Here is a 144,179-nt window from a genome sequence, read left to right as displayed (position 1 = left end):
GAGAAACATATTCATATTCATTAGAAAACTGAAAAGTGGTGCTGAGACCAGATGCACTAGTTTCAAAAGGTTTTCTTACCAAATGATAACTTATGAATTATATCATGATATCTAAAACATATTTTTTAAAAGATGGACAAATTTGCACTTTTATGTAGATATGAGTGACTTCAGTCAGTTCTTAGTGTTGTGCCTGATATCAATTAGAAATTAAACAAAGAAATAGCCCTGTGCCATAACAAAGCAAATTACTGAAAAAAAAATTGCTTTTATCTAGTTAGAGACAAAACTTTTGCACCTAGAACACTCAAGTAAATCAGTATTCACTAATAGTGTTCCTGCCTAGATTGGAAGAAAAGTGAGGAATTTCTTTAGTGATGTCAAATAATAAAAAGAATAGTAGTGATAAAACCAATTTCCTAGCATGATCATACATTGTCTATTATACCACTGTGCACTTGCTGACAAGAATTTGCATACAAAATTGAAGGCTTTTTGTCTCCTGCAAAGAGTATGATAAATTTCCTCAGAGGATAGTTTCTAAATCATCACTGTCTTTTCAGGGGTACTTTTGAAGAAATGATTACCAAACACATTTCCTTTGTTTCCAAACCACAGTATAGTGGCTCTCCCATAGCCAGATGCTTACTTCATTTCTAGAACATGTAAAAATATGAGCCATTTTCTATCCTCTACATTATTAATAGAGTCAGTAACTTGTAAATTCCTGTTTGTCCTACCTTGAATATGGCTAACTCTTAGAACTCATTCCTGTCCTAAAGGAACTAGATCCACAAGCATGGTAATGGCCACACTAATACTATCCAGTTTCATAAATAAACTGCCTATTTAGGTAAGTAAATTTTACTAGCTTGGCTTTCTAACATGAGTTAGGAAGAACATAAATAACCATTTGAAATGACAAGACATCATGAGACGCATGTCTCCCTGTGGCTATTTTCTCTTGAAAAGCTTTTTGTGCCAAAGAAATGGAAAATGGATACTGGATCTCTCTCCCTCTCTTCATATATATGTATGCATATATATGCACATATGCATATATATGTGTGTGTGTGGTGTATGTATATATACATACATACATACATACATATGTGTATATGTACATATGTATATATGTATATATACATACACAAATACCATACACACATATGCACATACATATAATTTTTCAATTTTTTAACCTGGATGCCTATTAACCACAAAAGCCAGTAACTACATCCACATGTATTTAGAGATGATGGTGTTGTCAAGTATCTTTTATGCCACTGCATGGTGTTTAAGAGCACAAATTCTTTAGCCAGATGGCTTTAAGATGAATCTCAGCTTTACCACTTACTGTTGGGGGGACTTGGACAAGTTATTCAACCTCTCTTGCCTTGTTTCCACATTATAGAATGACATTAATAATAGTATCTGCCCCAGAAGGTAGATATAGGTTTTATAAAATGAGTATTTGTAAAGCGCTAACTTGCTAATAGTAAGCACCATACAAGTGTTGGTAAACAAACTAGAACCATTTCTACAATGGAGAAGAAAATTATGGTAATTGTTCTGTCGAGTAAACATACTTGATTAAGATTGGATTTTCATCATTTACAGATCAAAACAAGGCCAGAAATTACTGAAGTGTAACTGATAAGCACTTCAAAATGTTCTTATTTTTTTACAGGTAGTGGAAAAAAAAATAAAGGTACAGAATAAAAGTCACTTCGCTGGCATATTTTTAAAAGAATAATAATGTTTTTTGAATACTTACATTATTATGAAACGGAAACTGTAACCCAATTACTTTCATATACTAGATATGGCACAGCTTAAATATTTTTAGGATATAGCAAAAAGAACTAACCTACTGCAGGTTTTATTTATAAAATATGTGAGATCACATTTTGGGGAAAAAATTAAATAATGCATGCAGAAAAAAACAAGCAAGCAAACAAAAAACACCAAAAATACTGCATTAGAGTTTTCCAGAGAAATATCTATCTATATCTATCTTGTTTGCTAGCTAGTCAGCCAGCCATCAATCTAAGAAATTTATTATAAGAAGTTGACTCACATGACTATGCAGGCTGGGAAATCCCATGACCTGACCTGCTGTCTGCAAGCTAGAGAGTACCAATGGTGTAAATCCCAGTCTGAGGGCAAGAGAGAATCAGTCTCAGTCATGCAAAAAGCACAAATTCTCGCTTTTCCAACCTTTCAACTCTACTTAAGACCTCAATACATTGGATGCGGCCCACCTACATTGAGGAGGGCAATGTACTTTATTCCACCTACCTATTCAAATGCTAATCTCATCCAAAGATTCCCTGTCAGACACTACCAGAGGTGATGTTTAACCAAATATCTGGGCATCCCATAATCCAGTTAAATTGACACTTAAAATTAACAATCTCACTCGCCACAGTGCTAGCAGTTCTCTGAATTGGAAATCAACAGTTCTTAGTCTTCTGATGATTTTATATCTATATTTTGTCACTTTAAATCTTTGTGGCTTACATTACAAAAAACTTTTTACCCTATTAAATTGTTAAACCCTTGATAGCAGAATTCTTTCTTAAGTAACTTTTATTTTTGTATATGACACACAGGATTTCCTTAATTATAAATTTGTTAGGAACTATCAGTTGGAAGAAGTACATTAGTGCCTGAGTACCTACTGTCACTGAATATGAGAATTTGGGGGCTGGAGAAAACCTAAGCGAACTGTGCATCTCTCTTTCTCTCATTTTACACAAAAGAGATTTGTCTTATTGAAGTTAAAAAGCAATGTGATTATTAATGATTCCCCCAATATGTAGCTTTGAAGTTTGAGGTCACGGCAGACATATTTGTGCTCACCAGATTTATTTTCTGGGTACACATGAAGACTATATCCTCCAGCTAATTTTCAGTGAGATTGGGGCCACCTAACTGTATGTAGGCTGAAGCCTGCTCTCAAGTTTGGCCATAAAAACTTCAGTGCAATCATCCACCTTCTTTTTTTGCAAGCTGAGTTTCAAGAGCCATCTTTTAAAAATGGAAACATTACAAAACGGAAGTTACTACCTGAAAGAGTCTCCAAGAAGATCCACTAAACATGTCTGATAGTGATATAGGCAAGAATTAATTTTGTTCCATGTTGTCAATCAGATTTCAGGTTTAAATTGTTACTACAACATAGTCTGGCCTGTTGTGCATAATGCAGAATTTTTCTGCATGACAGTTGGATTTTCCCAAATAGTTGGATTCCTTACAAATTTCTTTCCATAGCTGTGAGAATAACCAACAATCTTTTAAAAATATCAAGACACATTTCTTGTATGCTCTTATGGTTTTATTTAGATTCTAAGAGTATGTAAACATTTATGTGAGGAATTTTTTCTTGGAAAAATCATCCATATAAAATTTTACCAGCTAATGTTCTTTGCAACTATGTGCTTTTCTAATTGCTTGATAATTTTTGCAGTATCACTGAATGATAAAATAAACTCAGGAACTTTGTTAATAAAATTTAATAATTACTTATTTTAGCAAACATTTCAACTTCAACAGTAATAAAGATAATAAATAATGTACTTTGAAAAATCACAAAAATTGAGATGAGATATCTGTATAATATTAAATAATATTCTATATTGGCATTTTTATTCCAATATTAAGTGATTTATAGGATCAACTTCTTGAGATGAACATCATCTCTAATTTGTCCTCATCTTTTATTTTTACTGGAATATGACTGTCCTGAGGGTAATGACTCAATGTTATACAAGATTGTTATATATGATTACAAGAAACCAGTGCATTTCTGGGAAAATGCAGTTTTTTGAGCAGGAGGGAGATTTGATGATTATTTTAAACAAAAACCATAGAAGACATAAAAATGAACATAAAATGATATTTCCTGTCTTGACAATTTAAAATTCTTCTCTAAGCAATTCTGTTGGCAAGTGGGGATGGAAGGATAAGTAACAGAATTTATTCCCTACAATATGTTGTTAACCATAAATGCAAAATTTTTAATTTCAATTTGAGCAAAATTGTTAACAAGTAGGCATATATAACACACTTTCAAATGAAAATATGTATACATATTTCCTAATTGAGAATTCATGTATTTATTATGTTGTTGCTGTTGTTATTATTATTATTTCAGATGCATTACTTTGAAAATTTAGTTTTAATTATTTTAAAATATATTGCAAGTATGGGGGGTGAGACATATTCTGTATCAACCATTTCTTTGTAACCTATAAACATTTCTACAACTATGAGAAGTATGGGCATCCTACTAGTTTTAAATACTAAATTTAATTTTTCACTGTTTTTAGTTTCCTAGGACTACCATCACAAAGTACCACAAAATGGGTGCCTTAAAGCAACAGAAATATATTCTCTAATAATCTGGGGTCTCAGAACCTGAAATCAAGCTGTCACCAGAGTCATGTTCTCTCTGAACACTCTGGTGGATAAGCAATTCTTTACCTTTCTCTTAGCTTCTGCTGTTGACAGCAATTCTTGCCCTTCCTTAGCCTGTAGATACATCACTACAATCCCTGCTTTCGTTGTCATATGGTGTTCTTTCTAGGTGTCTCTTCTCTTCTTATAAGGATACCATATTAAAATAAGGGCCCACTCTACTCCATCATGACTTCATCTTAACTTGATTATATCTAAAAGACTCCATTTCCCCCCAAAATATTAGATTTATAGATACCAGGGGATAGGACTTGAACACATCTTTTTGGAAGAGTTCACAATTCAACCCATAATATCACATATGTTTTCTTGGTCAACTTCTATTTTGAAAAGGAAGTATGGATTCTTCCATATTAATCAATCAATCAATTAATTAAAATTAATTAACTAATTAATTAAAATTTATTAACTCTGTTGGCCTCAGTTCCCTCACAAGTAACATAAATGCAGATCCAACAGAATCGCAGAGACATGTTAGTGTTTATACTTGTTTTTCCTGTTACTGCAACTACTTGAGTTTTACTCAATTTTCATGGAGCAGTTCCATAGAGAAACTGAAACGCTCTGTAACTCAGAATAGTATCAGCATTTACCCAGGTAACATGATATACATTCTTCTGGTGAAAGTTATTTGGAAAACTTGCGTATAACTCAATAATATCAATATCAATCAACCACCATAGTAAGGTAAATATCAAACCAAAATGTAGTAGAGATAGATGTACAGATAGACATACATAAAGTATAGAATCAATGATATCAACATTTTTTTAATCCTCTGCTCAAATTCTTAATGCATTTCATAGGCTACTATGCATTAGCATCTGAAGGGTTGGGAGTAACAGTTTGTAATAGTTCCCAAACTCAGTGCCCACTGACAAAATTTTAATTGTATATCTTGGGAAAATTATATTCCTTAGAACATGTATTGAGAAATGATGTACAAAAAATAATAGATAATTGAAATTAATAGTCAAAAAAATAAATTTAAGTGTAACAATGTACCTTAAATTATATTAGTAAAAATTGAATCTCTTAGACATACACTTTTACTGATAATACCTTTTAAAAATATGTATCGGGGCACCTGGGTGGCTCAGTTGGCTAAGTGTCCGACTTCAGCTCAGGTCATGATCTCACAGTCTGTGAGTTCAAGTCCCGTGTTGGGCTCTGTGCTAACAGCTTAGAGCCTGGTGCCTGCTTCGAATTCTGTGTCTCCCTCTCTCTCTGCTCCTCCTCTGCTCATGCTCTGTCTCTCTGTGTCTCAAAAATAAATAAAAACATTTAAAAAAATTAAAAAAAATATGTATCTATTACAGTATTCTGGATGAGAAATTTAGAGATTAGTTTTAGGAATTTTGCTGCTGAAATTATTGAACTAAAACCTACAAACAAAATGTTTGGAAGACAATATTGTCAAGAGACCAGTTCTTCCTAATTTGATCTACAGATTCAGTGCAATCTCAGTCAAAATCCCAACAAGTTATTTTATGGATATCAACAAAGTGATCTTAAAGTTTATATGGAGAGACAAAAGACACAGAATAGCCTATACAATGCTGAAGGAGGAGAATAAAGTTAAAGGTTTGACACTACCTAACTTCAAGACTTACTGTAAAGCTGCAGTAGACAAAACAATTTGCATTGGTGAAAAAAGGCCAAATAGATCAACAGACAGAACAGAGAGCTAAGAAACAGACCTATGTAAGTACAGTGAACTTATCTTTGACAAGAGAGCAAAGGCAATATAATGGAACATAGTTCTTTCAAAAGATGGTGCTGGAATAACTGGGTATCTAATGCAATAAGTAAATAAATAAAATCTAGATACAGACCTTACACCTTTTATGAAAATTAACGCAAAATGGATCATTTATCTAAATGTAAAACCCTAAACTATAAAACTCCTAGTAGATAACATAGGTGAAATCCCAGAAGACTTTGAGTATGATGATGACAAAAAAGGCAGGATCTTTAAAAGAAATGTAAATAGGGTGGACTTCATTAAAACAAAAAACAAAACCAAACCAAAACAAAAAACTTCTGCTCTACAAAAGACTCTACCAAAAAACAAACAAAAAACAAGACACCAACAAACAAAACAAAAACTACTAGAACTGATCAATGAATCTAGTAAGGTCTCAGGATACAAAATCATCATACAGAAATTTCTTGCATTCCATACACTAACAATGAAATACCAGCAAGAGACATTAAGAAAACAATCCTATTTACAATTGCACCAAAAATAATAAAATATCTAGCAATAAACTTAAACAAGAAGATGAAAGACCTATTCTCTTAAAACTATAAAACATTGATGTGAGAAACTGAAGACAACACAAAGAAATGGAAAGACATTCCATGTTCATGGATTGATAGAACAAATATTGTTAAAATGTCTATACTACCCAAAGCAATCTACAGATTTAATGTAATCTCTATTAAAATACCAACAGCATTTTTCACAGAACTAGAACAAACAATCCTAAAATCTGTATGGAACCACAAAAGACCCTGAATAGCCAATCTTGAAAAGAAAAACAAAACTGGAAGTATCACAATTCCAGACTTCAAGTTATATTACAAACCTGTAGTAATCAAAACAATATGGTACTGGCACAAAAACAGACACATGGATTAATGGAACAGAAAATCCACAAATACACCCACGATGATATGATTAGCTAATCTTCGACAAAGTGGGGCAAGAATATCCAATGGGAAAAAGACAGTCCTTTGAACAAGTGCTGTTGGGAAAACTGGGCAGCCACATGCAAAAGAATGATATTGGACCACTTTCTTACATTATACACAAAGATAAACTAAAAATGGATTAAAGACCTAAGTGTGAGACCTGAAACCACAAAATAATACATTTTAAAGGAAGAATTAAAAAAAAATAAATAAATGGAGAATTAAAATATGAAACTCACTGTTGTGCATTATATTGGAAGGCATAGATATAAAAGGAAATTGAGAGTATCACATGCTGAAAAGAGTGAGCCAAAGTCTTCATTTTTAGACATGTACAGCCAAAATCCCTAAGGCAAGAACTTGATAAGTAAGTTGGGATGCAGAAGTGGGGGCAGAAAGAGTATGGGAGTATAAAAGAGCACTGGTCCTTTGCAGTGACCTGACCAGGTTTCAGGGCTTTGTTCTGCTCCTCTATGTTGGTGACTTATTTCTCTTTGCACAAAGCACTAGATTTTCTGGGCTCTATATGCCTAACCTGTGAAACAAGAGTGATAAACTAGAAGGTCATTTTCAGCTGGAAAGTCAAATAATGTGTGACTTTTGGGGGAAAAAGAGGGGGGGTAAGGGTGAGGGAGAAGAAGATGATACTTGAAGGATTAACAATGATGGTTTTGTCATACATGACAGAGTCCTGATCATGGTGGTAGACAGAAAGAAAAAGTTCCAAGGTAGAGTGTGGTTGAGTATTTAAATATGGGAGGATATGTATAGACTAGAACGGGGAAAGGAATACAAGTAAGATACTAAGGCTACACACAAGTGAAAAAAATCCTTCTTTCTTTGGAAATAATAATAGTTAATGCTTATTAAGGATGTACTACACAGGTGCTGTCAAGTGCTTTGCATACATATTTTTTAACTCTCACAAAAATCTAAAAGACAGGAAGTTTTTATTCCAATTTTACCATTAAGGAACAGAGAGGTTCCTTGCCTGGGAAGCTGTGAGAGGGACAGAATTGTGACTCAAAATCCTGACTCCAGATTGTGGAGGCTGGAAGGCAGAATCCTGTGATTTGATCACTTACTAAGACTGGTTACTTAGCCAAATGATTTACTACTCTGCACCTTTGTTTCCTTATTCATAAGGCAGAATATTTTCCTTCCTATCTAACTTTCAGAGCTACTCTGACATACTTGAGAAATTGTACTTTGTAAAGGGTAAATTATGATAGATATGTAACATATTTTTATTAAAAATGGACAAAATGGCATCTAAGGCTTTAATTCAAAGAAAAGAAATTAAAGGTCTTAAACTTAAATTCCCTTCATTACTTCATTAATGTAGACAGGGTCAGATGATTAAAATAAAGAGAGTAATAGTATTGTAAGCTTAAAGGGCAAGGGAAAAATTGGACAAGTTAATACTGGATAATCCTCGGTAGGACTACTATATTTACTCTAGTTTGATAATGGGCAATTTGCCAGACCATAACAAAGGAAATTCCAGATTATGATTTAGTAGATACTCTTATGTTGGCTTCAATGCCTTTTTGGTTTCTATATAGTCTGTCAACATTCATACCATCTTCTATTAGTGCAGTGTGTCAGACATACAATTGCACTCACTATGGAAACCAAGATTTCTCATGAGATTCTGAACATTAGCATGACAGCAACATTGGATACATATACCCACACAAGAGCTTTTCTTTCTGAGTTTTCTCTTTTTCTTCTTTGGCTAAGACTAGAAAATGCAGAAATAAAGCTTGAAGCGTTTTGGTTTTTGTTATTTCTTTGAACCTGAATATGAATTTCCTTCTATTTTCAATGCTGTTGTTGTTTAATCCAAACTACTTTACTTTTCTTTTTGCAATGCAGCAAATCTTAACAGCATGATGAAAGCATGGGTGGGAAGCATTATTCTTACTATTTTTGTTATTTTGGCTCAATAAAAAAATCTGTGTGGAAAAAAAGACAAAGGGGAAATTATGTCTATGCCCACCCACAACTGGAAAGCCCTCTTTAGTTAAAATAATTAAAGCCTAGTCTCTGGCTGGAGTCTGTGTGTGTATAAACCTCAGAGATAACATAAAAACGGCCTTCTGGGCATCCTCTGAGACAGAGGATGTTCAATCAGATTCCAAGAACTAAAGAACATGTGTTTTACAAGAAAGCAAGCCAAAATACAAACTTTCCTTTAAGAACTACAAATACCATATGGAAAATTGATCCCATAAACTAAGAAGAAAAACATAATAAAGGCATGGCTTTTGAGTCTCACTATGCCATTTAAGGGATATAATATAGTCTTTTACCTTAATTTCCAAAAAATGAATTAAAGGGGAAGATTTAACTAATAATTCAATACTATTTCTCACTGTATTAGTAAACTTTGTACAGATTTCTACCTTGTCTTGTTATTTTGCAAAATAAACCAATATGAGAGAAAGGGGGCAGAGATGGGGAGATAGACCATTAATTTCATTGGTTTCCTGTATTATATGGTATTGTGGGTGTTTATGTTTCTTTTCAAGTAAAGCTGTAGGATAAGGAGTTTAAGTTCTAAGGAGTTTACCCAATATATAAGGAGAATAGAGAGGTGATAGTCTCTGTATTTGGGAACTTACTACTTACTGTATTTGCTCATAATTACTAAGGCAGGAAGTTCTAAGTTCTTAAGTTTATCTTAAGTTCTAAGGAGTTACCCAGTATATAAGGAGAATAGAGAGGTGATAGTCTCTGTATTTAGGAACTTATTTACTTACTGTATTTGCTCATAATTACTAAGGCAGACAAGATGTCAGTGATGAGTTTATAAACTACAATTAGCATAAACTATATACTTACATAAAGTTATATTTGTTACATGATCTTTACTATTATTTCCAAATGATACAGAAATAATGACATTTATCAAGTCTTGTATCTTTCATAGGTCCGTTTGCTTTGCTTGTAGTCTATAATAGTGTATTTAGTTTTTTTTTTTTACTTTAGTCAATTTAAGCATACTTACATATTGTCCCTTTCAGATAATTCTGTCATTTCCTAGAGAATTATTTGTTTATGTTTTGCAATTTTTCATTATGTGCTTATCTTTTGAAGGGATTTTTGTTTTTCTTAAATGAAAAGTCCATCAACTGGCTTGTAAAATGATCCCTCCAAAACAGATTTACGTTTATTTTTGTTTTGCACTCTATGAATATCATGGGTTTTGGGTAAAATTTTACCAATCTTTTCTTTGAGATTCCCATAGTATGAAAAAAGGGTAAATTTGAACTCCATACCAGAACAAACATAGGATTCTGGTCTTTATTTATTCCAAGGAATTTTTTATTTTCCTTTCCAGAACCCTGGGGACAGAAAAGCTTTGTAGCCATGGCCAAAATGTATGTAGTACTACTCCCAGTGAAAGGACCACTTTTGATGAATTCTGACTCTGCACAGACATCAGTTTAACTCCTTGCCTCATGCAGTTTCAAGACCTGTTCTCTAGTCCTCTCTGTGCAGATATTAATGCCAGACTTCTTACTGTTTGGGCCCTGTGAAAACCTGATGACTGACCCTCCCTGGTCTGGGCAAAATGAGTTTGCATCCTTTTGCTCTGCGTTTCAGTTTCCTTACCATTGGTGACATCTATGGATTTCCTTTTCTTTCCTGTAAATTCAATTCAATAAACTCAAATTCATCATTTTAGGCAATTTGTAGTAGAAGATGTTCCTGTCATTTTTCTGGAAATTTAAATCTGAAAGGACCTTTTCATTAATTTTATAAAGTTGACCTCACATGCACAAACTTGAACACTTTCATAATCCTTGGTTCAGAACTCACTCTTATTGCTCTTCCATGGCTTGCTTTTACTAGTCATTGTTTTTTAAACTTACTTATTTTTGAGAGAGACAGAGAGACAGAGAGAGAGAGAGAGAGAGAGAGCAAGTGAGCAGGGGATGGGTAGAGAGAAAGGGAAACAAAGCAGGCTTCAGGCTCCAGGCTTTGAGCTGTCAACACAGAGCCCAGCATGGGGCTCGAACCCATGAAATATGAGATCATGACCTAAGCCGAAGTCAGATGCTTAATCGACTGAGCCACCAAGGTGCCCCTTATTAGTAATTTTTAATAATATTATTAGTATCTTAAAACTCATCATACAGGGGCGCCTGGGTGGCGCAGTCGGTTAAGCGTCCGACTTCAACCAGGTCACGATCTCGCGGTCCGTGAGTTCGAGCCCCGCTTCAGGCTCTGGGCTGATGGCTCAGAGCCTGGAGCCTGTTTCCGATTCTGTGTCTCCCTCTCTCTCTGCCCCTCCCCGTTCATGCTCTGTCTCTCTCTGTCCCAAAAAATAAATTAAAAAAGTTGAAAAAAAAATTTAAAAAAAAACCTCATCATACAAAATAAAACTTAGGATCTTGACGATAAGATAGAACAGTGGACAAATGATGATATAGCAGTCAGAATGAATAATTCATAGTCACATCAGCCATATGCAATGGATCTTAGCAATATGCTATTAAGTATTAATAAGTTCCAAAAGATTAGAAGCACTATTACACCCATTTCAAAAAGTTATTAAAAAAAAAAGCAAGAGAATATTGACTACTAGTTTCAAGTTGAAGTTTCTCTCTGGTGATGGTACTTGAGGGCAGGTATAAGAGTACAATAATGGGAGCAGGGAGCACTGCATAGTTAGATGTATATTATTTTCAAACCTTTTTTATTTTCAACTCAAAACAGTTTTGTGTAAAATTCAGATACTGTCCACACTGCTCTGCCCTCTGACTGTGGAATTTCTTTTTTTTATTTGTATTCCCAAGTAGTTCTATAGTGTCTACCATTTGTAGGATTGCAAACAAAAGTGTCTACTTCAAAGTAGGGAGGTATTCTGATCTTTTTATAGCTGAAATGATGCAATGGTGAGATCAATTCATAGTTCTTTATTTCATTGAGGCAGATTCACTGGATTGGGCAGACATTTCACAGGACTATATGAAAATAAACAGACCCAAGTTTTGGCCAAAGTTGTCTCATAGAAACTTGGTAAGCCCAAGACACACACCATTGTAGAAATAATGTGAATTTACACTTCTTGAGAAAGACGAAGAAAAACATTAATGTGATTTTATAGAGAAAAAATAAATTAACAGAAAAAATTTGTTATTCCCCACTTTATTTTTCTAGAGAGAGAAAAAATAAAAATCACATATCTGATGAATTTCTGGTAAATTTATGATTGGGTAAAGAGTACCCTGGAAATAATCACAAATTAAGATACTCTAACTTCCAAAATATTCTCCCAGCCTTCTTCCTGGTCTGAGAGTTTTCAAGAATAGACTATTTTCATAATTTTTTAATTTTTAATTTCTTAATTTTCAAAAACTCCAGTCAATTTGGTATAGTCCCCTTTCTTCCTGCCCCTCTCTTCTAAACACAACTGTACACCCATGAAATAACACAAAAGGCAACCAAAGGAGAGCTCTCAAAGATTCTAGGAAGATTATGGACTTGTTTGGAATCCCAGGATTTGAGAAACTGGCAACTTATCTTATGTTTCCTTACTCAACAGAAGAAATTGACCCAGATCCCTCATTTCTCAACCCCCAACCTAACAACATAAGGCAGCTCAGGTAGGCTCATTCTGCCACAGGATGGAATGGGTATATCTGACTACATCAGAAAAGCCCAACACCACTAAGAATGGATCAGAATCTCTGCGAACAATAAGTGGACACTGGAAATGCCCTCTTGTTGGTTGTATCAACAAATGCTCATTCATTGGGCCTTTTTTTCCTATGTGATCTTTGTTTTTCACTCAGATGTGAATGATCTCACTCTGAGGGAACATTGGAGTGAAAATTAAGGATGCTTTTTTCCAAAGAGATTTACTTTTTCTGCTTTGAGAGGGATTCACTATCCATTAAAAACTACTATAATCCTCTTCATGCAGCCTGGCTTACGATATCTTAGTTTCACCTCTCCTAGTTTCGAGTCTGGGTTTCAGGACCTCATGTTGATATGGTCATTGGTCAGCTTTAGCATTTACTTATAAATTTGAATTCCCATTTCTCTTTTTCTCTCTCTTTATCATAAAATATTATGTAGATACCATGAATGCATTAATCATCCTATTTTATATAAAATCAATTTAGTTTTTGCAGCACAGACCGTCACAGCAACTGGTTTGGTTATGGCACAAAGTAAAATTCTCAAACAGACTTTTTGACTACTTAAAATCAATTAATACATGCTGGTGATTCTGCAACAACTCACTGGCTGGGAAATTACTGGTGTACCCAGTCAAGGCATTGAGAAACATTTTAGGATAAAAATTAAGCACTTTGATTACAAATTTTTAAGACTTATTCACACCTATCCCCAACTTTAACTGGGTGAGCATCACCATTTTTTTCTCTAAATTTCCCTTTGAAATTTTGAAAGGTCACTGAAAAATACATCGATATTTAACTTGAAAAGATATTTCAATGTGTGTTCCAGATGATTCTTTTCCATAGCTACCTAATAACTTTACCACATAGACAAAAAAAATATAGGCTGCATTAAACTTTGTAAGAATAAGAAGCTGAATTTAAGTGCATATATTTATGAGAATAAATTGTTCACTTTAGAATGCCAAAAATCTTCATTTATCCTAAATGAAAGATGTTTATGAATAGTAGTACCGCTAAGAGAGTTACTCTTGATTTTTTAGATTTTAGCATGCAACATTCAATCTTAACTTATATCCACATAATGTGTTATATCATTAATTATAATAGCAATAGAAGAAAATGAACCCATAAAACACTCACTTTATACAAATTGCATATAAATGATAAATAGAAGAAAGTCTTATACCTAAAATACAATTGAGGAAGTGAAAAACCTTAGGAATCTGTAATGTGTTTTGAATCTACAGCCCTACTGCAATGACTTAGAATTTTCCATCAAATCCTCAGTCATATCTTCTAGGATTTATTTAATAGTGCATTGAATCCATGATTTTATAGATAGTGCACATTACGATCCCATGAGTAGCTTGTTCAAAATAGAGATTCATGAAACTCATCACAGACCTATAAAATCAGAATCTCTGGAGATGAAAGTTGGTCATTTTTAATTTTTAAGATTTTTCAGTTAATCCCAGAATAAACAATTGAAGATTTTTTTTAATTGCTTAAGTTAACTTAATTCTCACATTCAAATTCTATGATTAATTCCGATCCTGCATTAACCAAAAACTGAACATAAATTTATTTTAATAAAATTGCCAAATCACAATCATAAAGAGGATTACTACCTTGACAATTCACAAAGCCAAAAAAGAAAAAAAAATCACTGTTTTTTTCTAGTTTGTGATTAATTTATGTACAATATTCCTTCCCTACTTATAAGAATTATTTTCTAAATACCACCTGCCTGCCTTCTGAAAGTCTAGAGTAGTCACTAACAATTTAGCATATTTTTTTTCGGTGGGTAAATATCAAAACATTTTATTTCACAGATAGAATGCTAGTATCTTGGTATTAGGAAGTTATGCCATATATTATGTTTTTACACAATTTTTATTTATTTTGAGAGAGAGAAAGAGCATGAGCAGGGAAGGGGCAGAGAGAGAGAGAGAGAGAGAGAAGAGAGAGAGACAGAATCCAAAGCAGGCTCCAGGTTCAGAGCTGTCAGCACAGAGCCTGACACGGGGCTTGAACTCACAACCGAGAGATCATGACCTGGGCATAAGTCGGACACTCAACCAACTGAGCCACACAGATGCCACTGTTTTTACACAATTTTTAGTACAATATTTTTAAAGTATAAAAATGTGATTTAATGGGTAATCTTATATTATTATTATTATTACAATTACATACAAACTAATACAGCAATTATATTTAAATTTGAATTTTTCATTTGATGGAAAGCATGCTGCATTAAACAAATAAATAACAACAAAATCGCAATATTATTTTCCAGTTTAAGAGCTTGGAAATTAGTTGGTTTGATCTATTGTACACCACTATACCCTAGCTGGTTTCTGGAGTCTCCTTTCTTTCCAAATATATTTGGTGTGTAAGTATATAGTGAGTAAAATGAAAACTTGAAGAACTTGTCATTGTCTTGCATGTGATATAATTTGTAGAATGTATATCTAAAAGGTTTTTGCATTTCTTGAATATTATTGTTTATTTCATCAATCTATGAGAAGCAAGATTTTTAAAACATTTTGCACAATATATAAATCTGTTTTTCTCTCCATGAACTCCACAAATATTGGCTACCATTTTAAATTAGATATTAAAGACTTACATCTTCTCTAAACATTTATGTAAGAGAATGTCCTGTCTAAAGACATTAATTGCCTCTTGCAGAGTAAGTTCTTAATTTCTTTATATTATATTACTACTCTGGATAATTAGAATCAGTGTACTGTACCCATGTTAGTATAGCATGTTGCCATTAGAAAACTTACTTAACTTAGTTAAGTTTCCATTTGAGATTTTTCATTTAACTATGATTTATATTAAGGAATATTGAGACTATATTAAGATCTATTCTATCTCCAGAATGTAAAATAAAAATTATAAATATCATTAAGAATTACAATTTCTAGGGGCATCTGTGTACCTCAGTCGGTTAAGCATCTGACTTCGGCTCAGGTCATGATCTCATGGTTCGTGGGTTTGAGCCCCGCATTGGGATCTGTGCTGACAGCTTGGAGCCTGGGGTCTGCTTCAGTTTCTGGGTCTCCCTCTCTCTCTGCGCATCCCTCACTCATGCTCTGTCTTTCTCCATCTCTCAAAAATGAATAAACATTAAAAAAATTAAAAAAAATAATTACAATTTCTATATTGAAAATAATTTCCTAAATGAAAAATAAAAATATATAGATAGCTTTGTTTTCCACACTAACAAGAGAGAAATTGAAAATGACTTTGCCTTGTTTCTTTAGTTTATCAGTTTTATCAGTTTTATTGGTCCTATAGCGAAGATTCATTGTATAAATCTTTCAAAGTAACTAGGTATTACAAGAATACTTTACAATGCAGCTCTGAGAGCAAAAATTCTTGACACAGGAAGCCATTTTTATAAATACATGTTTTCTTATAAGAATATTTTAACATGTCTCTAAATGTCTTAGAGAAAATTCTGTGCAGTTTTTCTTCCCCATTCAATCATCATTTCAGATTTTTTATTATAGTATGTCTACTATAACCAATAAACCAAATTACAAATGCTTCTAACTTTCAACCATTACTGAGATTTGCACTGTTAAGAGTTTTTAGGCTTTTTTTCTAATCTTTCCTGATCTGAAAGAATTCACGTATTTAAACTAGAAGAGATAATGAAAACGCCATTCCTTCTAAATACAGCTTGCAGCAGGTTACTCACTGGGCTTGGTGACCTTTTCCTCCTCACTTTAGTAAGGCCAGCTAGTAGCTTTACCCTCTCTGCATTGAGCAGGAAGGATACAGTCCTTGCATTACTAATAGTTTCTAAACCACAAAAACAAACCCTAGAAATAAAAGGTAAATACAAATATTAAGAAAGCTAAAACGTTTGCTAATGGTTAGAATAAAACATTTTTTTTTAATTTAAGGTCTCTCCTAAGTTTAGGAAGACACAAAATAAAGTATACGGATGTGACAGTAGTTTTAGTAAATTCTTAAAAACTAAAACTAAAATAATAGGTCAGTGGTGTATCATTTCCAAAGTGCCAGAAAATAAAGAATCTTAGACTCTATGGCTAGCTGAACATACTTACTATATGTCATATTCTCCTTATGCTGTTGCTTTGAAATAGTCTAATACTCACTTGCCCAGGGCAAATCATTGTTCAGGACAGGGGAACTTTCCAGAATACTGGCCACATGTATCTGAAGATGTAGGGCACTCCAAGGGAAACATTTGGCATTCATGCCATTTCTCTACTGTTAGTGAAAATGTGTCCACTTGACAAAGCTTGTCTTACTTTTCAGGTAGCATGAATGAAAACCAAGAGACCAGCAGTATTCCACAGTCAAGTTCCTGAGTACTCCACTCCAATTATCCAACATTTTTAAAAGGATGTTTTAATCAAGCACTTGTCCAATAAGAGATTTAACAGTACTTGGGGACTATAATATGTCCCATTTCTCTTCTATTTCTCTTGATTTCTGTTTCTTAACCCAGCGTAGCAAACTGCTACAGGTTTTTACCAAAATGCAGTTAGCAGTAGTTGGAAATGTGTTATTTCGCATGACCAAAAGTGTTCAGCCGCATTATAATGGGTCACATTTGCATATAACTAGATGGCCAAGCAAGGTCTATTTCAGTGATTTGGCAAATTCAGCACAGTCAATACATTCATCATTGTTCTTGTCATCCTCTCTCAAAACACCATCTATTAAGTTAATCAGTTCAACTTCACTCATTGGTGATGCCTGTTCCTTTTCCTCCTTATGGATGCCAGCAATGGCTGTGGAAAGTTCTAGGCTGTCAAGCAAATTATTGCTGTCATAATCATGCAGTTTGAAATAATGGAAGTGCAGTGCCTGTGGGAACATCTCTACCTCCGGTGTGTTGATGAAACCTTCTAGATACTCCATTATATGCTCTTGGTCATGCACTGTGTTCTTATCCAGGCCCATGCTGTTGGGATGGGAGAAGTTTGCCCCTGGCTCCTCAGCCCTGGTACCCAGAGCACAAGAAGCCCAGAGCAGGCCACATATGAAGGGGGTTCTGAGCAGCCACAGAGATCTCATTGTCACTGATGTGAAATGTTGAGGTTTGGGAGTGAACAGTCAAGAAAGAACTCTTTAGATGTCTTCAGTGCTAAAAGGATGGTTTTATTAAAGTGGGGTCAGGACCTGTGGGCAGGAAGAGCTGCATTGGGGTTGTAAGGAGTCGCTCATTGTGTGCTTTCAAGTGGGGAGGTAGTTAGGGATAGCATAAGTCTCTAAGGAATTTGGAAGCAAGGTTTCTAGGACCCTGCAGTGCTAGCTGTTGTTAGGAAAAGGTCACTTACTACTGTCTAGTAAAACCTTAGTTATGAGACACTTCACATGTAGATCAGTGGCCATATGCTTGGACGATAAGCGCTATCATATATCTTGTGGGTTGGGTAGAGATAAAGAAAGTTTCCAAAGAGATTTTTTTTTTATAGCATCCTGGAGGTCAGGCTAATGTCAAACTAAGGTTGCCTTTTGCCTCTAGCAAACTATTAGCATCAAGACAGCCAAGCTCCTTGAGGAAGGTCACTCTACCTATCTCAAGTACTGGTCAAAGGGCTATAAGTTGTCATGAAGTTTATTTCTTTTTTCTTTTGCATTTGTTCCCCACCTCAATCACTGGTACCCTCACTGCTCCGTTTCCAAGCAGTTTTCCTCAGACGTGAAGCTTTCCAGCCTACTTTTCTTTATTTCTTAAAAAGAATCTTGTCATCACATTTTTTTTAACTTTTTTATGAAATTTATTGTCAAATTGGTTTCCATACAACACCCAGTGCTCATCCCAAAAGGTGCCCTCCTCAATACCCATCACCCACCCTCCCCACCCTCCCACGCCCCATCAACCCTCAGTTTGTTCTCAGTTTTTAAGAATCTCTTATGCTTTGGCTCTCTCCCACTCTAACCTCTTTTTTTTTTTTCCCTTTCCCTCCCCCATGGGTTTCTGTTAAGTTTCTCAGGATCCACATAAGAGTGAAACCATATGGTATCTGTCTTTCTCTGTATGGCTTATTTCACTTAGCATCACACTCTCCAGTTCCATCCATGTTGCTACAAAGGGCCATATTTCATTCTTTCTCATTGCCACGTAGTACTCCATTGTGTATATAAACCACAATTTTTGTATCCATTCATCAGTTGATGGACATTTTTTTAATGTTTATTTATTTTTGAGGGAGAGAGACAGAGAAAGAGAGAGGGAGACAGAGACAGAGACAGAGACAGAGGAGGGGCCAAGAGAGAGGGACACACAGAATCCGAACCAGGCTCCAGGCTCTGAGCTGCTTAACTGACTGAGCCACCCAGGTGCCCCTTAACTTATTTGTCTTTAATTGGTAATAGTTTTGAAAGAACTTCCCAGATAAACTGTTTATTTTTAGTTATTGAAATTTAGTTAATAAATATATATTGTAAACTTTGAGAGTATGAGCAATAACGTTATGAATCATATTACCTTGCTTTATTTATGGGTTGAAAGTAAGAGAAAGGTGCAACATTACCTACCCATTTTTCTTAGATAAAAGAAATTCCTGCATTCTAAAAGTTTAATAATCTGTTTTTGAAATGTACAAACAACTAAAACTTACTTTTTCTCTCTCTTGTAGACTTTTTATTGAGGCAACTTCCATAATTCAATAGTTATACTTTTAATATTTTAATTGGGAACATTTAGAAAAGCGAATGTGCTACATTATTCTGTAACTGGAGATTCAGTTAGTCAGTATAATGATGGTTTTTTGCCAAAATTAATTCTGACAAGGAACATTGGCATAATATATTAAATGCCAAGCCATAGAAACAACACCCCAGAAATAGGAGCTGATGATTCAAGCTTGGCAGAGTCTTCTTGTGCTCAATATTAAAAACTAGCATAAAGCCTGGCCATAACAATATTCGAAAAGTAAAAATTTTTCCTTCCAACATGTTCCTCGAGTTCAAAAACATAATAATGGAGATTTCAAAGACTGTCGGAAAATACAGGTCTAGAAAATAAGGTCAAGAGATGAACTTGGATTCTGCCATCAATAAATAATAGCCACAAATTATCATGGAAAGATTTTTTTGAAAGCTTTTAGACAGCTTCCATCTGAGACTGTGTTGGTCCTTACATTCGATCCTTTCCAGTAATGCTTTTACGGTCTTTATGTTTGTTAATTCCTGATTAATGTTGTGACATGGATTAATTTTTAAAGGTAACAAACATTACAAAAAAATATATAAATAATTTCAACTTAGCTAATTAACTCATGTCCTTATATTTGATCTTGTCCAGATAACCATAGAGTGTTTTTTTTTCCCCCAAAGTTCTTCAACAATTCTGGTTGTCTCTTCATTAATTCACACTACCCCTATAATGATGGTAGTATACTACAACATTCAAAATAAAGCCATGAAGTTCTAAATATCATTTACTCCACTTTACTGTGATTCACTTTAAAGTTAAGTTAAACATTTTCTTATTTAATCTTTAAGGAAGTGCTACTGCATATTCAAATCAATAGTATTAGTAGTCTAGTATATCTGTTTTATTTCACAAATGAGTAACTTGAGAATACAGGAAAACAGCAAATGAATTAATGAGTCCAATAAAAAAAAATAAGTGGTAGAACAGGAATTTTCTCTGAAGATTCAATATTGTGCAAAGATGTAGGGGTAAAGAACTGTGCTAACATCCAGTTTTAAGTTTCTAAATCATCTTGGCTATTCTGCAGTAATAGGATCTGAGCCACTGGGAATAGACATGCATATGTGACTGTGTGTGTGCATGTGTGGGTGTATGTTTAGTATGTATTGCTATATTTTGTCATATAGAGTATGTTTACAATTACATATATACTATATTCTCTTTCACAGAGAAACACAGCAACCTATATTTGCATTTAATATATATTGTTTTACAACTAGCATTTCAGTTTATAAAACTTAAAATATATTTGGTTAATTAAAAAAATGTCTGATTAACAAGGAAACTCTATTTTGTTAAAATCTCAGCTCAAATATCAGACATGCAGTATGAAAAATATGAAACACACAAACCATAGTTTCATAGAACTGGAAATGCTTTAAGAGAGCATATAAACTGAACCATCATTTAAAAGATGAAGAAAAGTCCTCTTTCAATGAAGTAATACCATTCAGAATATCTTAAGGAGTAGAAGGAACTTTTTATGAGAACACATAACTCAGTAGACTAGTGTTGTAATAGTGTAAACACTGATTATGATTAAGTAGAAAGCAGTATTAAATAAAGAGACAGTACTGTACACAGGTTAAAAGTTTGCATTCTGGAACTAATTTTTGAATTCTGGTTTCCATACACTTTATTTAGCTGTTGAGCTATTTTATCTCTTCACTTTCCATTTTAGGATAATAATACTACATTTTTCATGGCATTGGTAACTATATATTAGTGTAGATACATTAGAGTCTAGCGTATATTATGCATCCATAAATATTACTGAATATTATTATTAATATATATATTATATAATTCATATAATATATATTATTATATATAATATATATAATGAATATTGTTATAATAGTTATTATTATTTACTGTATTAAAGCAATTATGAGAAACTGTGAAAGAACAGATACTATCTTTCCCTATTTTTTATTGTATTTGGAAGGAGAAAGGGAAGCTAAGTATAATTCATTTTTAGGTAAATATGGTTATCAAGGCTTTAATTTTAAAGAAACCAATACTTAGTGAAATGGGGCTTAAATATTAGTAAGTGCCCTTTTATGGTCTCCACTGGGCAATCCAACAAACCAAGCTGCATTATGTTGGTGAGAAAAAAAAAAAAGACAATGGAATTTGTTCCACACTCCCAGGTGACTTCTAAGGAATTGACTGTTCAAACTGAAGAAACCCAAGAATGTTCAGGAAATGTTACTAAAGAAAGGAAGGAAAGCATAAATGGAATTAGGCACTTCATTTCCCTGAACTGAGGACATAAATCAGTTTCATTTCACATTCCATTCTGACAATTTGCTGGTGTCTTCATTGATAGCTACTTGGAAAATGTCTCATACTATGTTTACATTTTTCAAGAGAGGGGATAATATAACAATGTTACAGGCAAGAAGAGGAGGGAGGTTACAGGCAAGAAGAGGAGGTAGTCTATCAGAACTTTCTATTCTAGATTATAGAGTCAAAGAACCTAAGAATTCAAACATTCTCAGAAATAATATAGTTCCACTTTCAATCTAATTGCTGGAATGTCTCACATGTTTGAAATGTAAATCACATGCCTTATTAGATTTTGAGTTTCTTCAGAACAAAAACTAGGAAGAATAAGTTAAATCTTCAGGCAAAAAATATTTGAGTCAATAAAAATGAATATTTCTAACAAGTAAAGCTGTCCAATAGTGAAATACACTTTCTTTTAAGTAGTGAGTACCCTTTTTGAGGAATTGTTTCAGAGACTTGATGACATATAACTTCTGGATTAAAGGGAAACAATAAGGGTAGATAACATTTAGTTTATGACCTAATTTTAAAATTCAGTGATCTCATGAATGTCATCTGTACCTATCTTAGCAAAATTACATAGGAAACAGACATTATTAAAAATTAATTCCTCATTCATGGGGCATCTGGCTGGCTCAGTTGGCAGAGCACATGACTCTTGATCTCAAGATCATGAATTCAAGCTCCATGTTGGGAGTGAAGTATACTTAAAAAAAATCCTCATTATAAAATTAAAAATAGAAGGTAGACTGTACTGTTGGAAAACCCCAAACAACATTTCTGTGATGAAATGCTAAAATATGCTCTTCAAACATAAAATAACTAAGATGGATTGTAAAAGCATGCTTCAGTGATATTATAAAGGTAAAAATAATGAGTAATAAAAACAAGCAAATAACTATTAGATATGCCAAGATTTTGAAGACATAAGCTAAAACAGATAATTTTCTTGTATTATATAATATAAATGATAGACCTCCTGTGTACAATCCGCCACATTTGGAAACCCAGATCAACTCCATTCTTAGAACTCCTTTTATTCAGCTCAACTGTTCAAAGAAAGATTCTCCACAGGAACGGCTGAGATATTCACCTGTAGGAGGTAAGACTTAAAATTTCAAGTAAGTCACTTCTAAGCTATTTTACAAGATATTCATGTGAGATATTTTGTAATCATTAGGAACAGATTATCATGCAATATATTTTAAAGTAAGAACTTAAACAAGACAATAGAAATAACATAGTACATAATGTACTTTTATTTCTGTTTTATTACCTCATCATTCTCAGGAAATACAAATAATCAATTCGCACTTTGGAGACTAAGTGTTGATCCTCCTTCTTTGGCCACCACTCAGAATTTCCAATATGATGCATTTCAAGGGATTCAGGAACCTATGACTTTCCAGCTACTTATTGAAGTTACTGATGAATTAGGTGGGAATAAAGCAAGTCAGCTGTCAGCCACTATAACAGTCATAATTCATGTGTTTCCTTGGACCACAATGCAGCCAACTTTTTCCACAAAAACAAGTACAACTACAGTAAGTACTTAGTGATGAAATGTAATTCTAAAGTAGTCTGAATTAGTCATAAACATAGAAACTATTTGGGAACTTTTACAGGAGTTATTCTTATATTTTGGCAATAAAAGACATTAATGAAATAGTTACTTTAATACATTAGAATTTCCATTATCAAAGTAGTGAAAAATTGTTACAGTTGTTAGTTGCTAATTTTGAGTCAGGTAAATATAAATGTTAATCATTTTTATAGGTCTTTTTGATATTATTTAGTTTAGATTCTTAGTAATTCTGTTCTCATCACATTATACTTTTCTGTATTTAAATGAACACTCATCAGGTTTTCTTATATACTTAGTACTATAAATTTTACAAACATATTTGAAAAGCTTGTTTTCTTGAAAAGTATGTAATTTCACTGGAAGACAAGATATACATTTAGAATAATTTAAATAAATCCTGGACAATGTCCAAATGATAGGGCAATTGTTATTTAACTCTGAGCTTGAAAATAAGGTAAGTTTATTTGGGCTGAGATAAGCAGTAAGTTCTCTACAATAGAAAAGAAAAAATAATAATATAGTTCTTTAAGGACATATTTTTTTAAATTTTTAAATTTTATTAAATTTATTTATTTATTTATTTATTTATTTATTTATTTATGTAAGTAAGTAAGTAAGTAAGTAAGTAAGTAAAGAGAAGAAGAAAAGCTTTGCAGGGGGGAGGTATAGAATTACCTAGGAAGAATATAATCTATTCTGGGAAATGCTAAGAAGGTAGTGAAGCTGGAAGCTAGATTTGTATTAGGAAAACAAAGCTCATATTGGTAATGTAAAATAATTGAGCATGGGATATCCTGAATGCAGAGATTAGAAGTCTGGATGATTACTGAAAACAGAAAGTTACAAGTTTCATAGCAGAAGACAGACTCACAATGCCTCATAAACTTTGTTAATGTGGAAATAAAGAGAAAATTAATGATGCGTAGGAAAACTTTCTGTGGAATATGCTGTTTGATTTCTAACAGGTGGACTTTGAACATCAAAGTAGGAATTCATATCCATAACTCCACTCACATTATTATGATGCTGCCTATATAACAGAGCTAACCCAACAAGATATGTTTGAACTAAAATAGCCATTTGCTGGAAAAAATTTATAGAAAATTTCTCCCTTGCTTGACTTCACAGTCAAGAAGTTTTGCATTGGCTATACAAAATCATCATAATACAATTTGGATAGTCTTAATCCAAAGAAAACAAAACATTGAATTAAAGTGGTGTGGGACTGTTAATGCTCCCAAGGGCCTACCAGAAGGAAATTTAAATTTTCTCTGTGAGAGGATAGCAGTATCCTAAGCCTCCAATTATTTCTAACAATTTTTCAATCCACTGAACACTACATGATTAAATATAGTTAGGCACATGAGAAAATAAGATTTCATAACCAAGAAGCAACAAAACCACAAAAAGCATAAACAGAAACACAATAACTACAGAAATGTTCAAATCAAACTGCAAAATAATTATGCCTATTTAGTCCAAGAGATATAAACCAAGTTTGAAATTGGGTCAGAGTATGAGAGACCATACAAATAACAGAATATTTGAAAACATATCAAATATATCTAGAAATTAAAAATACAGTAGCTGAAATTAAATCCTGGCCATACTGATATACAGGATATATAAACACTAAAATGAACAATTACTGAATACACATTTTTTTGAGCACACATGAATGAATATATTAAGCTATAAAGCAGATCTGAACAGATTTCAGCAGACTGAAATCATGCTATTATCTGTGACTTTAAGAAATTATACTAGAGATCAAAACAAATAGGTATTTAGAAGTTAAAGGAATAAAGAATTTTTTATATGAATGAAGTAAATGCAACATAATAAAACTGTGAGAAGTTAAAACAGAATTAAAACCTATATATTTTCCCCTAAGTACCATTTTAACTGCGTCTCACTGGTTTTAATATGTAGTATTTTTGTTACCATTCATTTATTTTTTTTAAATTTTTTTTAACGTTTATTTATTTTTGAACAGAGAGAGACAGAGCATGAACGGGGGAGGGTCAGAGAGAGGGAGACACAGAATGTGAAACAGGCTCCAGGCTCTGAGCTGTCAGCACAGAGCCCGACGCGGGGCTCGAACTCACAGACCGCGAAATCATGACCTGAGCCGAAGTCGGACGCTTAACCGACTGAGCCACCCAGGCGCCCCTGTTACCATTCATTTAAAGACATTATCTATTTCCTTAAAACTTCTTATTTTCCCTGCATGTTAATTAAAACTACATTTCATCTGAAGTTAGAGAAGAAAAATAAATAAATAAATAAATAAATAAATAAATAAATAAATAAATTTTATTAGAGATTTTTAAAATAAATGAAATGATAAGAAATGAATTTAATGAAATAGAAAGCAAACATAGAAAATCGAAGCCAAAAGTCAGTTATTTGAAAATGATAATAAAATCTATATATTACTCTAGGGAGGCTGAGAGTGAGCAAGAGTGAAGTCCCATTTTACCAATGTCAGAATGAATGGGAAGACAACTGGTGTGGCATCTCTTAGGAAAAGGGAAGGGGGGGGCACCTGGGTGGCTCAGTCGGTTGAGTGTCTGACTTCGGCTCAGGTCATGATCTCACAGCTCGTGAGTTCGAGCCCCGCGTCGGGCTCTGTGCTGATAGCTCAGAGCCTGGAGCCTGTTTCAGATTCTGTGTCTCCCTCTCTCTCTGCCCCTAACCCACTCGCATTCTGTCTCTGTCAAAAATAAATAAACATTAAAAAAAATTAAAAAAAAAAAAAGAAAAGGGAAGGGAAGGGAAAGGAAGGGAAAGGAAAGAGAGTGGAAGAAAAGAGAAAAGAAAAAAGAAAAGGATAGGAAAGGAAAGGAAAGGAAAAGAAGACATTCCTAAGAGAATAAACAACCTTTTCATTATGTCTGAAGAAGGAAAATCAACATTTGTTCTACCCCAAATAAAGACTTAATACAAAATACAATGATTAAGATAGTATGGTGTGGATTCATGAAGACAAATAGACAAGAGAACAGAATACAAAGTCTAGTTAATGATCCACAACACATAGACATATGATTTATATCAAACGTATTACTACAGAGCAGTAATAAAAGGATGATAGGTTCAATAAATTATACTGGGCAGTGGTCATGTATATAGACAAAACAAGATTGATCCTCCACCCAAATTTGTAGATGAATTCATAGACTTAAATGGCAAAAATAAACAAAATTAGTGGACACCTGACTAGCTCAGTCAATGGAGCATGCAATCTTGATCTTGGGGTGATCAAGCCCTTGTGAGTTCAAGCCCCATGTTCAGTGTAGAGATGACAAAAAAAATAAAATCTTTAAAAAAAATAAATGAAATTACTATACTTTAGAAAGAATATAAGACACCAACTTAATACATTTTGGGTAGGAAAAGATTTTTAAATAAGACCAAAAAAAAAAAAAAAAAAGAAACCGAAAACAGCCATAAGGAAAATTTTTAGGGAATTGAATACTTTAGAATTAAGAACTTCTTATTATAGATAAAATGGTAGGATATTTTACTATGTGACTTTTGCTCCAGTATAAGTTTAGTGGAGAAGACCACTCAGTAAGTTAAACAATATGGGGCATAAGGGGACAATTACCGAGATTGTGTTATGAGTATCTGGTGAGTTATTGTACTACTTTTATATATTTCTGTATATATTTTAGGCATCACAAAATAATGGTTGTAAAATAATTGAAAGGAATTAACCTGATATTCCTATGTACTTTGTCAAGCTATTCCTATTTAATGCTTCAAATTTTTCCCCAAACGCCCTTCACCACTAAAGTATTGTCACTTATTTTGTAGCTAAATGAAAACTGTCTGCTTTGGAACTTTTAATCACATATTTTATAGTCAAACCCTGAAATCTATTATTTAAAAAAAAGTATGAACATTCTCCTAGTCATTCAGTAAATTAATTATTAGTCCCTACTCCTATCGCAGGGTATGTGACCATGGAACTTTCTTTCACATTCCACAAATATATATTCAAATCATTTTATAAGTCAAGTAAATATTGCCCAAGTATTAGTAATATTGTAAGATGTTATAGCAGCATTCTAAGCATTAAATTGCATTGCTTTTCATTTCTGACTCAATGTGAATGTCATCTACCTATTCTGAGTCAATGTTCTCTACTGGGTCTTGCTTCTTTAGGACAGATCATTCTAGCCTGTACCATGGTGGAAAAAAATAATATAACTTATATCAACATGTAGATTTTTATCATCTAAATTTCTGATTAATAAAGGAAAATCTAGCGAAGCAGAATGTTTGTAATAAAGCACAACGGGCAGAATAAAAACAGTCTGTAGAAAGATGTAAAAGGAGTATCAGATTTGTAGTTGAATAGTATTATAATCCATATAATTCTCATGAAAAACTACAGTAGGCTTGTTAAACGAGGAAAACCAATTAATGCTGCCTGGAAATGATTCTAAACGTGTGACTTAAGAATTTACTCCCAAAGACTATAACAAACGTCTTTGCTATTTTCCAAAAGCCATATTAGCTTTTAAGTTTACATGTGTACTTACATAATACACACATTTCTACAAAGAGATATATATGCTTCACTTTGCAAAAAGTATTACCAAACAAGAAGCAACCTTAGAAATTCTGTAGTTCAATCCATCCATTGTGCAGGAAAGGGAAACAATAGCCTAATAACTTATAAATTATATGCTCTTGTGAGTAAACAGACAAAAACACCTGCATATTTAAGATAGGTTTTTAAAAGTTAATATTTCTACAGGCTTATTTAATGTATTATGGACTAGCTATTATTTATATTTGAGTATGTTATAAAATTACATAGTAAAGATCACTTATGCCTTTAAGTTATCTATTTATCAAACACATGATGAGGCCCTATGCTAGTAGAAGTACAAAGCTGAATAAGTCAGAGAAAAACCTTCTTGCCATAAACAATAGAATACAGCTTGAAATGGCTTAAATAATAAAAACTCAGCTTCAAGAAGTAGTGGACTATTAGGACAAAAATTTGAACATCTCTATACATCAACCTAAAGAATATGGACTTTATCTTCCAATCAGAAAGGATCAAAAGAGGTATTACAAGAAAAGGGTGATAGGATGATTGGATAGGTCCAGTAAGTGTAGAGCACATGAAGGGAAGATTGGAGAGTAGAGAAAGCAGTGCTCATGAAACCAGTTAGGATCTTATTTTAACAATCCGGACAAGAGAGGCCTCAAAATAAGGCAATGAAACTTCATGTAAAGATGAAGGGCTAGATCTGAAATATATGTAAACAATAATATTCACCATTTACTATGTTTGGAACTTGTGTATTACAATATATCGTGGGAAAGAGAATTTCTCTTAGTATTTAGTCATTATTATTAGACTACATTTTAAAAAATAAGGCCGATCTTTCTTTCAATTTAAAATGTTGAATGAGATATTAAAACTTAAAAACATTTCTAAGTGATTAGAATACACTGCCAGAATTTTATCTGCTTCTAAAATATAACTATATAACTATAAAATCCACTACAAAAATAGAACGTTCTTAAAGCCAGTCTGCTAGCAATGTGCATCCGTGAGTTATAAAGAAATTAAGGTCTGAGGATAAAAAACGCAAAGTAATTAAAAATAAATCCAATCATATTATAAATATTATAGGAGGCATCTTCAGCTTGACATTTACTTATAAATGCAGATTTTTTTAACAACAAAAGAAAACATTATCCTAAGTTCATAAATTGTGCTCTAGTAAATGCATTCAATAAAGACCTCGGCATCTTTTACAATGCCAAGTATGGTAGTTGATAAATTAGAGGACCAATAACTATACGTTATACGAAAGATATGTGATCATGATCATTCTTAATTGGGGGCAGGGAGGGTTCATAAACTGTTGCCGAATCTGATGAAAGCTACGGTCTCTCTCTCCAGAACAATGTACACATGTATATGCACATGCACTTTTATTTATTTATTTATTTTTTAAATTTTTTTTTCAACATTTATTTATTTTTGGGACAAAGAGAGACAGAGCATGAATGGGGGAGGGGCAGAGAGAGAGGGAGACACAGAATCGGAAACAGGCTCCAGGCTCTGAGCCATCAGCCCAGAGCCTGACGCGGGGCTCGAACTCACGGACTGCGAGATCATGACCTGGCTGAAGTCGGACGCTTAACCGACTGCACCACCCAGGCGCCCCGCACATGCACTTTTATATTCAACATCAGAGGCTTGTAAAACCCATCCATGAAACCCAGATTAAGAAAGAAACCCTGAATAAAGACAAGAGTTTATTCCTGCTTCTGAATTTGGGGGAAAAACAGTTTCCATGAGCAAAACCTATTTCTATTATTATAAAATAAACAAAGTGAAATAAGCCACTAAAATAACTATGATGAAAATTTTATTAATATATTCCTTAAATATATTAGCATTTGGCATGCTCTTATTATGCTCTTATAATAAGTAAATAATACCTTGAAGCTTAGAAAGGAACCTTAGAAAGGAGAGAATCTTTTATCGTAAATGTAGGTAGACTTAAATAAGCTAATAATAAATAAGCCCAACCCCAGACTAAGTAAAATAAATAAAAATGCTATAAATTGTCTTTTGATTAACCTTCATCTTTAAGCCCATACCTGCCTACTCAGAGGTCATTCTCAGGACAGGTAGAGAAGAGAGAAACTAACTCACGTCTCATGAAATGAATTAAACTTGTCCAATTTACATCCAGATTGGCTAAAGAGACAATGAGGTAACTGGCTAGACACCATTTCCTGTAAATATAATCCTCAAAGGATTATGAATCAAAATTCCTGAAACTATCAGCATGAAGCAAATTGAGTTCTGTAGTAAAAAAATAATAAAAAACACACAAAACCCAGAATTAATATCCATAAATAGTATTAATTTATAACTATATTTTTACTCTGATTTCAACATAAGCAATGCATGGGTAAAGAGTAGAAGGGAGAAAGTTTCTATAAATAAGTCTGTCCAATATTTTCATCAATTCTTCTAGTTACCCATCACTGTTTCATGATGTGTATCAGAAGGATGAAAAGGTCTTTAACCCACTAATGAAGAACTTGAAAAAGGCATTAGATGCACAGAGTGACTTAATCTGAATTTTTAAGACTAATCCTAAAGATACTGCTGCTCAGAGACATATGCTTACAGAGGAGGAGTTAGGTCTATAAACTTACATGCTTCCTACACTATTGTGCATATTATTTTCCCAAGGCTGATTTTGACTCATCGAAGACCAAGCCTTTACTAGTATGATACCTCACAAGATAATTTGAAATCAATCAAATATGTCTAGAATTTGTTTTCAGCTGATAATTTGGAACAATAGTGCTCATTGAAACTAATGAGAGACTACTATTATTTATTCAGAAGTTTTGTAAACCGGTTGTTTAACCTTTAGTAGCTTGCAATCAGTCATGATGAGAATTGGTAAATTGGAATGTGGTAAATAATACATACCAGGATTTTTTCCTGCTTTTTTTTTTAATTTTTTTTCAACGTTTATTTATTTTTGGGACAGAGAGAGACAGAGCATGAACGGGGGAGGGGCAGAGAGAGAGGGAGACATAGAGTCGGAAACAGGCTCCAGGCTCTGAGCCATCAGCCCAGAGCCCGACGCGGGGCTCGAACTCACGGACCGCGAGATCGTGACCTGGCTGAAGTCGGACGCTTAACCGACTGCGCCACCCAGGCGCCCCTTTTCCTGCTTTTTAAGAGGTAGTTTACCAGAACACTACTGGACCTGTTCATCTTATTCTTTAATAGATGTAGCAAGGTGGAAGAAATTTAAACTGGGTAGGAAGAAGATTTAAGTAAGAATAGCAAAAACTTCTGTATAATAAGCAAAAGTTTAGCTACCAAAAAGTGAAAGAACATTTACTTTATTTTCCCACCCCTCATTTCAAAAAGCAGTATAGCCATATTTTTTATAGATCAGTATCCATAGAAGCCACTGGCATGTTCTACTGACCTGAGTCTAGTCTTCACTCCTTATATCTACCTAATATTACCGAGGAAACTAGGGAAATATATTATTTATGGTGAGCTGTGCTTTAACATCCACTCTGCCTTGGATACCTAGGAAGTGGAGACCATCATGTACTTCTATAATCACCCAACATCTCCTACCCCAAACTAAATTTATCTTGTTCTTTGACTTTTCTAATATGAAGAAATAATGATACAGTAGAATTTGTAATTGTGGTTACTATTTGATTGCCTACCAAATGCTATAAGCTTATAGAAGTATTTTTATTGCTCATAGCAACCTTACTAACAAGGCAACACCATCCCAAAAAGGAACCAATTTCCCCCGAATTTAACTGATGGTCCGATAATTTCAGCCCAATCTATTTTCAGCTGCCACATTTGTTCTATTATTCCATTATTACTGTATTTCTTAAACTTGATTAATTCATGTAACCCTTTTAAAGAAAAAAGAAGAAAAAAAAAAAACCTTCCAAGATATTCAACACTGATTTACATTGTTATAAGAATAGAAATATATGTATATTTAATTATAATTTTTAAATGTAGTAACAGAATTATAACAAATTCATCTCTCTTATTTTAAATTATTCTTAAGAATAAATCAGTAAAACAAGCATTGATGTAATGGGTTGACAATGATGAATATAATATAATACCTTTATGGTAGGCCAGAATTGGAGAGAGTGTGAAGTAACACATAACAGGAAAGCGTGCCTATTTTTATCTGCTCTCACAGAGCATGCAGGAAGATGTATTATGAGATATGATATATGTATACCTCTGTGGGGAATAGCAATATAAGTTCCCTTGAACCTACGGGGGAAAATAGAAATCTTTGCTTCATATCTCAAGTCATTTTGCTGTTCAACCTCTAACTATAAACCAAGTAATTTTTCTTCTTAAGTAGCAGACATGGGAACTAGGTGGCTAAGTCACTCTTCTGTCTTCAGGTGAGACTTGGGAGCAAAGTCTCTTAGTGACTCTCAAAACACTGCACTTTTTCTTCTATGCTGAGAAGTGACATAGTTACCCAAGTGTTGGGCATTTATTTCCATGTATTTTAAGCATCACATTTATATACCCTATAAGAAAACCAGCTCCATGAATAAATAGTGAGAATCACATTTTACAATCATTTATTTCTTGGTCTTTTTGTTCAGCTAAGTCCCCATAGGAAATAGGCACAATGTAACAGAAGACTTATTGAAGGGAGTATTTAAAAATGTGTAGGCAGAGGAATGGAAAACCACCATGGCATAACTTAGCCTGTCACTTCATAAGCAAATTATATCCTCGACAATTGGTATATGATTTTCTTCTTTGATTCTACTGGACTATTCTATTGCCTAAAATAAATGACTAACTCTTCCTGAGCTACATAACAGAACACCTACGGTTTATTTTTAAGGTAAATAGTACCTTACTAATTAAAAAGAGAAAATTGCTTACATTAGTATCTTGACTGGAGGCTTACGTACTTTAAGAAACAATACTCTTCTAAATAAACACTTCCCTCCCCTCAGGGGGAAGAAATATATATATATATATTTTTTTGATTGTATTTATATGTATATATATATATTTTTTTCAGTATATGTGTTTGGTCACATATACTGTAATCCCTACACTGAAGTCCCAAAAGTTGTGGATGCCTTCGTCAGTTTAAAAATTTATAATTGTCTGCTATATATCAGATTCCTTATGCAAGGAGAACATTAAATCAAACTTAAAAAAATAAAGGCTAGTCTAAATACAAGTATAAAGCAATGCTCAGCTTCATGATATGGGTCATTAATTTTTATCATATGTATTTCACATATATGCATATTTAAGTACATTGATATTAGATTTAATAGTACTTCATTTTAAGATAGAGTATAGGGGCGCCTGGGTGGCTCAGTCAGTTAGGCGTCCGACTTCGGCTCAGGTCATGATCTCGCGGTCCGTGAGTTCGAGCCCCGCGTCAGGCTCTGAGCTGACAGCTCGGAACCTGGGGCCTGTTTCAGATTCTGTGTCTCCCTCTCTCTGACCCTTCCCTGTTCATGCTCTGTCTCTCCCTGTCCTAAAAATAAAACGTTAAAAAAAAAATTTAAAAAAAAAAAAAGATAGAGTATAACTCTCTTTGGAACTTGTTATTAGTACAGTTGATTTATTTTAAAATTATTTATAAACTAGAAACCAATAATGTATATACATTTAACATAACATTAAACACATTTTAATAACTTAAACATTTAAAATTTTACTATTAAAATATTAAATAATATTTTACAAAATATAAAGTCACATAGCTTTTAAGACCAATAAAATAGGTAATCAAAGTGAGACAAATCACTGATTAAAGAGACTTAGGAAATGTTTTCATTTTGTTTTGCATTTTTAAATACTGTCTTTTTGCTAGTGGCCCTGTCTTTCATTCTAGGAAAATAATACTTGTGCTATTAATTACTTTAAACTTCTGTTGTTGTATTTTTAAATAATTTCTCATGTTTTTGTTTTGCACTTATTCTCATTTTATATCATTTACTAATTTCTTTAGCACTTCGGAAATGAGAATGAATAAGAAGTTCTAGGAGTAATATCATAGTTGAAAAAAAAGGAATGAAATTTTAATAATAAATTCATGCTCAGGAAACACATTAACAACATTACTTTTTAAATTCTTACTATACTCATTCGTTCTTAGTATGACCAGGTCTCCTAATCAAAAGGAAGTTAACATTTTCAAATGGAAGTTTGAAATGAAAGAAATAATAATATAATTTCACATTAATTCTGTCAAAATAATTTTTACATAGACAGCAAAGAGTCTCAAGGCCCACGTTGTGGAACAGAAAGAATGTAGTCTTGGGAATAAGGCAGATCTTGGTTTGAATCCCTGGTTTGAATCAATAACTGTGTTAAAAAAGAAACAACAGACCCAAAATGGAGTCATTTGTGCTAAGCTCCACGTCAGCAGACCAACACTTAATACCCAACTTAATTGCAGTTTTAGCCCCTCCTAGGAATGTAATCATAACTGGTCAGTCTGGAATTTCCGGGTCAGCATTAGTGAAGTGATCTGCCTGACAGACCCCTTCTATCTTCCAAAGAAAGATGAAGTAATTAGATATTTTCTTGCCCCTCATCCTTTCTGCCTTAAAAGCCTTCCATTTTGTGCAGCTCTGTGAAACTCCTTTCTATTGCTAGATGGGATGCTGCCAGATCTATGAATCCTTGAATAAAGCCAACTTGATCTTTAAATTTACTCAGTTGAATTTGTTTTTTAACAGCCGTGAACCTGGCATGACTTATTTACCACCTCTGAGCCAGAGTTTCTAATCTGTCAATGGAGATTATTAAAAGTTACTTCAGAAGCCTCTCCTAATACAGTGCCCAGAACATAGGAGATGACTAATAAGTATAGCCTTACATTAGTTATTTTATAAATGTTTATTAATTGCTGAAAAGAGAAAAGGATTGTTTGAAAACATTTGGCACAAGTGATGGCTGATATGGTGTTCAAACCTCTTGAAGGACAAAAGAATTTACCACCCCAAAATATGCCTCTTTGGCATAAGAATTATTTTATTTTAGGCTGATTATTTTTAAGAAACAGCAAACACAGAGAAAACTCTGAAAACAGAGTAGAAGTTACCCTTTTGCAAGAGACATCTGTAAGGGGAATCTCTATTTATAAGGGCACCTACCTCTCCATATATACCCAAGAGGAAGATGAGTGAATTTCTCTAAACTCTTGATCAATAGAAAAGTAAGTGACTTAAATCTGCATACCAACCTTACTCTTGTTTACTGTGCTTTTCCTGGTGATCTCTCATATCTGGCTTCTCTTTGCACCTCAGCCCAACCACATCATCTAGAGATGGTATTTAAGATGGTGGCTTGAGTCGTTTTGGAGAACTACTCAATTTTCCTGTGTATCTACCACATATACAGGAGGTTTACATGTTATTAACTTGTTTTTTTCTGTTAATCTATCTTTTATCACAGAGGGCTCTAAGCCAAGAACGTAAGAAGGTAGAATAAAAATTATTTTCCTTCCCTATACTCTACTTGTCATTTGTGGTTCCCAATAAGGAAAATAAGAAAAAAAAAAAGTTTTCATGTTTTGTTTTAACACTAAAAATTACTGATTTTCTATAGAAAACTGGTTTATACTTGATTTTAAATCTTTGAGACACTGCATGAGAAGCACCTATTTTATAAACTCGAAGCAGAGTTTCTTATTGGCAGACTTAAAAACTATCTTCAATGAGAGTTAAACGAAGTAATTTGAAAGTCAGCAGAAATACATAAATTGTGTTTTACCAGGTTAGAGCCTTGCACATCTGCTGTGACTCTAAAACCCACTGACGAAAGATGTCATGACAGGGGAAATATTAGTATTGTCTTTTCTGTAAAATATAACAAGTTAAGTGATTATGGTTATGAATCAAACCAAATTAACTGCACACAGATGTAAGAAGCTTGGTACATAGTCAAATAACAGATGAGAAATTCTTTTGTTTTCACTGGTGATTTACCTAATGGTGAGATAAATGTCTGATGACATACGCAGTCCAGTGTCCTGTCACTCCTTAGCCATTTATTTCATCACTCCTCATGTTCATGACAAAGAAGAGTAACTACTTGATTATTCAACTATAAGAGTATTTTCATGGTTTCTGCTTAAGGAAACCCATAAGCAGTTAAAAAAAAAGTTTCAACCTATATTTAAAATGTAAATATAAAAAGATAATACTTTGCATATTAATACATACATGATCTAAATTAAGTACCAGAAATTCTAGGATGAAATAAATAAAATTTTAATAATTTTTCTTACAAGGAAATAATTCCACTAGTATATTAATAAACCTTTCTACCTAGTCATGAAATCTATGTTTATAAATATATCTATACATAGATATACATATACTTCTGATATTCTGGGAGTTCAAATAACTTCACCAAAGTCAGACCTAATAAGTGGTAGAACCAAGAAGACTGGCAAAAAGATAGTGAAATGGCAGAGGTTCAAGCAATCTTCTGATGTGGTGAGTTAGAGAAAAGAGTGAAATAAAGTCAAGGGATGGACAGGACTCATATCATGCAAATACTTACAAGTAGGCTTATAGATTTATTTCCACTGAAACAAATTACAAGTCATTAAGACACATGCTACAAGGAAAGAGTAAACAATTGTTTGGTAGTACAGACAACATCATGAATTCTGGCTTGGAGAATTTAGGAAGTTCCAAGAAAAGATATTTGAAATTTATGTAGGCCTTTGATGGGTAGAACAGGAAGCAAAGATATTTAGAAATGGTGTAAATTGAGGAACAGAGACGTAAGAGTACATGGTCTTTTCTTGAAAGGAGAAAAATAAAGTGTGTCGAGAGCATGTGAGGAGGGCGGGCCAGAAGTAAGCCTAGGAAGATAGATACTAGGTAGGCTGATACAAGTCTAGAGTCAATATTATGGATTTTAGCCTTTGTTTTGTAGACAATACAAAGCCAATTTATATTCCTGGGAAGTGTAAATGAACGGTCAGAATTAAAATTATATCAGTAGAGTAGACAATAGAAGAGAAGAGGGGAAGACAGGGGCAACAAAGACAGTTAGATCACTACTGCAGGAAGTAAGACAAGAGTAAATGTCCTTGTTTTCATGATTATTACCTACTGGGGACTCCAAAAAATTAAAAATCAATTAAAACATAAGGTGATAATGTAATAAAGTATGGAGACACTGAGAGTGTTAGATGCTAATCCTCAAATTCAGTTTTTAAAAACTGTTTTGAATCATAAACTGGAAGAGTAGTTAATTGAGAGAACAAAACCTGCATATAAGACATATTTAAATATTTACTGTGTACATGGATTATCTAAGGGATGAGAATAACTGTATGTATTCTACAAAGGATGTTGCAAGGATCAAATAAAACAAGAGACACAAAAGGGTTATTAATAAACGTGAATACAAGTCATTAATTTTATAATTAATTCCTGTAGAAAATTTTGCTTTTTTATATAATTCCTGGGGGTCGAGGGAAAGTAATATCCTGACTTGTCTAGACTTTAAAATATATTTTTTAAAATGATGTGGCTTTTTTGTTTTTAACAAAGGCATTGGATATTTTTAGTGTGTATGCCTGAAAGAGGGAGAGGAAGAGACAGAGAATGAAAAAAAAACAAAAAAACAAAAAGACAAAAAAAACCCCAAAACTTGGAAATCTCCTTTCATTTATCAAGTAAACCAAGTATAAGAAGTAAGGATGATTCTTTTATCTAACCTTTAAGTAATTTCCAAATACCTTTAATTGGATCTAGACAGCTCAATTCTCTTGACAACAAACAAATATGACATGTACCTTTATATCATATAGAAACTCATTTTTCTCAAAATTCTCTCCATGTCTTCATTTTCTTGGGAGATAGTATTGTCTGCTACAAAGAACATGGTCTCAGAGACACACTAAGCTACATGTAAACACCAGGTCTACCACTTAGCAACTGTGCAACTGTACGTAATACAGAACTTCCTTCGGCCTCAGTCCACAGAGATTGGAAGCAGTGGACGCCATTGTTTTTAGGATTGGAATTAGGACAAAGACATAACACCGCTAAAAGGCTTAGCATCTCATGGCACACAGTGGGCATAAAATAAACGCTATTCCTATCCTGTACAGTTTTAAGGTTGTTTTTTTATAATTATTTTTTTAATGTTTATTTGTTTTTGAGAGAGAGAGAGAGACAGAGTAGTGGAGGAGGAACAGAGAGAGAGGGAGACACAGAATCCAAAACAGGCTCCAGGCTCTGCTTAGCACAGAGCCCAATGCGGGGCTTGAACTCAAGAACCATGAGATCATGACCTGAGCCGAAGTCGGACACCTAACTGACGGAGACACCCAGGTGTCCCTAAGGTTTTTTTTCTTTTTTTTTTTTTTTTTAAGGTTTTATATTTCCTTTACAGGGTGATTCTGATGCATATTTCTTGGGATATAGTAAGTGTTCAATAAATATTTGTTAGGAAGGAAGGGAGGGAGACTAACTTAACAAGTTTAGGCCTAGTGTCTTTTTTTTTTTTTTTTTTTTTTTTTTTTTTTTTGTTAATAGTAGTGGCATCTTTCCCAAATAGGTTTGGTAGAAATATTTTATCTTAATGAAATTAAAATAGCTAGATGATTAAGACATAACCATACTGTCATCTATTTAGTTTATTTATTACTAGAAATACAGTGTACTACTTATTGAGGAAAACAAGGCCACAGTATTTCAACTGACACTGCTGGAACTTGGTCAAATTTATCAATCTTGCTTTGTCCAGACATGCCCAGGTTGTAGTATAAAAGAGAATGTTAGTCATGTAACACTTAATCTCAACAACTACCAAAATTCAACAAAGTAATCAGGATTCTTCTTACTGATTTATGTAAGTACTAATATTTTTGCTACTACCACTGTTGATGGACCTTTGTTTGCAAGTCTATTTTCTCCCTTATTCATTTCTGTGAAACCAGCCCCAGTACTTAATATGGTCTTAAGAAAAGGCACACCTAATGCCTGTGTTCACAAATTTATCCTATCCTATGCTGCCATCTACTGGGAATATCATATTGCTTAGTCATGGAAATTGAAGTCTATTAAACTTCATAGTACTAGCTGTTTCTTTAATGGTAATGTTTTAGATAGGGATTTATCTGAGAAAACATTTTTTTTTATGTTTTCAAAATAGAGAACAAGAGATGGCAACAACCCATTAAAAAATAATAATACTATGACCTGTAACAACTTTCTAATTCATTCAATCTTGCCAAAACTAACTGCTATCTTCTCTGTGCCAAAATTCTACAGAATGCATAGCTCTAAGATGAGAAAGCAATAGCCCTTTTTTAATAGGAGTTTATTTCCCAGAAGAATATGCACAATTAAAGAATACAAATGTGGTAAATTAATTCAAATATTACAATAGAAATATGCACAAAGAAAGTGGTAATATCTACCTAGAAGTTGGGCTTGTAAAAGCAATGACGTCGTATGACCCCGATAAGTGAACAAGCATTTACCAGGAGTTCACCAGGACAGGAGAGAGGATTCTAGCCAGAGGCAATAGCATGACAAACATATGCTTCTAGACAAAGACATTTGTTTTTGGTGGCAGAAAGAGATGTTAGTTCATTATGCTTTGTAGTCAGCTGCTTATCTTTTATATTTTTCAAGTAAGTATCAGGTGATAATCTTATTTGAGTAATACAAAAAGAAGAAATAGTGAAATGTGTGAAGCCCTCTGCTCTGTTTACACTGTTTCCATTTTTTAAATGCACTGTGACCAGTTCTTACTAAGTATTTTTTTTTATATTTCTCAGATTACTACTTCCGTCTTAGTAAAGATTTCATATTATTGGAGCCCTAACAACTGGATTCCTGCGGGGATAATTCTAATGGGAGTACTTTTGCTAATGTGTTTCTAGGCTGTGGTGTGGTACCTCTTCAAAGAGTAAGAATTGAACTGCTGCTTCTATTTGAATTTGTTTGCTCATAAAGGCTATCAAGATTTCCTTAAAAAGGACATGATGGAAGGGGAGACAAGAAATTGAAAAAAAAATGTTGAGCACCTATGACTTTTATGCTTTACAGATGTTATCCTTGCTGATAATCACAACAAAGCTGAGAGACAGATGACAGCATTACTGTGTTTTATTTTGATAAAGGATGTTAATTAACCAAGATCTTCTGGTTCTAGAACAATGCTTTTTTCCCCTAAACCATCAGTCAAATAATTCAAGATAAAACAAACAAATAAAACATTTGTCTGATAAATACAGTAAACTAAGAATGTGAATGAAATAAGTGGGTTTGAAAGTCTATGTTGCACCAATTTCCCACTCTTCTCTATGATGCATTTCTGATCTGAAATCACAAGTCATGGGAGGGATTTTAGGGATGTGTTATTGTCAAGAGGAGCATGACAGAATTGTATTGCTACAACACTGTATCTGTTAAAGTAGAAACTTCTCCCCAAGTATTCCAATGTAATCTACCATAGTCATGTGTTTTTTTGTTTTGTTTTCTTTTTTTCTTTTCTCACTGCTGAAATGGCAGATTAATCTCAAATGTCCTTAGCAGCTGATATTTTCTTAAGGACATTTTATGAAAATGGTTTAAGGATATTGTTTTCATTTTCATACACAAAATAAATGCTTATTAATTGGCATTTGTTTAGATTAAGTTATATTTTTTTGTGCAAGGAGTGTTAACTGGGCAACTCAGTGCTATGTGTTTAATACCAAAGCAGACTGGGGTGCCTGGGTGGCTCAGTCAATTGAGCATGGACTTTGGCTCAGGCTATGATCTCACGATTCTTGGGTTCAAGCCCAATATTGGGCTTTGCACTGACAGTGTGGAGCCTGCTTCATATTCTCTGTCTCCCTCCTCTCTGTCCCTCCCCTGCTCTCTTTCTCAAAAATAAACATTAAAATTTTTTTTTAAATGCGGATAGGGGCGCCTGGGTGGCACAGTCGGTTGAGCATCTGACTTCAGCCAGGTCACGATCTCGCGGTCCGTGAGTTCGAGCCCCACGTCAGGCTCTGGCCTGATGGCTCAGAGCCTGGAGCCTGTTTCCGATTCTGTGTCTCCCTCTCTCTCTGCCCCTCTCCCATTCATGCTCTGTCTCTCTCTGTCCCAAAAATAAATAAATGTTGAAAAAAAAATTTAAAAAAATGCGGATAATTGATTTTAATAATTTTGACAATTTTGAGAAAAAATAGGTGCTCAGTTTCTTTTTTATTCCATTTTATTTTTTTAAGTTTATTTATTTTGAGAGAGAGAGAGAGAGCAGGGGAGGGACAGAGAGGGAAAGAGAGAAACCTAAGCAAGCTCCTTGCTGTCAGCACAGAGTCCAATGTGGAGCTCAAACTTACAAACTGTGAGATCATGATCTGAGTCAAAATCAAGAGTCAGACGCTTAACCAACTGAGCCACCCAGGTGCCCCTCAGTTCTTTTCTAAAACTTTCTCTGTTCTTTGTTCCTTTATCTATAGTGCTCCTGCCTGCTCAAGATTCTTTCCCCACTGCCACAAACATCAGCAGATTCAACCAAATCTCACTACCAATGAACCTGGGCAGGTATTAAGGTAAAAGCTGACTTGATGTTTTAGAGAAAAAAAAAATTAGTTTTTAAGATTTGGGTCCTTAATGCTTCATTAAATTTAAGTTTAGAGCTATAAAATGTTGATTGGCTTTTAAAAGGGTTCAATTTCACCCCTATATATTTTATCAAAGTATTTTTTTAAGTAGCCTGACATTCATTCAACAATATTTACTGACCACTTAATACTATTACAGGCATGAAGACACAGCAGAGAGGAAAATCAAGTTAACAGATGAGCATTAAGATCTACTACTGTATAATGGTATTACTACTTTCAAGTGAGCTTGTTTATTTAATGATGAAGAGGCATAAATGGCACAGAAATGAGAATACCTTTTTTTAAGATTCTAAAATGAAACGTATCAATTTTTGTTTTAAAACAACATAAAGATCCATTATCTCTCTCCAGAAAAAAAAATACTATCTGAAATTATTAATAATAATGAAAATAATTGTATTAATCTGTACTTAAGGACATAATTATGATTTATTACATATGGCAGGCTATCAAGGGCCAATTTACATAATTATTTATAATTTATAAAAGTTATTATTTATAAAAGTAAATTATTGAATCATTTATTAATTATGCATATATCCACTAAAATAGCTGTATTAAAGATTAAAACAAATACTTCCATTATTTCACTAATGTTTTTTATAGGCATGGGAATTTACTGAATAGTGATCCAAAACCAAACAGAAAACTAAACTGCTGGCCTGGAGATACACTGTCACAGGTATTACACTAGTAACTCTTACAATTTTCATAATTGCAGAAAATAAAAAGCACCTGCAAGTAAATTACCGTGAATGGTACTCATAAAGAGAAATGAAAGAATTTATGCATATCAGTTGAAAGTGGAAATGGAAATTGAGGGATCAAAGAGCTAACATTCATTTTTAAGTGATTTACACTGGTAATATCAGTGATAAGGGAAATAATATCCTAAGGTTAACACATCTATAGAGGTATAAATTGATACCTCACCACCTAGGCTTGTATTGGTGAGGTGGCATTCAAATTTTTATTGCTCTTTCTTTTTTCCCTTTTGATGTCTGTCCCCACCCCAAAAATAGGAGAAATTATATTGCATAGATAATCAAGTGGAGCTGTGGCTCAGGATGCCTGTGATGCCCATTTATCCTTATAATACTCAGGTGTTCAACAAATGTATACTACATGACAAATTGTCTTATAATGCTTCTTCCATTACAATATTATTAGCATATACTTTATTTCAAATTGGAGTTAATACATTGAAACCGAAGCACAATGTTATATTGAATTACAGAACTAATTTTTAAGCGTAACTATATCTTATTCAATGTCTTTAGATAGGTAAGATGTGTCCCAGTCAATACCAAAGTAATTAGCACTTACATTAGTTTAATCAAAACAATTCATTCAACAGGTATTTATGTAACACTTAACTATAGAAGTTACTCTGCAAATTACTTGAATTTAAAGATGTATAAAAGATGGTCTTCACTCATCAAGAACCCAAATTCCAGCTGGGAAAAGATATAAGTAAAATATAGTAGAGAATAATTCATGGTAATTTATTAATTCCTGTCAACATGCTTAGTGCATACAATAAGCTCCATGGGCATTGGGAAAATACAGCTAGACCAATGAGAGGAAGCTTCTGAAGAAGAATTACCACTGGGGTTCTCGTGAAGAACATACATTTTGTCACAGAACATTTAGAACATACAGAGAACTGTTGGAAAGAGGTTGCACAGTCATGACCTCAAGGGCAATGTATAAACTCTAAGTCTTTCACAGCCTTCTCTCCACCTAGATGAAGCTAGCTTTGTCTTCTCTTCTCCTTTGCCTTTCTTATACTATGGAACTGGATTCAGATATCCTTACTGGCACCCTCTCCAGTCCCAACATGCAGTAAATTTTAGATGTATCTATGAAAATCTACATATAACTTCATTGTAGCATGTATGACTGGGAATTAAAATATTCAGATGTGTCAGTTTCTTCCACCAAGTTATTCCTTTCACTTCTTACACTAATGGATTTCTTTTTTTTAACTTTGAAGAACATTGTTGTGGAGGTAATATTTGCAACACATCCCAATATCTCAGAGCCTAGAAATGGAATAAATGACATATTCCCCATTTCTTTCTCTTCTAATATGTCTTTCCTCCTTCAAATATTTTTGGCATTTGAGGTACGTATCACCAAATTTTGACAGACATTAACTCTTATTACTGTTATCCTCAAATTCATTACTGACTTTAATTTCTGGCTCATGGGGTTTATTTCCACCACTTTTCCTGGCATATTACATGGCATATTAAACAAAATGATCCACCAATATCATGGCTCCCAGATACCTGCTCCCAGGGTCATCCTCAGGACTTTGTCATCATAAATAATTATAATACTTAAGAAAATCTAGATAACAAGTATCCCACTCTAGTCATTACCCGACCTAATTTAATTCCTAATTAAAACTGTAATTTAATTTAATTTAATTTATAATTTCTTTAAATTAATTACCCAACCTAATCCAAAATATTTAGGTATTTCTCTATCTCAAAACCTTCATGTTGATAACTCCACTACCTTTTCTTTATCTACATGGGTCACTGTTTTTCTCTGGCTTGGGTCTATTGTCTAGCATTACTGCTCTATTTGCAAACACTTAATTCTTTTCTCCACCAGCCTCCCTGAAACTACTGAAGGGAAACAAACAAAAACAAAACAAAACAAAAAAAAACTCAATCCTGATTAAATCCACCTAACCCTTCTTTAGATAGCACCTAACCAACAGTATCTTCCTGTTGAAAGTAACACTATGCATTCTGAACTCACTTCAGATTTATAACCATGCTTTCAAGTGGTTGCTCAATATAGCCACACCTGTCTATGTCCCTAATAAATTCACCTTGCCATTGTCAGTGATAACAGTTTCAGAGCTTCCCTACTTTCTCAAATCTCCAACATTTCCATCTCTCCTCACTCTGAGATTGTCACTCTCCTCACTTGTCACATTTCATAAACAAGACAAACATAATTAGACTTAAAAACTCTTGCAGTCTCCTAGAACCGTCTCCACAAATCTGCCTGCGTATATGGTCTGACTTCTTACCAAGTCCAGAAGAGGTGTCTCTGCTCCTTTGTAAGGCTGTCCCTTCCAGTTATGTATGCTTTGTGAACTTTTTCTCTGCTATTCTCATGAGAAAATACTCTCTTACTCTCGCTCTCTATCTCTGTCCCTCCCTCCCTCCCTTTCCCAGATCATTCACAATGCCAGACAAGGCTTACAATATTCTATTTTCAAAATGCCTCCCTTGACCCCATCTCCCCCTTTAAAAACTACTCCATTTGTGTTATTCTTCATAACACTACCCCTTAAAAGAGTTATCTAGCCTGGCTGCCTGGCTATATACAATTTCCTGCCTCCATATATCCACTCACTCACTCCAAAGGAGAGCTGTTCTCCAACATTCCATTGAAACAGTCCTTATCCATGTCTCCAATGACCTATAATTTAGGGAAGCTATGGCCTAATTCTGCTTTCTCTGAACCTATTTATTGTTAGGTAGCTCATAGAAAGTTGACAGTGCACTCTTTTAGCTGTCCTGGAGATACAGTATAACAGTGACCAGTGTCTTGGATACGCCTGAGTACAGCTTTAATATCAACAAGTAAGTTGCTATGAAACATTAAGGAAGACTTCAACTGGTTATAAGTATTGACTTAATACATGAATAATAGGAGTAAACAAGACATTCTTTTAATCACTTGTCATGTTTCTGGTTGTATAAATGGCTGTATTCAAGTGGCTCTGTGAATAGGAAAGTAGTAATCCCATTAGGAATTATAAGGTCATTGATAATGTCAACATCTAAGTATTGGGATACAAATTTAGACTAGAATAATAATTGTAAATTATTTTCTTCTAGCCATTGATACTTTATTGTGGACGCACAATTGATCCTGGTAAGAAGCGAAATACAGTATCAATGTTCCTAAGTTCAAAAAGTATTCCAAAAGCATGGAAAATAAATCACAGTACTAAGGAAAAGCATTGTGAAATGATTAATTAATGTACTTTCAAGTTTTAATTATGCAAACTACACTTAAGGGAATTATAAGTGCTTATTTTTACTTAAAGGTCCAAGTACATTATAATAAAAATCTGTTCTCCTATTGAAAACTTCATTATTTAATTTTTCTCAATCACAATGATCAACAAATTCTCAAGATACATTTTCTTAAAACCTATATTCTGAAAATTCACAAACCCTGTCTTAAGTAGATTCAAAAGCTTTCTGTTATGCTCCATTAATTTCCATTACTACCTGAATAGCCTTAATTAATCACCTTTGCCTGCCAGGGCAATAGGCTCCTAACTGGCCTCACTGTTCCTATCCTGCATTTCCTGCAACATCTTCAAACACTGCCTCCACTGCTACTATATAATAAAAACAGAAAATATTTATGGACAGCATCTTGTAAGTGTGTACTCAGTACCAGACCTTGTGTACAAAAAGCATCCTAATATGTAATCCTCACAAAACCATAAAGAAGAGGGTAATATTACTATCCTAATTTTAACCTATAAGAAAATAGACTTGGGGCCAACTTCATATTGCAAAATTCCACATCGATGGCTAATGAAAACAATCACGTTCTTCACACCCCTAGATATATACAATCCCAGATATATACCCTTAATTCTGGGAATGTAGCACTACTTGTTGCTCGCTAGTCTGTAACAATGTGCCAAACTTTATTCTTTTGAATAGGACTTTATTGAATATATACTATTCATACTGCCCTTTCTGAACCCCTTCATCCTTTTTCAACAACTAATTTCTACTTGTAAAGCAAGACAACTCAAACATCATTCCCTTAGTAACCTCCCTTGAATAAGCTTGCTTCCACTCCTAAAACACGTACCACCATATAGAATATTATTGGCTTCTTTGTCTTATTGTAAACATCTTGGAAGACAGTTACAAATATTAATTGAATGTTTATCCCCAGTGTCAACCAAATACTAAGCACTCAAATCATGTTTGCTAAAGAGGAGATTTGGTGCTGGTAACCTTTAAAAAGGTAAATATCATGTTGCAAGGGATTAGTGACTTAATGGAAGTGAGTAATCAGGTATGAACGGTTCTTTCAAAGATTTTCCAGCACAAGAGAAGACAAGCATGGGAAAGTAGCACAACATAAATAACTTCAAGTGATAATTGTAAAGTATTTTTGTTCTAGAATGGGTAGAGTTCTGTATGTCTTTATCTTTCTCATACATGTGTATATAAACTAAAGGGGAAACAGTATTGAAATCATACATGGAATAAACAATAGCTGATGTTTGGTTCATGTATTGAAGACACAGAAGGACAACTCGGGGGTGGGGCACTAAGAGGTCAGTTGGAGTCACGGCTTTATTTAGATTCCAAATAATCTTGGGGAAAGCACTTGGCCTGTCTGAAGCTTAGTTTCCTCATCAGTAAGTAAGAGGTAACATTCTTATTTAAAATCTGTGTGCCTGTGTCCTACTCACAGATGTTCTCCTTGACTAAGTCTAAGGTGAAATCCTATTTGCCCTTAGGTGATTCCAATATGCAGCAAGGTTTGGGAAGCACTGCACTAGGCAGAGGGATTGGCATTCTTTCTTCTTCAAGGGCTGATTACCGGCTTATGATTAAAGTAGACCCCATCAGAAGGTACAGGTGAGGGGAAAATCTAAAAGGTGAAGGTATAAAAAAAAAGAGAGAGAAAGTAAAGCAGGAGCTAATAGGTAAGAAAGAGAGTAAAAAAATCCAATAGCAAAATGAGTTATTTGTTCCTTGGATGGCAGTAACTATATTCGAATTGGGACACCAAAAAGTTGGTACCTAGGTGGACAGAAGCATCACTTTGGCTGAGTTTGGAATAAAATATAAATAAAACAAAAATTAAACACATAAAGCATGTCAACTATACAAATATTATTCATGGTATACTTTTAATATGACTTGTATAATTAAAAATACCATGTTAATTTTAATTTTTTAAACATTTATTCATTTTTGAGAAACATAGAGAGCCAGATCATGATTGGGGGAGGGACAGAGAGGTCAGGGGGTGGGTGGTACACAGAATCTGAAGCAGGCTCCAAGCTCTGAGCTATCAGCACAGAGCCCAATGCTGGGCTTGAACTCACAGACCGCAGGATCAAGACCTGAGCCGAATTCAGATGCTTAACCTACTGAGCCACCAGGGTCCTAAAAATGTCATGTTAATTTTAAATTTAATATTCTCTTCAATAATTCTAGATAGGCATTGTGTTTGCCACAGAAAAGTTGTTAAAATGACAATTTTTTTTCACTTCTCTATTAAAAATTCATTAAGTCTATTCAGGAGCAATATTTTCCAAGTTTGCCTAATCGTATGTATTATCTAAGATGCTTATTAAGTAATAGATTTCTGGACCACAGCTCATCTAAATAAATATTTTCAGGAGGAATAACTTGAATATGAATATTTTTAAACTAGTATTTTGAATTATTGTAAGGACAAGAGTAGTCAGGAAATGCCAATCAGAATTATTGTCTAGTTTCTTCATTAATGTTACCAAATGATTAATATAACACATGATGTCGCTATGATAGGGAAAGATAGGATAAAATGGGCAGAGAAGGAATCATTAGGACTGGAAGTCCCTAGATGGGGAAAAACACCTATTTTAAAACAATGCTGGGAGCATCTGATGAGCAGACTCCCTCAGGCCTAAGGTTCCTTTAAGAATGTAACAGAAACTGAGTACTCCCCCTCAGGTTACCCTCAGGTATGTGACTTTGATTGTCAAAAAAATACCTAACTAAAATAAGTAAACCATAAAACTTACGTTATACGAGGGATAGTAAGATGACAGTCTGACTCCTCACACAGTGGAGTCTTGAGCTGATAGGAATGGAATGCCCAGCACCTAGAGCTATCAGGTTTCAGGGTCTCAGGGTGGGATCTGAGAGAGAAGGTGGTGGGGGAGGCGGCTGACCAGAATCTTATAGAACAAGGACACCTGCCTATCATTGTGGGCATTCACTTTTGAATGCCCTCTCTCTGTAAAGGGAGCTTTCCTACTATTCTTAGTTTCTAATCTTATACTCTAATAAACTTTTGCCCGCTGCTCATTTTATGTCTACCTCTTCATTCTTCGAATCCTGGGTACTGAGGTAAAAAAAAAAATCTTTCAACACTGTTTTATTATGTGCATAAAGAATGTATATAAAACATAGTTTTAAAAAATGAGAAAAAATAAAAATAAATAAAACTCTTTTTTTTTAAATTTTTTTTTTCAACGTTTATTTATTTTGGGGACAGAGAGAGACAGAGCATGAACGGGGGAGGGGCAGAGAGGGAGGGAGACACAGAATCGGAAACAGGCTCCAGGCTCTGAGCCATCAGCCCAGAGCCCGACACGGGGCTCGAACTCCCAGACCGCGAGATCGTGACCTGGCCGAAGTCAGACGCCCAACCAACTGCGCCACCCAGGCGCCCCAAAAATAAATAAAACTCTTAAAATACTTTCTATGATCATCAAATTGTCTTGTGCACACCTGTCATGTTGGACCCCAGCTGTGGAGGTCAGTGCTCAGCAGGCATAGTTGTTATTGATCCTGTCCTATTTCAATGAAAGCATTATTACCATCAAGGTCAAATCCTATTTTTTATACTTTCAATGCATTGTTATAATTAAAGCATGCTTTTATGTGCTTCATATTTGAAACACGACTTTGTAGAATGACTTTTGGGTTTTTCAGGGATTCTAGTTGACTTTCTTTTTTCCTACTGACCAAAAAATAATATGGTTAGTAAACCATATTATTTTTTGGTCAGTAGGAAAAAAGTGAAATTTTATTTCTACTAGTGAAAAAAAAAGTGAATTTTATTTCTAGTCGTGCTTGTTGTATAGTATCAACACTTCCCCCCCGCCACCCCTTCCAAGGATTTCCTCTCTAGGACTCTCCACCTATCCTTCTGTGTAATCTGGAACAATTATTACAATAATCCCACTTCCACCTTAATACTTTCCTCCACTAAAATTCGACCTGGAATAATGTCCAATTAATTACCAATGGTTATTTCACATGTGTCTGTGTCTGTGAGTGAGTGAGTGTGTGTGTGTGTGAGAGAGAGAGAAAGAGAGAGAGAGAGAGAGAGAGAGAGAGAGAGAGATTCTGCATAATTTTTCACAGCCAGTAGAGTGGATTTTTTTTAGCCAATGAAAATGTCCTTTCTTTAGTTAGAAAACCACTCATTTCTTTTTTTTAATTCTTTTAATGTTTATTTATTTTTGAGAGAGACAGAGCATGAGTGGGGGAGGGGCAGAGAGAGAGACAGAGAGAGAGAGAGAGAGAGAGAGAGAGGGAGAGGGAGAGGGAGAGAGAGGGAGAAAGGGAGAAAGAATATGAAGCACGCTCCAGGCTCTGAGCTGCCAACACAGAGCCTGATACGGGGCTTGAACCCACAGCCTGCAAGATCATGACCTGAGCCGAAATCAGTCGCTTAACTGACTGAGCCACCCAGGCGCCCCAGAAAACCACTCATTTCTGTATTTGTTCACCATGGACTCTCTTCCATTGTTTCATGTCTTTGTGAATAATTATAATTTTTATGTAGGGAAAAGTACTGTGAAAGTGAAAGTATGTGTTAAGTATACCAAATTTGCTATTAAAATGTATCATTTGATTCCCATTTCAAGAGATAGGAAGAGTGATTCCCAATGTTAAATGCCAGGGTACATTATACATAGAAATTGAGCCACTCCAAACCCCATAAAGTGATTATTGAATGAGCACCACCAATTCTAGGACTGTATCTCCCATATTAAATCTTAAATCCACGTTCTTCTCAGTATTATTCTTTCTTGACAAGACCTGCCTCAGCCCTACTTCATTCATTTCTGAATTAAAGTTGTGTATGAGTTTAAAACTTTTAAGTCTTAACAGGCCAGTAGCTGCACATGGCAATATGCATACAAGTGGAAAGAGCCTCCCTTCTATCAGCAGTTGCCAAAAATCCATTGATTACTGATAAATCTTCATGTACCAGGCATACATCTAAACTCACTTAATGTTCTCTTCCATCCTAGGAGGTAGATGCTATATTTACCAGTCCCATATGGCTAAGGAAATGAGTTAGAAGAAAGTCAAGTAACTTGTATCATGTTACATGGATGGTGAATGGTGGAGACATGATTCAAGTCCCACTGGTTTGGCTCCAGAGCCTGCAATTCCAACCTCTCCAAGATGACAGTCAATGAATGAACAAATGAATGAGTGAGTGAACGAGGACTGGGATATTTTCAGTAATTCACAATACCATGGGTGTACATATGTGTGTAACAGCTATGTGTATATTTTGTACCATCGAAGTTTTCACCTCTTTCCTAATATTTCAGTGAGAAATTTCTTCAGGGTCATGGAAGATAGAGACAACAGATGTTAACGGCACTTAAGAGAAAAAAATGCCTGAAAGATAAGCTAAGCATTCAAGCGAATAGAGTGACACTGTTAGGTTTATTAGAAGAAAGTAAAAGAAATTCATTAATGGGGTATAGTGATAAGCAATATGGAATATATATATTATTATATATATTTAAAGTAGATAAATTTATTAATCCATGCCTCTACCACCTCTTTGTTCCTATATTAGTAAAGTTGAGATATTGTTAATTATTGCTGAATCTGATGCCATGAATACACAGCTATTGAACACATGATCAACTACAAACGTAATCCCCTTAAAATATTAATATAAAATATTTATGTTTATATTATCTTTTTTTGGTCAAATTTATACTTCTAATGTTTAACAGCCATTCCAGTTTTCATAAATATTTTGACATATTTTTTTTTCCTTTTTCATCAGTGATAGGAATGCAATATCTATTCAACAGTCAGACAGGTGAAGTCAAGATGTTAAACAATTAAGAAAAGAAAGAGATTCCAATGGAAGACGTTTGACTTTGACTAGCATAAAGGTCACCATATCTTTATGTCACTTTATACATTTGAAAAGGTCTTTTTAAAATACAGCTTTTAACATAAAACAGTACATTTTTTCAACATAGCTCAATACTTTTGTGTAACCTGTCAAGTATTTTCATAGGTCTGACTTTTACTGCTGCAATACATCAAAACATTTTTTGCTATAGAGGTGTTTGTTTTTAGTTAAAAAATTACACCAATAGAATAATCATCAATAGAAAATAACTTGAGGATTCCAAGTGTTCAGGCTGTAATCGTATTTTAATAACTACTATTAAATTAAGACATTTAAAAATAGATATCATTCATGTGAAATAATTTATAAATTAAAAAAGTATATCATGAAATAAGACTGGATTCTTTTTTTTAAAATTTTTTTTTCAACGTTTATTTATTTTTGGGACAGAGAGAGACAGAGCATGAACGGGGGAGGGGCAGAGAGAGAGGGAGACACAGAATCGGAAACAGGCTCCAGGCTCTGAGCCATCAGCCCAGAGCCCGACGCGGGGCTCGAACTCACGGACCGCGAGATCGTGACCTGGCTGAAGTCGGACGCTTAATCGACTGCGCCACCCAGGCGCCCCAAGACTGGATTCTTTATTAAACTACTGAATTTGATTCTTTTTTGCAAAGGAGAAAATAAAATACCTAAGTGGTAAACAATTCAACACCTTTTCAATGATGAACTTATCTGATAAGTTGAGACTAACTCATGTCCTTTCTTAATTCCAATACACTGACATACTTTAAGAGCTTTAGAGTTATTCTGCAAAATTAGTACCATTTTATGACAGAGGCAATACTGAAAGAAAATAAAGAGCAAATTTGTACTTGCTTTTTTTTTTTTTTTCCCTGAGTTTACATCTTAAGTCAGTTGATGTCTTAGGTCAGGTTCCCTGAAAAACAATTCTCAGGCACAAATTGCTTGCAGGAAGTTTACCGTAGGAATGCTGTGGGGGAACATCTTAAGAGAGTGAAAGAAGAAACAGAACATAATACAGTTCAATAGAGGACTTATCAGAGGTTCTAGCCTAGAGTGAAAGGACTCTAACATAGGCAGCAAGGAAGAGAGATCTGAAACGGTAGCTGTAGTTTTCACACTAGCTGCCCCAGCAAAATCTCTCTCTACTTGCATCCATATACTGAATGAGCTTACCAATGAAGTAAACTCAGCTTTTTTCCTCCTTCAACACCATGTTACCTTAGATGTGAGCTAAGGGAGCGTTGTCACTTAACAGTAGTGAACAACTGGGAGGTCTGGGCCACCAGATCATTCAGGTAACACTGGGAATGCCCAATCCCAGATGTACTTCTGCCTTTACCCTGAATTGTTCTTGGTGCCACTCAGCTTTTATGTTGGTCGGTTTGACAGAACCCAGCTCCTGATGGGCAGCTGTAGCTCCATGGTCACTTAGCATTCCATGGTTAGATAGGTTATTTCTAGCAACGAGGAGCTGTTGTTTTGAATGGTGTGAGGCTCTTTCCTGCAGATAAGCTTTATTACTTTTAATGTCACCTAGAAAATAGACCAGATGTGCTATTACCAGGTAATGGTACAACACATGTCTCCATCTTAGTGGGTGGGAAGTATCAAGCGAAACAATTTCCCTTTAAGAGGGAATGTTCCAGCTACTCCAAACTATAGGAAGTCCAAAAAAAAAAAAAAAATTACTAAGGTTGAAGGCCCCTGAGTCTTTGTAGGATTTATCTCCCATCCTCTTATATGCATGTGTCTTACTAAGGCCATCAACTTTCTTACCACTTTTTCCTCATCTGTGCAAGTAATATGATGTCACAGATATAATGGAACAATAGGATATCATGTCCAAATAATCCTGGACCCTTTGGGGTCTATTATGACATAAAGTAAGAATTAACCCAATCTGAGCAAGGATGTAAATTGTAAATATATAATATTGCTCATTCCATGAATGTAAACCCATTTCTCATATGGATAAAAATAATATGTTCACCAAATCAATGTCCTTAGACCATTTACCGGAGGTTGTGTTGATCTGCTCTAGGAGAGTTACCATATCCAGCACAGCAACTGAAAATGATTCTACTTCTTGATTAAGTTTGAGATAGATTCCTATCAACTACAAGAAGCCATCTAATTTTTGTACAGGAAAGACTTGAGAATTAAATGAGGCTTGTATGGGGACCACCACTCTCCTTTATTTAAGGGTTAATCCCCATCATGTTCAATCTACTCACAGATTGTGATACTGTTTGTGATTTACTACCTTTGCCAGGAGGAAGCAGTTTCAGAGACTCGCATTGTGTCTTTCCAACAGGCCAAGGAACTAATGATGTGGTCCTACCAGCCATATACTCTTAAGTATGTCCATACAGATTATATATTGGGGAACCGTGGAAATGTTTACTAGATGGGGTATAAGCTGAGCAGACTACGATCTGAGTAGAGCTGAGTAGTGAGGGGAATGTGGGCTGGAACTCCATTTATTTTACCTGGTTTCCACGAGCCCTATATCTGAGGCCATGATGATGCTTCAGATTCTAGGAATCAATTTCAACTTCAACCCTATATCCAACTGTTGTCAAAATGTCTGGTAAATCCCTTTTTACAGTAATCACTTAACAGAAGAAAATGGCCTAAGTTCCCCTTGGAGAAAGAGCCATGAGGGGAATTACTGCCATATACACATTCTATAGTATTAATTTTTTCTTCCTTATGAGGACTCACCTGCCCTTTCAGCTATTGGATTCTGGGTCTTCAAATGATCTCAGCCCTGGATACTGAGCATGAGATCATAACTTTTTATTGAGAGGCACCCTAAATATCCAGATCATAAATAAATCTTTGAATTATTTTGATTGCATAAATTGTGAAATACCCTAATAGACTCCCCATCTATCTTGTACACGGAATGATGTGTCCTTGTAACCATCTCTATAACTCTCTGTGGGCCAGGAACTTCCAGCTGCTACTCTGACCATGTTGCTCATTATGATGTTTCTTGTTTCTGACTCTTAAATGCATAACTTCTCTCATATCGGTTTCCTATTACCGCCACTGCAATCACGGTGTTCAAATCTGTAATGAAAACTCCTACTAACAACTCTGATGTACTATTGAGGTTCTCAATTCATCTCAAGAGGGATGCTACTTTTACCAGCAGATTCCTTATTGATTTAATAAATGTAGCATTCTCTGGGCCCTCCTGTGGAAAATAGCTGGGAGTCATGTTTCTTGCTCTTATATAGTATAGCTTCTCTACATTGTCATTTGATCCTTCCTGAACCATCTGCTGCGAAAATTCTGCAATTTTTACTTCATTTAATTTGGCTCTTTATTTTTCCAAGGCTCCAGGAGCATGCTAACACTGTTTCCAGTGGTCCGTGCCAGGATATTAACTGTCACTGTCATATTGATAAATTCTCCCTTATCAGTTTTATGTTACAGAACTCTAGATCGATCCATCAACCTCAACACCCTCAGGATTTAGTGTCATATACACTCTTGCAGCTTCTGCTGGCATATGCTACTTAGGTGCTGTGGTCTGAATGTTTGTGTCCCCCTAAGATTCATTGCCATTTTGTTATAGCATCCTGACTCTTGTAAGGTACTAGGTTTTGAAGCTTCTCTGATGCATAGTCATTTTCCTTCCCAGGCAGTATCAGCATTTCTCCAGTTGAGTTATGTTTTGAGTTGACCCTCATTACTGTTCTGGTAGCCAGGAGAGGAGGTGAAAATTGATCCTCAATGACCTGCAAGTTAAATTGTAGGATGTTGTCTTCAAGCTAATGGGGAACATTCATCTTCAACAGGGAGAAATGGCCCAGAGGTTGAGAGGAGACCTAGTTTCAAATTCATCAAATGTACCATCCTAGATGTCTTGGTTTGCCAATTTTATGGGTTTTTTTTCCATTTAAAGTTCTGGCCTGTGGAGCAGACCTGCCTGTGTGGAGAATTAAAACTTTACTGGGTCCTTATAAGTAAATCCTAGGTCTGAGTTTGGCTTTTTCTTATCTCTGGATGCTGAAGACAACAGACGAGAGAGCCCTCAATTGGTGCCCTCTCTTCTTCCAATGTAGTACCAAGCTCTGGGTATATATTTGTTTCCCTTTGTCTTTTTTCTTCTCTCAGGATAGGGTGAGAATGATCTCAATTGATGCTTGCATTTGTGTTAATGTTGAGATCAAGGGAAGCCCCACTCAGATTGTTTTTATAACTGTTATCTTTTAAGGACAATTATTTCATCCAAACTAATCATCATCAAAAACACTCCTTTCTAATTAATGCCCAAATGACAATCTTTTAATATGATTATCTCAAAATAAGTAAAGCCTTCCTTTCATTTCTAGTAGTATCTGATTAGATTTGTGTTTTATTTTTCAAAACTTCACCCAAATTAGCTTATGTGGCTAACGTTCCATATTGAAAATGCTTGATGATTTTTTTCCCAAGAAAGGACCAAAAGGAAACAACCTTTCCTTACAAAATTTATTCATTTAAAATATCTATGTAAAGTTCCTCTTTATTTTAACTTGATATAGAAATAATCATGTAATGTTATTTCAATCATTAAGTGATTGCACCTAATTCTAAAATTTTTGAAAAAACACATAAAAGTGTGTTAGTTTAAATAACACAAAATTGTGAAGGATGAAAGAGAAGATCCTTGGGAGTGTATTGGAAACTCTGGAGGAAACAAGTCCTGTTAAATTTCCTTAAATTTTGTTCAAGTGAGATTCACAGATCACATAAGCCATCTAGTGGCACTAAAAGAAACTGTTTACCAATTCTTGATAGACTCCATCATCCACTTCTCAGCGTTCTACATTTCTGAGTTTATTTTTCCGACTCAATATGTGTCACCCTGTGGGAAGAGTTCTATTAAATTCAAGTTCCACAGTTTTATTTTCCATACAACTCTTACGAAGCACTGTTTTATGGATAAAACATAAAATTATATTGGCTTTTCTCAAATGCTTTTTGTACATCTACTGTTATGATATGATTTTCTTCTTTAGCCTGTTGACGTGATGGATTACATTAACCAGTTTTTGAATGTTGAACCAGCCTTGCTTGCCTGGGATACATCCTACCTATCTGGTTGTGTTATGATTGTTTTTACACACTGCAAGTCTACTGGCAATAAGTTCCTTCAATTTTTGTCTGAGGCAGTCTTTATTTCTCCTTCACTATTGAAGGATAGTTTTGTAGGGCACAGAATTCTAGTTTGATGTTTTTGTTTTTCTTTCAACACTATAAGTATTTTCCTCCCCTCTCTTCTTGCTTTGCATGGTTCCTCAGGAGTAGTCCTGTGATTAGGTCTTGTCTTTTGGTAAACCTATGGCTCTCAGCTTGAATTTAACAAGTGCTTCTCAGTTGTTGTTTTTTTTTTTTTTTTTTCCTGCCCCTTTAGGTGGAACAAAATGACAACAATGAGCTGGAATTGAGTATTTCTCTTCTCCCATGTGAAGGCTAAACTGGAGTCGGGCATTTTCTTTCTCGCAGGTCAGTTAACGGCTCTGATAACAAGACAGTAGATTAGATTCTGGTTTCTTTTGAAGGCAAGCCTTGTTAAGAAGAACAGAGTGCTCTGGTTCCTTTTTCTTCCTCCTGATGGAAGCACAGGGATTTTTCCCTGAAAATTTTTGTGAGAACCTGGTCAAGCTCCCGAAGGTAAATCTCACAAAAATGTGGAGGCTCCCTATGACAGGGTTCCCTGGAATGCATAACTCTTGTCTACTCTAAGCTTCCAGCAATTCGCCAATCACAGATGAGCGTTTCCTTCCCTGGCACTGGTTGCCACGGCAGTTTCTACTTATGAGTCTGCTCAGGTAAGCTGTGACACCTTATAGTCCCCTTTCTGTCTCTTCCATCTTGGGACAGCAATTTGTCCTGTGTCCTCACCTCTCTTGTGGATTCAAGAGGAATTGTTCATTTCTCACTTTGTTCAGCTTTTTACTTGTTAGGACAGATTGGTGACATCCAATTTATTTTCTTTATATATGGTCAGTATCCAATAGAGAAAATTTCATTCAAATATAAAATTATATTGAATTTTTATTTAACTATTAAATATCTTTGAAAATGTATATGGACTGTGATACGGCTTTGGAGGAAAACATATTCTCCATATTGGTTATAAACAGTACATGTCTCTGTCACTGGATTAAAATTTATACTTATGCACAAATTAACCTTTGTAATTAATGCTCTTTCAGGTCTCCTTCCTCTTACCACTTCAGTGCACGCTGCCCCAACTTTCAGTTCACACCACCTACATAAGTTTCCGGAGCTATTTTACTGTTACCAAATGGCAGGCAAGATTTAATCTCCCCTAAGATCAGCCCTCAACCTCTGACTGAAGGAAATAAGGTATAAATATCCATCTCTCTCAACTCGGACTATTATAACTCTGAGGTTCACATGTTACCCTACGCCTAGTTCCCTAGCAATATAAGCTCCATTAATGGGGCAACTTGCTTCCTAAAGAGACCTGTACTGGCTGGCTTCCCTTTCCTTTATCATAGCCCCAATATTTCTGGGCATTATCTCCAAAACATACTAGCTACCCGTGAATCATTGTCTCACTGCCTTTTTCTGGTGTCCCTTCCATAAGGACACTGCTCTTGTTTAGGTGTTATGAAAGATATTCTATGTTTTAGTTTCAGCGAATAAAACATTTATAAAGAATTTATGGTTTTATTAAAATTTCAAAGAAAACCTCTGATGCACTTTAGATATTACATAAAACCTAAGAAGAATAATTTTTCAATCAATGCTGGGGATCTTAAGTATTTTATAGCCCTTATCTTATTTAATTCTTCAACAATGTTGTGAAGTAGGTCATCTTCATTATTGTGATCTTTATTTAATAAGAAAAAAATAAAACCTTTGAAGCCAAATTCATACAACTTTGGTTTGAAACACAGAGAAGTTGTATCCTCCCAACTCTAAGTTATCACTTTGCTGTGCTAGCTCTTTGGTTCAATATGTGAAATCAATCCAGTCAAACAACTCATTCCCAGTGGAAGAAAAAAAATGTATCTTAATCTCTTATATTGAAGAATCCAACCTGAGAGCCCTCTTCTGTGTTTCATGGTACTCTCTTCTCCTCGTTTTTTAAAATGTTTATTTATGTTTGAAAGAGAGAAAGAGACAGAGTGTGAGCAAGGAAGGGGGGGAAGAGAGAGATAGGGAGACACAGAATCTGAAGCAGGCTCCAGGCTCTGAGCTGTCCGCACAGAGCCCGACGCAGGGCTCAAACCCATGAACCATGAGATCATGAGCTGAGCTGAAGTCGTATGCTCAACAGACTGAGCCACCCAGGTGCCCCTCTCCTCCTCAAATTTTTACTTCCAGGTCTCCTCAATCCTTCTCAGCACACTAGGACCCTCTTTCTCATCTACATATTGTTCTTAGATATGATTGTCCATCAACTGTTTAAGTAAGCTTTCTGTACCAACATTCTATTACAATAATAGATCTCTTGAAGTCAGAGAGTTCCTAATTTTCAGCTAGTCTAGTCCTCACCTTCAGTGCATATAACTGAATCTTTGATGTAATCAGGCTGCCTTACATTCACTCTAAAACCAGATACAGCATGCAACATAAAAGCTCCTAAGTTCTTTTTCCCTCCACTAAAGTTCTCTATAAAGGGTTTGAAGAGCAAGGAGAACTTTAATGAGGTGTACTTGTGTGTGTGCTTGTGCAGTCTCCCACATGACACAAAACTCTTCTAGCATCTCAATATTGCACTAGAGGGTACTGTTTCAAGCAACAGTGTTTCATCTCTTTCTTGTCTTCTCACGGAAATTTCTCTGCCAGTCTTTCCCTTTTCTCCTCTGGCTATGCTCTCTTCTCCTTCCCTGTATGCAATGTTCCCATTGCTATTTGTCCATTCCTTTTCACTCAGAGCAATGAAGCTTTCTCTCGGTTTTATATAATTCACATTCCACTCATGACCCCACTGGGGCAAAAAAGAAAAAAAATAATAATAAATGTTTTTTGTGTGTTTTTTAATCCATTTTTGAATCTTTGCCTCAATATATTCTAGGTACTCCTACTCTGCAACATGATTCATGTTCAGATGCTATTTAAAAAAGAAAGTCTGTGTTTTACTTTCAGATTCTATAGCATACTCATAGCTTAGCAATATGGGCAGTAACAGATTCATGAGACTTTGGGAAACTAAAAGTATTAGGACTTTAGGATTTTTTTAAGAAAAAAAATTATGACTTCAAAATTAGGTACAAATTGGAAAGTGTGCCTGTGTATGAAGGGCCTTTAAAAAGAATCATGGATTCCTGATCAACCTGGTTCTGATAATGCAGAACTGGAACAAATGATTTCCTTGGAAGGCTTGCCTTAGATTTGAGACCCTATTTTTTCATTAGTAGGTGTTTGAAGTTAACTGAGTTTTGCTTGCTGAGAAAATTTAATGAGAAAACCTACACAAAAATGCCTGGCAATTAGGAAGCATTGAAGAGATGTTAGTTACGTCTCAATGAAGTACATTTATTACTTTTCACATTTATAAACAAACTACAGCCATATTTTAAATATACAGTTTTTCACAGCAAGGAAAAATTAATACCTGGTAACTTTGAAGGCTTCCATATTTTTTCATTGTACTTCTATTAGAACAGTTTTTCAAATTTAATTCTCACAAAAGGAATGACACAATAAGAGTGTTAGCACATGAAATGAAAGAACGATATGATAAATTTGAGTAAGTATCTTACATTTTTTGTCTATTTACTGTATATAAAAATTGAAAGAAAAAAAGACTCACAAATCTGATTATTTAACTATGTTTCTAATTGGATCAGATGATTCATACTTCTGTATGAAATGTAAGAAAATTTAAACAAAACTATTATTATGATATTAAAATATAACCTTTTTAATTTAAATTTGGGTTATTTTGAAAGAATAAATGATACAAAGTTTTAATGGATGTTCAGTACCACTCAAAAAGCAAATCCTAACATCTACCTTTATTTTCTTTATGAAATCAAATATGAAAGTTTCATAAAGTCAGATTACATACAGCAAAACCATTGTAAATAATTCAAAAATGGAGCATTATATTATTTTCAAGGTTTTTAATAAATTATAAAATTGTGATGATTTTTTTATGATGTATTTTTGCATTGGTATAAATCTTAAGAAGCCAAATATATAAGAAATGCCTGTTTAAAGAGGATGCCAAAGTTTCACCCACTTATCCTCTAAGGTATCTTCAAAAAAACTTCAGAGCTTAGTAAAAACAGAAGTTGCCACTTTATGATCATTGCATTTGTCAGCTTTAAGATGGTGATATGCTTGGAAATATTACAAACCATCTTTAAACTTATTTTAGTATCCCAAAGTCCCCAAATTAATTAATAACTTGAATTAAGACATTAAAAGGCTCTACTACTTAGCATCCTCTCTGAAATTTAGAGGTTTTGAAGAGGTTTTTGACTGGCATCTACCCTCTCCCATGTTTGGTTATCAACTAGAGTGCAGAGTTGAGTTTATCACACCCTCTGGTTCATGAAAAATGATATTCATTGGTCTGTGCTAGGGATATTTTCTCATTTAAGGTCATTTCATTTCTCCCCATCACCCATCTTTTCTCTCGTTCTTCTTCTGACATTAGTGGCCAACTATGATGTGTTGAATATATAGATATTTAAATTGAAAAAATATACAATTAGATATTTAAATTGAAAAATATATATACAATAATGTATATATATACAATAATAATAATATATACAACATACAAAAATATATATACAATAATGTTTGTGTGTGTATTTTAATTTCCATAAGTGAAATTATGGTACAAACTTCATTCTGTTATTCTGTTATTGTTTTAAACTTAAAATTATACTAAGAACAATGCATACTGCATTCTCTCGACAGATACATGGATAGATGGACAGAGATAAATAGATAGACCCACATATGCACATTGAGGCTTCTGATACTGTGCCTCTACATTATTCTTTCTTATGCATTTGCCAAGTTGCATCTATTTACTTGCCTAGGGATAGACAGTTATGCTCCCTACAATTAACACATTCAGTAATGAAAAAAAAAGTCTTTCTACATATCCTTTAAGATGTATAATCTGTGCAGGGGTTCCTCTGGGTGAGATGTTTTCAGGAGAGATATTATAGGGTATTAAGATACAGACAAGTTTAATTTCACTTAATAATTCTGAGTGCAGTCTAGAATAGCTTCCCAAGTTTCTACTTCCATTTCTCATCCCCATCAACACTGGCTTATCCAAAGATGAATTCTCTGACTATATAATGGATATTATGTGATTTGTCTCTCTCTTTTGTTTTACTTTCATTTCTCTTATTACTAATGAAGATGAACATCTCTAAAGCATAATAAATTGATCATACTTAGTGGAAATTCTAATTTCCTTTTCCATTAAAAATATATATATAAAGTTCTTTGAATATCTGCAAAATTTATCTTTAAAGAAAATTTTGTTTTGAAATAGATCCACTAAATTCTCATCTTTCAGTTTGTGGTTTCTGACATGTTTATGAAACACTTCTTATTTTATTCATTTTACTTTATAGTGTAGGTCCCTCATTTAGATTTTAAACAATCTGGAAATTACTTTTTCAAAGACAAGAGGTAAGGAAACAACTTATTTTTCATAATTTTGTAAAACAATTTTCACAACGTTATTTTTCCTACTGAATTTGGTATTTTATGCTGCACAGATTCTATACTAAATTCACATTTCCACTGCTGGCTCAAATCTCAGCATTGAAAGAGTTTTGCTTCTGGGGACTTAGTGTTATTCCATTCCCAGCTCCCTACTCTTTTCTACTCTACCTAACACATGGTTGATTATAAATTCTGAGGGAATCTTCTTCAGAGCATCTATATCCTTAATAGGGCATGTTCTTTAAGCCACTGTTTATAATCAACTATAATGCAAGAGGAAAAAAAAACTCACACCTTTAAAACAATTCCCATAAATCATACTACTTTTTAAATATATATTTATTTTGGGGAGAGCACGAGTGGGGGAGGGGCAGAGAAAGGGGGGCAGAGGATCCAAAGCAGGCTCTGCACTGATAGGCTGACAGTAGCAAGCCCCATGTGGGCCTAGAACTCACGAAATGCGGGATCATGACCTGAGCCGAAGTTGGAACGCTCAACCTACTGAACCACCCAGGTGCCCCAAGTATCTGACTCTTGGTTTGGGGTCAGGTCATGATCGCATGGTTCCATAGGTTCCAGCTGCATGTCCAGCTCCACAGTGGCCATATAGAGCCTGCTTGGGGTTCTCTCTCTGTCCCTCCCCTGCTCTCTTTCTCTCTAAAAATAAATAAATATGCATAAACAAACAAACAAATATTATTTTACCTGTTAAGACTTGGGTTTATATATTAAGAGTTAAGCCTACAAACAGTAAGGTTCATATTGTCAAGGCTTGAAAGAACAGATATAGAATGTGATATAAGATAAATCTTACCACATGGAGACCCACTCGAGGCACCTGCTGATCTTTACTGCTATTGCCAATAATTTTTTTAAAAAAATTTTTATGTTTATTCATTTTTGAAAGACAGAGAGAGACAGAGCATAAGCAGGGGTGGGGTGGAGAGAGAGGGAGACACAGAATCTGAAGCAGGTTCCAGGCTCTGAGCTGTCAGCACACAGCCCGACGCAGGGCTCAAACTCATGAACCACGAGATCACGACCTGAGCCAAAGTTGGATGCTCAACCAACTGAGCCACCCAGGTGCCCCTGTTATTGACAAAAATTACAGCAGGCAATGGATGAGCCAAAAAGCAACCTCCAGGGAGATATCCCATGACCAGTCTTCCCTTACATACAAACATTACTTGAAGGGGCTCAAGGCATTCCAGTTCAGGATTTTCTGTTAAACTTTACTTGAATCATATTACATTGGTTTAAGTCACATGGGCAGGATCGCTCAGTAGCTCCAGTGTCACTTGTCACACATGGTGTCATCTAAGACTACTTGGGCTTAAAAGGATAGCTGCTACCACTTTATGTATAACCAAGGTGACATCAGGGAAAGGCTGGCCATATCATTTCTATTTGATTAGCAAGGCTTGCTGAGCCCTTATTAGTCATAGTGTCTGATTTGACCTACCCTAAAATGAGGCCATCAGGCAGTGTGGGAGACTCAAAACCACCAAGTTTCAGGTGCTAAGCTGCAGCAGGACCCAACTCCTCACCCATCCTCCAACCGTTTTTAGCAGGAATTTACTTGCTTCAGGCAGGTGTCATCCTTGTACAAGGAAATTGCCTCTCCTTGCATGGCAATGGTCATCTAAATAATCATGATAATTGTGATTTTCCCATTTCCTACTGGATTCTACATTGTTTTTGCTAGAGCACACACAAGAGGAGACAGGGGTCACTTCCCCATGTGGGGAAATAGCTGAATGGAAGAATTCACTCTGGACTTCGTGAGCATTTACAGAACAAGGAATTCCATTTATATATGTAACAGTGGAAGCCACAATGACAGCATGTTGAATAGCCTCAAAGGCCCCATCCAGGAGATTGCTTTAATTTTCTTTGTTCACTGTTCTTTGCCCAAACCTGGTCTGTTAAATCCAGGTCCACTTCTCCTGGAGAACACAGACCAAGGGGGCTAACATACATTTGTTGGAGGCTATGGCCACAGGCACTCAGAGATCATGCTATTCAACCACTGGAACATGGGAAGTGAAGAGATGGGAAGGCTAGGTTGTATGGAAGTGAGGTACCAGAGGACATTAGTGGTCCCTAACTCCAGGGTCAGCATTTCCTCCTTCCATGTGTACCTCCAGGCTCTAGTAAACACTAAAATCAAGGGACTCTTCTCTACAGACCCTCCCCTTTACTGCTATGGTTCCTCCTTGCAGTTCTTGGAACTTCGGCCACCCTTGTTCTTAGCATCCACTGCAACAGAGCCACACAGAACGTGACTTGAGTGCATGTATTCAACAGAGGTATAAAAGTTTGAGTCCTTCTCCTCTCCTAAGTTCCCCAGCTTATTCAGCCTTTTTCTTAAAGCAGATGAGATGAGGATAAATGATAGAGAGAGGTGGGTTGGGAGGGGTAATGGCATAGGTTTTGAATTTATTTTCAGTTTCAAGTGGCTTTTGGTCTCTTGATCTCTCAGGTTTAAGAACCTTTGATGTCATCTTTACATTTAAATTTCTATATTCTCATTGTGGGCAGCATTTATTCAAGGTATAGGGTCCCTTAGTGCCCCCTTGTCATGATAGCATCCTTTCTCCTCTTCCTGTGGGACAAAGAGGGAGCCACTTGGGCAACGTGTTTCAATCCTACCTCTTGCTGCTCAGACTCATTCACAGCAGGACACTGGAGGTGGGGGAAGTCCTTATTCTTCCATTTCACCCATCTCTTTGGCGAAAGCATATATTAACTAATCCTAGGAAGTCTTCTCATAGCCTCAAACCCAGCCTACCCAGGCCCTACATCTTCCCCTTCCAGACAGTTACGTCTGTGTCTGCATTTCATTCTTGTCAAAATCATCAGAATCTAGAGTTTAATCCTACATAAAAGCTAGCAAGTTAGCTTGCTGCTGTTTCCTGGATGCTGGCAAAAGACCCAGCATTCCAGGATCAAAGACAAAGAGTATTAGGTATAATACAAGTAGCAAAAGCATCTTATTTGCCTAGGTCCTCCTTACTCACGCCCAAATCCCACTGGGGTTACGTAGAGAGGCCCAGGTAGACACTGTGTATTCAGTGGGCTTTCATTAGCTGAAAAATACTGAGCTCAAGGAATTTACTGCTCTTAGAGACAGCAGTAGACAAGCCTGATCTTTGTCTGAGGGCATAGGTTATCTCATCACCCAAGGCTGCTGGCTGCAAATACAACCCCAAGAAAATCATAGGCAAAGAGGGGTCAAAGCCTTATATTCTTTGCATATCTGTCAAGAACTGGAGCTGAGGGCCAGTTGTATATTGACTCTTACAACAGACAGAAGAAAATAAATGAAACGTCATGATTATCAATAAGTGAATACTGAGTATTTTTTCACCTCTAAAGCAATAGAAGATACTGCAGATGAAAATACTAATACTTTGAGAAAACATTTCATGTCTTTATGTGTCCAAACCACTGAATTTACTTGAATATAAATACAAAATATATGAGATAAAAATTTAATTTATTTGGCACTAACTAAAATTGGTATGATAAATCCCAATGTCACAATAGATAACTGGGTAAAGGGTATAAATGTAGTTTAAATTGAGGGAACCGCAATAGCTAGAAATATTTGAAAATATTACAATGTTAATTTCAAACGTGCAAATGAACACAGTGTTTATTTAGCAAATTATTATTATTATTTGTTTTTAAGAAAAATGCCCAGTATTATTAGAAAGAGTACTGAGAAAACACTTTCACACAATGTCTGTCTTTAGGTATAATAATTTTGGAACTTGTCAATGTTTTCAAAATATTAAAATGGTCACATTCTTTAGTGTAGAAATTTATTTCAAATAATCTATAATTCTCTTTTTAAGTTTATTTATTTATTTTGAGAGCAAGAGTGAGTGGGAGAGGGGCAGAGAAAGGGAGGGAGAGAAAGAGAATTCCAAGCAGGCTCCATAGTGTCAGTGTAGATAGAGCCCAATGGAGTGCTTGAACTCATGACCTGAGTTGAAGTCAAGGGTCAAATGCTCAACTGACTGAGCCACCCAGGCACCCCTCAGATAACCAGTCTAATGCCTTATTAGAGAGTTAGTATTAAATGCACTAGATGTGTTTTTGGTGCACTGAAATTCTGTTTGTAAAGTAGTAAAAAAATAAATGGCTCCTGAAGAAATGTGGAAATGTTAAGTGTTCTTCTCAATGAAATTTAAAAAAATAAAGAGGGTGAGAGGAAACTTTAGGAGGTGATAGATAAGCTTAAGGCATAGACTGTGGTGATGATTTCTGCAAACTCATCAAATTGTACATATTAAATACAGTGTTTTATGTATCAATTGTACCTCAATAATGTTTTTTAAAAATTCATTTATAATTTATATACAAAGAGAAGAATATTGAAAAGGAAAATGTTTTGTTTTTGTTTTTGTTTTTGTTGTTGTTGTTGTTGTTGTTGTTGTTTGGTTAGAGGGAGAGAGAGCATGCAAGCATGGGAGAGGGACAGAGGGAGAGAGAGAGGGAGAGAGAGGGGGAGAGAATCTTAAGCAGGCTCCACACTGAGCACAGACTCTGATACAGGACCTGATCCAAGACCCTGGGATCATGATCTGAGCCAAAATCAAGAGTTGGATGGTCAACTGACTGAGCCACTCAGGTGTCCCAGATAAATACATTTTAAAGTAAGGGTTTATATAGAAATAGAATATTTTGTCACCAAGAAAATGCTTTTTTGTAAACAATCTACATTTTAAGTAGCAAAAAGCAGAGTAATAACCTGCATAAACAGTATGATTGCCAGTTGGTAAGGAAAACATGGTTAGATAAAAGCAGGGCAGAAATAATGATGAAATGTTAAGTCACTACCTCTGGGCAGTAGGAATTTACAGAGGATTTTTTTGTTACTTTGTGCTTTTCAAATATTCCAATATCATGGTGTGATTGATACCATATTTAGTTACTTGATGTCATGATATGCTTTTACATATTTTTAATAAAAATTAAACATTAATTTTAAAAATTATATACATTCTCACTTAATATATAGCATCCAAATGTTAAAATTAATTTGCAATTAATTTCCAATTCTGATAGGTTACACCCATGATTATATTTTGAAAGATACTAAAAACTAAAAATAACTGAAATATGCTTCCAAGGACATGACAAATAAATTTAATCCTGGAACAGAAAAAGGATGGTAGGTAGTAACAAAGAAAGGCTGAATTAAGTATAGACTTCCATGCATAACAATATATTAGCATCAGTTCATTAGTTGTGATATATGTGCCAAACTATATAAGATATTAAAGATGGGGAAAATTGAGTACAGAGTATTTGGAAACTACTCATATTATCTTTGCAATTTTTTTTCTGTAAATTTAAAACCATTGTAAAACTAAAAACAAATCATGTAAAAATGCTTCTGAAGTATGTCTCAACATTCATAAAAATTTTAAATGAATTATTTAATTTTGTAAAAGGTAATGTATGCATGTTGTGTATAATTACAACAGTACAAATGATATATTTTTATTTACAAATTACTCTGTCATCTATGTAAATGCAAGACTGATTTTCTACTGATTTATGTCCATATAGCTAACTTACACAAAGCCTCTGAGAATCATTAACCATTTCTAAAAAGTAATACATGAATCCTTGTTTCTACCCACCCAAGAGTTTTCTGAACAATAAGAAGAAATTTTATTAAAAATGAAAGCCTAGGTATGATCAGATTCATCTAAGTTGTGCATGTGGAACCATAAATCAGCCTTAGGACTAAGCCATTCTCAGAAGATATGAAAAAAATTATCAGGAGGTTGTTAATCCAGGACCATATACTGCAAAAAAACACTGGTGTTTTAAATATGCTAAAAGCACAACTTGGCAAGCAGACCAGCTGATCTCTAAGTTTGAAGACTCTGAACAACCATATCCACTTCTGTAGCATTTAGACACTTGCCTGTGACCACTCACTTTTTAAGGATGCCATTGGCCAGAATGGAAAGATGAGAAAAACAAAGAGGATACCTAATTACACTGAATTAATAGCAGAGACAAATATTTTATCTTAGACTAGATTCTGCAGCCTCTGTTTGATGACTATGGAGTTCATGCATATGAAGTTGTTAATGTCAGTCCCACAGGAGATAAGGAGCAAACACCATGGAAGACTGAATGTGTGTGAAAACAGAGGGGCTGTAACATATAAGAGGAGCATGTATAAGAAAAGGTTACAATTTCCTCTAGAGATAGTGATCAGTTATCAGCACCATTGAGATTTAACTACTGAGGGCCACTCTCCCACTAAAATTAGATTTATTGTTTAAGAACACTCCTGAGACTTCATTCATGGGAGACTGTGTCAAGCAATCGAGATTTGGGAACTTAAACTTAGGCTCATTCAAAAGCCATGTGGACTCCACTAAAATTTGACTTCTATCCAATATTGCTTTTATCCTTTGTCTTAAACTACTACTTTGTTATTATTATTATTATTATTATTATTATTATTATGGCTATAATATTCGCTAAGGAAATAATCATAATTAACAAACATAGTACACATAATCCCCAGAATATGTAGTGTATTTCTACCCATTTTGTAATAGCTTAGAACTGTTACACAAACATTTATCTATCCACAATATTTAAAACATAATTTGCCTTTCTCTGCCTTATCAGTTGAATGTTCCATTCTAGGTTGTAGTACATTTTATTGCATTTAAAGATAACAAGGCATACAATTTTCTAGAATTTTTTTTAAAGCATTACTTTTATGACATTCAATTTCTAATGATTTCTAACGATTTTTTTTTCTAATTTTTAGAATTGTTTTTTTCCCATATAACACTGGTAAATGAATCACTCAATATGAAGGATCAAGGAATAGGACAAAAAGCTGGAATGAATATGAATTTCTGCCTCCCCCCCCCATAAAACCAATGCCCCATAAACATTTCTGAATGTCTGTCCATTCTGGCTATTTATCTGTGATCATTTAATGGATTAATGACAAATGTAAATTATAATTCATGTAATTTATATTATATAAAGTATAATGTTATTCATTTACATACATTACAGACATTTAAAATAAGTGTGAAACATGCCAAAAGGGAATTGCAAAGCACCATGGTATTTGTGAGGAGAGACCATCACATGCTCAGGAAATGATCCATGGTTTCAAGTTTATTTGAGTCTGTTGCATAGGCTTAAATAGTATTCTGGCATTTTGTTTTTGCTTTTATTTTTATTTTGGTCTCTGAAACAATGCTTCTTTATGACCCAGAGAGAACAGGCCTCTTAGACCTCCAACTGGGAGAACATAATTGACCAAGGACCCAGCATGTGTACTCTGAATCTGTCACTGAGTATGCATGTGCCAGGGCACACTTCCCACAGGCAGCCCCAGCCAAAGACTGGAGGCAGCAGGGATCCCAAGAGAAACCAACTCTTGGTAAACAAGGGACTCCCTGGACAAGCAACTTGGCTCACGGGCTCCACCAAGGCCTTGCTGAACTTTCCTTCAAATGCATAACATTTTACTTTATGATTCAGTGAGAGACTGATTTCCTTCGATGTATGATTTTAGCTAGTCAATATTTATTGGTATGAAAACATATTTGATTTTGATTCTGGCATCATATTGTAGGTAATGCTTTTAATTTTTACTGTTTTTTTGCCTCAATCTTTTATTATATAATCTGTGTGTGTGTGTGTGTGTGTGTGTGTGTGTATTTATTAACTGAGTGGTCTATATATTCATTTTAGTAATTACATTAGTAGCTGTGAGGTACAATGCACATAAATTTCTATTGATTAACTCCCTACTATGAACAATGATGAAATTAATACATTCTACTTTCCTTCCTTCTCTCCTTCATCTGTACCTTCCAATTTCAGTTAATTGTATTGATTTTTGGTGGTTACCTTTATAACCTCTATTATTTGATACAGTGTTTATTTGATGTTTAACCCTTGCAATAAAGATGTAAGGGAAATAGCCTTCTTATACCAATTCTATCCTCCTTTCTGCCTTTTCTTATTTATATCATTTATACATAATCAGGGCTTGTAATATATTACAAGTCTGTTCTGTGTCAGAACCCTCAGTAATAATAGGCTAATTACTATAGTTAAAAGACGTCAACTCTCAATCACTTCTGTTCATGATGGACTATCCAAGACTGGTTTTACACAACTAGCTTAGGAAAAAATAAGACAAAACAAAAACAAAAAACAGAAAATCCCAGAAAGAACGAGACAAAATATATGATTCAATTGTCTGACACATCAGGGGTAGTGGGGTGGCTCAGTCAGTTAAGTGTCCATCTTCAGCTCAGGTCACGATCAGGTCTTGATTTCATGGTTCGTGAGTTCGAGCCCTGTGTTGGGCTCTGTGCGGACAACTCAGAGCCTGGAGTCTGCTTCGGATTCTGTGTCTCCCACTCTCTCTGCCCCTCTACTGTTCGTGTTCTGTCTCTGTCTCTCTCCCTCAAAAATAAACATTAAGAAAATGGATGACAACAACAACAAAAACCAATGCCTGACACATTGGATAACAGCACAGAACAGTGATGTCTGAGGAAAGAGAAACAAGCTCTGTAATGTCACAGCCCTTTGTTTGTTGTAATGTCACAGCACAGGAAGGCAGAACCCATGAAAAGCCTGGTGATCTGCCTGAATTAAAGGGATGAGATAGAGTTGGGAATTTGGGGAGGTCAACATGTCTGGAATTTACAGGACAGAGAACCACATAGGAAAGAGCAACAAGGAAAAGGCAGAACAAAACCCAGATTTCTGAGATTAATTCAATACAAAACATCATGCTCAGTTGATGAGTTCTTCAAGTTCATTAAACTATTGCATAATTTTATTAGAATGTAATATAATCATATGTTTGCAAATGCCAGAGCATTTTAATCAGATTTAAAATGTAATTTCCTTCCTCTTCTTTATATAGTGTTTTATGGAAGGGCTCTAATAGGATAGCTGCAACCATAAAAAAGAGATTGTCATTCCTAGGAGAACATAAACATATAAACAAGCCAGAGTTATTGTCCTGATAGGTAAATATAGAAAGAGGAAATAGAGTTTGAGAACGTGATGGCCAGATGGGGCTGCATTATGTCAGCAAGTCATTTTATCAATATTAACAGCCTTCTTTTAGAGCTGAAGATTGTTTAAGGTTAGATCATATAAGAAGTTTGTTCAAAGCTACAAAGCTAATGAAAAGCTGCTTACATATCACAACTTCACTAGCTATATAGAGTTGGACATTGTCACTTTAACAGAAGAATGGACTTCAGCGGAAAAAAGGATTCACATAGAAGCAATTGTGTAGACTTGTTTTTCAAAGCATGTGTAAGATAATTTAAAAACAATGAATGCTTGGGATCTAAGTCATATTTAATTTCTTTTTCACACTACTCCAAGATTCTTAAAATGTTATAAATTTATTAAATAAAGATCTTCGCAAAACAGTTTCAAAGATATTCAGGTAATAATATAACCAAATTAATTTACTAAAATAAAAATATGTATATTTTGCATTCCTTTTCCCAAGTTAGAATTTGCAAGAAAGTCATATTTTGTTTGGTTCATATTTCTAACTAACATTTTGTTTGGGATATTTTGCTTAATTACTCTCTAAATCTTAGGTGAATATAAAAAAATAAATAATAAAAAGAGTTGCCTCTAACAGAACATACCATTAGATACTTCATATATACCGCCACTTAATTTTCTCAATAACTTTGAGAAGTAGGTATAATTATGCCCATTTTTATATGAAAAAGCTGAATTCTATATACAGATCATGTAACCTACTTGCCCAAGACTACAGAGCTAGTAAGAGTTGGAAACCAGACATAAAGCTGAATTTGAAATGTAGGAAGAGAAGCAGGAATGAAAAGGCTGTATAAATCAAAAGATATGAAAATTTTAAGGAGGGATTACCCATTCTAAAATAAAAAAGTAGATTCAGAAAGGTAAGAACTGAACAATATCTATTGGACTAGGATATGGAAGTCACTAGTGATATGCCAAACAAGTTCTTGTAGAGTCTGAGGATGAAGCAGAAGTGGAGTCAGGAAGTGAAGAAATGAAGAAATCGAATGTAGACAGCTGCTTCGAGAAGCTGAGTTGGAAATCAGACATTAAACACATGAGCAGATTCAAAGGAAAGTTACTCTGTTTTGTTTTGGATTATTTATTTATTTTTTAAAAGTCATGAGGGACTTACACATGCTGTATACCACTTTGGAAAAGACTTAAGAATTTAAAGGAAAGCTCAGGATCAAATTTGTACAGTAAGAAAAGTTATTTTCAAAGCAAAGCATTAGCAAGGGAGTCCAGCTTTGAGATCAACTTGCTCACTGGAAACATAAAAGGAAATACGGATAGTTCAAATTTTTATATGGCAGTTGAAGTTCTTAATAGAAAATATATGGATCAACTATGATAAAGTCCAATATTCATGATTTTGGTAACACGATGTGCTGGCCTCGCAATAAACTTGAAGGGATCTTATTAGAAAACGATTGGACCAGTTATGATAAATATTCAGATATTCATGTTTTTAGAAACATGGTGTGGTGGTGCCCTTGCCAACAAATGGAAACATAAAAATATATAGGAGACAGCATGAGAGAGGAGCACAAGAGAGGCAAGAAATGGTTGGTACAGGTGAAGGGACAGAATGTGTAGCAGAGCATGTTCTGATGAACGAGTTGGCTTTCAGTGAGAAGTACAGAGCCATCCTGACAGCTATCATTCGTTCTCTAAATAAAAAAAAATATATATATTTTTTACATACATATAATATACAGATATATATATATAAAGTGTTTACATATATGTGTATATTATATATACAAAGCATTTAATAGTATAATCTCTTCATTCTTTGAGGTATTCTCTTATTTGGAGAGCATAACTTAAGATGTAATGAAAAAAAGTGCAAAGTATATATTGACTTAGGAAAGAAAAGTGTGTCTGAACTTGTATTGTAACCTTGTATAACATAAAATCTTGATTTATTTTATTTTTTTATTTTTTTAACGTTTATTTATTTTTGAGGCAGAGAAAGACAGAGCATGAATCGGGGAGGGTCAGAGAGAGGGAGACACAGAATCTGAAACAGGCTCCAGGCTCTGAGCTGTTGGCACAGAGCCCGACGCGGGGCTCAAACTCACAGACTGCGAGATCATGACCTGAGCCGAAGTCGGACGCTTAACCAAATTATCCACCCAGGTGCCCTAATCTTGATTTATTTAAATAATTATATTTTATATTTGAGAAATCTCTGATAAAAGTGCCAAATTTCTTAACTTCCCTTTTTTTGTTTTTTTTTTAAATATCTAAATTTAAGCTTATCTATGTTGTTCAGAATATTCCTTTGATTACAAAATACCACATTGCTATTAAAATTACAAGGGTGAGTTTAGTAAGACTGTTTTTTTTTTCCTCCTAAGAATGGAATCTTAAGTTTATAGTGCTTTTGAAAAGCAACATGCAATAATAAGATGAAGCAGCAGAGGGAGCTCTAACATTCATTAGTACTACTATTCTCCTGTCATTTTTTATTGCTGGATCTGAAGTAATTGGGGATTTCAAGATACACATGCAGAAACACTTATTTTTCTTATTCCCTATTAATTTTATTTTTATAAGTAATGTATGCATTCATTACAAGATGCTAGCATTTCTAAAATTAATGCACAGATTGTAAACATCAAAATTTAATAAATAATGACCTGGCAATACAGTTATTAGTAATTATATTTCAAAATTTACATTTCAATGTTAATGTGCTATGCTGGACAGATTTTTTTGTAGATGATATGTATTGAAAAAACATTCAGTGGATGTTTTAACTTTACATTTTCCTCTTTTAAGCTTATCACTCAATAGAAAGTTAATCCATATATAATGGCTACATATCCTCAAGTTCAAAACCAAACTTATTTCCAAAAATCAACTCTTAAGTAATTTAATTTCACCCTTATTAAGCCTTCTTTGACTAACCCCTCTACAGGTAAAATTAGTTGGTTTTCCCAGTGCTCTATTATCATCAGCTACAGCAATTTAATTGCAATTTAATAATTTAATTTTCTAGCCTCCAGTATGAAATCTTTATATCGACAGCACCTATCAAAGAGCCTGGCATGTGGTTTGCACTCAGTAAACATTCACTTCATTGAATGAGAAGAAGGTGTGCATTTGTAGTATAGGAGAGAATAATGAGAAGCAACTCTAGACAAAGTAAGGCACGTAAAAATGGAGAAGAACAATGGCAGATTTTTTAAGTGCCTTATTTGAACCCAATAGTGATATAATTATCTTTGGTAAATAGAATAGGAGTGGCAGTTTGAAAGTAACTCCAGACCAGTTTTAGGCCATAATAATAAGAGACACATTAATGACAATCAATATCAAAGGTCAGGCAGTTCACATAAATGAGTCAAACTTGGCTGGTTGGGACTACAGAAAACAGGACATATACCATATCTACAAAGGAGATATCTACTCATCTCTAATTTCCTGAAGCTAATTGCCATATGGAAATGTGGACTAAATATTCTACATTTCTTCTTATAGGGGAAACCAAAAAAACAAATCTCATGAATTATGAATTGTTAATTGATGGCAAATTTTAAAAACAGTATCTGGCTTAAACAAATTATATCCATGCATTCGATTTGTCCCAAAGACAATTTGCCATTTCTTGATTCAACCAGGGCAATACCAACAATGATGGACAGGCAGTGGTGAATTCTAGGAACTAGGAAGCAGACTGAAATTAATAACTATAATACACATACACACATACACAAAATATACATTTATAGATATAGTTATAAAATACTTGGAATGCAATTATTAATCTAAGCTGTGGCAAATTATCCTATCTTGTTCTGTCTTTACCTACTTCCTAATTTGTCATATGTTAAAAAAGAATTCTCCAAAAGTTTTCTTTTAAAAATTGTTAGTTCCTCTTCTTATTTCATTTATTTAACACATGTATGCTATTTCATTGCAAAATTAACATACACTCTTTGAATATCCAAAGATACATAAAGGAAATCCCTCTTCCTACCTGAATTTATTCCATAGAAACAGTCACAAATTAACAGCTTGATTTACATTCTTTGTAACTTTCTTTTATAAATGTATAACTCCTTAACTATATAAATATACACAATACACCATTTTATAAACAGTTTGATCCACTTTTATAATGTGTGTATATTAAGTGTGAATCTTTAGAGCAGCATGTTCTAATACAGTTCTACAATTTTTTTTATCATGGATATCTTTCTACTATACATACATTTAACTTAAAGTGAAATATAGATAACTTCGAAAGAAAAACAATGTAGGAAAAAATAAACACTGTACAGGCATTTCTGTTAAAAAAGCAGACTGTTTCTGCATCAGTGTAGGTAAGAATTGTCTTTTCACTTCTTTTGTTCCTACTGTTGGTTGAAGTTCCTAGGACCACTCAATGACTTTTCTAGTATGAGCTTTTGCAGCACAAAATTTGATGTAGTTAAAATATGTTGTGTAAAACACTGTCTTTATATAGAAATCAACTGATTTACTCAGGGCCATTTTCTCCAGTATGACCCCTTTCTGAGAGATTTTTTTTAGAATAATTTGGAATTATAAGTAAATTTAGCTCTATATACCAGCTGTAAAACCTAACTTCCTGCTAAGGGAATTTTATGTCCATCCATCTGTCCTTCCCTCCTTCCTTCCTTCCTTCCTTCCTTCCTTCCTTCCTTCCTTCCTCCCTCCCTCCTTCCCTCTTTCTTTCTTTCTTTCTTTCTTCTTTCTTTCTTTCTTTCTTTCTTTCTTTCTTTCTTTCCTTTCTTTCTTTTCTTTCTTTCCTTCCTTCCTCCCTCCCTCTTTCTTTCTTTCTTTCTTTCTTTCTTTCTTTCTTTCTTTCTTTCTTGTTTCTTTCTTTCTTCTTTCTTTCTTTCTTTCTTTCTTTCTTTCTTTCTTTCTTTCTTTCTTTTCTTTCTTTCTTTCTTTCTTTCTTTCTTTCTTTCTTTCTTTCCCTCCCTCCCTCCCTTCCTTCCTTCTTTCCTTCCTTCCTTCCTTCCTTCCTTCCTTCCTTCCTTCCTTCCTCCCAAGTTTATTTATTTTGTGAGAGAGAGCACAAGCAGGGTAGGGACAGAGTTAGGAGAGAGAGGAGAGAATCCAAAGCAGGCTCTGTGCTGTCAGCACAGAGCCCGATGCGGGGCTCAAACTAATGAGCCCCGAGATCATGACCTGAGCCGAAGGCAGATGCTTAACTGACTGAGTCACTCAGGTGGCCCCGTATGTTATATGCTTCTATAACTCTGTTATATGTTTCTACTTGGTTACGTTTATCAGCAAAACAGTACTCCATTTTATAGGCATGCAATGATGCATTTGATGGTTCTCTATGGGTGTACATTTACTTGGGGAGGGCTAATGTCCCTCATTTTTATTATTTTTCAGGAATATCTTACCTATTCTCAGTACCTCTTCTAGGAGAATTTTATTATTATTAAAAAAAATAGCTTTGTTAGTATTCTGAAGGGAAACAAATTAAAATCAATAAACCATTCTACTATGGTTTATTGAGTTCTTCCTCATGCCAAGAGTTCCTGGCATCATTTAAATCTCATACTTCTCTAAAGCAGACATTGCATGGTTATCATGAATACTACACAAAGAAGAACATTGAGACTCAGAACCATTAAGTAATATCGTCTAAATTATATAGCAAGTAGACATTAAGGCTAAGATCTGAAGCCAAACTTTAAAGCCCTGACCTTGCTTCCTACTGGATTTTTATAGGACATATATTATATTTTTCTTTGAATTTGGGAAGAATTAATGTCTTTACAATGTTAAATCTCCCCAACAGAATGTTAAATCTGTGTCTCTTCTATTGCTCAAATAATACGATCATAGTAACAATAACATAATACCCGTCATTGAGGTATTGTGATTTTCTACAATATGCACATACATTTATTCACCATTTAGATATGTTTTTATACACCATTACTTTCCATATCATTTCATGACTCTTTTCATCACTATATTTTGACTAATTTTTAGCATCGACAACAGGTTGGCTTCAGAAATAAAGCACTTTACTTAAATTACAAGTGAATTTAGCCTTTGTAAAAATAAAGCTACATTTCACTCTAGAAAACCCTAAAAAATAAAGATGTATTTAAAAAGTTAGCAAACAAAATAGAGAAATGAGTATAATTTTAAAATATTGCTAAATATCCATAAAGTGATCTGATTTAAAAATTTCCCCAAAGTGGGGGACAAGTAAAGTATTCCAAAAACTCAAACCATAATTAGAAACCATTGTTATTTGTCCTGGTAGCATGATGGCCATTAACTTCCCACTGCCATCAAATATCAGATGAAAGTAAATGATCACTCTCAGGAAGGTAATAAAGAACTTTAAAAACATGGTGACCACTAGGGGGCATGTTCCACTTTCTTATCAGAGAGCCTGCACTAACTTCCCTCATTTTCAGTTTTACGTAGCCCTGCTTAACAGGCGAGGAATTTTGAAATCGATAACAACTACAACAATAGCTAAAGAGTTTATTTTTATTATTAGAAGAGCAATGCATGCTTCTTATAAACAACTTAATGTAATGGATATGATAAAGAGACAAAACTCAAGAATCATTTTTATTAATACTTGCCAAATTTTGTCAGTCACAACAAAATTATGTTCATATTGCACCTGTATTTCTCTAATGTGAATATTTTTGAGTTTTCCTTCATACAATAATTTTATATCCTAAGCATTCCCATGGCATTACAATGTTTGATTAAATTTAATTTTTGTCTTTCTTCTATCCCATCTTATATCTATAGCTTTGTGGTGCTTAAACTTCCTTTTATTATTGGGCATTTAGGCTGCCTCTGATTTTCCATTAATATAAACCATGCTCTAAAAAGTGCACTAGTAAAAGCATAAGTGCAGGCTGACTTGGGTTCTTGTTTCAACTATGCCATTTCCTATTTGAAATGTGGTGTTAGTTATTAATAATTCTAACTCTTAGGGTTTTCTTTATTTCTTAAGATGGCAGATAATAAATAGTATGTACATGGCAACTGCTGTTAGACTGAGTTAAAAGCCATAGAAAAAAATGAGTTCAGTACACTCAACACATGCTGGCTGGTATTATATAATGTATTATTGTTACAATTTTGGTACATGAAACTGCATTTCAGATTACTTCTCTAAAACAAATTTCCAGAATGAGATTTGCTCATTCAAAAGCCAGTGATCCTTATTTCCATATTGCTGTCCAAAGTAGTTGATCCAGCTTATAATCTTTAGAGCTATTATTTTTAAATGTTTATATTTGAGAGAGAGAGAGACCGAGCGTGAGTACGGAAGGAGTAGAGAGACAGAAGGAGACACAGAATCTGAAGCAGACTCCAGCTCTGAGCTGTCAGCCCTGACGTAGGGGTCGAACCCATGTACCATGATATCATGACCAGAGCTGAAGTCAGATGCTCAACGTACTGAGCCACCCAGGCGCCCCTAAAGTTATTTTTTTAAGTTTATTTATTTATTTTGAGAGAGAGAGTACAAGCAGCGGAGGGGCAGAGAGAGAGAGTGAGAAAGAGAATCTCAAGCAGGCTCTACCCTGCCAGCCCAAAGCCAGACAAGAGGCTTGAAAACACAAACCGTGAGATCATGACCTGAACCAAAACCAAGAACTGGACCCTTAATCGATGCTTAACCAATAGAGGGGCCCCAAAGTTGTTTCTCCATCAATACAAAAACAGATAATAACTTGTTCAGAGAATAGCATGGTTTGAGAGCCGTTGGAATTACTTCATGTTGTATTTCAGTGTAAAACTGGCAGGCAAGCATCAGCAAACGTTACGTTTACCTGATTCTGATTTCATGTGTTTTCAAAACTTGATAACCTGAGTTTCATAAGGTCTGTGTGAACATTTTGTGTGCATACACACGCTCTATTTTCATAGGTAGGGAAAACAATAGTCCTTGTAAATCTCAGGAAGTTCTGTGTCTCAAGAAGGGCAGAGTGAGGAATCCAAACATAACCCTCCTAAAACATGGGACCTGCTAATCCACTTGAAGAACTTCAAATACATCTTGTTTCTCTGCGCCTGGTATGTTTATGAGCGTAAACATGGTATTAAGTTTTGTCCTATTTCCTTTGGCTTATATTGCCTATGACCTTTTCTAAAAACTAAAATTAAAGAGTTAAAGCATCAACTAAGCAATATGTTTTATAATGACTATGTTATTATTTTGCAGCTTATGTTAATTATAACTAATTAGAGGCTTTAAAATAAGTTACACCTACCTACTTTTGCAGCAATGCCATCAATTAACAAATGTACTAAAAGTGTTCTTTTCATTCAGTTTGGAGACATGTCTGAGTTTTCTTTGGCCTTTTGACTAATTACATCTAATTAGAAGACATACTGAAATATAAAGAACAACACAGTTTACATCTCTCTTTCCCTTTTTGAGGGGCAGCCAACTACATATTTGGAAAGAACAAATCAAGAACCAATTTCTTTTAGGTGCAAATATATTTACTAGTCTATTTCTTGGTGCATCCATATCTCCAGAAAGAAGAAAGCCTTGGAAGTTGAATGTATTTAGAAAACTAAAGGTAAACTTGTAAATAAAAACAAATAAACCAAATGAAGTTAATCTCACCTTTGGGTTTTGCGTTTAAAATAATCCTAAAATAGGTGAGCTTTTGACTGACTTATTTATATAAAACTCTTAAGAGGCTTGATTACTTTGAAGAGAAAGATGTAGTTTCTTTAAAATGATTTTCCTTATCCTTCACTCTCCCTGGGGCTTTCTGGATTTCAGAAAAGAATGTCAGCTATGCTAATGTAAAAGCTGCTCAGGAAAGGATCAGATTAAAGGCCTGAAATACAAATAGCTATTGAAAACTAAGTTGCTAGACAGTTACCTTGATTCCCTGTTTCAACTTTGAGATAGGCACCAACATCATTGGTAAGAGAAAGCAGACCCTGAGATCTAGTCAATTTAGAGTTTTTATTGAATTTGATAACTTATTTCCAATCTTATTTATTTGATAATATAAAGATAAAGTCCTAGGAAAAAATATTCTAAGTGGAAAGCATAGCATGCCAATCAGGACAGTCTCATAAAAAACTAGATCAAGACACCATTTACAACTCCCCATATCTCTGTTTGCTATCAATTTGGGAAAAGAGAGAGAGAGAGGTGGGGGGGGGGGGGGGATAGAAATAATACAATCAAAGACATCTCCATGACATTAGCAACAAATTGCTCATTTTTAAAATCTCTTCCACCAAGCCAAGAATTTAGAACAAATAGTGTGACTCACCAGGCAGTGACTCAGCAGTAAACTTATGAAGAGAAATTTAATTTGGAACATTAAAGAGTGAAAATAAATGTTTTACACTAACTTATCTGATAGGATATACTTAATTTAAATAAAAGTGGACTACCATATCACTAGTGAAATCACAAAGCAAGAGACTTGCCAGTGTCTCAGATCTTTTCTATTGCCTTCCATTTATAGCCAAAGAAAGTGTCTTATGAAAGGTATGCAGTAAGTCAGGTTTTCCTGTCCTTTTAAAAACCATCAGAGCACCACCTGAGAGATGAACCTAAGTGAAGGTAAAAGGCTTCCTCTCAGGATTTCCACAAAATTTCTCATGTTTGAAAAGTAAGATTTTTTTTTCTTTCTAAGAGAGGTTCTTTTACTAGTAAACACAGCTTACCATAAATTCTTGGAAATGAATCACCTAAATGTAAGAAGTTACTTGTTCAAACTGAGGTTACTAACCTAGCTCCCCAGTAGCCTTATGGTGACCCCAGACTCCAAGCTCTTTATGCATAAGTACCACAGCTGTTTTGTTTATTTACTCTCAGTGCTAGGGATACTCAATAAATATTTGTTAAATGAATGAATAAATGTTCACAGATATAAAACACATAGATCCTGCCCAATAGAATAACCACATTTGTCTCTTAATCTAGTAACCACATGTTCTTATTAAATTATCCCTATCAAGTTTGCACGCTTCCATAGTGTTCTATCTTCCTAATTGCTGTGTAAATGCTCTTCCTTCCCACTTGGACCCAGGAAAACACTCTTTTAAGAATATTTACAAACATTTGATTTTTCACTGTTCTAGGTAGCACTTATAGAAAATATACATTTTCAACATAATTCATTAATTTTCTCTTTATTTTCTTAATTAGAATGAGAATGATGTGTTAAAACTTGTACACAACCTCCCCCAAAATTCCAACACACACACACACACACACACACACACACACACACACACACACACTTTTTTAGAAGAAATATACCCATTATGTGGGGAAATTTTTAAGACTCAGCCAACCCTGCATTCCAGAAACAGAAACCAGGGGTTTGAACATTTGCATACCCATTGACCTAAGGGTTTCTAATCAGACTGAACTCCCTTAGGATACCTCCAGGCATCCAGAGAGGGTTCAGAAGACCTAATACTGACTGAAAAAAGAAACAGTGATGAGAAGAGCAGAAACTGTTTTCTGAAGAGGAAATGAAAGAAGGATTGTAAATCCCATGTTGAAGGTATCTGGGGAGGAGCCAAGATTCATATACAGACAATTCTTACCTTTGGAGTTTTATGGGATGGTGAAACACAACTAAATGGGATTAGGGTATATTATAGTATGTAGCAAAATTTATGATTACAGGGATGGAACGGGGTAAAGGGTGGAACATAAAGACTAAGCCACATTTACTTAATATCAAAGATTATAGAATATTATATGTGCAGCCATAGCACTGATTAAAATTTAAATAGTTTTCAGTCTTTCATTTCACAGTGGAAAAAAAATTACATATAAAATAGAAAGTTTTCAATTGCCAAGAGAATTCTAAGTCCCTCAAGAATGATTACTCAGGATTAGAATTATAGCAGAGGTTAAGCACGGAATGTTAAAAAAAATATTAAAGCCATTTTAATTCAACCTGTAAACACTATCCGAGGCATTCTAATTCAGATATGAATTTCAGAGATGCAAAATTATTTTTCATATCTACAGAAAACCATCATGTCTACAGTTCATCTTATCAGTCATGGCTGTATGTCACTTAAATTTTATGTTAAAAAAAAAAGAAGCTTTCTACTTGTTGATGTCAGAGGCATTTATTTTCTGTACAGAGGCCAGATCTGCTTTTTGTTTGTTTGTTTGTTTGTTTGTTTGGAATAATTTCGAATTTCATTTAATTCTCCCATCATTATTCTCACAAAATCACCATGAAGTCTTCATAATGTACTTCCACACATTCTGAGAAGAATTAGCTCCAGTAAAGGGTATTTTTTATTTAGGGATTGAACCATTGTGAAGTTGAGAAAAATACAAGTACTTACAGATGTCACTCTAAAAGACTTTAAATTATGATTGTTCCCCCATGTAATGCTGATTTCTTGTCTTTAACATCTTAAAAAGTTATTCTACATTTAGACAGAGATTATTTTTAAATACATCACATAAGTATCTTTTAAGTTGTTTTACTTCTTTGTTCTTTTTCTTAAAGACTATTTTGGGGCACCTGGGTGGATCAGTCAGTTAAATATCTGACTCTGGATTTTGGCTCAGGTCATGAACTCGCAGTTTGTGAGTTAGAGCTCAGCATCAGGCTCCATGCTGGCAGTGTGGAGCTTGATTGGGATTCTCTCTCTCCCTTTCTCTGCCTCTCCCCAGCTCTCTTTCTCTCACTGTCTCTAAGTAAACAATAAACAAATAAAAAAAACCTTTAAAGATTATTTTATTTTTAAGCGCAGTCGTAGGTTCACAGAAAAACTGAGAGGGAATTAGAGATTTTCCATTTATCTCCTTCCCCAATACATGCATACTCTCCCCATTACCAACCTCCCCCACCAGAATGATATATTTGTTACAACAAATGATATATTTGTTACAACATGATGAATCTACATGAACATATCATAATCACCCAAATTCCATCGTTTACCATAGGGTTCACTCTTGATGTTGGTACATTCTACGAAGAAATGTATAATATATCTACTGTTATAGTATCATATGGAAAAGTTTCACTGATTTAAAAATCCTCTAGGCACTGCCTATCCTCATCTTTTCCCTGGCACAACCCAAACCCCTGGCAACTACTGATCTTTTTAATGTCTCCATAGGTTTGCTTCTTCCAGAATGTCATATAGCTGGAATCATACAGCAGATAGCCTTTGCAGATTGGCTTCTTTCACTTAAAAAATATTTCACTTAGAATTATTAAATTTCCTCCATGTCTTTCCATGGCTTGATAGCTCATTTATATTTAGCACTGAATAATATTCCATTGTCTGGATATGGAGTTTATTTCTATACTTTACTTATCCATTCATCTGCTTGGTTGCTCCCAAGTATGGCAATTGACAAATAAAGCTACTATGAATATTTGTGTACAGATTCTGTTTGTTTTTAATAGAAAGATTTGTACTTGTTTCTAAGAGAATAGAAAATTTAAAAAAAGAAGATATCAATGTGTATCAATGATAAATTCAATGACTTTTAAAGGATAACAGGTAGAATATGAGAGTCCTTCTACCCTCTAACTAAAGTTACCTACTCTTAATATTTGCATTATATACAGGCCAAACGTAAGATATTTTGTGTGCCAGGGCAATTTAAGAACAAATGAGAGAAAGATACTGAAACCTTAAGAATTTCTTTCAGTGTGGAAAATAAATGCATTTAAATCGTCTGAAGTAAAGATTAATAGATAAGGTGTCCTGGCATTATTATATAGAAAGATCTAGTTTGCTTAGCTATAATCTAGTTTATACAGATACATCTTGGAAAAATGCATGACTTGTCAAGATATAATGTCTGGACATATATAGTTTTACTATTCTAGCTTTTCTAGATATGTTCTAGAGAATACTTAATGAGAAAAAAAACCCTAGAAATCATCTTTCATAGATTTTTCTTAGCAAAAACAAAATGATGTCAACTTAGTTTTTTTTTTTAAAAAACTAAATGACAAATTTAAAATAGCTACACACGAATAATTTTTAAATAGTTTCATCCCTCCTATTCTTTAAATAACAAAAAGTGTTTCATAACCCAAGATTAACATTTCTAGGAAACAAAGGGTCACTGACAAAACATTTTTTGTAATGTTGTAATTATCTTCATATTTAATAAAATTAACAGCTAAAGCTTTTTATTTTTAAAATTTTTAATGTTTATTTATTTTTGAGAGAAACAGAGCATGAGTGGGAGAGGGACAGAGAGAGAGGCAGACACAGAATTGGAAGCAGTCTCCAGGTTCTGAGCTGTCAGCACAGAGCCGACATGGGGCTCTAACCCATGAGCAGTGAGATCATAACCTGAGCCAAAGTCGGACTCCCAACCAACTGAGCCACCCAGGTGCCCCAACTAAAGCTTATTTTTTAAGTTAGGCTTTAAGACACTTAATTTTGAGTTACATTTTATTTTTTAAATTTTGAGTTATAATTTATTTTTTTTTAATTTTTTTTTCAACATTTATTTATTTTTGGGACAGAGAGAGACAGAGCATGAACGGGGGAGGGCAGAGAGAGAGGGAGACACAGAATCGGAAACAGGCTCCAGGCTCTGAGCCATCAGCCCAGAGCCCGACGCGGGGCTCGAACTCCCGGACCGCGAGATCGTGACCTGGCTGAAGTTGGACGCTAAACCGACTGCGCCACCCAGGCACCCCTTGAGTTATAATTTAAAAGAACAAGAGGCAAAAAGTCCTGTAAGTTTTTGATATTCAATAATTTAACAGACTCACAATTTTCCTTTTCTCTTAGAACTTATTTATTTTTCTTTGACTGGAACATTCCCTCCATGACTTATCAGTTCATGGGTTCTTAACTCCAACAACTTTCCAAGCCTGAAGAGAATTCTTAGTTCTTTTTCTATAGTTCACCTCATCATTTGCTAACCATATTTCAACAGGCTACTGTGTTTACTTTTCATCTCCTGCTTCAGAATTTTCTGTGGTTTCCCTCCTTTCCTTGTAGAAGTTTTACAAATAAATCTTCAGGGTATTAGAGAATAATGTCTTCTTTTGAAACCTCAGAAAAATAGTTATATACAGTAAAGGACTGGCTTTCTTATTACATTTGGGCAGAAAATATCAAATAAAGGAGACCATTTTAGCCACAGAAAAGTAAATTTAGCTTAAGAAAAAATATTTAAAGTGGAAAGGGTCTATCTAATTTCAGAAGTTAAGAAAAACATGTCAAAAATAAAAGTCTAACAAGAAAACATTAATTATAGCTAAGTTCCATAATGACAGCAAGTGTTTATTAAACATATATAGTTTTCCAAATAAAGTATTTTAAACTGTTTTTTTCATAGTGCAAAAAAATGATTATCCAAAAGTAGTAAGAAGTCTACAGTGATCTCCATAACCCAGCCATGATTACCCTTTGACCCCACAGCGTACCTCTCAGTTTCAACCCACAGACATTCTCTTTGTCCCTCAAACAGGCCAGCTACTGTCAGCACCTTTGTGCATTGCAATTTCTCTTGTAACTCTCTTTCCCCAGGTATCTGCAATGGTGACATCTTCTCATCATGTAGGATTTAGCTCAAATTTCACTTCCTCACTATATTCTCTAATTAACTTCATTAATACTGATTTTCTCTTCGCTTTACTTTGTTTTACTGTTTTAATAGCAATTATATGTCTCTGAAATTACAATGCTCATTTAATTGTATGTTGCCTGTCTTCTCCCAAGATTTAATCTTTATTGTGAGTGTTATCTTTTTGTCTTTTTCCCTTTGTATAGCCCACTTCCAGAGAATGGAAGACTACATAATAGTTATTGAATATATATTTTTATAATTATTTCATTTTATTAATGTTTTCAGCAGTTTAACAACATTAACTTTCCTTGGACATTGGGCATTCGCATTGAGGATTAGGCACTGAAGACCATAGCATTTTACAAATGAAAGGATTTATATTCATAGGGACCAGTTATCTTTTCAATGTTAGCATCACTAATAAGTAAGTGTCTAATTTGAATGACCTTCCCAGGTTGAATTTCTTATAATGGGAATCTAATAACTTTTAACAAATGTCTTTTCAATATTATTATAAAGTTATTTCACAGAGTAAAACTAAATTAATTTATTAATTTAACAAATGTTAATTTATCTAAGATCCATTATATGCCAGGGAATGCTGTAGGGGTTGGGATATATGGATACATTTTTAAAGATTTTATTTTTAAGTAATCTCCACACCCAATGTGGAGCTCGAACTCACAACCCCGAGATCCGAGATCAAGAGTCACATGTTCTACCCACTAAGCCAGTAAGGCATCCCAGGATAAATTATTGAGCAGAAAAGCAACAATAAAAAATTCTTGTTCTCATGGACTTTATATTCTAGAGGGATTATATAAATAAATAAATTAAATATAATGCATGTGTGTCAAAGTATATGAAAAGGGGATATGTAAAACAGGATGAGTATGATCATCATGAGTACTTACAGGGTCAGGGAAAGATACAATTTAAAGAACATGTTCAAAGCAGGTCTTATAAAGATGATAGAGATGTGTATAAAAATGTGGAGGTCATTCCAGGCAGAGAGAACTGTCAGCATAAAGTACTTAAAGTAGAGAGAAGTGTGGATCTGTGGAGGAACAGCAAGGAAGCTAACATGACTAGAATTGCATCATAGAGAATGTGGAGAGAAGTGGAGAGATAAGTAAGAGACAAGGTTTGTGTGTGTGTGTGTGTATATGATTAGGATGTTACAGGATGCTGTTGGATACTGTAAGAACTTTAGCGGGGGCATCTGGGTAGCTCAGTTGGTGAAGTGTCTATCTCAGCTCAGGTTTTGATAGCAGGGTCAAGGTTCAAGACCCTCATTGGGCTCTGATGGGTGTGAAGCCTATTAAGAAAGAAAGAAAGAAAGAAAGAAAGAAAGAAAGAAAGAAAGAAAGAAAGAAAGAAAGAAAGAAAGAAAGAACTTTAGCCTCTACTGTGGATGGAATGGGAAGCCTTTGTACTGTGCAAAGTAACAATGCTATCCGTTTTATGATTAAAAAAACACTCTGGCTGTTGTGTTGATAATATACTGTGGTGATGGAGAGGTGGATCACATAAATCAATTAGGAGTATATTATAGCAATCCTCAAGGAAGATGATTGTGGCTGAGATCATAATGGTTGTGATTCAGTTGGTGAGAATAGCTTAATTCTAGATACATTATGGAGAGAATCAGCAAAACTTTTTGTCATAAAGATTATGAAGTAAGAAAAAAAAGAGAGAAGTGAAAAATGACAAGTTCTTGGCCTTGGACTCTGGTATGAAAGATAGACTGAAAGGTTAAGATTAAGTTCAAGGAAATTAGTAGAGAGGCTAGTGCAACACTCTGTCTAAAAGGTTAAAAGAAATCTAAAGTAAAGCTGTGATAGTAAAAATAGAGAAGAGTGTAGATTTAAGCTTTGTCTTGGGGGTAGAATAATAGGAGAAATATTAACCATGTTAATAAACATTTAATGAACAAATACTATGTGCCAGAGTTTGCTGAAGACAAAATTATATATTAATATTAATATTATATATAAATATATTATATATTAATATATTTAAACCTAACATAATTAATAAAAGCAAGGTACTACCTGAGGCAGTTTTCTCATAAGAAGAAATGCCAAGAAATGGTAACTAATTCGGTGTGCGCGCGCGCACGTGTGTGTGTGTGTGCGTGTGTGTCTATGTGCGTATGTGTAGTAGGAGATGGAAGTGGTGGTATTGACTGGTTCACAGAATACCTGTAAAGGAAATTTTGAGAGATTTACCATTTTTTGGGCAATTTCATTCATCTTACCGTCACTTCCAGATGAATTTTCCTCAAGCACAATTCTGTTTATGTCTACCTTCCCTTCAAGAAACATGAAGGACCCATTATCACCCACAGGACAAAGTTCACCCTTGTTAAACTAGAATCCATAGCTTTGGAATAAGCAATCTTTCTAAATTCATTTCCTCTATAATTTTCCTCATATCTCATGATTCAATGAAAAGCAATAATACCTTTCCATTCACAAGCCTTATAGTTTCCTAATTCAGTATATTTGTATCTAACTGGAAAGCTCTTTCCTTGTTACTTTTCTCCTCATTGTTTGCCTTCCTTCCAGACCCAGTCTAATTGACACTTCCTTTTTGAAGTCCTCTCTGATCACTCTAATGCCTTTGACACCACAGTATTTTAGGTAAAATTGTTTTATGGCTCCTCATTATTTTTTCATATTCAATTAGCAGTATTCATTCAATATGCATCCTTTCTAAGTGTATATAGAAATTTCAACAAGCCAAGGGAGGCAAATGTGTATTCTAAAAAGAAAAAAATATGGTAAACTTAAAATAATAATAAAATTCCATGAAATTTAACTAAAATGAAACTAAACTTACATGTTTAAGGTCACATATAGCTAGTATGTGATGGAGCTGGGATCTTATCATCATATTACCATCTCACTATACTGTAACCTTCCTTAGTAATCTGAAAACTGTTCCTCATGACCGAAGCTTTCTTCATATGCAGGAGTAGCAGGCGACGAGACCATGGATGTATGCAGGAACCAAACCATCAAGTAACTTAAATGTCTTAAACAAGGACATACAGATTCATCTGCAAAATCAAGTGAGCTCAGATGTTTGCTCTCTGGACCATGTCTAAACATCTCCAAGATCACTTCTATTTCCTGCCTGCTATAAACATGAAGCTACATGGGGTGAAACAGGATGCAAAGTGTATTTGCTGCTGATAGTATGTGTGCTTCTACAGGGGAGAACCACTGTGAGTGGGCAAGTCTGGGCACATGTGGACCTTTGCACTCTGAAAATCTCTCCAGCATCAAGATATTGTGCTGTTGATAATATCCTAAATTTACTTAAAAACAATAAACAATAGGTATGTTTGCATTTATTTATCTATACTTGAGGAAGAACAGCTTCTTCTAATTTTCACAAAGGCACCAAATGTACTAGAGGTATTTCCAATAACATAATTAAAAGTGAACTTTATTCAGGTCTTTAACTCCTTCTACAAGTAAGTACTAAGTGCCTGCTCTGAGTCCAAACAATACATCTGGAGATGATGTGGGCAGAGTTTACAACATGCAGACAGAGAAGTTAAAAGGATATTGCAGAGTCTAGGTGGACAGACAGGAGAAAAACAATGGAAATAAAGAAGAGGATCAGATTTTCCAGATACCTCAGCTAAATTTGATGAACGCTGATAGTTGTATAAATGAATATGATGTTGAGAAGGAGCACAGGAAAGGCAAGGGATGAAAAAGAAAAAGAGTGCTAAAATTCCAATTTCCTGTTGTCAGTCTCTGGGGGAAATGATAACAAAAAGAAGAAAAAGTAGGTTTGGTGTGCCATGGGGTACCACAAACATCACTTTTAGACATATTGTCCTTGTATCTATGATTTATGTATGTACTGGAATATATTTGTGTTTGTGTGTATAATTAGTGCATGAGCTTTCTCTGCATTAAACACTGTACTTTGGATATAAAAAACAGTCAATAAATACTGCTGATTTAGGAAACATCATGAATTTTTATGTTATATATTATTATGAGTATTTTTTGAACTCATTGAACTACTTAAGCAAGGGACTATACTGGGCTCTATGGAGTTATAGAAAATCATCCAATTTCATTTGAGAAGAAAGTGAAATGTTAATAACTACATAATAGTAACAATAAAAACAATAATAAACAACTCTAACACATATTAAGCATTCATCATGTTCAAGATACTTGGTAAGCAGTTTCGTAAATTTCATCCATCGATTTTCACAAGAAGTCATTTTACAGATGAAGAAATTTACCAAAGCCGCCAATCTGAAACATGACTCAGTCAAATTTTAAATTTAGAAAACTGGCTTCTAATCCAATCTTAACTATATAATACTAAACATATAATAAAAAGAACAGTTGTGAAATTTGCCAAATAAATGATAAATAACATAAGCGCTATTTAAGTTAGAGGAAGGAGATGAATAGAAGACAGTCTAGGTAGACTTCTCAGAATACAAGGTACTACTTGAAAGGTCAGCTTTTTATATAACTGGTCATACTTACAGTACATTCCCAACTGATAAAAGTATGATGAAAGCAGTATGACAAATAAGTGAAACATGGATAAAAAGAAAAGCTTTGTTGTTGTTGTTGAAGTTGCGAAACTGGTTGGCATTATTTGAACATAAATTGTTATAAGTAGTTAGAGGCCAGTGATAAAGAGTTATGTACTTCACGTTAAGAGATTGGATTTTATCCTGTCAGCACAGGGGAAGCAATGAAAGTTTTAGCAAGGGAATGACAAATTGAGGGAGTGTTTTAGTAATCTGCCAACAACAATGTAGGGAATGATGAGGAAAGAAGGGGAGCTGCGAAGACCAGGTAGAAAGCTATTCCAATGATCATAGGGTTTTACTGATCATGGATGTGATACCTATATGGTTTAAGAGAAATGAATAATGATGTGAAAGACATTCAGAAGGAAGAACCAATTCGACTGGTGACTTCCTGGATGGGTCTGAAGTTAAGGAAGGAGTAGACCCAAAATGAGAGAAAAAAGAGCCAAAAAGCTGGGAAACTGGAAGAATTAACATTCATAGAAATAGTAAGGAAACAGGGAGAGAGAAAAGAGAAAGAGACTATTTAAAGAACAATTTAGAAAATAAATAAATAAAAAATAAAGAACAATTTTGAGGGGTGTCTGGGTGGTTAAGCATCTGACTTCAGCTCAAGTCATGATCTCACAGCTTGTGAGTTCAAGCCCCACTTCAGACTCTGTGCTGGCAGTTCAGAGCCTGGATCCTGCTTCAGATTCTGTGTCTCCCTCTCACTCTACCCCTCCCGTGCTCATGCTCTGTCTCTTTCTCTCAAAAATAAATAAACATTAAAAAATAAAGAACTATTTTGAAAAAATGAATTTGTGGTAATGGAAAGACATACGAGGAAACCTACCTAGCTCAAACCTGGCATGTCACCAATGCCTCGCCTCATTCTCAGCAAACAGCAGCACCTCTTTATTTACAGAGTTTAAAACCATCAAAAGGAAGCCTCTTAACATCTTGACACCAATTTTGCAAACTGATCTGCATGTGTACTCCTTATCTACGGATAAGGATGTTTCTCCTTATCTAAGGCCTATGTCCTGGATTCTGTTTTCCCCAGAGACTATACTACATACATTTTCTTTTCTTCCTGTGATTTTCAATCTCTCCCTTCACTCTGCTTATCTCTCAGTGGTATTTCAAAGGCAGAAACTTGTTCCCTATTAGAAAGAAAAAACTAGGACAAATCAAAACATCTAACCCTTAACTAAACCCTCTCCCAGAACTCCTCCCCTTTCAGCTATAAGTCTTTCAGATTCTTTTTTTTTTAATGTTTATTTATTTATTTGGAGAACGAGGGGAGATGCAGGGAGAAGGGAGAGAGAGAATCTAATCCCAAGCACACTCTGAGCTGTCAGAGTGAGCCTGATGTGAAGCTGGAACCCACAAACCATGAGATCACAACCTGAGCCAAAATAAGGAGTCTGACGTTTAACCAACTGAGCCACCCAGGTGCCCTTCTCAGATTATTTTATTAAAATCAAAACACTGAGTGTTTGATGTAAACACTCTTCCCTTTTCCATCTATATCACCTTCTTACAACTCCACTTAAACTGCCCCCAACAAAGTTTCACATGACTGCCTTTCTTCCATTTCTAGGAAGAATGAGACCATACCTTAATTTAATATCTTGGCAAGATTTGATACTGTTAAGGTGATTCTCTTTTGTGAAGGGCTTTCTTTCAACCTTGTGAACTCACAGTTGCCTGAATCCCATTGTGTTTTGTTGGCCCCTTAGTCTTTCTGTATGTATGTCTTAAAGGTTTGGTGTTCAGGACACAGTCCTTTGCATTCTTCTCTTCTAACTCTGTCTACTCTCCCCTCATTGTCTTGTCCACTCCTTTGGCTCCAGTTATCTCTATGTTGATGAATCCATTATTATTTTCTCTAAACCATCCCCCATCTAGCCTCCAGAACCATATATATCCACTGATTTCATGGAAACAAGTTCTGGGTTTTCTTATAGGCATCACATACCATCTAGTAGGCCAAGTCAAAATGTTTAATCCCCACCACACTATACCAATTAATTTTCAAGTCTTGCTTTTAAAGAACACTATATGCCGAGGTAACTTGGAATCTAAATAAAAATTATTTTGAATCTTTGAGGTGTATTTTATTTAATTTTTAAAGTTTATTTATTTATTTTTGAGAGAGTGAGCAGAGGAGACGCAGAGAGAGAGGGAGAGAGAGAATCCTAATCAGGCTCCACACTGTCAGCACAGAGCCCCATGTGAGGCTCAAACTCACAAACTGTGAGATCCTGACTTGAGCTGAAACCAAGAGTTGGACGCTTAACCAGTTGAGCCACCCAGGCACCCCTGATGTGTATTTTAAACATTACTAGCAATTTTTGTCTCTATTAATACATCAATTAAACTCTGGAAGAAATCTACTTGTTTTGACAAAATTCCTAGAATTACTATTTTTCCTAGAATTATTCTTTATGTTACATAAATGTAAAGCAATCTCTCATCCATTGTTGTGGGAAAAATGAAATTTCTATTAATCTCATACTTAAATAGTTTTATGACTTAAAACATAGTGAAATATTGATTATTTTCTTTTTTAAATTTTTTATTCTTTTATGTTTTAGAGAGAGAGCATACGAGTGGAGGAAAGGGGCAGAGGGAGAGAGAGGTGTTTTGTTTTGTTTTTTTAATGTTTATTTATTTTTGAGAGAAGGAGACAGAGCCCAAGCGAGGGAGGGGCAGAGAGAGAGGGAGACCCAGAATCTGAAGCAGGCTCCAGGCTCCAAGCTGTCAGCACAGAGCCTAATGTGGAGTTCGAACTCAGGAACCATGAAATCATGACCTGAGCTGAAGTCAGATGCTTAATTGACTGAACCACCCAGGTGCCCCTAATATCTACTGTTTTTAATGTCTATACTATAGGCAGGGGGAAAAAACAAGGTTTGTTAATTAGAACATTCTTTCCTTAGGTATTTTTATCTTTGATGAAGTTATATTGAAAAGTCCATTCAAGTGTCCAGAAAATTCAATCAATGCACTTTGCAGTTATAACAGGAGACTGTGTTCCAATGCAAATTCTGTTACTAAGTAGAGATGAGTAACTGACAAGTGATTTAGTTCTTCTGATGCCTTAGCTTCCTCTTCTGCTAAGTGAGAATATTTATCTGGGTGTTTTCTAAGAAATCCTTTATAAAGTTCTGATTTTAGGATTCAAAAATGTAGCATATGTCATTCAATTGTCAATAAAATGTTTTATCAGTGCAGTTACATCACTTTAAAGCTCCACAAAACAGACAATTTTAGCAATAATTATTTAGAAGACAGTATTTATGATACAGTGTTTTTAGAAGCTTGTTTGTTTGTTTGTTTGAAGATCTTAAAGTGAAGAGGTGGAAACTAAGATTTTTCACTTGTGCTAATTGCTCTTCAAAATAGTGGAAAGTCTCCTCATGCCCAGGAGCCAGGAGTCCTGCAGGCTACAATATTAGTCCAATCTGTGCTGGGAAGTAATTTCCTAAGCACAGAGCTGGTAGGGGGGTTGTATGCCTCTTTGTGATGTGGCTCTGGAAATCTAGGATACTAAGTCTGAGAAATAATTGCCTCTTAATGCCAGTGCAGTTTTTGGCAGGAATGCCAAGTAGAGAAAACAGCACATGGCAATTTGATAAGGATGAATGTCCTCTCAGACAGGGACATATGATCACTTGAGCTTTCCTTCCCCCACAAATGATTTCCAGCCAAAGCAGAAAACTCCTTTACGTATTACTGAATGCTGGTAAGTCAACAATTCAGACTCTTACCAGAAATACGTGAAATCTAAACTAATTGAATAATTTTTCTACTGTATGAATTCTCAAATTGTACATCAAAGGAAAAAAAATAGTTTCCTGATTGAAAGGCTAGATGTTATAGGCACACAGTCTATAAAGTTAACAATGAGCAAATCCAAACATTTTCTGCTCCTGAGCCACCTACCCCCACCCCCTGCTAGATACCACAGTTATGCTTCCCAAATCACACTTTATAAACATGTCACAATCAAAACTGATAAAGATATTAAGATGCCTTAGTGTCTTTGTTAAAGGCTTTCACATAAATAGACAACACAAAAATCAAGTGAAAGCTGAGACATTACCATTGATCTAAACTGTCTACTTTGTCATTAATGTCAAATTTGCTCTGTGGCTGGGCTGGGTGTAGCAATTCATAAAAAACAAAGAACACTTTTAAAAGATACAAACTGTATGTTTATATATGCAAAATGGAAACATAAATATTGCTTTTTTTGAAACAATTAGGAAGCCCTTGATGATATGCAAAGTATACGAAGGAAAAGGATATTTATTATACGTAGCTAGGGCTGGGACAAGGGTGAACATGGTGAGACAGTCACACGGGGAGAAAAATTTAAGGATGCAAAAGAAAGCCTCAATAATCAAGATAAGTCATATTCAATGTAATTATTTTTAAAATAAAAATGCCAAAATTCCATGATAAAATCTACAAAATTAAATAAGAACAGGATCAGTATTTCTAATTTTTCCCTTTTCCCTTAGTTTCTAGAATGGCTTGGTTTAGAACTGCAAGCACCAAGCACTATATTTCAGAGCTCAGAAAAACTGCAGAACTTAAGATAAAAGAGTCTAGCTTCAACGTAACATTCTAACGTTGTCCTTTTTTGGCACTAAACGTATTTTGCAGATACAGATTATAGCCTAAACTGATTACACTAGAAACATGTTAGTCATCTATCTCTCTTTAAGTGTATGCTAACATCTTCAAGACAGGGGTCATGTCCTATATTTTTCTTATTTCACATGTTGCCTCATAGTGTTATACATATAATGATTGCTTGATTAATCCCTATTAATAAACTACTTAAATAAATGCTGATGATATATATGGCTTTACCCATTAATCCCCAAGCCCTCTTTTGAATCTAGTGACATACCAAAAGAAATACAGAAGAAAGAGACTTGTACATTGACAGACAATATCTTATTTTTGATATGTTTTAAATTTATTGAAATGTATACCTTCTATCTTTTTTTTTTTAAAGAATTTAAATTGTCTGTTAAATGATATGGGAATACTATACTTTTTTGGAAATAACAGGGAAAGAATTCTTTATTTTCAATTTATCAGTGTAACCAAGGTATATTATTTTTGTAAAAAAAAAGTAGCTTAATGTGAAATATAGGATAAGGAGAATAGAGCGATAAGAGAAAAATAAAATTATGGCAGGTTTCACTTAATCAAACACTTCAAACAGTAATTTCCTTTTAATAGAAAATAGAAATATGGTTGGTATAAAAAGATAGGTGAAAATATGCCTTAGTTTTTACCAAATGTAAGTCAAAAATCACATACATAAACTGGTTTAACTACTTTTGTTTTCTTTTGCCCATAACTTTTCCTGGTATTTTGTTTATGTGTAGCTATAATTACACTCGATCAGTAAGACTTTATCTGATTCACAAAAATATTCTAATGTTTTTGTAACATGCAGGAGGAAATTAATACTTACAATAATGTATCATTTGGATATATTGTACTCAACTCATTTACACTTTATGTACCTGGCCTCTGTCAAACAGGCATTCCATTTCTCTGGCAATCATAAATTGCTTTCTCAAGCTCAAAATTTTTGTGATATAGTCTTCAATCTCACACATTCTAGTTTTACTATATGGTGACTGTTATGTGTTGAATTGTGTTGCCCCAAAATGCATATGTTGAAGTCCTTCCTAACCCCTGTATTTCACAACATGAACTTATTTGGAGATAGGGTCTTTACAAAGATGATTTTGCTACAATGAGGTCATGAGGGTGGGCTCAATATAATGTATCTTTACAAAAAGGGGAAATTTGGCCACCAGTAAGGAGAGCATCATATGAAGATGAAGGCAAAGATAAGGGTGAGGCTTCCACAAGCTGTGGCATGACAAAGATGGCCAGCAAACACCAGAAGTTAAAGAAAGGCACAGCAAAGATTCTCTCTCACAGCCCTCAGAAGGAATCAATGCTGCTAATACTCTGATGCTGGACTTCTACTTCTAGAGCTATAAGACAATAAATATTTGTTATTTAAGCCACTCGGTTTCTGGTACTTTGTTATATCAGCATAGCACATTAATACAATGACCAAATCAACTTTTAATTTAGATTTAAAACAATTATTTTTATTTTAAGAATTGCTGAATCAATTCGCTTAGTGAATTTCATACCTTTGAAAACAGTAACTTTGTATGTTGGTTTTATCTCTTACCTTTTCACACAAAGAGATACACATATATACGCCACTGATTTAATAGGCAAGTAGGAAGAATGATTTCAGAAGCAATAAGTTAATTGTTACGCTATGCAACACATGTTCATTTGCACTCAAATAAATTTCTTCAATATTGAAACAGATATTATAAGGAAATATAAAGTTCAGCAGTACAGCTTTACAATGAAATTCTCTCTTCCAAAGAAACATTCTATATTAAGATTTTATGTCTGACTTACTTCAATAAAAAATTGATGAATATGTTCTATAGGTGAAATACTGTGATGGAGAATTCATCTGAAGACAGAATATATTTACTCTGCATTCCAGAAACTCGTCTTCTAGTATGTTTAAAATTATTTCAATACAGCATAGTGGGGCTATTAGCAAAGGTATGCTCAAACGGCAGATTGGGCATAGAAAAAAAAGAGGAATTGATTGTATTTAGTGTGGGATCAGGAAAATATAGACTTAATAAGGATAGGAACTGAATGAAGTATTAAAGGATGAATTATATTCTTGAGTGGACAGAAGTGAAACTGGCATTTCGGACAGAGTAACACGGACTATAGAGGCAAGGAACATGTTTAGAGGACTCCAAGTGGTTTGGTAAGGCCACAGCATGAAATGTGTTCATAGGATGAGACTGCCCAATCAATAGGTGGTGATAAGAATAATCTTGCATAAAAAGGCATGAGAGATATATATCGGGGATGTTATAAGTTCAATTTTCATATAAGTAATAAAATTAATGGGGAATTAGAGGACAGTTGTGGAACGAGTAAGACCAGAGTAGAGGCCCCAGTAATTATTGTTGTAATGATGATCCTTGTGTCTGTCCACCTGGGGGCACCATTCTCATGAACCGCAATGTGCCCTGCAGCAGTTAAGCAGGCAGTTTGTCGAGGAGAGATGTCGAGGTCCTGAACTGATGGTAAGGATGCACTGAAAATGTTAGAAAATAAAATAAAAATAAAATGGAGAACTACTGGATTTTGGGGGTAAAGCAGGTGGAGGAGGCTAAATGATTGTTGTTATTCTGCCTTTAATTGCTAAAACTACTCAGATAAGACCATAATAGTTTTGGTTGAAGTCCACAAAAGACAAATATATATTAGTTTCTTTTTTTCCCCAATATTCACAAGTTAATATTTAAATGCTTATGTTAAAAATAACAGCATTGTGTTCAAACTGATTTTGAATTTAAATACTGTTCCATTTGTAAAAGAATCCAGGCATATGGCATGCAACTGTCAGCTCTAAAATGTTTTCACCACTGGCCCTTGTCTCCTCCCCAAATGTTGGACTGTCCAGCTGCTTAGAAAAAAGGAAAATGGGGTTCAGTGGTCCAGTCAACAAATTTCTGGTTTTAAATATTGCTTAAATCTAAGTTAATACGCTTCGTTATAAAGATCCATTCCATATCTAACCAATTGCCTACTATTGATGAAAATTTAGTTGCTGACATGGTTTTTGTTTTAGCATTTTATTCAATTAATCTATTCTAAGTGTTATTTTATTAATCAAATAAATAGAACAAAGAGTTAGATATATGGCAACCGATAGTTATAAATACATGCCAGTGCAAGAGCAAAGTGCTTCTTTAAAAGTTCATAGAAACCAAGTCAGTGAGACTGGACTGTTTGGACACATTTTTGCAAAGGCATTGTTAATAAGTATACAGATTCAAACTGGGCCTCCTGTGTATGATGTATTTAAATAATTTTTCAGAGGAGAAAAAAAAAGAACATGCAGGTAACACATAAATAAGTGTAACACAAAATTGAAGATTGTAAATAGATAAAATAAAAATATGAAGTTGTTCTTATGGCAAACACATTGAAAATGTCTGGTTCTTTTCTCATTCATGAGAAACGATTTAGAAAGTGTGGTTTTTGAAAAGTTGGTGGGCTGGTGGGATTGAGTGCTACACTTGGAACAGTTTCTGACCACGGTGCCAGATGAGAAAATGGCCCGGGGTTTCAGGAACCCATCCAGTTTGGTGGTAATATTTTCCAAACTTAACATGAAATACTTTACTCAGTCTTGTTTTTACTGGCTCAGATCTGAATGAGTTTACTTTGTTGTATCATGCAGTTGGTTTGAGCCTTGCTGGTATGGCACATAAACAAAATATTTCTTTTTCTCCTATAGGAAAAGAGATTAAAAGCATTGAACTTTAATCTGAAAAACAGCCCCACTGCTGTTACTCTTTCTTCCCTTCTCCTCCTCCTCTTCTCCTCGTTAGGTTCCACTGCAAAAGTACACATGCTTTTCCTGGGTTGGAATTTAGCCCGATATTATCATTATTTTCATGGGAATAGCATCCATAAATGTCACCTGGACTCTTTATTAGAATGTATTTTTAGTTTACAGTGTCAAAGAAAACTCATTTAGATTCATATTATCTTTCTGCATTTAAATTTAATTGGCGGGTGCCTGGGTGGCTGTCTGTTGAACGCAGACTATTGATTTCCATTTAGGTCATGAGCTCACGGTTTGTGGGTTTGAGCCCTGAGTCGCACTATGTGCAGACAGCATGGAGCCTGCTCAGGATTTTTCTCTCTCCTTGTCTCTCTGTCCCTCTGCCACATGCGCACATGTGTGTGCACTGTTCCTCCCTCTCAAAATAAACTTTAAAAAATAAATAAATTGCCAATTGACACCAAACAACATAAACATCAAATACTAAGTTCTTTACAATACAGATTTAACTTGAATATAATTCACATTTTTATCTTTCTAAATGTCTTTTAAGTTTATCTCCTTTGATTTATTCTTGTTATATGGAATATTTTCATGCCTGCTTGACCAAGGCAGAATGGGGAATTTAAAATACTTGGGGAAGTCAGTTGGTTGAGCATCTGACTTCATTTCAGGTCATGGTCTCACCGCTCATGGGTTCGAGCCCCACGTCAGGCTCTGTGCTGACAGCTCGGGGCCTGGAGCCTGCATCGGATTCTGTGTCTCCCTCTCTCTCTGCTCCTTCCCTGCTCACACTCTGTCTCTCTCTCAAAAATAATTAAATAAACATTTAAAAAAAGAATAAGCTTCTAAAATACTGAAAAAAGTTTTTTAAGGCCTACATTCAGGAAAGGCAATATTTCACATATCTGAAGCTTAATGTCTTTAGACTTGCTTCTTCTTAACAGCTCTGTTTTTGTTTTGTTTTGCTTTTAAAGTTTTTATAAGATTGAACCAATAGAATTGTCTGAGCATTATCTGTATTGTCCTCCTTACTACTAGGTGGGGACTGACTGCACATTGTTTTCACATGGGTAACAACTCATGACAAAGTAAATGTCAACTGAGGCCTCCATTTAATGTCTTACCTCACTTTGCTGATGCCAATAAGACAGTCCCATAATTTAAAACTCAAGATAATAAAATATTTGATCAGTAATTTTGTCTTTATTGATCACATTGAAGTTTTTTTTTTTTTTTCTGTTGTTCTTCTGTCAGGCCAAGAAATCAGATGTAATTACGAAATTTTTAATCTTACAGATATCACACCAGTTCTACTACTCTGTGGCCTCAAGACATATTGCAGCCTCAAGAGCATGTGGTTGACAATGTTGTACAGCAGCTGGTGCAGAAGAAAGCTGGCAGAGCACAGCTCAGAGAACAAAACAAGATGTTACTAGTTGCCATTGGAAACTTTCTTGTCTGGAATACAAATTGTTGCTAGAGCTGTCTTGTTAGCAACTCTCTCTATTATAATATTATGAATGTCTGTATTTTTTAAATAATAAAGTTTCCATAAATATTTACATATCCTCATTGTATTTAAATAAAGTATCCTTCTATTTGGTATAGTATCCCATCTAACTATGTATACACTATATGAAGTACTATCAACCTATTTTAGTCACTGTGTTGAAACTTCTGGGAAAAAATCAATTAAAAATCAAAGAATTTGTTTACTACCAACCATCCAATGTCTAGCTTAATGCTGATGTATTTTAATCTTCAAATAAATTCATATTTAAATGGAAGTAATTTATATGTAAAAATGTATTTGTTGAGTTTGAATAACCAGGTACCTCAGCGGAATGCTTTTAAAAAGAGGATTTTAACTAATACCATGTTGGTTTTCTATTAATATCACATAATTTATGTGTTGCATTATGAACAGTAAAATAATAAATATCTCATTGTCTTATACTTAACTTTATCAGGTGTTGAGTACTCTCTGATTTTTAAAGTAGTTAATTTTTTAATTTTCTATTAATTCTATTAAAATCATTTGCCATTAGTTAATCTATTTTGGTTAATCTGCTTTGGCAAGACTTGTAGTATCAGAAGTTTTTTAGGTTATCCATCCTTTGCCCAGCTTTTGCTAAACTGGTTACATCCAGAGAAATCTCTTTGCCTCTATCACAGGGTGTGTTTTATTGATTTTAAATTATGGGTGTATTTACTTCTAGCACTCATTCAATGAAAAAGTTATTTTATAGGAAAATTATATATATATTTTTCTCTCCCAGTGACTAGTATGGTAGGCACTAAATAAGTGTTGTTGAGTGGCTATTAAAATACTGCTTACCTCCAAAAGTGCATTCTTTCCTTTCATAGCCTCCTCTAATACAGGCCACATAGAATCAACATGAATTGTTCCACATGTGAAAGCACAAACCCATACACTTTTCAGACTTCACCTCTTATTCTTACTCAATCAGTAATTTCTTGTTTTTAAAATTTATTTATTTATTTTTTTATTTTGAGAAGGGGAGCGAGAGCGAGAGAATGCAAATGGGAGAAGAAGAGGAAGAGAGAGAGAGAGACAGAGAGAATCCCAAGCAGGCTCCACTCTGTCAGTGCAGAGCCCAATATGGGGCTCAATCTCACAACCGTGAGATCATGACTTGAGTCAAAATTAAGAGTGAGAAGATCAAATGACAGACCCATCCAGGCGCCCCTCAATCAGTAATTTCTAAATGTTCATGGTCTGACTTTATCAAGATACTTATTAACCCTAAAATTCCTTATTTATCTATGAATCCTCTTAGTTTTATATTTCTCCCCATACAGCTTGGATGCCCATTAGTATGTTCATAACCACTTGGCCATTAACACAGTTCACACATTCACTACTATTACGGTTATGACTTTTGCCCACTTTCCTTAAATCTTACACCAACCAGTCACTTGACTTTTCCTCTCACTTCACAGAGAAAATTAAACCTGACACAAAGAGATTCTACAAGTTACTGCCTCTAAATCTCAAGTCTTTTTCATGTCCTCATCTTCCTATTATAAAAGAAAACTATTATTATAGCAAATAATAAACTACATACTAACGTAGTACATAAATCTTTGGGTACCTCATTAATTATCACTTATATCAACCTCTTAATCAACAATTGATAGTTTTCTTCATTATGAAATGTTTATATTGTATGCTTGATAACAGATATCAAATGTAAAATTTCAATATGACTGTTATTCATTAAGTCAATAATATTTACTGAGTTCATATTAGTTGTCAAATAATGTTTTGTTACAGGGAATACAGCAAGGCTGACTCAAATACTTTTCCTATTACATTCTCATGGGAAGAGAGAAAATGAAAAAAAAAAAAATGAGTAGAATATATACCCTGTCAAAAGGCAGTTAAGTGCTAAGGAGGAAAACAGTATGGTAGAAAAGTGAACAGAAATGAGGCTAGTGCAGTTTTTAATAGGGTTGTGTCATAAGGTCACCCAAAATGGTAGCATTTGAGTCAAATAATATGATAGAGGAGAGAGTCAATAAAAATATTTGGAAGGCATGTTTCCTGAGCCCATAGAAGGGCAACTTAAAAGCCTAGACGCAGGACTAAGTCTGGCATGTTTCAGAAAATGGCAAGGGGGCCTGTATAAGCAAGCAGAGAGTAAGAGGTGACATGGGGAGATCTCAAGTTAGACACGGAATGGGACTGCACTGCAGGAGAAGGGTGATATCTTCTAAATCAGATTTTAAAAGAACAGCTCTGTTTACTGGGTTGAGAGAAGAAAGAAAGGAACCAGGGCAGAAGCAAGAAGTGAGCTTAGTCATCCGTGTGAGGACAATAATGTCTTACAACAGGAGAGCAGTGGTAGAGGCAGTGAGACATTTTGCTGAGATCTGGAATTCTTTCACTGATGTGTGAGAAGGGAAAGAAGATTCAAGGATGATCCTGAGATTGTTAACACAGAGTTATCACTTACTTTGCAGGGGAAACTGTGATAGCAGGTTCTGAAAGAAGTTTTCGTTTTGGCTTGTTATTAGATGTCTATGCATTATTCAAGTGAAAGTATCAAACAAGAAGCATAAAATATGACACTGGAATTCAGAGGACTATTCTGAAGTCTAATTGCAGTGTCAAAAAAGAGCATGAAACTGCTGAATTGAATTTGCATGGATAATTAGTTGTAGTCTTCCTGGAGGAAATGATTTTGAAGCTAAAATCAAAATAATAAGGGAGGAGTAACTGGATGAAATACTTAGGGATGACTACGATAATTCTTGGCAGACAGAATTGATAGGAACATGTGAGAACTTGACATAAAAAGAGACTAGTACAATCAAGGAATTAGAACATGGCTGAAGAACTGAAAACTGACTTTAAAGAGTTGTGATATGAGCTAGGAAATTTATTAACTTCTAGATTCTAACAGAAATCTTGTTCTTAATTTTTAGACCAATGAGAAACCTTGAAGAGTTTTACACGAGCTCACATACATTTCAGATTTGCATGTCATAAAGCTTAACCTGATTGCATTTTGGAAAACTGATTGGAGAAAATAAGACTAGATGAAATTGCCAAACAACAACAAAAAAGACTAGACACAAAAAGGCTACTTAAAAGGCTCAAACAGGTATCTCAGAGAGAATAAAGGTGGACATTACTAATACAGAGAAATTGAAAAATCTGAGAATTGTTGTTGCTGTTGCTGTTGTTATATAACCAGTAAATTACTGAATTGGTTTGGCAGTGAAGGAAAAAACAAGGGCTGACTCCAAGTTATTTGACCTGGACAACTATTTAAATGTTAGTTCTATTTATTCAGCTGCCATATACATTTGTTAGCTGGAAAGATTAGTTCATTGCTGGACAGCTGTCTTCTAAGAGTATTGTGAAGTACCTGTATACATAGTTTAGAGATCAAAAGAGTTGTTTAGGAAGTTGTCCAGGGCAAATTTATAAACATCCAGATCTATAAATGACATTCCCAAGGATGAAAGAAAACTTAAAGTGAGGAAAGAAGATGACCTAAAATAGAAGCCTGAGGAAATCCAATAGTAAAGGACATATAAAGAGAGCAGTGTGAGAAGGAGAATTAAGAAAGAACATCTCGGGGCACCTGGGTGGCTCAGTCGGTTGAACATCCGACTTCGGCTCAGGTCATGATCTCGCGGTCTGTGAGTTCGAGCCCCACGTCAGGCTCTGTGGTGACAGCTCAGAACCTGGAACCTGCTTCGGATTCTGTGTCTCCCTCTGTCTGCCCCTCCCCCGCTCATGCTCGTGTTCTCTCTCTCTCTCTCTCTCTCTCTCTCTCTCTCTCAAAAATAAATAAACATTAAAAAAAAAAAAGAAAAGAAAGAAAGAACATCTCACAAGAAGGAAGAAAGGCAAGGAAACTTGGTGGTAGAGAAGCCAGAACTGATGAGAGGTCAGGTTACATAAATACTAAAAGAGGTCTTGGCACTTAGGCACAAGGAGGCTACAGTTATTTTGGCAAGCACAGTTCTCAGCAAAGTTGTGGAATTTCACGTGAAAAGTAGTTAGGTTTAAAAATGACAAGTAGGTAAGAACATGGAGAAAGTAAATAGAGTTGTCTGTCAAGAAGTTGCCTATGTTAATAAAAATCTGGAGAAAAAAAGAAGTTCACCTATGCTATGGACGGGAGTTATAGGGTGGCAGCTAGAAGATATGGAGTGAAGGGAGGAGGCCAGTAATTTTTAGTATGGAAAATAATTGAACATAATTAAATGCTGATAAAACAGTAGATAGAGAGAAGTAAAGATGTAGGAAAGGAAGGTAATCTTCAGTAACTAAATGTTTCTGAAAAGAAAGGAAGAGATGGATAGACTCTAGGGACCCTTGTTAGAAGAAGAAACCATGTTATAAGGAACTCATGCCACTAGATTTTCAGATTTTATGGTGAGAAATAAAGAACACGCATTTCTCTATAAGGGAAAGAGGTGACATCAACAGCTAAGAAGAATCTAAAAGGTTGTTTAGGCTTGAAGTGCATGGAGAGCTTCTTAAATAGTAATTGAGAAGAATAGGAGAGAGAGAGCTAATTAAATACACATTCTTGGATTGTTGGGCATGTTGAGGACCCTGTTGAGGTGGCAAGCATGGGTTTACCAATCTGTATGCAGGTTGCTTTGGAAGCTGCATTCTCTTTCATTATATATTTAGATCCTGTCTAAACAACAACAACAAAAAATGTTACTGTAAAATGTCAACAACTTAATCTGCTAGGGAATATGATAATAAGTTGTGTTAAAGTTTTCTACCAGAAACTCAAATTTCTGATATTTTAATATCTTAATTAAAAAAAACAATAACAACAACAACATACAATTATAGTATCTTGTTTCAATTACTAATTTAGATTAAAATTTTTGACAAAATAAATAATTTCAAAGTATTACTCTGTAATTAATTTTACTCACAGTCTTTACTTTTCCTTTCCATATTTTGGTCATTGGAATTAGAATTTTTCATATTTAAGGTTAGGAAAGTGAAAATATTTTTCTACAATCTTTATGAAATGCAATAATACCTTGAATTAAGGAAACAATTAGTTTTCACAGGTAAAAATTTTTAAAACTGGCTTTATGAAGTAACGTTCAGGCAAGTAATGATCGTGTACTTGCATTATACAAAACGATATATTCGTGATAGTTCATTTCCAATTTTCCACGTTTGAAAGGAATAAGGCTATTTGTTTGACAGGATTTCATCCATAGAAATTTTACAAAGATTTCACATACACATTCGCATACCCACTGTATGACAGTCTTTAATCCTATGAATTATAGAGGATGATATCTCTTTTTTATAATTCACGAATAAGAAGACTTATAACTGGCATACAATTTGCTTGAAAACTATTACATGAGCTAACTAAGATCTTCAAAGTAGATGAATTTTCTATATAAACGTGCTGACAATGTGAATGGTGCCCCAGAACTGAGCAAGGTGATGACCCCAATTCCACTATATGAATGTGATATAATTTATTATTTTTCTCTTTTATTTTTACATCTTTTACTTGTAATGATGAAAAATATCATTATTAGAATTAATTATTTTACATATTTCTAGAACATATATAAAATACTTTGTCTAGACCCCCTACCTAGGAGTAGAAATCTGGTCATATTTGTCATATGGACAAATCCTTGTCTGAGGGCACCATGCATTAAACACATTATTGGAATTTATAATTGAATAAGGGGAGTAAATATCTCCATTTATAATAAACTACACAGTTTTACATCTTCTACTTAAGGATAAAAGTATTACTTTTCTAATATCATATAAATATTATTTATTTTAAAGGATTCAAATCTTATAACTCAACATAACTTAAATCTTATAACTCCATTATTCTTTAGTACATACATTAACAGTTTGATACCAGTTAAAGGTCTCTCTTTTTAAATTTCATATTGAGATTATAATAAATCTATGCCTTTGGAGTTCAAGTGTTCCTCACTTATTTTTTATCTAAAGTAATAACCATAAAATTACTTTTTCTCCTATCTTTACATCCTTTGTTCTCATTAAAAGGGCCAAAACATTTAACAAAAGTACATGTAATAAGTACCCACCATGTTCCTATTACTTTATTGGTCCAGTGGGTTGCAGTCAAGAAAAACACAATAAAACTAATAGAAATGAAAAAAAGAGAACTAATATAAAACTTTGTGGCATTAATTTTATAGGACACTAGAATTCAGTGAAAGAGAGATAATGTGTTTTCTGGAGACAGGGCAAACTTCATGGAAAAGATAGATGTAAATTATAAAGAGACAAAAATATAGGTGTAATTACATGGGCCACTGTGAATGACAACATGAAAAAGGTTATAAGACGTTTAAACTTGACCAAATACACTTAAATTCAACATTTATGTATCCCCTTGATAGATGTAGTATAGACCTTTTCTTTTATGTATATTAAATGTACGATGAAGTCTGTACAGTATATATGCATGCCTATATTTATATCAATATCTATATCTATGTCTATCTGTATAACAAATATGCAATTATGTACATAGATATTTATATGTTATGTAATATACACACACACTGGTCCACAGTGTCCTGAAAATATAGTTGACTCTCTCCTTAGACCAACAAATCTAGACCTCAACAAACAAATCTAGACTAAAAATCAAGGAAAATAGCTGACTTCTTTTAGAGAAGGTCTTGCTCTTGCCCCTTCTCCTCTCCTACACACCCCCTGCCCTGTACCACCTTCCATATTTCCCTTAAGAAAAGGTGAAAAGTATGATGCCAATATTACATTATAAAACAATGTCTCATCCTTTTTATTTTTTTTTAAATTTTTTTTCAACGTTTATTTATTTTTGGGACAGAGAGAGACAGAGCATGAACGGGGGAGGGGCAGAGAGAGAGGGAGACACAGAATCGGAAACAGGCTCCAGGCTCTGAGCCATCAGCCCAGAGCCCGACGCGGGGCTCGAACTCACGGACCGCGAGATCTTGACCTGGCTGAAGCCGGACGCTTAACCGACTGCGCCACCCAGGCGCCCCTCATCCTTTTTAAAAAAAAAAAAAATTTAGAGATTTAAATTTTTGAGAGAGACAGAGTGTGAGTGGGGGAGGGGCAGAGAGCGAGGGAGACACAGACTCTGAAGCAGGTTCCAGGCTGAGCTGAGAGCACAGAACCTGAGGCAGGGCTCAAACTCATAGACCACAAGATTAGGACCTGAGCCAGTCAAATGCTTAACTGACTGAGTGACCCAAGCACCGCTGTCCCATCCTTTTTGATGCCACATATAAAGTGTCATGAAAGAACTTATTCCAAATGGTAGTGAAGGATTATATAATAGGCAGCATTTCTAAGTGCCTGTAAATCCACACTGTATGAGAGTAACAGTGAACCAAGTAAGCCTTCTCTATGTTCATTCTGAAATAATTACATATGTATCATCATTCCCAAGAAGTAGATACAGATCTGCTTTGGTTCTTTACTTTTCATTTCATTGCCTTCATATTAGTAAGTGTAATAGTAAAATCAGATAAAAACAGGTTTAAAGTTGAGATTGCCCATTTGATGTTAAATGAATGGATGGAATTTATTTTCCCAAAGAATCATACACATTGAACAGCAAACATAATTTTGAAATATCTAAAGTAAATGGAAAAGGTGGCATCTTTCTCAGTCTCAGAAGGAACGAGAGAGGGAAAGAGAAAGAGATGAATTTCCCAGGACGATAGTTTGAATGGTTATTTCCATATACAAATGTTTAACAATAATTGTAAGTAACGTGAAACTCCCTCATCAGCAGACCAGTGTTTTGTGTTTCCTGAAACAATTGGAACCACAGTCATAAACAGTATTTCACCTCTTGCCTGGCTTGTGTCCATTTGGAGACACAGACAGGTATTCATAAGGCTCTGAGATCTGGAAAAGCTAAGCAGAAAACCTGTTTGGCAGAACCTCAAATTCTCTTTTTATTGTTTTTCAAAGAATGGAACCTCAACTTTAAAGCCATATTTGTGGCAAAGAGAGTTTAATCTATACCATACAGAATTGCTTATTCTAATCTCATCCAAATATCATTTCATAGTAACGTGGTGTCCAAAATGTCAAATATTTGATTTTCATAGTACTGTTTTGTTTTTGTGAATGGCAAAATTATTTATTAAAAAAAAAAAACACAACTAAACTGCCATTGTCTTTTTGAAACCAAGCAAATGTTTCTGAAATATAGAGGTAAGATACATATCCTAGCTACATTATTTAGCATATCTGGTGAGAGACATGGAATATGTACTTAAGTCATGACATATGCATATAATTATCATCCAGTAACTATTAATAGAGTTTTATATATGTGTGTGTGTGTGTGTGTATAGATATATATGTATATATATATACATATATATCTATATACACATATATACATATATATATCTACAATAGCAAAAATATCAAATTTTTTGTTATTTGCAGAAAAAAAGAAAACTGTGTAATTTAATTTGAGATGAATGAGAATAGAGATTTTTCAAGAATATTTTTCTCCTATTTTTTCCCTTGCATTTGTAAATGAAAATCCTCCTGTATTAAAAAAAAAATAGTTCAAATCCTATCTAGAAGGTATAAATAAAGTTGAAATATCTTTAAAGTTTCCTGTAGTTTCTTTTGTTACTTTTGGGGGGAGGGTTGATAAGTACTCTGTACTTCAACAGTAGAGTGCAAATTACCTCAGCTTTTATTACTTTGATTTAAAGTTTAAATTCTGTATCCTTTTCTCAGCTTAGGATTTTGAAACCACTAAAACAATTAACTCTTGTTTTAATATTGTTACTTTCCTTTCAACAACTTTCTTAGAGAATGCTTTTGAGGCTCATTCAAACTTCCTTGGCATTCAACTTTTTCCATTTCTAACTTTTATAAGTGTCAGCTGGCTTTTCCACCTGGTTAAAAGAAAATAGTAAAATTCAGGAAACTTTTTTAGCCAACTTCATCTCATTCATTCACTAGCACTTCAAAATGCTTAGGCATAAAAACAAAATTAGTAGGAAAATATTTCTGATCCTACAGGTTTTAAACACTTGATCACAAACAGTTGCTAGTATTTGAACCAGATGATGAAAAAGAAAATCTGATGAATGCAGCGGTCAATCAAGTTGTATGGACATTCAATTTTGCTTTAAGTGCTATTTTTTGGGCTCCCTGGCAATAACTTCCTTTCTTTCTTTTTTTAATTGGGAATCTATAAATTGGCCCAAGTTTTGATCAGAAAAAGGTCTTTGTACGGCAGCACCATTTACATTTACACCATTTAGCAGCACCATTTACACCATTTAGCAGCACCATTACAATACTTCCATAGCTAAACTTCAAATAATGGGGATTTAGTGAATTTCACCATGCCCTTACTGTGATGTTTATTTCTCCTCTCCATTTTGTTTCTGTTCATTCATTCCTCAATTCTTTGATCTTCCTTAGTCCCTTTACTCACTCTCTTTCTTGTGCCTTGTAACAAAGGGTTGACCTTAACCTTTCTTAGCCTGCTTTTTTTCTTCCATGAACTTTTCCTAGACCACACTGTCCACATGCTTGGCTTTCTCTACTATCTATAGGTTATAAAGTCCCCAATCCCGCTTCCAGCATAAAATGGAGCTCTCGTAACCTCTATATCTTCTTTAAGTATTATAATCATTTCTAACTAAACTTCTTCATTTTGCCCTCCAAATTCACTTTTCCCACTACATTCTCTTGGCCCAGAAAAATCACTTTCCTTTTTTGGATTACCTAAAGAAATAAAGTTGTATTTGCTTTCCTCTGGGGAGGAACTCTCCCTCAAAATATATACTTGTAACACAGTATTTTCATCATCATTTCACATAAACAGCAGAAATATGGTTTATGTGTTCCTCAATAGAATTCAACGTGAGGAGAGGAGCTATTTGTTCATTTCTGCATTTCTGCATTTGGAACTCTAATTCACACCAGACATCAAATGCAAAATAAGCATTTGTGGAACAAATAGATTTTTTATGTTTATAATCATTTGGACTGTTCAGATCCATACAGATTCAATGTTCAGCTACTGAAATGTGAATCTTATTTCCAAGTATATGGGAAGCTAAACAAAATTAAAAAAAAAAAATTAAAGATGAATGTTCAGTTCATTTATTCTTTTAATGATTATAATTACTGTTGAACAGCAAGTTACTTATTAAATTATTGAGGAAATAACTTTATTAAAGTATAATTAGTATATGACAAACTACACTGAATTAAAGTGTTCATTCCATAAGCTGTGACATACTATATATCTACAGAACTACCACTGTATCAACAAATCCATCACACTCAAAAGATTCCTCTAGCGTTTTTGCAAACTCCATCTCCTGCAACTCCCTCAAACACTGAAACACTTTTTCTCACTATATATTATTTCCCACTTTCTAGAACTAATTTAAATGAAATCACATAATATGTACTCTTTATTTGATTTCTTTCAGTAAGTACAATTATGCTGAAATTTACATGTTAATGCATATAGTCATTGTTCATTCCTTTTTAATACTTCAAAGTATTCCATTGTAGGGATATACCACAATTTGCTTACTCATTTACTCACTGATGGACATTTGGGTTGTTTGTATTTTGGGGCTTTTATGAATACATTTGATATGGCCAATCTCATACGAGCCTTTTTATGGGTACGTGCTTTCATTTCTTTTGGGTAAATTCTTAAGAGTGGGATGGCTGGATCATAACCCAAGTCTATGTTTAATTGTATAAGAAAGTGTCCACATGTTTTCCAAAATGATTGTTACCATTTCAGCTTCCAGAAGTGTATGAGAATTCCAGTTGTCTCACATTCTCACCAACACTAGTATGGTCAGTTTTTATAACTTTAATATTCTTAGATGAGCAGTGGTAACTTATTATGCTTTTAATTTGCATTTGACTAATAACTAATAATTTGAACATCTTTTAATATGCCTTCTGTCATACATACATTTTCTTTGAAGTGTCTGAATATTATAGAGACATTAAAACAAATGAATCACTGATATACATAGCACCACGAATGAATCTCAAAATGTCAAACAATATAAATGAAACACCAAGAAGAGCACACTGACTTGAGATCAGTTATCTCAAGTCCAAAAACAAGAAATCTAGCCTGTAGTGATTAAAAATCAGAATAACCGTTAACTTGGGGGCTCTTTCCTAAAAAGGAATATGAATAAGGCTTCTTGGGGTACTATTATATTCTATTTCCTGATTTGTGTGGGAGTTACACAGGTTCCAATTTGTTTTACTTTTGACAGTTTATCAAACCTTTCACTTATGACTTGCTAACTTTTCCATATGTATGCTATGTTCAATAAAAAGTTTAATTTAAATAATTAATAATAAGAATAAGAATAAAGTTAAAAATAGTTTGTTTTATCTTAACAGCAAAATTGGAGCAACACCAACAGCAGCTAGTAAAGAAAAATATCTTTACTTAGTATTTGCTGTCACAAGCTATCTTGCATTGGAAATACTGATTTGAAGCCCATTATGCTATGTGTCAAGAAACTCAATGGTTAAATATATTATGGTGTATAGGTAGGAATACAAATAAAGGTAGCAAGATAAACTAGAAATATTATGAAATTTGTGTAAGAAAACAGTTGGTTCTTACTGATGGTAGAAGTTTCTGATGTTGTTTTGTTTGATTTTTTTTTCTTTGAATGTTGTCAGAAGTTTTACAACACAGTGATAGCCAGGACACAAAGACAACTCTTGCAAGCATTCAATCTGTTTTTCTAGTCTTCTTTAAAAAAACAAAAACAAAAACAAAAACAAAGACACATATTCAGTAAGTGAGGGATAAATGACAAATAATTTCCGAATTTTCATTTTAAAATGTGAATTCAGACTGGATATCTTCATTGAAATAACTGATCATATGTGAAATTGTCACATTAAAACTGAACATTCAAAATAACACTTTCCAAATTCACCTAATTTTCTATACTAAAAAACTAAAATGAAAATCAACTTAGTTATGATTTATCATTAGAAACAGACAAAACGGGGCGCCTGGGTGGCGCAGTCAGTTAAGCGTCCGACTTCAGCCAGGTCACGATCTCGCGGCCCGTGAGTTCGAGCCCCGCGTTGGGCTCTGGGCTGATGGCTCAGAGCCTGGAGCCTGTTTCTGATTCTGTGTCTCCCTCTCTCTCTGCCCCTCCCCCGTTCATGCTCTGTCTCTCTCTGTCCCAAAAATAAAAATAAAACGTTGAAAAAAAAAAATTTAAAAAAAAAAAAAAAGAAACAGACAAAACTATTTTGGTGAGATATAAGATTTGAGGATAATACTCAAAATGCATACATTTGACATTTTTGTTAGTACACTGTCATGGATAAAACATATGAGTTCATTAGATCATGCGAAAAGTATCTAGTTGAGAACATTCTTGTGCAAATCTATTGATGCATACATGTATGCAATTCTGTTGGGTTTATAACTGGGAGTAAATCTGAGTCAGAGTATATGTATATTCAGCTTTAGTAGACTGTGCCAAACAATTTTACCAAGTTGACTGTACTGGAAATAAAATATTGAACAAATATAGTTCATACATATCTTATTTATGATCCAGTGGGAAAGCAGAAAAGTGAACAACGATTTTAAAGTATGTTGATACTTTGCAATAGAGGTTTATAACAGAGTGCTAAGTACTACAATGTGGTATGTATACATATGTGCACATAAATATATGCTGAAACTTGTAAAATAATGTTATTATCTTAGAATATTACTGCTTCTGTGTTATAAAATAACTGAAATCTGAAACTTAAATAATTGATTCTCAGGAGAAAAAGTAATATTTTAATTTTATTTAGGAATTTGCTGAACAATGCCCTAAATGCCATTTGCTTGATGTCTAGAATAGTATAAAGTTCAATTCAAGTTGATTCCAGATGTTCAGGCTTATTGAATTATTTTCAGTTTTCTTAAAGAGCTAAGCTCTTTCTTGTTCCTCTCTCTGATTTAGGTACCAATTCTCCAGGTATCCCTGATTATAGAAGTTATCACATTCTACCTATCAGAAGAACAAACTACCTCAGGAGTCAGCATGTGGAAATTAGAGAAAATTTTACTGATCAAGCCATCTATCTGTCCCTGACACAGCTTGGAAAAAAAGGTTTTCTGTGTACGTATTGAAGGGTAGATTATGGAAACTACAATTCTTGGGACACAAGGAATTTTTGCTGTGTGATAAGCTTTAATGAAATTTATATTTGAAAAATCGCCTCAGTGATATTGCAACAAACCACCAAGACTTGGAAAATCAGCCAAGCCTAGAGGTAAGAAGTAGGGCCCACTGGACAGCAAGGAACAGTCACAACAGTTACAAATCATATTTCTTTGGGCTGTCTCGACTATCTGGATCCCAGCCAAGGACCTCAGGCTTCTGCTTTAGCACGGGTAACAAAGAGAGACCGGCTGCATCCCACACTAAGAAGAGGGGTTGCTCAGAGGTCATCAGTTCCAGGGATTTGCTGTGAGGGACACATTTGAGCATCACCAGCAAGATGCTATTAGCAAACATGAGAATCACTGATTCAAGAAACAAGGTAAGGAGTCTTAGTTGTGAAGGCAGGGGCCACATTTTGCTTGCCATTGTATTCTTAACACCTTTCAATACAGGGTACATTATAGTTACTTAACACGTATTTGATGAATAATAGAGTGAATGAACTTCCTAGTGAAAGAAAAAAATCTATAGTAGAGTAAACATCAAGTTGAATGAGCTATATAGTAAGGGTCTGGAGAAATATACTGAAGTTGTGTGTATATAAGGGTGTGTGTAGCAATGAGTGTGTGTCTGTGCATGTAGATAAATAAAATAATTTTTATTTTTTTTAATGTCTTATTTATTTATTTAGAGAGAGAGCACAAGCAAGGGACGGATAGACAGAGAGAATCCCAAGAAGAGCCCAAGGCAGGGCTCGAACTCATAAACCATGAGATCATGACCAAGTAGAAATCAAGAGTCGGACATTTAACCAACTGAGCCACCCAGGCTCGCCTGTATAAAATCATTTTTAGGGGCACCTGAGTGGCTCAGTCGGTTGAGCATCTGAGTCTTGATTTCGGCTTAGGTCATGATCTCGCAGTTTATGGAACTGAGCCTCAAGTGTGGCTTTGGGCTGACGCCGCAGAGCCTGCTTGGGATTCTCTCTCCCTCTCTCTCTGCCTTCTCTCCCTCTCTCTCTCTGCCTTCTCTCTCTCTCTCTCTCTCTCTCTCTCTCTCTCTCTTTCTCAAAATAAACAAATAAGCATTAAAAAATCATTCCTAAATACACTCATAATGTATTTGGGCTGGAAAGCCCTTTGAAGCCATCTAGTATAGTTCATATCATGGCGCTAAGGCGCAGAGAGGAATCTGAGTGGTGCCAGGTCACACAATTAACAACTAATGAGTGCTAGGCTGGTGAGTCCAGAATTTTTGACTTCCAGTTATTTTTCCAACTAGACAATGATGTTTCCCTGGGGGTTACAATAGCAAGTACTGGGAATGTAATATCCTGGTATTTTAATATTCTATATACATCTGGATATATTATAATAGAAACTTGGGAGTGAAATAAAAAAAATACTTAGAAGTAAAAGTAAAGATTAATTAAGATAGTGAAGATTGTATTATGACAGCAATTAAAAGGTGTTTGAATTACTGGACCTAAGAAATAGTACATTCAATGTGAATGTAATTTATTTCTAAATGGACTAAGAATAATTTGTAAGAAATATTTCCAAAGAAGGGGCGCCTGGGTGGCGCAGTCGGTTAAGCGTCTGACTTCAGCCAGGTCACGATCTCGCGGTCCGGGAGTTTGAGCCCCGCATCAGGCTCTGGGCTGATGGCTCAGAGCCTGGAGCCTGTTTCCGATTCTGTGTCTCCCTCTCTCTCTGCCCCTCCCCGGTTCATGCTCTGTCTCTCTCTGTCCCAAAAATAAATAAACGTTGAAAAAAAAATTAAAAAAAAAAGAAATATTTCCAAAGAAATCTTATACCTAAATAAAATATATTTACTATCCCATACCATATGTTCACCAATTATATACACTATCAAAATTATAATTTGCATTCCTTTATAATGAAAAATATATATAAATGAAACATATATAAATGAAACATATATAAATGAAACATATTTACATATATATACATATATATATACATATATATATACATATATATATATACATATATATATATACATATATATATATACATATATATATATACATATATATACATATATATATATATATATGAAGTACAGAATTTACTACATAGCAGACACTTTTCTAAGTACCAGCCGTCATATTAACTCTGAGGAAGGGAAAGGGATTTATCTGTGGGCTCCTCCTGCCTTTTATCTGTCACTGGTCAAATTTATCTCCACAGGGTAATTTATCTCCCTAGCTCTTCAAGATGAAGCTCATACCTCAAGGAAGCCCTTCTTCTGAGTCTCAGAGTGGTGGGAGAAGCTCAGATCTCCTTCTCTGCTCTTCCATTGTGGACTCTTGGTACTGGGTAAGCTGTGATTTCAATGGAAATAAGGGAACCTGGTTGGTAACACCTGTGTTTAACCAGGGGCCGAAGAGACAGCAGGTTTAAGAAATAAAGTGATTCTCAGAAAGTAAGGGGCAAATTAAATATGGAGAAGTAGTGGGGAAAAGCCCTGCTCCAGTAAGAAAAGGTCTCATTTTATGCAGATGAGGAAATCGTGGCATTCATAAGTAACTTGCCCAAGATCATACAGATAGAAAATGGTAAAACCAGGGCCTGAACCCAGATGCTTCTGACACCAAAGCCAGTGCTCTTAACCATACAGTGAATTGGCTCCACTTTGGTTTAAATGGCATGCAGCATAAAACAATAAATATTTATGGAGCAGTTTCCATATGTCCAGCAAATTATGAGAAGTCATAAAGAAAGTTACAAGGGAAATACGTATGAAAACAATTCTAAAATAATTATTATCTACACCATAATGTGTAAAAGATCAAAGAAACATTAAAATCACTGTATAACATTTAGTGTGGGGGATGTGGTCATGGATAAAGTGGACTAAACTTTAAAAGATTTGCGTTATTAAATGAATGGGTAAAAGTATATGCATGTATGTGAAAAACAGGATCTCCATACTTTCAAAAAGAGAAATGCAAGTTGTAGAACAGAATTTTTAGTAATATCATCTATTTAAGAAAGAAATATTCTGAGGCACACAACCAGTCAGACTGAATCCCAGGAAGGAGTTAGAAATAGTTACTTCTGCATTAGAAACAGTGAGGGCAGAATTTTACTTTTTATATTATACATTTTTTAAAATTAATTTTTAAAAAACAAATATTTCAAATGATTGTAAATAACATTTTATATATTACTGTTGTGATTTTATTTTATTTAAATGTTTACTTATTTTTGAGAGGTGGGGCAGAGAGAGAGGGAGACAGAGAGTCTCAAGCAGGCTTCGTGCTGTCATCACAGAACCCAATACAGGGTTCAAACTCACAAACTGTGAGATCATATCTTGAGCTGAAATCAAGATTCAGCTGCTTAACTAACTGAGCCACCCAGGAGCCCATGATTTTAAAAATTAAGATGCATTACTTGAAATTAAAAAGTTATTTTCATTAAAAAATTAAAATATTTGGATTATTATGGCTTTTGTTTACTGGGAGATTTATTTTTGAAAGTATAATAACTCATTCCTCCCTTATGACTCTGAAATAAATTTTTTTTTTAATTTTTTTTTTCAATGGTTATTTATTTTTGGGACAGAGAGAGACAGAGCATGAACAGGGGAGGGGCAGAGAGAGAGGGAGACACAGAATCGGAAACAGGCTCCAGGCTCTGAGCCATCAGCCCAGAGCCTGACGCAGGGCTCGAACTCACGGACCGCGAGATCGTGACCTGGCTGAAGTTGGACGCTTAACCGACTGCGCCACCCAGGCGCCCCTGAAATAAATTTTTTTAAAGATAAGTAATGCCCTATATGTCTTACCTTTCTTCAATATAACCCTTCTCAATTTTATTCAGTAAGCCCATCATTACATATCTGTCTTTCTTAAATCTAGCAACTCTAAATATGTTGCAGAAATATAACAGGTTTTGAAGGTCAGGGAGCTCTTGGAAATGTTTAGGCCACACATGAGAGTGTTAAAACAATTATTTACCACTAATATTTTCCTCCATTAGACAAAAAACAAAAAACCAAAAAACAACAAGAAGCAAAACAAACACATTGTACTCAAGAGGAAAGTCGGATTTTTGCAACATCTGATTTATATATCCTAGGCTACATCAAATTGGGTAGCACGCAAGGACATGCTACCCCTAAGAAGACAAATATCTCTAAGCCAATTGGCCAAATTTGCAAAATCTCAGGCTCCTCAGCTTCCTCTTCCAGCTCATTAAAGAAGTTCACAGAGTTTCCTGGGATTTCTCAAACAAGTTTTCACTTTCAGTGCTGTTGGAAACTATGGGCACCCCCCTCTCTCACTACAAGGAACAGCTGCCTGGGCCCTAGCTGGCTATGATGAGACCTGTGTGGTTGTAACACCTATGCCAGCTGGATTTCAGAATCGCTACTGACTGAGTGACTCCTGTGTGCCTCCCACATTCCTTCTTTTTAATCAGGACTGTCTTGTGTAGTTTCGCTATGCCTGTCCCATCATTCCATGTTGAGTGCACAGGGGCAAGGCCCTTTTTGTTCACAGGCCTTCAGATCAGAAAGAACTGAATCCAATGGGCCTCATTCACATACGGAACTATTCTACAAGGTAAGATCTTTCAAGGTGAGCTGATGCTTTACGGTGCGGGAGACTGTGGTGTCTTTGGGTGGGGTGAGTCACTTTTTTCTGTTGGAGGGAGATGAATATTTGACGACAAGATAGTGGACTGTGGTCACTGGCCTCATGTTCAGAGGTTGGCAAGGCATGTAGTCTAGCTCCAGTCAAGTCTTTTGATAACTGTCCCCTTTACCCAACATGTGACTATAACCTCATGAGAAACCGAAAGACACAACTACTGAATTGAGCTGCTTTGAATCCTTACTAGACACCATGAGAGATAACAAACTGTTTTAAGACAGGAGCCTATCAAACTTTTTCTGTAAACTGACAGTATAAATTTCAGTCTTTGCAGAACATACAGTCTCTGTTGCAAATATCCAATTCCATTTTATTAGCATAGGAGTAGCCTCAATAGACAATAATTAAACAAATAAGCATGAGTATGTTCCAATATTTTTATGGGCACTGAAGTTTGAATTTTACATAAATTTTATATGTTAGGAAATATTACACTTGAGTTGATTTTTTTTCAACCACATAAAAATTTAAGTGCCATTCTTAGCTCCCAGGTTGCATAAAAATAGGTGGCAGGCTGGATTTGGTATGTGAAGCATAGTTTGCTCACTCCTATATTAAGCCATTAAGTTTTGGGGTAATTTGTTATGCAGCAATAGATAATTAATAGAGGGGCCATCAAATATCCTACATAAGGAAAACCGCAATCAGCAACAACAGCAAGGACAGAGTTTTTGAAATGACATAGGCATCTGTGAGAACTTGAATGTAAGAGTGTAGAGGAAAATGAAAGACTCTATTACCCAAAATAGTCCCTCCTCTCTGTTATTATCTGGATCAAGCTTTACCACTGTAATTCTTGCACATAACACTTCTACTTCAAGCATGCCCAGAAATGAAAAGTCTGTTCAGTTTTTCATTCTGAGAAACCCAATGCCCTTTCCCCATTAACTAGTTGCTTTAAATTACAAATTTTAATGACTGCTTTTATAATTTGTATTAATTTATCAGTTGTGAACATAAAACTCCAGCAGTTTGGTGCCTCATTCTGTCTACCAAGGTAGCAGCAGACTAATGGAGACACACTAAAACCAAGGAGACGATGGGCACAACAGTCTAAGGCTGACTCTCTTTTCTTGAGACACTTTAGTAACTGAGCCTTGCTTTCAAAAGCCCTGAGGTAAAGTGGCCCGGTTCACTTCCAGAGCATGATGACTGTAGAAGGCTTCTCTGATCTAAGAAAGGCAGCAGGGCCATGGGTTTCCTCCCAACAACCAGATCAGTCCAGAGTAGTTCATCTAGACTCTTGGAAAGGCAGAAGAGGGGCAAATACAGTTTACACCAGAACAATCAGGTTGCTCTCAGGTCCAAGTGCACTTGAGCTCCTAATGTCCTCACTCTTTCTGATTACACAAATAGCCTTTCTTCAGAGCATAATCACATCATCAGAGCCAGGCAGCATGGTCAGAAGATATTCCAGCATTAGCTCCTTAGAGTGATCAGAGCTAGCTCTCCATCTAGGCTCTGATCTCAAAAAGCCCTGACAACTGCTTAAATCTCCTCCCTTCACACTGAGATCCTTGTTGAGGTTTTACTTTCCTTCTAGTGTGATTAGCCAAGACTAGTACATCAAAGTAGAGATAAAGTAATGAATTAGAAACTCAAAGGGAAAGGATAAAGATTCTCAGCTCTTTTCTACTGAGTCTCTTTGGCCTCTATGAAAAATTTCCCACTATTTTTCCAGAATTTGTAAAACTTTCCTAAACCAGTAGATATGGAGATTGCTTATTGAGACTATCATGTGTGTACTTACCCTGACGTGCAGGTGCTGGTCTTGCCAAAAACAAAATACCAGCAACAATAAAATGTGTCTTGTAACATGATTCTTGAAGGATAATGAACCATTTTTTTAAATTTTTTTTTCAACGTTTTTTATTTATTTTTGGGACAGAGAGAGACAGAGCATGAACGGGGGAGGGGCAGAGAGAGAGGGAGACACAGAATGGGAAACAGGCTCCAGGCTCCGAGCCATCAGCCCAGAGCCTGATGCGGGGCTCGAACTCACGGACCGCGAGATCGTGACCTGGCTGAAGTCGGACCCTTAACCGACTGTGCCACCCAGGCGCCCCACCATTTTTTACTTTAAAATTATATAATTAAAGAATCGCTAAAGGTTTTTTTTCCTCAAAAATAAAGTAAGTTCTATACGAAGGTAACTTCTAGAAATTTCTCTGAAATTAGATGCAGCTAGGGACAACTAAATATCCATTTGCTTAGCTAAAATAAATTTAAGAAATTAAGTACTAAAAATTGATTCATTAATTCAACAAATATTTATGGAATACCTAATGTTTGATACATATTATACAAGGTATTAAAGAAGAATTTACTTGCTGAAAACCTATGTAGTCAAAAATTATATCTAAATCGTAATATATCACAGAGGGTTTTATAACTGGTTTTTAACGCTTTGGGTACAAACTGCTCCTTACAATGTGGAAGTCAATTATTTAACCTTCACACTTCACTTTGACATGTGTTCAGGAATGTGCCATGTACAAAAGCAGGACAATATTGCCTGAGACAGCAAGCTACTTACAATAAAGGACAGTCCCATTCAACATTTAAAAAATAATAAAATGAAGAATTTACTATTAAATATTAAAGTGCATTAAATAGACTAATAGTGAAAAATATGACACAATTTAAAAGTGACATAAAAGTGATTTTTTTTTCTGATTCCAAGAAGGTATGATTAGATTTTTCACGTTAGCATATGCAATTTAAACAAAGCAGGGATGATGACTTTAAACTCTGTCTTTACTGAGAATCAAAGACAAATTTGATTAGAGGAGTTATAAAACTGTAAAATAAGAAGCTGTTTAGACTGATAAGAATTTGTGTCTACCTCTGTCGTTTCATGTCTCATTTTTAAAAAGAAAGAATAGGGGCGCCTGGGTGGCGCAGTCGGTTAAGCGTCCGACTTCAGCCAGGTCACGATCTCGCGGTCCGTGAGTTCGAGCCCCACGTCAGGCTCTGGGCTGATGGCTCCGGAGCCTGGAACCTGTTTCCGATTCTGTGTCTCCCTCTCTCTCTGCCCCTCCCCCGTTCATGCTCTGTCTCTCTCTGTCCCAAAAATAAATAAACGTTGAGAAAAAAAAATTTTAAAAAGAAAGAATAAAGAGAGCGTCAAGTTAATTCACAATTCACCTGTTTCTCTCTCCTCTCTCACTTACACTAGTGCTTACAAGTCAATGAAGTGCTTTTGAAAAAAGCAATGTATTATCAAGAAACTGAAGAATAATCTTAAGATGCTTCTCTACACACAAAATTTTAAATAACTCTTTAACCGAATTCTCTTGGCAGATTATTCATAAAAGGGAGAATTCACATCAAGAATTCAAAGTGTTTTGACACTGAAATAAATGATTCCATAAAGGATATACAAAATATTCTTGTGGATTTGGAAATTTTCCGTACTAATGTCATTTCGGTATGCACGTCAGTTTTAAAGTACTCCTGGCACTTCAATTTGCAAAAGTGAAGGCATTTGTCGTGACTGTTTTTGCAAAATCTACTGAAGTATATTAAATTCAACAATGAGAATTTTCCTGTCTGTCTCAAAATCTCTGTCCACGACACATAAATATTTTTTTGCATATTTCTATGTGTGTTTATATAAATGTAGTGTATGTATATGTACTTTATATATGTAAAAATAATATATGTATATAAGTATACACGCATACAGTTGTATTTTTAAACTACAAATATAAGTAGTTTGTAACCAGTCAGTGAATAAAGTTGTGCAAAGAAAACATTTATATTGACATCTCATGAATTCCCCCTTTTCAATCCTCACCCCTACTCCTCCAAAGTAATCAAGGATAATAACTTGATTTGTATCCTTCCATATCTTAGCTATGTTCATTAGCATACACAGCAAATATCTGCATTGACAGAAGTTTTTCCTCCTTCCTTCTTTCTCTCCTCCTTCTTGCCTTCTCTCCCTCCCTTTCTTTTTCTTTCTTCCATATTCATTCCTTTATTTTCACATAAATGATGTGACACTAGCATTTTACTAATTGTGGATTACAACCCATTGGCGATTTGTGAAATCAATTTACTGATCATTACCAGCATTAAAAAGGTAAACATTAAAAACAAGCAAAAAGAATAAAATGGAATAGAAAATAGAATGTATCACAAATAACGGATTATAGTAAGGTATTTTATTTTATCAAACTTTTACTTCCATGTATATATTTTTAAATAACTGTGTGTGTACACACACGTCTCTATATCTATATACACATGCAAAAAATGTGTGCCCAAAACAAGTGTGGATGTGAATGAATACTGAATTTGAATCATTATAAAATAAATTTCTAGTGATGTGTAATAACATAAATAATTAGTAAAATCTTTCCTTGGTAAAATATTTTTCTTTTGGTTTTCACACTAATTGAGATAAAGTTTATCACATTAAGTATTTATTACTCAAATTCATAGAATACAGATAAATGAGCTATATAGAGCCCAAAAGCAGACTTATTCCTTGCACAGTAGAACAACATATTAATTATTTATAAAGTGACTTTCTTCCCTGAAAAGCAAATGTTTCTAGCATGTACTAAATACTTGCCTTAAAAGTATTATTGACCTCAAACCTAATGAATGTCATTCTAAGAGTACCAGACAAAAGAGGATAGGGCAGAAGAAATAGCAGAATAATGGAGGAAAAGCAGTATAATTCATATAGCATTAATATGATTTTTAATTTTGCTTTGTCATCATCAGAGTCTAGTCATATTATACAGTTTTATGCTTTAGTTTTAGAAGGAATTCAGATCCAAGGAAGTATAGCTACTAACACTTTTAAGTAATTCACTAATAAACTTCAAGAAAGGTGGAATAAAGGAATTTTCAGGACAGCATTTGGTGAATATGAAAAGATGTGAACCTATCTATTCATCTGATTCCATATTTTATACATATATATGATATCATATATATATATATATATATATATAAATGATAAATATTTACTATACGCATTTACTAACCCCATCAGTAACAACATGAACACAAATTTGGATTTGGCTATAATTGTCTTTATTCCCCTTAAATCACTAAAAGTGTAGCATGGGCAATAATACTGTGACAAAGATTTTACTCATTCATAGCCAAAACCTTTTTAAAATTCTAGAGCTTTTACAAGATATTTTTGAAAATCTGAACAAACCTCCGTGGAAGAAACTGGCAGTGTGCTTATGGTTCTAATGTAAGACTAAAGTTAAACTTTCACCTATATGGTATTGATGGGGAGAGATGAGATCCTGATTCCTTATTTCAGGGATTCAACATTTTTGGAATACAAGGAATGATTATCCATCTCTAGGGACCATGATTCAGATAAAATGTGTCTAGAACAGCATGCGAAGTTTGGAAAAGAAGGTTACCAGCAGTACTGTAAGAGAAAACATAAGACCTCCTGCCAGCTGAACCACGTTCAAAACTTGGCTTATTGAGTGATGAAAAGTAGCTCCCCAGTTTTATTGTGAAAAAAAAAGAAGAAAAGTAATATTAAGACAGACATGCAAATTGGAATCAGCCCCAAAGCCCAGGACGGGAATATGATTAGGCCAAAGGTAACAGAAATACTGGTTCATTCATATCCTTACTTCTCTCAATTCTTGGCTCAGATGTTATGTTTTCAGTGAGTCATCCTCCATCTCTTCTGAAAATAATTCTTTCCTATCTTCCTTTCTTTTACTTTTGTCCCTTTGCCAAACTTTTCTTTTGTTTATAAAATCTATTTGCTTGCTTATTTGATTATCATTGGCTTCCATCTCCAGAATAAAATTTCTATAAAAGTAGGGACTTGGTCTATCTAGTTTATTGCATTACCACCAACATCTGGAACAGTCTTGGCACTCAGTAGATGCCCAGTAAATACTTTTAAAATAGGAGGCACTAATTCTTTTTAATTCCAAAATAATCAGAAACTTAGGAGTTATTTGGACTTATTGACTTCTCTTTCCTCATTTTCCACATCAAATCTATCACTGTTTTCTCAACTGAACAATGTTTCTCCTATCTTTGCTTTCCTCTCTGTCCCTATTTTCATGAGGTTGATGCTAAATCCTCATCAGAGCTACATGATTACTACTAATGTGCTCCAGCCATTTAGCAGTGGCCACAGTAATATCAGAATATGAGGGTATTGATTTGTTGTTGTTTTAAAGGTACCAAACAGTCTGTGCAGTGGATCCCTGATCCTCTTCCTTCTACAGGACTTAGCTTTCTCCATACCTCTCTCCCCTTCCTTGGTGCCCTTCTCTAACCACACATTAAAACAAAAGCAAATTGCATGCAATTAAATCAGTACTAACAAAATCCATGTAAGTTAATCATTAATTTTTAAATCAAGAGTTTTTTTCTTATATATTTGAAAACTTCTCAGATGGCTGTCCCATTTTTATATAGGTTCATACTTTGATTATTTTCCAGAATAAGCTTACAGGGCCCAGTCATTGAATTTTGAAATATTCCAATAGTCAGATTTCAGAATTCTATTTTTATCAATGACTAACTAAACAGTGGTTTGTGTGTTTATTTTTTGATCAATGTAAATCATTATTCTTTCATAACCTGCTAAACCTAAGATGGAAATAAATGGCGTTGGTTATGATCTTGTGATCCCAATCATTTGGGCCTGATATATTTAAATGTGTTTCAAATGTTCAGAATTACTTAAGACATAAAACATGCAAGTCATGGGACACCTGGATGGTTCAGTTGGTTGAGCACCTGACTTTGGCTCAGGTTCTCAAAGTTCGTGAGTTTGAGCCCCGCACTGGGCTCTGTGCTGACAGCTCAGAGCCTGGAGTCTGCTTCAGATTCTGTGTTTCCCTCTCTCTGTCCCTCCCCCTCTCACACTTTGTGTCTCTCTCTCAGAATTAAACAATTAAAAAATTAAAAAAAAATGCAAGTCATTTAATACTGAAATATAGCTGTTGGTTTCTTATATTTTTATATAGAAACATAGATATTAAATGAGTGAGGTAAACTTGAGGTTCTCAGATGTGGTCATAAAAACTATTTCTGAACAATAAGATAGAACAAGAAATGGAAAGGGGAGGTGTAAGTTAAGATTATCTATCTATCTATCTATCTATCTATCTATCTATCTATCTACCTACCTACCTACCTACCTACCTACCTACCTAATCTATCTACTTACCGACCTAGTATCTATCCATCCATATATGTATATGTGTATACGTATCTGTGTGTGTATACATTCTTTTGAAAACCTTTTGAAACTCTGCGCTGTGTACTCTGGATAATGCTGAAATGTTCTCCATTTGTCATACTCATATTCAGAGTAGACTATATGCATTTACTAACCCCATCAATAACAACATGAACACAAATTTGGATTTGGCTATAATTGTCTTTATTCCCCTTAAATCACTAAAAGTGTAGCATGGGCAATAATACTGTGACAAAGATTTTACTCATTCATAGCCAAAACCTTTTTAAAATTCTAGAGCTTTTACAAGATATTTTTGAAAATCTGAACAAACCTCCGTGGAAGAAACTGGCAGTGTGCTTATGGTTCTAATGTAAGACTAAAGTTAAACTTTCACCTATATGGCAGTGATGGGGAGAGATGAGATCCTGATTCCTTATTTCAGGGATTCAACATTTTTGGAATACAAGAAATGATTATCCATCTCTAGGAACCATGATTCAGATACTGTGACATACTCACATGTCAGAGTAGACCATCACAAAGTCTTTATTTTCCTCTATAGCTTTGTCTCCTACTATTTCCCTACTCAGCCGGTCTAGCCATTAAAAAAAAAAGTCCCTTTACTTCCTGAAAGGACCATGCTATTTTATTCTTTCAAATCTTTGGTGTAATCAGCTTACTCTTAGTAGACACAGAGGGTTGAACAATGAAATTTCAAGCTTCTACAGAAAGATGAACTATTAATAGACAGCACAACGATGTCCATATTTCTTTGCATTTGGGGATCTGTTTACAGCAGGGATAACAGTCTCCCCTCAACTTCAGCAAAGCATGAAGCAGACAAAAAAGGGAATCAGCTAACAGACAATGTTCAAAGGAGACATAAAACTACAGGTCCATATGAAATAACAGAAATAGTTCCTAGGATAATGAATACTGGGTGACAGCATTTCACAGATGTATTTGAGGAAAACAGCATGTTTTAAATGTATTAAATGATGTTTCCATATATAAAATCCAAATATTTCATAATGTCTCACAAAAAGAATAAGATGTTTATAAAATTAGAATAAGGGTTCTGATAGGACAAATTGACTATTCTAGTCCAGAAGTGAATGGACTAAGAAAGGAGTAGGAATCAGGGACATCGGGCAGCAACACGGAAATGAGACAGTATGCAGAATCAGTAGATGAGAAAAGATAAATTCTTATACTTGGATTTGGCAATCCATTTTCATTATTCCTAATACAGAAAAAAATTGAAGTCCATTGTATACTATTTATAGTTGAATACAGCTATATTACTAAACTGTCTTATTACATTCTTTTTTAAAAATTTAAAGTTTATTTATTATTTTGAGAGACAGAGACAGACCATGAGTGGGGGAGGGGCACAGATAGAGGGAGACACAGAATTCAAAGCAGACTCCAGGCTCTGAGCTGTCAGCACAGAGCCCAACATGGGCCTGGAACTCACGGACCAGAGATCATGACCTGACCCGACGTCAGCCTCTTAACAGACTGAGCCACCCAGGTGTACCTACCATATTACATTCTTTTTTCTCTAGAATAGGGCTGTCTTTCCATTAGTCTTTCTTTATTGTTATTAGTTTTTAAAAATTCTTAAAGAATTAACTCCCAGTCTACTCCAGATATTTTTCCAGGAATTATTCTAGTACTCTGAGTCACAAACAAGGACATGAAAAATCCTCTCACAAAATATTATCTTGCAAAGTTCATTCCTACGTATGCTACTTAGCACTTCTACATGTGGTGTTTACTGGAAATGGCTTCTTGTTCTTTGCTTGGTGAGTTGTTAGTATTTTTAAACCATATCAAGCAGCATTTCCCCCTCTGTGAAGTCTCTGTCCACAGCCCTCAAAGCTCTTTTCCCCAATGTGTCAAAAGTATCCTTTCTATTCAGATTCTAGCACTTAATTCACGGTAATGCTATTTTATGCTTACATATAATTTCTCTCATTAGATAGAGCACATTGAAATGGTTTATTCATAGTAAGCACATGACACAAAGAAATATAAAAGATGAGTAGAAAGAACAGAGAAATGATAGACATTTTTAAAAATTAAAGAAGGGAAAAGGAGAAGAACAGAAAAAGTGAAGAAAAAAGGAAAAAATAAGAGTGAGAAATGAAAGTTTATTCAATGTTTCAATTCATAACACACTTTGAAAGTTTTTCTTTTATCTGGCATAGACAAAGTTACTAAAGGTGAAAAATGGAAGTTCAATAATTTAATACTGTAGTCAACTTTTTCCAAATCAAACAAGATACAAAGCTATTATCTTCTTGGTTATTAGTATTTATCGTTTTTTAAGTTCTATGACCTAAATACATAAAGTACTCAGAAACAGTAAATGATTAGTTCATCATGGTTTAATTTATATTGTACCACGTCCAATGTCTTTTGAAACACTTGATAACTAATAGTAATGGCATGCCATAAACATTCTTCTTAATACTTACCAAGTCCTACTAACTTTGCATAAAAGGCAGATAATATATCCATAAATACCCTTTGTGATTCAAGTTTTACTGTATTCACCTACAAAAACAAGTTAATAAATTTTCACAAAGAATATATTAACAATACTAAGAATCACGTGTGGGTTGTTTTGTATTTAGTCCCTCTAAAATGTAATTCTCTCTACTCTGCCACTGTAAGGATGGGCTGCAACTACTATACATACCTTTTGCTATTTTTTGCTTTAAATTCAAATGTACAAAATCAAAATTTTCCATCTAAACTATTATTAGAAGATATGAAGCTCATTCCTCAAGAAAATAAAATATGAATCAAGTGATTTATTAAGGTCCTGCTGAAACTCATCATTGGTGTTTTTCTTCCAAAGCTAGCATTACAGAAAGCATTTTTTAGGGTGGGGGGGAGAATACACTAATATTAAAATACATTTTGCCATAATTGTTTCATATAAGCATAGACCTCAGTATCATGAACTATATCTCCATACATTTAACCAGGACACTGAATGGAACTCTTTGATAGTTTTACAAATACCATATTAATTATTAGCCTGTTTTTGTTGAGGAAACCTATTGGACTGGCCATGGTAAAACTCAGTCTTTAATCATTTATAATGTAAGGGTTTTTTAAGTCTACATTATTAATGGTGCTCAGTGATTTACAAAAATGAATTGAAGTATCTTCTGTCTCTAATACAGGCAAAATTGTGCAACTTAAAAATATATTAAAATAAGATTCATTAAAATATGTATTAATTTTGAAATGATGACAAAGGAGTTGATGTGGATAAAATATGACTGTGCTCATTAAAACAAAAGTTACAAGAAGAAAATTAAGAATAGCAAATTATGACTGGCTCTGTACAGTTTAAACTTAAGAGGCATACATGGATAAAATATTACACAGTACTAGTTATGAATCTGAACCTTGAAAGAGTTTAGAACTAGAAATATAAATTATAATGTCAATACTAATGGGATTTCTTATATTTGACTTTTAGCATAAACATAAGATGAAGTGAATTATGTGTTGCAGCATTCCCCTCTTGATAAATTACTAAATATAAATTTAGTGAAAATATTATCAGAAAAAAATGTGAAAGACTTTGAAGAGACCAAAAACCTTTGGGATATCTTCAATGGAAACCTGTAAACTGTTTACAGAACATCCTTTTGTTTCATGTATTTTAAATCACTTTATACCATTATCTTTAAGCTATTTCATAACTATGTGTGAGTTGTAAACAAATACAAATATAAAAATATAAATATAAAAATATAAAATGTTCTCCTCTACTGACATGAAAATAATTCTGTCCAGTGGAGGGCAACTGATTTCCTCCATGCCCTATGGAAAAAGCCAGTTTTAGTATATTAATGTAACCAATATTGATGGCTTATATACATGTAGTACTTTGACATATCCTTTGAAATAATTTTAACCTTTTACTGGTTTACTCATTAATTAATGTGTTAAATGATATCTTTGACATAAGTTCATTTCATTATTATAGAAGTCATTATTTGCTTTTGAAAATTATCTTTTAATAATATTTACTATATTATTATGAAAGTAGTAGGCTAAAAGTGTGGCTAGATGTGTGATGACCATAAATGCTCATGCATTATTTAAATAATTATGTTTCAAAACAATACAAAGAAATTATATGAGTATATGGTAGGATCAATAATGACTGCCCTCCACCTCCTGCCAAAGATGCCCATGTTATAATCTCTGCAATCTCTGAGTATGTTACCTCACAAGGAAAAACATGATTATGGTTAAGAATCTTGAAACAAGATAATTATCTTTCATTATCCTGGGGTGCCCAATACAACCAAAAAAAAAGTCTTTATAAGGGATCGGAAGAAGGGTCTGACTTAGAAAAGATGGAGAAAGAAAGTCAGAAAGGAAAGAAATTTGAAGATGCTACATTATTGGGTTTGTAAATGGAGGAAAGGGCTACAAGCCCAGAAACAAAGACAGAATCTAGAAGCTAGAACAGGCAAGGAACAGATTTTCCCTTATAGGGCCTCCAAAAGGAATAATGCTGTGCCAACACATTGACTTTAGTCCATAACACCCATTTCAGACTTGTGACCTCTAGACTCTAACGTAATAATTTTGCATTATAAAATGTGATAGATTTTTAAACCACTAAGTGTGTAATAGTTTGTTACAGCAGCAGTAAGAAAATACAAAGCATTAGAAGTTCACGCAAAGGCCCAATTCCATTAAATGTTTGCATAAGCACTAAAGTTATTAAAATAGTAAATATACTTAAACATAACATTGCTTGACTACTACAGTGTTAGAAAATGTTTATAAATGACAGCACAATTTATTTCTCATTTAGTAGGATTCTAGAATTCAGTACCTGGTCCTTATTTATTCTAATAATTAAAATGAATTAAAAGTCTTGTTACGGTTAGTATTATGTGCCAACTTGGTTAGGCTATTGTATCCAGTTATTTAATCAGACACTAATCAAAAAGTTTCTGAGGAGGGAAGAGGTGTTTTGCAGATGTGGTTAACATAAAGATGTGGTTTAAATAAAGGAGATTACTCTTAATAATGTGGATTAAGCCTCATCCAATCAATTGAAGGCTAAGAAAAAACAGGTTTCTTGAAGAAGAAATTCTGCCTCAAGACTGCAGTATTCACTCATGCCTGAGTTTCAGCCCGCAGCCTGCCCTACTGATTTCAAACTTGTCAATCCCTACAATGCTAAAATGAAGATAATCATCCTTCTCAAGAGTATACTTTCCTTATCTGTCAGTGTCATAACATGCCTTACTGAAATGCATAAAAAAATGTTCGGTGTAAAATCAGACTCTCAGACAATACTGAAAAAAAGAGGAGTCAAATACAAGAGGATTTAGTATTTACTAGAATTTATTGCTAGTATTATGAACCCTGTCTGATTTTTCTTTTTCTGATTTCATAAGGATAATAAATAAATATGTGATATTTGATGAAGCATCCATTTTAAGTCTAACATTGACTTTTAAATTTTCTGAGATAACTAGCAATATATTTTTTAATAAAATTTTTTTAACTAAAATATATTGCTGTATGAATCAAGTACTTGTATTAATTAAGGGATTAACTCATTTAATACTTTTTGTTATTTATAGAAATGTATCTAAGGGAAAAATAATATACTTGTATAAATATCTACAAACTTTATCAAAATTTTTTGTATACATGTCTTAACATCTAGCAATAAAAGTTTGGTTAAATAAATTATAATATAGCTATCTAATGGGATACTAAACAATCAGTAAAATTAGTTTGTAGTAAAATACTTAATTATGTGGATATATGTTTAAAATATAGTGATAAGGAGAAAATTTACATTATAAAAGTAAAAATATGCATTTTACCAAATTTTTAAGAAATAGTTTTATATTAAAAATAGTGAAAGAATAGTCTACAAAATATTAACATTTAATATCTCTAAATGGTAGAATGATCAGAGTTAAGTATAAACAAGCTTTTTAAAGAAACATGTAACAATTTAAAAAAAAAAGGTTTTTTTGTAATGTTTTATCTATTGTTTGAGAGACAGAGAAAGACAGAACACGAGCGTGGGAAGTGGAGAGAGAGAAAGACAGACAGACACAGAATCTGAAGCAGGCTCCAGGCTCTAAGCTGTTAGACAGAGTCTGACATGGGTCTTGAACCCACAGACCACGAGATCATGACCGGAGCCAAAATCAGACACTTAACTGACTGTGCCACCCAGGTTCCCCAAGAAAACATGTTAACGGTTTTAAACTAAAAATAATTTATCAAAATATAATAATAAGTTAACATTTTGAGACATGGATTTCTATATTTACAAATTGTTTCCGGAGAGGCTAGATCATTTGAGTAGCTTTAATATCTTGCAACAGCTGCAGAACTCTCCGGGAAAGAAATGTTTTCATGAACAAACTATCAGTAATTAAAATTAAATGCCACGAATAACTAAATGGCCCCTAACGCACATGTGGTATTTTCGTTAGCTCATTTTTCTTGACCCTAATACAACATAATACAATACAATATAATACAATATTATTCACAGCAGATGGTTCAGGGATGACCCCTGTCAGTCTATTGCAATCAGAGACCACTCCTGGATATTCTATGAGGAGCTAACATAAGTATTTTTCTCATGTGAATATTTTATATACATACATACATTCCCCTCCCCAACTAGGCACTAACTCAAATAATGTCAGATAAAATGATTTTAGGATGATGAAAGCCCATGTGAACTAGAAGAGAATGAAGACAGCATGACGACAAAGCAGAAATGAGAGACAGAGAAAGAAAGAAAATACAGATGAAATTCACGCCCAGAGTTCCAGTCATTGAACTTCAAGTGGCTAGTGTGGTTCCTGTTCAACTTTGTTAGTTTACTGAGGTACCACATTATCTGTCCAGAAAAACTCCTCTTGCTTAAAATCTGTGACAGGGCCAAAAAATTAAAATAGGTATTATATTTTTAATTTTAACTTTGAATTTTAAAAATAAGACTTATTCCATAATATTTCTTAACCAAAATAATATACAATCATTGTGAATTACCTATTAATTAGAGAAAAAGCATATCTGCTTGCTTATATAGCAAATAAAAACTTCTCTCCCACTTTTATTCTATGAAACTAGAAATTGAGAAATTGCAAAGAAAATACACTATAAAAATTCATATTTAAGTTTTCACATTCATCATTTTCCTGTTTCCTCTTCCCATTCCAATGTCTAGCCAAATTCCAGGGAAACTTTCTCTTGTGGGAGAAAAAAATATCAGTCAATGGTTCTGGCAGGAAGGTTTGACCTAGTAAAAAAAAAATTGTATAATTCATACTTCAAGTGTTAAAAGTGAAATATATCATTTAAAAATTCTGAAAAAAATCCTGAAGAAAACAAAAGCAGCAACAACAAAAAAACCCAAACGCAAACCCTATCCCTAACTTTAACACTTATAATATTATAAAGGCTGCTTTATAATGAAGCACCACAGTTTATAAAAGGGAAGATTAGCATACACACTTAAGTATCTTATTGTACCTCATAAATATGTCAGTCATATTCCCAAAACTTCTTAAGTATAATCTTAACTGTAAGTATTTAGGTGAGTCTTATAATATTTCTAGGTGTTACTGAGCTATAAATAAGAGAAGTTGGATTAACTAAGAAAATTATTTACCTTTTTAAAACAATTGTCTTGTTAAGTGAGGCAGTTGAGGGCCACAGCATAGGGTCCCAATGCTTTTCTCCATTCTAACTGAAGGAGAGCCTCCCTGAGTTGGTAAGATTGAGGCTATGTAAGTAGGATAAAATTTCAACAGGGGCCGATAACCATTTTATTACTCACAGCATAAATGTTGGTCATGACAATTACTAGCAGCTTCCTGCCTATAAAAGATCCTATACTTTTATAAAAGATCCTATACTGTCAAAATCAAGTTTTTTAGTAAACTGTATCCTGCCATTTTATACCACTAATTATATATATCTCCTTTAAACATCATCCAGAAGAATATGCCCAGTGAAGTTTCCTGTATCCGAGGGATTTCCTAATCCATTGACAATGTCATTTTATTCTCAGGCTTATCATCATACTCTGTCCTCTTCTGCCTTATTCATTTTGAGTGTTTCCTGTACACTTAACCTCAAACATATTTTAGAAATGAAAAATACCTGTTTTTTTTTCTATTTGAGTACTATCAAATCAGAATATTGAGATGAACAACATATATCTTGTGCTTAAATATCACCAGATCAGTGACACATAGACTGATGTCTGAGTTAATGATATCTTAAAGTATCAATAAACTTATTTGATCCACCACATGATAGAAGTAAAATATCAGTACACTATTTGTATTTGGTATTTTATATGTGATAACTTTTATATACACTCTCTTGAAATTTTTCACCTTCATACCTAAACACTGGAATAGGCACATTCAGAATAACTTATAGATGTAGTTTTAACACATTTGAGTGTTCTATTAACAGACAGATGTACTTTTATCTAGTCATCCCTGCAATATGTACTTCAATCACTGAAGTAGGTCTTTTATTTAAATGAAGAATATTTTAGATTTTTGTTTTCAAAATGAGTTCACAGCCTGTTTTATATGCCAGGGGGCACTGTGGTTCAATGTTAGCATTTCTAATTGTTCCATAACTTGTTAGAACTTAGTTGCTCAGGGATTTTGTAGTAATCCTTTTTTTCCCCCTTATACAGTGAAAACATCCCTGAATAAATTTACAGCAGTAAAACACAATCTTGTTGATGGCCTGCTTATCACTTGCCAGTTTATTGTTGCTAGCCAACAAGAAGCACTTTGGTACTGAACATGTAAAGAATGTGAAAGAATTTTATATAACACTGTAAGTTACTTCCAGTCAACTACTGAAACATATTTTACCCTGAAACATAAATAGGCTCTCTGATTAATATAAATACTTGGGAGCATACTGAAGAGCTTGAGGTCCGATTACTTTTTAACATTCATACATTAAGAGAGCTTTGTTCTATTGTTATATGAATTTAGAGTTGAATTCTAGGCTCCTGGTTACAGACTCAAAGGTATATGAACTCTTAGGTTTTTCCTATGTGGTTACACCAAACACCTCACTGGTATAAAAACAAGAGACAAATTATTAGAACACTGAAAATTACATTTTCAGACCTTAACCTTAATACTATTGCTATTCATCTAGTCTCACAAGTATACTTAATTTTAATGCAACATTTCAAGCCTCCCATTTTTCCCCCCAACAAAAAACATACTGGATTCTTGAGCTACGTTATCATTGCTTGGGTGTCTGGGTGTTCCTGGGTGTGGACCTGGCACTAGTTGAGTGCTTCTGGAATGCAAACTGTTTCATTTCCAACTTGGGTCTTCACTGATGACTATATTGACCATTTCGCCTAACTAATAGTACACATCTTAGTTTAGGAGCTAGTCTCAGCCAAGAGATATTAAATACCATTTGAGTAAAAACTGAGATTGATTTGATCCACATCAATTCTATTCTCCTTTAGAGTGCCTGGCCTGTTCTAGAGACGCTGCAAAACTGGAAATGTTATCTTCCATAATCTCTTACAATTAGAATTCTGCAGACACAGTTTAAAATTAAATGTGTTCTCACAAGATTTAGAACTGAGGTGAAAAATATTCTGGCCTCTTTTGATGCATTCTGTTGTCTAACAGTTATCAGATTAGATAATCACATGTGGAAAATACCTGGTACGCAGCCATGATTATAGAGAGCAACAGAGCCTTATTAGTTGAGAAGGAACTTCATCCACAATAATTATATTTTGATTTTACTTTTACTTCACATCAAAAAGTAGCTTTAATGATTTCCTTCTCCTTCTTCATGCAGGTAATATTATTCTCTGGGTCTTATTCTTTCTAAATATTAAGACACAAATTCACTAAGTGATGGTTTTCAATTTTAACAGGCGTTGTGGAATGTGAGTTATGCAAGACTCTGAGTGAAGCTGAGCCGAATATCACCATCATGCTAATCATACTAAAGTTTATATCTCCAGAGGTGATTTTCCATTCCTGATCCCATTAGAAAACGTATCTCTTCAAGTTTGAGACAGTACCTGCTAATGAGTCATCAAAATCATGTAATATTCCGATATCTTGTCCTTTTCAATCTGTTGTCAATAGCTAGAATAATAAAGCTAAAACTTTGAAAAGGAGAAGTGCCTTACTAATAGATATTGGCTAGAGATGTTGAGAAGATTATATGCACTAGAATGGTGAGAGAGTTAACCTTAAAGAAGGAAAATGGTGCCCCACTAATCTCCATAGCCCGAAACTCCCAACAGATGTATGCTGTAATATTTTGGGGATAGTTTTAGCCATTCCACCTTAAGTTTTTACAGTGATAAACTATTTTGTCAAAGCCCAGTTTTTATTTATTATTTATTGCTACTAGCAAATATAACATGATTACTACCCTAATAGGATCAGGTTGACTTGATAAATTATTTGTTCACTGAAAAATCAGGATTGCTTGCTATTTATGGAAATCTCGTCTAGGAAAAGAAACTCATAACATCATTGAGTATAAAGGGCTAAGTGGGTGTCATCATGCTTCTCATCAAGAATGGCCAGGCATTCATGGAAATCATGAAATAATTTTCCAATCTGTTTAGATTACATTGGGAGTACAAAGCTAAACACATAGCTTTAACTGAAGTAACAGTTATGTCTATTTTCAAAATTTTGTTTTATTTGTATAAAAATATTATATCATCCTGTTTATACCATAAGATACACAATATTCAACTTTTGTAGAAAAAAGCCTGGGTGGCCAAAGGGAGAAAATAATATCATGATGAGAAGGTACGTGCGTAGAGAAACCAGGTCCCAAAGAAAAGGGATTTCTTTAGGCACCTAGTCCTACATATGGAGTTAAACCAAATTAGAATCAGAAGCTTGGTTTGAAATTGGCACTAAATTTAATAAATAAACAATTCTGTTGGTGATTCCACTCTTTGAATAGACTTGAGAGTAGTTGACTTCAAATTATGTCTGCTGTCAGGTAAAACACTGCTGTAAAAATCTATCTGCCTATATATAGCTAAGGCTGAACACACAGCCAAGGAGATTTTTAGTAAGTGAGGTCACTTAAAGACAGATAATTCTATATGACTCTGGAGCTGGTGGGAGAGGTGTCTGCTGGAGACATCTCCAGACATAATACAACTCATTCTAGACTGTGTTTCAGAGCAAGCTTACTGGCAAGTTTTCTTTCTCCCCCTGAAGCATCTCCCCAACTTCCTAAAGACTTAAGTAGGACTGGATACCCAAACATCTTTAGCAGGCTCTGGTTAGGGTTCTGATATGAAGTCAACAAAGCCTAATCTAATCATGTTAAGTAGAAAGAGATTTATGACAAGATATTGTGTGGTTTACAGTATCCTTAGAGGAATTAGAAGTGAGAAGATGGCTAGATACAGCTCACAGCAAAGGCAGCCAAAGGAAACACTTAACTACCAGACTGCTCAGGTGGAAACAATACAGTCACCAGCTCATGTCATCTGGCACCTGTGATAATAGGAACAGGGCTAGAATTTCTGCTTGAGCTACCACAGAACAAAATGTTGGCACAATGCACCTCTATCTCCGCCTACAGCTCAAGTTGCTCCCCCTCTCATGCTGCAAGGAGTCTCTTAAATTTACTTTTTCTTATGTAAACACTGCCCCATATTTAGAAAGGTGGGCAAGAAGGAGGTTCGATGTTATTAAGCAACCCAATTCATATTATCTTCTGGAGAAATTTCCTCCCATGTCAGCTACTCTGCTTACATAGAGTCGCCTGAGGAGGGAGAATGTAATCAAAATAGTCCAAACACCTAAATACTGTAAATATCTTCCAATGGAAATAAACACACTTCAATATAAATTGATACATCATCAAAGCTCAAATAGACTTATTTGTGAATATTACAGTTTAATTGTTTTTGGAGTGAGGAATTCTAGTGAATAGGTCAAGCTATGTAGAAATGTAGGTACTTTTTAAAAATTGGGCTGATAAAAACTTAAACAGATGACAAGTATGGATTACTTTTAAGTGTTTTCTTTAAAATTATAAATCACTGAGATTATTTAGATATATTACATTAATATTTCTTTCACTTTTTGGCATTGTAGTATCCTCTTAATTTTATAGTTTTAATCTTTTCTCTTTGGCCTCTTCACTTACAATTTTTGAAAGCTTCATTGAATAAAATAACTAAAAGATCAATATCTACAAAGTGCAAGTGGGGCACTTGATAAATGATGAAGGAATGTAAAAAAATACAAGGAATGCAACTCCACCCTAGAAAACTACTTAATACACTGTAGAAACACCCTTTGGTTTATGTAAAGAGAATTTCATGAAGATGAGTAATGTGCTTTTACTCTCTTGGTAGTGATTATCTTTTCCCTTGCTGGATAATTCCAATATGTATTTAATAAAAAACCAATTTACTAGGTGTTTATAGTGTGCAACACACTGTCCTAGGGGTTGAGTTAGAGAATTCATGTTTAGTTTCACAAGATGTTAACAATTTCCTTAGCTATTATGTCATAATTAATTCTAGAATATTTATTTATATTTAATATATATTAATCAAATATATATTTGAGAATATGTAGCTCTAACAAATAAATACACAGCTTATTTTAACAGGTCATATTTTATTAATGATGTATATTTTTTCTTAAATCATATAAATTATTATTTTAAGGAAATTTTTTCCAAAATATAATGTCTCTTGTCAAAAGAAATGCAAAATAAGAATTTCCATCTCTGAAATTAATTCCAAAGCAAAACTGGTTTGTGATTGTAAATGATTCTACCTAATATACTATTTATAATCTGATTTGTCCTTTTCTTACTTTTTTTTTGAGAGAGAGAGAGAGAGAGAGAGAGAGAGAGAGACAGACAGACAGACAGCATGAGTTGGGAGGGGCAAAAGGAGAGGGAGAGTCAGGATCTTAAGCAGACTCCATACCCAGCAAGGAGCCTGACTCAGGGCTGGATCTCAGACCATGAGATCATGACCCAGGCTGAAATCAAGGATCGGACATTTAACCAAATGAGCCACCCAGGCACCTCTGTTCCTTTCTTACATTTGAAAAATTGTATTTAGGGGTGTCTGCGTGGCTCAGTCGGTTGTGCATCTGGCTTTGGCTCAGGTCATAATCTCAGGGCTTGTAAATTTGAGCCCCATGTCAGGTACTGTGCTAATAGCTTAGAGCCTGGAACCTGCTTCAGATTCCGTGTTTCTCTCTCTCTCTCTCTCTCTCTCTCTCTCTCTCTCTCTCTCTCTCTCCCTCTCTCTCTCTCTCTCTGCCCCTCCCCCACTCTGTCTCTCTCTCTCTCATATAAACAAAAAACATTAAAAATTAAAAATAATTGTATTTGTTACTATCAGACAATCAAATGATTTTTTTTTTACTTTTCAAATGAATGAACTTGTCCAGATCAAATTTTCAGTATGATCAAAATCATAGGTAAACTCTTCTCCAGGGAAAATGTACCTAACACTATCATAAAGTTTTTATATATACTCATTTTTAAATAATTATAATAAATACTATTGTAGATCAGAATCACAAGTTCAACAGCCTTTCAGCTTTTATTTAACAAGAATGTGTTTCCAGAAGGATTGCTTTTCTTGCTAAACCAGTAACGCTCAAACCGGATGCCTATTAGATTCACTCATGCTTCTTTGAGCACCCAGAAATTCTGAGTAACTTAGTCAAGGAAATAGTCTGGACATTGGTATTTTCCTTAAAGTTCTTTAAGTGATTATACTGGCAGCCACAGTTGAGAGATGCTGTGCTGGCCATTAATCTAAGAAGCTTATGAATACAAAACCAAAAACCTATCTGTTTCTATTAATCAATGTATCACTTTTCTATGAATACACCTAAGCAGTTATTGAAGGTTTGTATTTCCAATATGCTTTTTTTAGCATTTGCCACAGCCAATTAACAAACTTAATATTGCTATTTACTACTTGAGATGGTTTTATTTAATGTCAATGTTTTTCAGCCGAATGACTACTGTATTTGATATAAAAATATATTTTCAGGTTTTTATAAAATATTATGACATCCTGTCTGGATATGATAGGTTGCCACTCAATAAGTATTCTGCTCTCCTTTTAGCACCTCTTGCATTTATATGTTAGAAAACTGTAGACTGTACTTCTTAGACCTGTTTGGAACTGGGGTTCCAGATGTGTTTTAACTTTGGACAAAAAGAATGGCCTTGCATGATATTTACAAGGTGGATATGAGCAGAGACTAAGTTTTGATGCAAGTACCCATTTTTGCTGCTAAGTACAGGTATGGAGGTAATAGTTTTCTGAAGCAAATGAACAGTGGTTTCAGCATCCCATCATAAGTTTGAGGAATGTTAAGAGGCAAGGCCTGGGACATCCATTTTACCAATATGGTTTACAATAGGCAAGTGTGGTTTTGTAAAGGGCAGTAGTAGCAGCTAAGGCTTCCTGATTATGGAAACTGTCTATGTCAAGTTTCTGATTCTAATAAATTTTCTGCTTAAACTAGCTAACATGATTAGTGGATGTTGAAATTAAATTCTTAGTGTTATCTATCTTCTCACATACAACCTATTTTTCATACACATATACATACACATATGCATATGCACATATGGACACATATGTATGTGTATATGTACTTAATCTATTCTCAGATGTTCTAAAGAGGGAAATAGCATTTCGGTTTCCCTAATCTGAAACCTTCAGTCCTATCATATTTTTAATGAAGTACTGCAACCAAATATTAATGTAGTATTTGTTTTGGCTATTCAAGATAACTTTATTAAACTGTAATGTAATGCTTTTTTCCCTTGAGCATTAAGAGGGGAGGGGCAAAGCACAGAGGAAAAATTAGATCAAAGCCATGTCTCCAGATAATAGCTTATAGTGGTTCATATACTCCTGTCTTAATCATAATTTATCTTTAAGATAAATTCTTCAAACAGCATTATTACTGATTTGATTTGAGAGTTTTATCAACTTTCCATATTGCAAAGACCATCACAGTTAACTGCTGGGGCAATCTAAATTACTTTTGATATAAAATTATCTTTTCTAACTTCAGATTCTATAGGTCAGGCCAGGACTATGGTAGGACAAATGAACAGAAAAGATTACAGGAGAAGCCACTATAGATGCAATGTGACATGATGACATTCAGGGACTCTAAGCTGGCTCTGATTGGCCCAGAAATGAGCTCAAGGTAATAAGCTGATAGGTAATAAAGTTGACGGCCATAAGTGCTAGGAACATCTGATGGAAGGTAGGCCAGGTTCAGCAAATAAAAATACAAGAAACCCAGTTAAATATGATTTTGAGATAACAAGTGATTTTTAGTTACAAGCAGCATTTGGGGGATACTTATATTCTTAAAAACTCTATTTTTTATCTGAATCCAAATTTAAGTGTGTGTACTGTGTGCTATCTAGCAACCTTAACTTGCAGGTGGCAACAATAGCCAAGTCATAAGGACCACCCATCTCCAAAAAAGCAGGGCTGCGCTTCTATAGAAAATGAAGTACTAATCAGAATTTCAAGATGACATATGGGAATGAAAGTGTACTCAGTGGCAAAGCTTCGGCACTGATGAAAGCAGGGAACCAGGATGATCACTGATTTTTAAAAAAATCAATATATCTTAACAATTTCCCTGGAGTTTATCCATTACCCTTTATTGGGCTCTAGTTTCTCCATAACTGGGTACCAACTGTTCCCTTCACTATTTCTTTATTTTTACACATTGTCTTGTTGAGTCTCATCTTGAATTTTAATCTTTCTTATTTCCCATTACCAACAGTTTGGTATGACATCTAGAGTATATTTAAGAAATCAAAGCCCATTATTTTATACGTATGGAATGGACATTTCCCCTCTAAGTTCACTATTTCTGCCATTTTCTACCCATAATCGAATTCTCTATGTTACCATCTCTCCTTCAATTCATATACAGAGCTTTGTATTATATATTTCTGAACCATATTTAAGAACACTTACAGCTGCATTATCTATAAGATTTCTATATAAAACTATAACAAATAAGGACTGCTGTTTACTATAGTCCTTAGGGTGTTCTCTACCTTGAAATTGCTCTGTGCACACCACTGCCTTGATTTTATCCATTGTCCTGCATTCATTTTTGATTAAAATAGTTTTGGTATGGAAATTTTTAAAAACTCTTTGAAAGCCTAAATATATTTCTGCTTTCCATATAATTATTTTCTTTTTCAATGAAAATGAAATCTGTTATTCAAATTAGGCTTGATTAAAAAAAAGTTTTCTATCTACTTGTATATTTCTCATAGTTAAAGGGAATGAATGAATTAATGTGAATGAATAAATATATGTGGCAAACGGATGTGACATTAAAAGTCTAAACTGTTCTTAGTGTTAATCTTTCAAGTATACATTTCCAGCTTGTGACTTCTCCCCTAAATTCTAGATTCGTATATAAACTACCAGACTGCTCCTTTTGTATTACATCATAAATTAAAATTTAACATGTCAAAATTCTTATTATTTCCTTCAGAGACTATCATTTTGAGTTCCCCCAAGGTCAAAAGATCAGAAACATATTTCCCCTTCCTCCAAATCCCATACAACCAAGTCCCTTTACTAGTTCCTTTTCCAAAGAATTTATCTTATCTGCCCACATTGTTATGACTTAAGCTTTTACTGAGTCATCCATTTCAAAAGACATCCATCCTGAATAAACATAAAGCCAGCTGTATGACACATCCACTGGTAAAACAACCAGGTAAGAAATTAGGCAACCCTACCCTATAAAGTTCCCTTTTTAAGAAATACTTGAGTGACCCTGCTTGTCTCTTCTCTCACTTTATTCCTGCTCTTATGCTTTAAGTTAGCCAATAAACAGTGAACCCTTGAAACTTTAAGCACCACTCTCCTGGATCCTAATAAAGGCAGAGCTCCGGGTTCCTTCATCCTTTTTTCTCGCTCTCTCTTCCAATGACCCTGTGGCTGTTGGGCCTGCGGTTTACACTCCAGGATTTTATAACTAAAAACTCTTTTTCCTCAAAGTCCCCTGATGGTTTTTGTTGAAGTGTGTACTGCAATTATAATACAAACTAAAAGGGCCTGTCCAGCCACAACACTGGTCTGCGGGGGAAAATGTCTGTGGGGATTGCATGGAGTAACATGGGCTAGGGGAGCGCCTCAGGCATTCCTAACTAGGATCCTCACTGTCAAAAGGCTGGAACCCACTTAACACTCCTGTTTGTATACTACTCTACCTACCCAGTTAATTTGTATTCATCATCAACAGGAAGCTTTTAAAAATGCAGTAAGTTCATGACAACCCATCTCTGCTCCTCACAAAGCCTTCGGTGACTTTCACTGCACTTAAACTCCTTACCAAAACTGCATGAGCTGCATACCATTTTATCTCTATTTGCTCATGTTCCTTCAGCCACACTGGCCTCTTTTTAGTTTTTAAAAATATGGATCATTTTCTTTCAGCCTTAAAATTTATCGTCCCTTAAGCATAGGATGCTATTATCCCAGAGCTTTTTTTTTTTTTTTTTTTAATTTTTTTTTTTTTAACGTTTATTTATTTTTGGGACAGAGAGAGACAGAGCATGAACGGGGGAGGGGCAGAGAGAGAGGGAGACACAGAATCGAAAACAGGCTCCAGGCTCTGAGCCATCAGCCCAGAGCCCGACGCGGGGCTCGAACTCACGGACTGCGAGATCGTGACCTGGCTGAAGTCGGACGCTTAACCGACTGCGCCACCCAGGCGCCCCTCCCAGAGCTTTTCAGGACCTGAAGATTCCTTATTCCAGGTCTCAACACAGATAACACCTCTTTAAAAAGTTACCTCTAGCTATAGTCTATCTCATCACCTTGTTTATTTCCATCATAGCTCATATTGCATCCTATGATTACCTTGTTTATCTATTTGGATAGTTATTATCTCTATTCTCAAAGAGAACATATGCTTTATGCAGACAGAAAATCATATCTGCCTCATTTGCCACATTGTGCTCAGAGTCTGGAATCCTCTTAGGACATAACTGAGATTCAGTAAATATTTATTTAGTGTTTGAATGAATAAATTCTATAAAATACTGTAATGTGTTGAATACTTAAACATTTTTATATATTTTTATATATTATATATATATTATATATTTTCTTAAAAATACCATTAAACAACATAATACAACAGTCATAGATTAACAATCAATAGCTTACTGTTTAATTTAGAACATTATAGATGCTGTGTCTTTTATTGTGACTACTGTGCAAAAATAATCATTTTAAATTAAGGAAAATGATCATTTCAAATAAATGCACTTTGATTTTTAAAACATTAAAGTTGATATCATGTCTCAAAAGCATGTTTTACTTTTCTAAAATTGCAGCACCAAATGACATATTCACTACTTGCGGTTTACTGAAATGGAACAATTTGAATTTAATTTAGTATCTCAAATAACTTAATAGCCATTGTGTATTTAAAAAGGTCAATTCAAATTTTGTGCAGCCTCTTTAGGTATTGCCTATGATTTGGTAAATACCTGAGTCTGGTT

General features: G+C 34.5%; 1 protein-coding gene across 1 annotated transcript; it reads right to left on the bottom strand.

The window, feature by feature from the left end:
• Positions 1–17,468: 17,468 nt before the first annotated feature.
• LOC122487822 (multiple coagulation factor deficiency protein 2 homolog) lies at positions 17,469–18,122 on the bottom strand. The gene has a single exon (XM_043588706.1). It carries the CDS (start codon positions 17,904–17,906, stop codon positions 17,469–17,471), a length of 438 nt encoding a protein of 145 aa, XP_043444641.1. The 5' UTR covers positions 17,907–18,122.
• Positions 18,123–144,179: the final 126,057 nt, after the last annotated feature.

This window comes from Prionailurus bengalensis, chromosome A2 (genome assembly GCF_016509475.1).
Source record: "Prionailurus bengalensis isolate Pbe53 chromosome A2, Fcat_Pben_1.1_paternal_pri, whole genome shotgun sequence".
NCBI classification, from domain to species: Eukaryota; Metazoa; Chordata; class Mammalia; order Carnivora; family Felidae; genus Prionailurus; species Prionailurus bengalensis.
Note: the sequence above shows the minus strand (reverse complement) of the source record. Positions and strands in the feature narration are given on the sequence as shown.

Excerpts from the sequence above, each read along its gene's own strand:
- LOC122487822 (XM_043588706.1), bottom strand. The coding sequence starts at position 17,906 with ATGAGATCTCTGTGGCTGCTCAGAACCCCCTTCATATGTGGCCTGCTC.